This window comes from Tenrec ecaudatus, chromosome 18, assembly GCF_050624435.1.
Source record: "Tenrec ecaudatus isolate mTenEca1 chromosome 18, mTenEca1.hap1, whole genome shotgun sequence".
Lineage (NCBI taxonomy): Eukaryota > Metazoa > Chordata > Mammalia > Afrosoricida > Tenrecidae > Tenrec > Tenrec ecaudatus.
The window spans coordinates 16,905,450-17,045,084 of record NC_134547.1 but is presented as its reverse complement, the minus strand read 5'-3'; the positions used below and the strand labels follow the sequence as shown (position 1 = coordinate 17,045,084).

General features: G+C 55.6%; 4 protein-coding genes across 6 annotated transcripts in view; 1 reads left to right on the top strand and 3 right to left on the bottom strand.

The window, feature by feature from the left end:
• Window positions 1-798, bottom strand: part of RABAC1 (Rab acceptor 1) — a 2,639-nt gene extending 1,841 nt beyond the window's left edge. Inside the window, exons 1-2 of the mRNA XM_075537276.1 lie at window positions 641-798; window positions 187-399 (exon numbers count right to left, since the gene is read on the bottom strand). Of these exons, the coding sequence (XP_075393391.1) occupies window positions 187-399; window positions 641-696 (269 nt within the window). The 5' untranslated portion in view covers window positions 697-798. The remainder of the gene's footprint in view (window positions 1-186; window positions 400-640) is intronic.
• Window positions 799-15,935: 15,137 nt separating this feature from the next.
• ATP1A3 (ATPase Na+/K+ transporting subunit alpha 3) lies at window positions 15,936-39,773 on the bottom strand. Its single transcript, XM_075536540.1, has 23 exons — window positions 39,747-39,773; window positions 36,429-36,515; window positions 36,270-36,329; window positions 35,929-36,132; window positions 32,655-32,768; window positions 32,422-32,556; window positions 31,573-31,690; window positions 31,159-31,427; window positions 29,092-29,290; window positions 28,892-29,001; window positions 28,679-28,813; window positions 25,773-25,965; window positions 25,367-25,542; window positions 25,124-25,260; window positions 24,096-24,246; window positions 23,738-23,906; window positions 20,581-20,735; window positions 20,375-20,498; window positions 18,544-18,689; window positions 17,138-17,268; window positions 16,476-16,577; window positions 16,178-16,269; window positions 15,936-15,964 (listed from the first exon to the last, which is right to left on the bottom strand). Exons 1-23 carry the CDS (start codon window positions 39,750-39,752, stop codon window positions 15,936-15,938), a joined length of 3,042 nt encoding a protein of 1,013 aa, XP_075392655.1. The 5' UTR covers window positions 39,753-39,773.
• Window positions 39,774-43,887: 4,114 nt separating this feature from the next.
• On the bottom strand, window positions 43,888-115,777 carry GRIK5 (glutamate ionotropic receptor kainate type subunit 5). Of its 2 annotated transcripts, none has more exons than XM_075536424.1 (19): window positions 115,699-115,777; window positions 115,017-115,181; window positions 112,919-113,016; window positions 112,649-112,814; window positions 109,637-109,815; window positions 107,216-107,269; window positions 106,955-107,116; window positions 104,964-105,116; window positions 104,502-104,606; window positions 104,268-104,375; window positions 93,470-93,673; window positions 68,427-68,543; window positions 68,168-68,277; window positions 67,456-67,629; window positions 53,187-53,352; window positions 50,986-51,211; window positions 48,659-48,787; window positions 48,454-48,575; window positions 43,888-44,310 (listed from the first exon to the last, which is right to left on the bottom strand). In XM_075536424.1, exons 1-19 carry the CDS (start codon window positions 115,775-115,777, stop codon window positions 43,888-43,890), a joined length of 2,940 nt encoding a protein of 979 aa, XP_075392539.1. The 2 variants fall into 2 exon arrangements, with proteins under 2 accessions (XP_075392539.1, XP_075392540.1); XM_075536425.1 differs by having other exon boundaries at window positions 68,427-68,540.
• A 10,301-nt stretch (window positions 115,778-126,078) lies between these two features.
• Window positions 126,079-131,193, top strand: ZNF574 (zinc finger protein 574). 2 transcript variants are annotated; one of them, XM_075537066.1, is made up of 2 exons: window positions 126,079-126,240; window positions 128,262-131,193. In XM_075537066.1, the coding sequence occupies exon 2, from the start codon at window positions 128,282-128,284 to the stop codon at window positions 130,958-130,960; it is 2,679 nt and encodes an 892-aa protein (XP_075393181.1). In that variant the 5' UTR covers window positions 126,079-126,240; window positions 128,262-128,281; the 3' UTR covers window positions 130,961-131,193. The 2 variants fall into 2 exon arrangements, with proteins under 2 accessions (XP_075393181.1, XP_075393180.1); XM_075537065.1 differs by lacking the exon at window positions 126,079-126,240 and adding an exon at window positions 127,641-128,029.
• The last annotated feature ends 8,442 nt before the right edge of the window (window positions 131,194-139,635 follow it).

Below are 139,635 nucleotides of genomic sequence, written 5' to 3'. Positions count from 1 at the left end.
GGGCCCGGCCGGTGGGGGCGGGGCTCCCTCTGGGGGCGGGGCTCCCTCTGGGGGCGGGGCTCCCTCTGGGGGCGGGGCTCCCTCTGGGGGCGGGGCTCCCTCTGGGGGCGGGGCTCCCTCTGGGGGCGGGGCCGACGCCGACGACCGGAGGCCGCGGGGAGCGCGCGGGGCCGGCGCGGCACTCACACGCAGTACAGGATGAGGCCCAGGAAGACGAAGACGTAGTTGCTCTGGAAGTACTCCACGTTGCGGACGAGGCGCTGGCACAGTTCGCCCAGATTGCGGGGCCTCGAGAAGCGCCGCTGGTCCACGAAGGGGCCCCAGGGCCGGATGGTGGCGCGGCGCCGCTCCAGCCACTCCCGGCCCGCGCCCGACGGGATCAGCTTGGGCAGCAGGGTCCTGGGGGGCGGGGGGCGGAGTTGGCCCGGAGCCTCGGGGATGGACTCCCGGCTCCCCGGGGTGCAGGGGGCCCGAGGTCCCAGAGGGAGGAGCCCTAGAGTCTAGAAAGGAGACGGGGGGGGGGGCGGGCTTGGACTCCCGAGTCAGAGAAGCGGGGCCGAGGGGAGAGGGAACCAGGGACCCGCCCTTGAGTCCGGGGTTGCGGGGCGCCGGGGAGAGGAGGGGAGGCCTGGTCGCTCACGTGGCGCTCAGCCCTTCGGCTTCGACATCCTTGTGCTGGTCCTTCTCGGCCGCCATATCGGCACGGTGAGGAGCCGAACCGCGGTAAGGAGCCCCCGGAGTCCCGCAGACGCCGCCGGGCCTCACGCAGCCCTGCGGACGTGGCGCCGCTCGGGAACCGCTAAGGAGGCGGGGCTTCTGCCGCCAGGCATTGTGGGAGTTGTAGTCCGACAGTGGTGTCCGTCTGCAGTGATGAGGTGGACCTTTGTGCATCCGGGGAGATGCAGTTTCAGTAGCGGGGCCTGTGAGTGTTGCCCATACGGTCGTTATCAGCTGGAATTCACCGACCGCACGTACAAACAGTGATGGTCGAAGCAGGTGCCGGGAACTTCCCAAGACTGTATAGAGAGGTTGTTCCCTGACTCTGCTGTTGTGAGGTTTCCTGTCTGTCCATCTCATGGAAGGCAATCTCTTTTTCCCCTTGCTTTTTCTACCAAGCATGATAGCCCTCCTTTTCCTGGGGGGTGGCCTTTCTGGTAATAAGTTCGAAATGCGTGAGACAAAGTCTTGCCATCCTTGCTTCTAAGGAGTATTCTGGTTGTACTTCTTCTAAGACAAGACTTTTTTTCTTCCCTAGACAGATTTGTTTGCTCTTCTGGCTGGCCGCCCATGCTACTTTCAGGATTCTCCCCCAGCACTGTCATTCAATGGCATCGAATCTTCTGTGGTCTTTGTAGTCGTTGACCAACTTTCACAGGCGTGTGAGGCAAATGCAAGTACTAATGGCTTGATGGATATATTCAAACAAACAGCTGGAGGGTTTTGATAAAACACGGATTGTGCGCCTTCATTCCACATGCGCTGATTCAGAGGTTAGGGTTTGGGGGTCCATTAATCTGCGTTTCTAACAACTCTCTGTTAGGTTTCTGGAATCGCTAATAACTCGGTTCTGGGCTTCACAAGATGGAAGAATTCACGTTGAAGCTGGTTTTGTAATCCCAGTGAGTGCTCATGAAGGACAGGGCCGGTTTCAGATTTTACAGTCTCAAAGGGGTTCACAACTGGGTGCTCAACCATGTGGAAAAGAACACCCATCTGTGCGGATCTTGGAGGGGTGGGGATCCTGGGAGGCCAGAGCTCAAGAACCCTAGAGGCTGAGAACATGTAGGCCAAGAGGCTCTGGGTCCCCAGTAGGCCTGGAGCCGTATATGTGCGCCCGTGAGAGGGAGGGAGAATGTCCCAGGGCGTGCTCCCTGCCTGCATTCTAGCCCACCCCCTGGCTGGGGGAGGGCGTGGTTGATAATATTGGTTGACCCCATTGGCAGAGTTAGGCCCACCTGGGTGATGTCATGCGCCTGGGCCTAGTTTGGCTCGCCCAGGTGTACCTCCCACCTGGCTGGGGGCTTGAGCAGGTTATGCGCGTTAGAGAATTTGTGAGACTCCAAAGGGCAATGAGAGGGTCATGGTTGCTGGAGGGTATGCCTAGCGGTTGGAGCACAGCTGCTCCCTCATCCTGGGGGCTCCCAGGGATGAAAGGGTTATGAACTCCAGGAACTTTGGATAGGAGTAGGGGAAGTGGGGGAAAGGTGTGTTAGTCTAGATAGACTAAAGAAACAAATTCATAAACACGCATATGTATTTAAGGGAGAGGTTTATATATAAGAACAATTGAACATTGAGAAAACAGCCCAGCCAGATCAAGTTCATAAGTCCAATATTAACCCATATTTTTGATATCAATGTAAAAAGTCCTCTTCAGGCTCACAAAACATGCAATGATGCTGAATGCAGAAGATCACAGGCCAGTGGGTAGAAAGTCTTTGGATCCAGTGGCTCTGGAAACATCTCAGTGCTGGCAGGGATCTCTCTGTGGCTTCTCTGGCTTCTGAGGACTGGTTGCGCCCATGTGGCTTGTCTTCTGCCATGTCTCCCTGGGAGTAGCAGAGAGAGAGGTGTCTTCTGCCTCCAAGGAGGAAGTCCCAGATTTCCTAGAATTCTCAGGAGAAGGCCATGCTCACATAGAAGTCTCATTGGCTATCTCCAGATTGACAGTCTAGACTCCACCCCTACATTCTTAATCCTTAAATTGACACCAGATTTGGTGACTACTACAAAAGGAAAGGTTGATGATAAAAAGAGGAAGCTGGAGTAGCTGAAAGAGAGGATTCTGGAGTCACAGTCAAATCTGGACGTCAATCCAGACCACATCCCCGCACCTTAGCTTCATGGGATCAGTGGGGATCCTGCGGATCCTAAGGGCACCATACTCGGGTTAGCAATTCAGTTCAGTGAGTCACATACATGGCCCATATAAAGCGCTTAAAAGAGTCTTTATAAGTGTTGGATAAAGTGTGTTGTTGCGATGTGCTCCTGTGTTCATTTCAGCTCCTTAGTGACCCCGTGTGACAGAGCACAACTGAATTGTACTTGTTTGGGGAGCAGATTGCCAGAGTTTTCTCCCACAGAGACGGTGAAGGTTGAACTGTCAGTCTCTCAGTTAGCGGCTAAGCTCCTAGCCTGTTGAGCCACGTGGCACAATATGTTGTACTTGCTGTTTGATTATGAAGGTTATGATCATTACAATGTATGGAGTTCAACGGCTGAAGGAAGGTAGTGTGGGAAACTGAGAACTGGGAAGGGAGTGTATGCAGCCAAATTCTCTACGCTCATATTTAAGGAGTCTGGGAGACCTTCATGCTAGTGAGCTGGAGACAAATCCCAATCACATGCTCCTAACTAAAAGTTATTTCCCACAATGCTCACCCCCACCCCCTGTAATAATGTCAATCTTGATATGCTTCTTGCAGGCTCAGGGTTACTTACTATCTGCTTGAAGGTTGTCTGCCTGTTTGCCAGCAAGACCCTAATATCCGCCCCACCCTAAGAAGGGCCCACTCCCTTCTGATAAGGATCATGGAGAAGAGCTCAGGGAAACCTAAGGTCAAGCCAGCTCAGGAATGACCAAGGTTAAGCCCCCATTTATTTCTAGAACCTGCCCACCTTATGATGTATGTGCTTTCCTGTCACATGTATCCCTCTAGCCCAGCAGTTCTCAACCTGTGGGTCGCCACCCCTTTGGGGGTCGAATGACCCTTACACAGGGGTCGCCTAAGACCATCGGAAGACATATCTTTCAATGGTCTTAAGAACTGAGACACCGCTCCTCTATCTGTCTCCAGGTGGGTCCACCCACACGTAGACACGCCCACCTACGAGTACCCGGTGTGAAGACTGTTACCCATGTGAAACCATGCTCCAAGACAACATTTCATTGATTTGTCATTAGAAATAAAAATTTCACAATAGATAATGACATATTGTTTTCGTGATTCATCACGATGCTTTATGTTCAATTTGTAACAATGGAAATACACCGTGCCTATCAGATCAGATATTTACATGATGATTCATAACATTAGCAAAATGACAGTTATGAAGTAGCCATGAAAATATTTTTATGGTTGCGAGTCACCACCACGTGAGGAACTGTATTTAAGGGTTGTGGCATGAGGAAGGCTGAGAACCACTGGACTAGCACATTCCCTTCCTGTTACATATATGTATGATATGGCATGCATGTCTGGTGCGTATATAAGCCTGTCGAAGAATACCTTAGCTCCTCCTCTCTGTGGCTCCCGTCCCCCTGGAGAGGGGAGCCCTTGCATGTCTTATCTGATGTCTCTTTACCCCTTAATTACACAACTGCCCTTGAGGATTCATTTGGTTGTGGAGGCTGGTCCCCCACAAGGTAGGGCTTTGAAACTGGCAGATTTCAGGAGACGGGGCAATGTGGAAGATGGGGCAATGTGGCAGCAGGTTAGTGAAAAGGGGGTCTTAATTCAGAGGCATTAAGGGAAGTAGGGCCCAGAGGCAGAGGATTGTGGGAGCTGGGTCTGGAGGCTGGGGCTCTGAACCTGGAATTGGGTCATGGGGGGTGGGGCCTGAATGAGACCCATTGCATCGAGTCAGTCTGCTGCCCATGATCTCTTTAAATGTTGAAAAGCACGGACGTTGCTTTGAGGACTCAGGTGCACCTGACCCAAGACATGGTCTTTTCCTGAATAAGGAAGATGAGAGAATTCGTGTATTTGAATAACGGCACTGACGGAGACTATGGAAAGTACCGTGGACTGCCCAAAGACCACCACCAACAGAAATATGTGTAAGAAGAAGTACAGCCAGAATATGCTCCTGAGAAACCAAGAGAGGAGACTCGATCTCATGTACTTTGTCAGGAGACACCAGTTCCTGGGAAGGGCAGCGAGAAAGAGGCAAACCCTCCATGAGATGGACTGACCCAGTGGCTGCACAGACAGACTTGAACATGACGCAGGTGTGAGGGTGGCAGGGGACTGGGCAGCGTTTCCGCCTGACGTTTGTAGGGCAGCTCTGAGTGGGAGCAGCTAACAGCATGAGGACATGGTTCACTATGTTAGAGACGTGGGTGAGTCGGACGGAGCCCCGAGACAGGAGACTGTGAGAAAGGAATGCCAGGCAGAATATGGGGACAGAGAGGCTCCGGGGCACAGGCATTATGGGAAGTAAGAGGATTCTTGAGACGGGCATGATGGGAGATAGGTGCTCCCTGAGAGAAAGGGTTGATGGGAGAAGAGCCCCTGAATCATGGAGGGAGTGGAGATAGTGCCCTGAATTAGGGGGAGGTGAGAGAAGGTGGTCTCTGGAAAGCTGAGAGATGGGTGCTGGTCTAAGGCTTCCTTTCCTGCCTGTAGGGCCCCTAGAGAGCGTGGAACTTGGAGGACCAAGAGAATTTAACACAAGGCACCAGGAAGCTGGGTGATGTCCTTCTTGTGCCACCTCAGGGAGCCCTGGTGGAGAGTTGGTTGTGGGTCACCGTAGATCGAGCAGCAGTGGGACCCCGCCATGAGTGGGAAACTGACCCCAAGGGAAATAGGATGAGGGCTCTATTCCGTACCTTACAACAGGGAATCTGGGAAGCTAGCATTGCACGGTAGGAAAGCTACCTCTTTGGTAAGTGAGGTAGTTTATTGTGCCAACCTGACCAATAAACATGTGGGGTTAATTGAAGGGTGGAGAGAGAAATGGCTCAGTGAGCCTCGCCTTTTGAGTTCTTGGGTCTCTTGCTTTGTGATGGTCGGACCAGGATGCAGCTGCCTTAGCTAGTTCTCTGCTTCAGCTGGCAAAGCTCACTTCCTGCAAGACATCTCTGAGGAGAAGCCACATGGACCTACCCCAATGCAGTCCTGGGTGCTGGAGCAGCTGTGTGGAGACCCTTGTCAGCAGTGAGATGCTTGCACATTCACTGACTTGGCTTTCCTCCTGCATTCGGCATCATTGCGTCTGTTTTGTGAGATGGAGGAATTTGTGGATTGGTGTCAGACATAATGGTTAATGGATTTGTGGGTTTGGGCAGCACTGGGTTGGGATGTTTTCTTGATGTGCATTTAACCTTTATATAAAACTCTCTCATACGTGAGTTTCTGTGGATTTGTTTCTCTAAAGTACCCAGACTAACACAGTAAGTTAGAGATAAAGTCCAAGTACATGATCCTGCTTTAAATGTCATTCCCAAGGATTTTCCCCAAACAGCTCTGCAGCCTTAAAGTGAGCACGTGGTTGAGTTCCCCTCTAGTTCAGTGGTTCTCAACCTTCCTAAGGCCGCAACCCTTTCATGCAGTTCCTCATGTTGTGGTGACCCCCAACCATAAAATTCTTTTTTTTTTTTAAGGGTTAGGGTAAAGGATTAGGGTTCAGGGTTAGGGTTAAGAGTTATGTTTAGGGTTAAGATCCATAAAATTATTTTCATTACTACTTCATCATTGTAATTTTGCTACTGTTACGAACCGGGTAGCCCCTGTGAAAGCCCAGAGGGGTCACAACCCACAGGTTTAGAATCGCTGCTATAGAAGCAGACATTCTTGTTATCTCCTTCTGCAGTGGCACCCAACCCCCTCATACCTTCTCCCAACACAGGTATTAGGTTTCCTCACCTGTGAGCTCAGGGACTTTACTGCGGTTAACACCCACCTTGTGACATGTAACTACTGAATATGTATGACTTACGGCTATCTATAAATATCCCAAGACCGTCAAGACTCTGCACAGACCTGGCTGCTGAGATCATAGCTATCCCAGGGTTAGCATGCTACCATTAAATGTGTCTGACTCCTTTAGTTTACTCTCTCTCCTATCTTTGCTTTTCTCTGACTACTCTAACCTTTATATATTATCGCCCAACCAGTGCGCTTACAAACCCCTCAGTTGTTAGAGGCTGGTTTCCTCTGACAACCAGTTACTCTGCAGAACATGGGTGAGGCTGTCTGCGCTTGTGAAGGTTGAGGGTCTGGGGAACCCAGAAGGAGCACTTCTACTCTGTCCTATGAGTGGACATGGCCTCCATGGCAGTGAGTTTTCCTGTGTGGTCCCAAGGAAGTATTTCCCATCTCTTGGCCTCGGTTTGTCCATCTGTGTAGGATAGTATTTCTTACCTGACACCTGATGAGGACACTGACTTCTTCAGCTTTCCTAGGAGATATCTAAACCCATATAACTGGGCCCGGCTGTGTCCTGAACACCAAGAGTGTCCAGTGCTTATGAAACCTGCCCTCCACACCCACATGAGTGTCCTGGCCATCCAGACAGGCCTGGCCCCAGCCTGATTTGAGTCTCTTACTTTGTTAGAGGCTCCCTCAAGAGAAGTGGTGTAGCTGACCCACGAGCATGGCTAGCCGTCAAGACCAACCATACTGAGTGTTGACCAGTTGACAACTAGAACTTTTGTACCGTGCTGGTGGGAATGAAATATGGCACAAGCACTTTGAAGCTGGTCTGGCAGTTTCTACTAAAGTGAAACATAGTCTATCCTATGACCAGGAACTCCACTCCTAGTATGTACCCAACAGAGGTACATACTTATTATCACAACTAGAATGTTCTTGTTCCCAGTGGTACCCATTATACTGGCTGAACAACAAACCAGAAACATCCCCATGACCATCAACAGGCAAATCTCCAAGACCGAAATGCTTTTCTTTTTAGTTTTGTTTAGGATTATGCTTATGTTTAGGAACAGGATACATTTTAGGGTTAGGTTTAAATTTGTGGACATGTTTAAAGTTTGGGTTAGGATAACACATGTTTATGGTTGTCTGGGGACAAGCAGATGGATTCCGGGTTCCCATGTAATTCTAGACCGAATCCAAGAACAGTTAGTTCTTATAACACAGTGGTTCTCAACCTTCTAATGCTGCAACCCTTTCATACAGTTCCTCATGTTGTGGTGATCCCCAACCATAAAATTATTTTTGTTGTTACTCCCATCACTGTCATTTTGCTACTGTTATGAATTTGGCAACCCCTGTGAAAGGGTCATTCAACCCCTAAAGGGGCCGGGACCCACAGGTTGAGAACCACTGTTCTAACATGACCCTGTTTGATAGTCACCTTTGTGAAGAGATCACGGAAGGTAAGGGTGCTACAGCAAGTGTGGTGAAGAAAGCAGGTGGTGCCTGGCTATCAACTGGAATGGTGTCCAGATTTGAAAAGGCTTGTAATCAATCAAGCAGCTATCTAAGTGAGAAGTCAACTAAGTCCACACAGAAGCAGCACACCAGCCTGTGTGGTCCAAGGATGACAATAACAAAACCCAAATATGATGAAAAGTATCCAAGCTCACATTGTGCACACCCAATTTGAAGAAGTCTATGGAGGACAGTGGGAGCCCCAAGCCATCTGCAGAGTAGCTAGGAGATGAAGTCTCTGGCAGATCCCCTCTAGTCACAGGCGAGGGACCCGGACAGCTTCATGATCAGACAGAAATTACTGTAAATTTGATTATGGTGAATGAACCATGGTATAATATGATACTAGGTTAGTTGACCTATCTCTTGACCCAACCTGAGTTTACTCTATGCTCCACTATTTCTCAATTGTTCCCAGAAATAAATGTCTTCTCTGGCTTTTTATCTTTATATTGTTATTGTTGTTTTCTTTCATTTTTTAAATTTATTGTTTCTGTTCGGTCTCCCAGTTTGGGAAGCACAGGAGTGGAGGCACAGAGATGATATCTGAGGTGATGGTTTAGCTGGAAGGGGGAGGGGGAAGACTAGGAGAGCAGTAGTGAGGGGGAGGGCGCATTAGAGCGGATTGTGATGATGATGATCTACAACTCTTTGTAGAAGCAATTTAACTGTGGAAGTGCTTGATATGTGGATATTACTAGGAACCAGGACACTGCTTAAGAAAGGAAAGAAAGAAAGAACAACCAAACTTGACCTATGGTGACTGTGGGTGGAGGAGGAAGAGCTTTTGCCTAGAGGTCATTGAGTTCACTTTCATGGCCGTGGGAACAGTTGGAGAGGGCTAACCACAACGGTTGGACAACACGAAGAGTGACATCAGTGATATTGAAGTATGCGTGTGGAAGTTATTGGTGGATGTTTTGTTGTGTATATTTTTGCCAAAATTGAAAAAACAACTGCACGAATAACAATGAGCACAAGGAAGAAGAAAATGTTGTCAAATGGATTGTGGTAAAGATTGTACAACTCTTCTTGACCTGGTTGAACTATTGAATTGTATGAGATGTGGATGAAGTGCCAATAAAAATTTATTCAAAAAACAAACAAACAAACAAACCTGTATTTAAAAATAAGTTTTACACAGGAGCAAACAAAGAGGGAAGAAGAGAGAGTGGATCACTTCCTGGCCCAACAAGCCCCAAAGGATAATATTCTTGCTCATAATATAAAAGGATAATATTCTTGCTATAAGGGACAACACTGGAGGCACAGTGCAGGAATTATGCCCGATCTGACCCCACCACACTGGGGCAAAACACCAAGAGCAGCAAGGGGAACAGCAATGAAGTTCTGGGGAATACCAAAAATAGACTTCGGGACCAGGGCACAGCACCCCATCAGACTTGACTAGAGAATACTCCTAAAGGTCAACAAACAGAACTGGAACTATTTATAGGCTTTTCTTCATTGTTGTGGTTCTTTTGTTTTGCTCTGTCTTGTTTTTGTGATTATTATTGTCTCTGCATGTCTATCTAGATAAGATAGGCGGGATAAACAAATCGGAAGAGAAAACAAAGGGACAAGTGGTTCCAGGGGTTCATAGGTGAGAGAGAGGTGGGAGAAGTGTAGGGAGATGTCAACCAACCCAGGGACAAGGAAACAAGTGATCTAAAATCAATGGGGAAGAGGGCATAGGATGCCTGGTAGGGGGTGATCAAGGGCAATGTAGCCGACAGGAATTACAGAAACCTGAATGAAGGCTGAACATGATAGTGGGGCAAGAGGAAAGTAAAGGGAAATAGAGGAAAGAACTGGGAGGCCAAGGATGTTTATAGAGGCCTAAGTATAGGCATGTGCATATGTAAAAATATTTATATATAATGATAGAGAAATAGATCTGTTAGGTTTGAGCTCCTAGCCAGGAAGGGGTAGTATACCTAGGTGGGCATTACACCTGGATTGGCCCATCTAGGCAAGGTGAATTTGATTCAGGCAATAGGGTCGACCAGTATCCACCCTGCCTCCCAACGGGGAGGGGGATCCCTGAAAAGGCCAGAAGGTTTCTCTTTGGCTCTCTCTCCCACCTGCTGCTACACAATGCAGGATGGGGCTGTGGTCCCGCAACCATGCTGCAGACTCTGTCAGGCTTGTCTTCCATTTACCATAACACCTGAAACGGCTTCTAACTTTCGTCAAACTCACTTGGATCACAACCCGAGCTTCGGTGTGAATCCTTTCTCATGAAGTATATCTCTCTCTGGAGAGAGAGATCTAACAGGTGTATGTACATATATTTGTATGTTAAGTATTAAGGTAGCAGACATTAGACTTCTACTGAAGTACTCCCTCAACACAAGAATGCTTTGTTCTAATAATCTGGCATTCCATGATGCTCACCTTTCCAACATGATCGCTGAAGACAAATAGGTGGAAAAACAAATGTAGTGAAGAAAGCTGAGGGTGCCCGACACTCAAAAGATAATAGCATCTGGGGTCTTAAAGGCTTGAAGATAAACAAGAGGCCATCTAGCTGAGAAGCAACAAAGCCCACGTGGAAGAAGCACACCAGCCTGTGTGATCGCAAGGTGTCAATAGGATTAGGTATCAGGCATCAAAGACCCAGAACAAAAAATATCAAGGTGAATGATGGGGAGCGTGGAGTGGAGACCCAAAACCCATTTTTAGAAAATTGGACATCCCCTTACAGAATGGTCACAAGGAAGAGATGAGCCAGTCTGGGTGCAATACAGCACCAATGAAATATATAACTTTCCTTTAGTTCTTTAATACTTTCTCCCCCCGACTATTGTGACCCTGATTCTACCTTATAAATCCAGCTAGACCAGAGCATGTACACTGGTACAGAGAAGAGCTTGCAACACAGGGAATCCAGCACGGAGAAACCCTTCAGGACCAATAAGAGTAGTGATACCAGGAGGGTAAGGGTAAGGTGGTGGGGAAAGGGAGAACTGATCACAATGATCTACTTATAATCCCCTCCCAGGGGTACAGACAACAGAAAAGTGGGTGAAGGGAGATAGCAGTCGATAAAAGACATGAAAAAAATATATAAATTATTAAGGGTTCATGAGGGAAGGAGCATGGGGGGGGGGCGGCAATGAACTGATACCAAGTAGAAAATGTTTTGAGAATGATGATGGCAACATATATACAAATGTACTTGACACAATGGATGGATGGGTGGATTGTGATTAGAGCTGTAAGAGCCCCCAAAAAATGATTTTAGAGAAAGTTTAGGGTTGTACACCAGAATGTCTCCATGTGGAAACCCCACTAAGTGACCTGGGCTTTACCTCAAACTCACCTGTAGACCTTGAACTTATGGCTGAAACTCCCAAGTGTGAGAGGAAGCAGATGGTGCTATCTCAAGGTCATAGCATTGATGGACATTCCAGTGAATTATGGCCTGGGACTCCTGACTATTTTAATGCTCCTTCGCTTCATTATGACATGTATTGATCTGGGAAGAGTAGATCTGCTGTTGTGAATGAATATTATTGAAAATTTTGTCTTATCACCAACCTCCACTCTTGTGTAAATAATGTCCAGTCACTTAAGAATTTAATCTGTACAAGTCAGTAATTCATGTATCATGATTCATAACTAGCCTACTATTCCTTTTCTCACCAATGTTTTAAATTCTATAACATTGGCTTAATTACTGACTGTAGCAGTTACATAAGCTTCTGTCAACTTGCAAAGGGGTGGAGTCTAGCCTGTCAATCAGGTCACAATTTGATGACCTCGTTTGGAGGCGTGACAGAGATAACTAGCTCACTAGATGCCAGACACACACTCTCTCTGCTTCATCTTCCTGCTGACAAGACACTTGGAGCTACTCTGATAGATCCATATCCTGGAACTGGAGGAGGCACATGGAGACCCATACCAGCTCTGAGATGCTTCCATCACCACTGGATCCACAAGACTTTCAGCCCACTGGCCTCTGATCTTCCTGCATTCTGTGTCATTGCATGTGTTGCATGAGTCCGAAGAAGCATTTACAGCCTGGTGTCGGATATATGGGGTACTATCAGACTTACGGATTTGATATGGACTGGGCTGGTATGTTTTCTTAATATACAATTACTCTTTATTTAAAGGTCATTCTCACACATATGTGAGTATCTCTGGATTTGTTTCTCTAGTCAATCCAGACTAACACACTACCACTATCAATAGAATGACCTTATGCTCCAGGGGAGGACTGTCCTCTGACATAAAATGACAACGATGTCATTTCACCACAGCTATGTGAATGGATTTGGGACTCACACTTAATTCTAGCCCCAATCTAACAAAAATTAGTTATGACATGGCCCTGCTTGATGCCCACTTTCATGAGAGATCACTGAAGATATGGGTGCTATAGCAAAGTGTGGTGAAGAAACTAGTTGGTGCCTGGCTACCAGAAGGAATAGCATCTAGTATCTTAAAGACTTATCTTCAAACAAGCAGCTATTTAAGCGTGTGAGTCTGGGTTGACTAGAGAAACAAATCCAGAGACATTCATATGTGTTTAAGAAAGAGCTTTTTATCAAAGATCAATTGAATATTGAGAAAACATCCCAGCCCAGTCCTGATCAAGTCTGAGTGTCTCAGCATTGGTGTGGGTCTCCACATGCCTTCAGAGAGGGGGTGTGTGGCCCACTCCAAGGTGAAAAAGAGAAAGTTCCCAGAATCCTCACGAGAAGGCCACGCCCTCAAGGAGGCATCATCAGGCTGTGACCCGATTGACAGGCTAGACTCCACCCCTGCACTTTTTTATCATGTTGACATGAAATTATGTAACTACCACACTAAGTGAGGCATCAACTAAATCCACATGGAAGAACCACACCAGCCTGAGTGATCCAAGGATTGTCAACAATAAAATCCAAATCCAAAGGAGGGAACGGTATCAGAGCTGAAATTGTGAGCACCTGGTTTGGAGAAGGCTAAGTGTAGTCGAAGCCAAAAGTCCATTTGCAGGGTCCACTTATAGATTAAGCTTACAGTGAATCCCCTCTGAGTCTAGTTAAGGGACTGGAATAGTCTTGTTATCAAACATGGTAAAGTCCAATATGGCAGACGTGGTTAGGCTTAAATGTTATATCTTATCTTTTGCTCTATCTCCCTTTTGACCTATTTTAAGATTGTTTCAGTTTAAAAATATAAGTGAAGGAGAAACACATGTTTTGTTTTGACATTAGGTTTAAGGTTAGGTGGTTGGGTTGTGGTAGGGTTAGGGTAGAGTTAGGGTTAGAGGTTTTGTTTTGACATTAGGTTTAAGGTTAGGTGGTTGGGTTGTGGTAGGGTTAGGGTAGAGTTAGGGTTAGAGGTTAGGGTAGGTTTAGGGTTAGGGGTTAGGGTTAAGATTAGGGTAGTTAAGGTTAGGGGGTAAGGTTAGGGTAGGGGTTAGGGTGGAGTTAGTGTTAGGGATTAGCGTAGGGTTAGGGTTAATTTAGGGGTTAGGGTTAGGGTAGAGTTAGGGTAGGGGTTAGGGTAGGGTTAAGGTTAGGTGGAGTTATGGTTAGGGGTTAGGGTATATTAGGGTTAGGGTAGAGTGAGGGTTAGGGGGTAGGGTAGAATTAGGGTTAGGGGTTAGGGTGGAGTTAGGGGTTAGGGTGGAATTAGGGGTTAGGGTAGGGTTAGGGTTAGGGGTTAGGGTATATTAGGTTTAGGGGGTAGGGTAGAATTAGGGTTAGGCGTTAGGGTGGAGTTAGGGGTTAGGGTGGAGTTAGGGGTTAGGGTTAGGGGTTAGGGTAGATTTAGGATTAGGGGTTAGGGTTAAAGCTTAGGTTTCCCACTGTGCTGGGTCCTGATAACTCTATGGTACATGGGTTCTGACCTCAGTCTAAGCTCTCATTTCCAATGAACATTTGATGCTTGTTAAGGTATACAGGGCTGAATAAGACGACACTGCAGGCCTGGTTCACCGTGAAGTCTTGAAGTCTGGCGTCCGGTCACAACACAACAGGAGCCGTAATGGCTGTCCTGAGCACACGCAGTTTGATTGTACGCGTGCTGTACTCGGGGAAGACTGTCCACCTCCCTGTCCCACACGCTCCCGACACTGACAGGGACCTCACTGTGGCCGGAGCCTCACGTGGAACAGCTGAACATCGGGTGGGACAAGAGCAGTGATGTACCACTCCTTCTAATCAGACGCCCAAAGAGAAAGGCCACGGGAAGGTCCTCAGCGTGGCCCCTCAAAGACACCGGAAGTCTGCACAGCCTGCGTTCAGATCCTACCCCGGCCTCCTTCCAGCTGTGTGACCTTGAGCAAGCCACTCGCCCTCTCTGAGCCTCACAACTCGAAAGGCCTGAGTTAATGTGCAGGGAAGAGAGCAGGGCCCCCCGCAGGGGCTCCGTCACCATCAGCATCACCATGGACCGCAGCATCTGATTCGAGAGTCCAATTCCTGCATCTGATTTCCTTTACCTCCAGAATCCCAGCAAACCCTACAAATGAACTCACACGCTTCTCCCTCCAGCAACCTTTATGTCTATATCACAGGCTCCTGCATTTCTTAGACTCCCTTTCAGGAAAAAAAAATTACCCAGCAGCCCCTTGGCAACGAAACACTTTTGTGGTGCAGTCCATGTGGTCCCAAACCAAGCTCAGGCCACTAAGACCCTGTGGGTCTCCAAGACTGTAACTGCTTAAGGTGGTAGAAAGCCCCATCCCACGCCCTTGGAGCTGCTGATGGTTTCAAACTGCCCACCACATGGATCTCAGCCCAACATGTAGCCACTATCCCACCAGGGTTCTCTGCCTCTATGGTGGTTAGCGGCTCTGCCAAGTAGACGCTGCTGGCTAGGGGTGGAGTTAAGCCTGCCAATCAAACCACAGAGCGATGTCGTCAGCCTCTTGTACAAGAGCAAGATGAACTGCTAACTCTGCCCTCCTGCTTGCTGGGACTCGCCTGAGAGCTATCGGCAACCCACCGGCTGTGTTTCCACCCACTGTGGATCCACCGGACTCTGCACCCACCGGCCTGTGATCTTCCTGGGTCATGGGGACATGACGTGGAAAGTCAGAAGAAGGACTTGTGGACTTGTGTGAATTTGGGTTGGACCGGGCTGGGCTGGTTTTTTGAGATGTAATTACTTCTGGGTATAAAGTTCTTTCTTGCACCTAGGTGAGTGTGCCTTGTTTGTTTCTCCAGCCAAATCTTAACACAGCACATGATCCAAAGTAAGGTGTAGGCATCTGCTTTTGCAGCCCCCTGGAGCCTCCCAGCAGCCCCCACGGGACGGTATCACCCACTTTGGAAACAATCGTCTAAACCTCTGTAACCCCACCACTAGGAGATTCTGTGCCCAGCTCAGTTGTGGGGTGACCCTCTCAACAGCTCACCAGCACAGGGGCCACCCGCCGCCCATCCATACCCCCAGGGTAGAAGCAAGTAGGATGCGGCACACGGCTTGTTTCTGCCCACGGATGTATTTGATAATTGTCCAGAATCAGAGATGCCATCGGCCGAGGGGCGAGGGGAGTAAAAAAGAGCTCTGGGAGGGGGCAGGGGTACCAGGGATGGAGGGGCAAGGGCAGGGGCAGGAGAACCAGGAGCAGAGAGAAACTGAGACACAGGGAAGAGAGAGAGGGAGAGAGGAGGGAGGCAGGGGTTGGGGAGAGAAGCCAGCCAGAGGGAGGCAGGGGTAGAGGCAGGAGATCACTTGAGGGGTGGGGGCCAAGGTGGGGCCCTGGGAGAGAGGGACCCTCCCCCAGAATACAAAATGGGGGGCACTGGAAGGGGCTGCCCTGGGCAGGGGGGTGGTGCAAGGAGAGACGGCGATGTGGCAGGGATGAGGTCAGTAGTAGGTCTCTTTCTCCACCCAGCCTGGAAAGGAAGAGAGAGAGGGGTGGGGGGACATGGTCAGAGATACAGAGAGGGACAAACCAAGAGAGACAGAGATGGGTCCAGGCCGAGGTGGGACAGAGGCCATGGGAGAGTGAGGTTAGCATCGTCCCCGCCTCCCCACTCCAGGGGCCCCTGCCCCAGACCCCATCCCTCCCCGCCCCCATCCCCACAGGCCCCCCAGGAGCCCCTCACCCCCGGGGTTCCTGCGCAGGATGAGCTTGCGGATCTCATCATAAACAAAGATGAGGAAGCTGTAGGGGAAGGCACAGAACCACCAGCTGGGCCTGCAGAGGGAGAGCAGACAGCGTGGGTCAGTGTGGGGCTCACGGGACACAGAGCAGAGTACCCGGGATGGGCACTGATGAGTGACCCCCTTGGGGAAGGCCCGGTGGCATCTGACGGGTGTGGCAAGGCCTGGAGAGGCACAGGAGCTGGAGGTCCATGGGGTGCTGCAGGGGCCAGCGGGGGGATGGTGGGGGTGGTCACTCACTTGAGAGGGTACATGCGGAGAGCCACATCCATGCCGGGGCAGTAGGACAGGAAGGCCGCGAGGGCCGTCTCCTCAAACAACCCGAAGATCAGGATCTTGTTCCTAGAGACACAGGCGAGGGGGACTGTGGACTCAGGGCTGGGTTTCTGTGTCTCTCTGGGTGCAGGGTGGTGCCCATGCGGGCCCCCTGCAAGCCCAAAGCCACCCAGGAGAGGGATGTAACCAAAGCCACAGAACAGCTGGTGGGAAGGGTGGCCTGGGAAGCTCTACCCCAAACAGTCACCTACCAGCCAAGAAATAGCTCAGCTCTGGAACCCAGCGGGGAAACCCAGCCAGTCACCTGACACGGGCAGGGCAGCCCCAGACTGAGAGGGCCCTCAGGGCAGGTGGGGGCCCAACGAGGAGCAGAGCCTGAGTGGAGGACCCCAGACAGCACATACACACACAGATAGGCACAGATAGACAGGCTCACTTCTGGCCTTGCTGTGGAGCCCCTGACAGGCAGACACACAGACAGGTTCACTTCCTCCTCTGCTTGAGCATAGGGCCCACCCAGACAGACAGGCAGACAAGACACACAGACAGACCAACCAACAGGCAGGCTCACCTCATATCCTGCTGTGGAGCCCCTGACAGACAGACAGACACACAGACAGACTCACTTCATGCCCTGCTGGAAGACGGAGTTCCTGCGGGTCTTGCAGATGATGAGGTCGGCCCACTGCACCACCACGATGCTCACGAAGAAGGCCGTGTGGCACGTGAACTCCACCACTTTCCGCTGCTCGTACGTCTGCGGGGGGCCGGGCGGAACTCAGGGGTCGGTGGTTCAGCAGCCCTGGCTGCCCTCCTCCCGGCCCTCCTCTGGGGGCACCCAAGGGCGTCGGGGCCACCCCTACCCCTGGGTGGCTCAGGGCAAAGGCAGGCCATCTCCCCCTGACGTGTTTGCCTTCTGCGGCCTTCCACCACCCAAACTCAACTGCTTCCAACACCATCCACCGGGAGGGGTGTGGGGACTTCCAAAAGTTGGTGGAAAAACGGAATGAGAAGCTTGTGGGTTCCCCCCCCCACAAACATTTCAAGGCCCCCTCCCCCCGAGGGCCGAGGAGCACTAGCTCAGCTGGCTTCTCAGGGGGGGACTTGAACCTATGGCCTCCCCATTGGCAGTCGAGGGCATGGCCATTGGTCCCACCCAGTGGCTCCATGGAGAGACAGACACAACAAGGGGCCACGGCTTGGACCACTTCGCCCACCGAATGCCACGGAGACAGTCACCTCCCGTCTGTGATCAGCAGGGCCTCGCAGCCCAGGCGGGAATGGACGGGAGACAGCCCAGAGGGCAAGTCTGCACCCACCATCCTGGGTGTGGGTGGGGAGGCAGGCAGGAATGAGAAGCCCCGGCCGCGTGGTGGGTTCTGAGGGCCACACGGGCTGGGCAGTTCATGGGGTGGGCCCACGTAGGAGGGAGCGTGCCAAGGGCTTTGCTGGTGCCCCTGGGGCAGAGGAAGCACAGAGACTGGGACATCCCCAGCCCCATCCTTGCAAGGGGCCGCCCCACCCTGGTGACCACCGCCCACCTACATGTTTTCTGAGTGTCCACTATGGGCCAGGCCATGGGCATTCAGTCACACGCAGGCCAGTCAAGATGCTGACCCAGGTCCTCCGTGTTCTGTGTTGAGTCGTGTGTCCCCCAAATAACCACTGGGATCCTAACTGCTATCCTTGTGGACGCCACCCCATTTGTTGTGTCTGTGAAGCTGTGCTACATTTACTGCCTGCCGAGCAACAATGGTTTGTGTCCATGGCACGGAGACAGCCAGCAAAGACCAGAAGTGCCCCACCATGTGAAACTCACCAGGACACCGGAACACAGCCCAGAGAGACAAGGACCTTCCCCCCAAGCTGGCAGAGAGAAAGCCTCCTGAAGCTGCCGCCCCGAATTCTGACATCTAGCTTCCGGGGCGACTAGAACATGTACTCCTGTTCCCAGCACAGCTGGGTCCTGGGCTCTTTCTCAGGGCCTGGCCCTTGGTTCTGAGGCTCCCTGGCAGCTGGGAACCCCACTCACCCACTGCTGCCCATAGCTGTCCTCCAGGTCGTTGACGGTGCGGTCATCCCAGTTCAGCCGGATGCCCACCAGGTTGCTGGGCAGGAAGCCGTTTTCGGCCAGGATCACAAAGTAGGAGAAGAAGCCGCCGAGAGCCTGGATCATTCCTGAGGGGGCCGGGAGGGGTGGGAAGGGAAGGGAGACAAGCAGAGGCTGTCAGAGGAGGAGGCCAAGGAAGGAGGAGGGGCCTGCCCAGCCACATCGGAGGTCTCTGGAGTCTGCCACAGGGGAGCTGGACAGGTGGGCCACCTTGGTCCTCTTATCTGAGACTTGTCACCCTAAGACGGGCTCCCAGAGGGTTATCTAAGGGTGGTACCTAGTGGTGTGTGCGTGAGACGAGCCACCTGGAACAGGGCCTCCCTCGAGAAGGGTAACTAACCTCCCACCTGACCCAGGTCATCCTGGATGAGAACATCCCCAAATCCGGAGGACCATCTGGGCCGGGCTGACAGCACCCCTCCCTAACCCCCATCCAACACAGGAATGACTTTTCTTGGGACCTTGACAATGACCGTGAGGTCTCTGCTTGCTGGGAGGGGGTGAGCCCCCTCCAAGGCTCTGCACACATCACCTCTGGCGCCCGAGAGAAGAGGAGGTGTGGGGGACAGGGCCCAGCCCTGCCCTTAGAGATCTCCTGCCTAATCTAGCCCCCCTTGTGCTGGAGACTGGCTGGGCAGTGCCCTAGGGAGCTGTCCCACCCCGGCTACCCCGCCCCCACACAGCGAGGGGAAGGCCTCAAGCTGTGTCCTTGCAGGGTCCGTCCGTCCTGGTGACCAGCACCCATCTGCATGCTTTCCGAGTGTCCACCAGGGGCCAGGCCATGGGCATTCAGGCATAAGCCGGCCAGCCAAGGACGCTGACCCAGCTCCTCCGTGAGCTGTATGGGAAACTGAGGGTCCAGGAGAGAGTGTATGCGGACAAGTGCTTTATTCTCATAATTAAGAAGCTCGGAGGCCAGGGCTCTGGGTGGAGGGAGGCCTTTACACTTGTGAGTTGGAGATGAGTCCCAATCACATTCTCATAATTAAAAATCATTCCCCACAATATCCTCCCCATCACAGCGCTGCCTTAAAGTGACCTCTTCCAAGCCCGAGGCTGATTGCTCTCTGGCCGGCAGCTTGATCTCTAGGAGCAGACATGTTGCTCTTGCTCTCCCTGCTCAGGGGACAGTCACTCCCCTTACCTGCCCCACCACTGGGGTTGGATTACTCTTCCAATGAACTCCGGGACCTCCAGGGTTAAGATATGTGCACTTTGTCACATATGTAACCTGTACCTGTGATCAGGGGGACTTGAATGCCCTGAGACTATTGGTGTAAGAATATATTCTCTCTCTCTCCTGCTCAGACCTGGCTTCCTGGAGGAGGTGAGCACCCCCAAACTTTTCTCCGCCTCTTAATTTCTTCCCTTCAATGACACAACTGTCCCTTAGGTCCCATTTGGATGTGGGCTGGATCCCACAGAGTTGTACCCCCCACAAATAAGCACGGGAATCCTAACCCCTATCTCTGTGGATGCCACCCCATGTGCGTGTTGGTGAAGCCGGGCTACACCCACTCCCTGCCGAGCGTGTCAATGGCACGGGGACAGTGAGCACAGAGGAGAAGCACCCTGCCACGTGGAACCAACTGGAGAGGGCACCGAAGGACAAAGGACCTCCCCCACAAAGCCGGTGGAGAGAAAGCCTGCCCCCTAAGAGCTCCTGCCCTGGATTCTGACGTCCAGCTTCCCGAACTATGAGAAAATCTACTCCTGTCCCTGAGAGCTCCCCCTGTGGTACAGAGCCCCTCACCAATCTGCCCGTAGGCCATGCTGATGAGCCTCTCGTTGACCAGCTTGTCCGTCCGCGGGTTCCTGGGCTGCCTCTTCATGATGTCGCTCTCAGCAGCCTCATAGGCCAGCGAGATGGCAGGGACCTGGGCAGGAGGATGGGGGTGAGCTCGGGGTGGGGGGCCGCCCTGCCCTACCCTCGGGGGCCTGGGCGTGGCTGTGGCTCACCATGTCAGTGCCCAGGTCGATGCAGAGGATGGTGATGGTGCCCAGGGGCAGGGGGATGTTGGCCATGATGAACAGCAGGAAGGGCGTGATCTCGGGGATGTTGCTGGTCAGAGTATAGGCGATGGACTTCTTCAGGTTGTCGAAGATCAGGCGGCCTGGCGGGGGTGGAGGGCGGGTGGGAGATGCCAGGTTTAAGCGCCGAAGCTCCATTTCCTCTACTCCTGCCCCCACCCCGCAGCCTGCACTTCCTTTTCCCCTCCCGGTCCACCTGCACTCCCGGCCACCTCTCGACACCTTTCCCATCACGTCACACCCTGTTCACGTGTTCTTGGGATGTAACCACTTTGAAAGACAGCACAAAACAAAACCGCCTAGCAGTTTCCACGAACGCCCCGGGTGGGACAGCGGGTCCATGCCCTTGGCAGTTAACAGAGAGGTCAGAGACTGAAGTTCACCCGGAAGTGACTCAGAAGAAAGGCCTGGCAGTCCACTTCTGAAAAGGGGATAAAAAACCCCAAACACAGCCACTGACAACCCCACGGACCACAGTTCTACACGGCTGCACGTGGGGTCGTCCTGGCGGCCCAAACAAACAAGCAAACAAACCCCCTGCCATCGAGTCAGTTCTGACCTTAAAAGGCAGGGTTTCTGAGACTAGATCTTTCCAGGAGTAGACGCCTCATTTCTCTCCCCTCCCTCCGGGCAGCAGCTGGCCCCAAAGTCATGTCCCAGGACAGCAGTCTCCCAAAGTGGGCACCCCCGCCCCAGGTGGGAGCTGGGATGGTGCGGGCCAGGCGCAGAGCAATGTTAGATGGGCGCAGGATTAGGCTGTTTCCTTCTGTTGTGCGTTAAGGTTGCTACCAGTCTGGGAACCAACCGGGCTGCACTTCAAACTCAAGGCCACTGCCATGTAGTCAATTCTACTCTGTAGGGTAGAACTGCCCCAGGGCTTTCCGAGACTGTGCCGCTTTATGGGAAGAGAAAGCCCCCTCTTTCCTCCCCAGGAGCAGACGGTGGTCTTGAACTGCTCACCTTGTGGCTAGCAGCCCAACCCATGAAGCCACCAGGGCTCCTTGGACCAAGGATGGGCCTGTGGGGAGCTTGGGGAAGCAGACGCTGAAACCTGATCCTGGATGCTGGGCTACAGAACAGGAGGTGCTGAGTAATATTTTTTTTCTGACAAGGCGACGGGGTCGGGGGGTGCCAAGTAAGTTTGGGAGCCCGTGCCCTCGAGGGAAGAACAGACGTGGGTGACACGGGGAGAAGTGGGAGGCACGATGGGGTGTTGAGGGGATGAAGGAGTTGAATCTGAATGCGTGTGGACTGTTGGATCTGCTCTGTAGACCTTGGCCTAATTCACAACAAAAAGTTAGAAAAAAAATATTAGCCACATGGGCTCGGTAATCTCACCCCCTAGGTCTACACTCAAGAGAAACGGGAGCTTAGCGCAACCAACAAGCAGGTAAACATTTGTATGAATTTGAATTCTGAATAGTTCACTGTTCATCCTGAAACACACACACACACACACACACACACACACACACCACCACCACCACCACCACCACCTCAAATTCACAGTTGTGCTTCTGTGCCAACCCACAGCGACCCTATGGGCTAGGGTAGAACTGTCCCTGTGAGTTTCCAAGACTGTCACTCTTTACAGGAGTAGAAATGTCAACTGACCATCTCTGCACAGGGGAATGTTGTCACTGATCAATAAGGACACACTGACATTGTCGCTGGAAACCCCGCCGGGGTCGGCCTGATTCTGACTTAGAGCGGCCCCTGTGGTCTCTGAGTCTGTCCATCTTTACAGGAGCGGGCAGCCTCATGTTCCTCCCTCGGAGCGGCTGGTGGATTTGAACCGCCCACTTGGTGATAGCAGTCCAATGCTTAGCCCACAGCATCCCCCAAGCCCCCTTGAAGAGCCTCACAGATGTGAGAAAAAAGCCAGACACGTAAAAGTCCATGCCATTTTTATGAGGCTCAAAATGAAACTATATTCTAAACACCTCAAACCAAGCCAAACGCACTGCCACCAAGTGGGTTCCAGCTCCTAGTGGCCTTCTAGGCCAGGGTAGAAGCGCCCTGTGGAACTCTGAGCCCGTAACTCTTTACGGGAGTAGAAAGCCCAGTCTTTCTCCCGAGGAGCTGCTGGTGGTTTCAAACTGCCGACCATGCAGATCAGATCACAGTCTGATGCACAACCAGGACACCACAAGGGCGCCACTAGGTTTTAGCAGCATGGCTAAAGTGACAGGTCATGGGGCCCTGCTGACCCCAGAGGCTCAGTGACCCCACAGGACAGGGTAACGGCCCCAGACGGTTTCCAAGGTGGAAATCTCCCCAGAATCAAACTGTCTCGTCTTTCTCCTGCAGAGTGACCGGTGGGTTTGAACTACGGGCCTTCTGGTTAGCAACTCCTTTTGTAACCCACTGTGCCCCCAAACCAGAAAGACCCAAACTCACTGCCATCGAGTGATGCCGGCTTCTAGCGACCCTGTAGCACAGGGCCATACTGCCCCTGTGGGTTTCTGAGACTGTAGCTCTTTATGGGAGTAGAAAGCCTCATCGTTCTCCTGGAGAGCGGCTGGTGGTTTCGAACCGCTGACCTTGCAGCCCAATGCACAACGCACTAAACCACAACTCCTTAGTACGAAGTGTGGGTGAGGTCAATTTTCTTCTGATGAATGTTCTGCATTTCTAGTTTGATCCTGGATGAGTTAGATGAAATGAGCGGTGGCCCAGCCCTTCCCTGGTTGCCTCTGAAGCTGGTCGACTGTAGGTACCTGGGTTTGCGCCCCATCTCAGATGGCAAGCAGGCAGGCCTCCCGCCACGCCTTCAGCCCTTTGACTTTTATGCTCTGTCTGTCAATTCCTACTACCCTTGGGCCTTGGGGGATCAGGTCAGCGGCCCCATAGCCACTCTAGGACTTGTACTTAGGAGGAGGGTGACTTCCTGAGACCAGGCCTAGCTGGAGCTCAGGGAATCAGGTGGGCGAGGCAGACCCTGCGTGGAGCTCTGAGGCAGGGGGAGTGAAGAGGGTAAGGTCATCCGGGGCCAGAATCTTCACCACTGACCTGCCTGCTGCCCTGGCCCTCCCAGGTCCCACGTGGCAACCGTCTCCCGGGCCACGCAGTCCAGCCGACTCACCCTCTTCCACACCAGTGACGATGGAGGCGAAGTTGTCATCCAGCAGGATCATGTCAGCCGCCTGCTTGGATACGTCTGAGCCGGCGATGCCCATGGCCACTCCAATGTCAGCCTTCTTCAGGGCAGGGGAGTCGTTCACGCCGTCACCGGTCACCGCCACGATCGCTCCCTGGTGGGGTGTGTGTGTGTGTGAGCGTGACACACAGGCCTGGGCCTGGCCCCTTCTCCTCCAATCACACAGGTCCCCTCCCCGTCCTCTCTCAGACCCAGGAGTCCAGGCCTTCAGCCCCCTCCTCCTCTGACTAGGAGCACCCTCGCCCGCCCCCTCGCCCCGGTCCTGTGAGCCCGGCCAGCCCACCTGTCTCTGACAGCCCTCGACAATGATGAGCTTCTGCTGGGGGGATGTGCGGGCGAAAACAATCTCCGTGTGGTTCTGCAGGATCTCGTCGATTTGCTCCGAGCTGAAGTCCTTGAGGTCCGTGCCGTGGATCACACAGGCCTTGGCATCCCTGGGGAGAGCAGAGAGTCGGCCAGAAAGGTCAGCGCGTGAGGAGGGCTGTAGCCCAGACTGCGGATAGAGTGCAAGACTGGACAGACGCACAGACAGGAGGACTGATAGAGAATCTGAGTGCTGGAGAGGCCGGGGCGTCAGAGGCAGAGGGGAAGGGAGGCTGCAGCAGGACGGAGAGAGGGTAGACTGAAGGAAGGACCGTGGGGCAGTAGAGAGATGGACAAGTAGAATCAGGTAAGGGGGAAGGGAGCAGAGGGGGAAGCTGAGAAAGTCTGAAAAACAGAGCAGAGGTGAGAGAGACAGACAGACCAAGATAGGCAGGAAAAGAGAGAGATCAAACTCAGAAACCTCAAATGCCGCACCATCTAGTCGATTCTGACTCACAGTCACCCTATAGGACGGACTAGAGCAGTCCCTGTGGATTTCCAAGACATAACTCCTTATGGGAGCAGAAAGTCTCCTCTCGTTCCCACAGAGCAGTTGGTGAGTCTGAACTGCTGACGTTGCAGTTACCAGCCCGATGTGTCAGCCCACTGAGCCACCTGTGCTCCATTAAGGAGAGGTGGACCCAGAGAACACGGGGACTCCCTGAGCTCTCTGTGTTTGAGAGACCTCACAGCCGCATTTCAGAGAGATGGAAACTGAGTCTGCCCAAGGTCACACGACTCTTGTGTGGCAGAGCCGATATGCACACACCTACCCCTCACCAACTCCAAAACTCATATGCCTGCAACATCAGGTTCAGGGGCTGGGTGGACACAGGAGAACTGGAGTCCTGGCCCTGGAGTCTGGGTGGGGGGGCGGGCAGTAGGGGGTGGGAGGATGGAGGGAGGCTGATACCATGGTGACACCTGGAGGGGCTGGGCTGGGCTCACCGGGGGTTGACCTGGCTGACGGGAATGTTGAGCCTGGCGGCAATGTCCTCCACAGTCTCGTTGCCCTCTGAGATGATGCCCACGCCTTTGGCAATGGCCTTGGCTGTGATGGGGTGATCGCCCGTGACCATGATGACCTGTGGGCGTGGTTGAGAGGTTATGAGGTCCCACCGCAGTGCTGGCCCCTGGGTCCCAGCCCTCCCCCACCCCTCCACCCCCCTGCGTGGCGATCCCAGGTCACACCTTGATGCCGGCGCTGCGGCACTTGCCCACCGCATCTGGGACGGCTGCCCGGGGCGGGTCGATCATGGACATGAGGCCCACAAAGCAGAGGTTGTCCGTGGTGAAGTTCACGTCGTCGCAGTCGAAGGCGAAGCCCTTGGGGAACTGCTCCTCCGGCAGGTAGAAATGGCAGAAGCCTGGGGTTAGGGGCAGCGGGGAGGGAGGGGGTGAGGACTCGATGCAGGCCCCCCCACCTGCATCCCCCCAACCAGAAGCTTCATCTACTGAGCCGGCCTCCCCCTTCATCACTCTCGCCCCTGCATGCTGGGGGGCCCTGGGTCCAGCACGCCATCCTGGCTCTCCGAACCCACCAGCCCCCTTCCCCAGTGCCCTGGTCCGACCGGGAGCCCCTGCCCGCGGTGCACACCGAGCACGCGCTCGCCCAGGCCTCCGAGCTCCAAGTAGGCGTTCTGGAAGGCCTCCTTCATCTCCTCGTCCAGAGGCTGCTCCTTGCCCTGCAGCAGGATGGTGGCGCAGCGGTCCAGGATGCGTTCGGGGGCGCCCTTCATCACCAGCAGGTACCGGTTGTCGTTGGCGTCCTCGGTCTCGTGGATGGACAGCTGCGGGCGGAGCGGGGAGGCGGGGCGGGGCTGCCTGAGAGGACCGCCCGCCGGGGGTGCCGGACGGACGGACAGACAGACACGCAGCTGGCCGCGCTGCCTACGCCTCCCCGCCCCGGTAGACCTAGTGTTCGTTGACTTGATTTGACCGTAGTGAGACGGAGCGAGAAGCGGCTTTCCCCAGGGCGCAGAGGGTCCACACGCCCTGGGTGGAACCTGGCGCTGCACTTGCACTTGGGGACCCGATGGGTGCAGTTCCACTCGCGCGCGCGTGGGGGCGCCAGGCCGACTGGACAGCGCCTGGTGCTGAACACCGAAGCGCAGGCAGCATTTGCCACCGTCACCTTTCCCCCCACCTGGTACCTATCAGTGACATCTAACTGTGCTCGCCAGGTTCCGCAGCCGCCACCACCCTCTGTGTGCAAACATTCCACACACCTGGAGCCCAAACGCAGTGCTCTGCGTCTCTAACTCAGAGATCTCTGCTCCTCTCTGCTCACTGGGTCTCTCCCACGGAAATCTCTGCGGCCCTGAGACATCTCTCTCTCCCCTACCCCCCCACCCCCTTCATATCTGATCAGCTCACTCCTGAGACACACTCAAGGTGGGGCTTCTTCCCAGCCTAGCACGGGTCCCTGGGGGTCCAGCATTTTAGTAGAAATCTCAGCTCCTACTCAGCATCCTTCCTCTCCAAGATCACCAGGGGGAGCTTTAAAAAAAATGGGAGTCTGTGTAACACGGTGTAGCTATGTTAGCCAGCAGTGGGGCGCAAAAGATTTAAAAACCCATGAGTGACCCCCCCCCAAAAAATACAACAAACCCACGGCCATAGTAAATTCTGACGCATAATGACCCTACAGGACAGAGTAGACCTGCCCTTGTGGGTTTCTGAGGCTGTCAATCTCAACGGGAGCAGACAGCCTAATCAATATGTAACATCAATACGCCATCAGGGGCTCCTGTGAGTGACCCCAGGACCCAGGGTCTCCACCCCGAGGTGTCTATACCCAAGAGCACACATCTGCTTAGACAAAAGCCTGCCGCCCCTGGATGTTCACAACAGCAACAATGTTAGCAACAACCCAGGTGCCCATCAGTGGGTGAACGGATGCGCCCTGAGCATGGGCTATGATTCAGAGCGTCTGAAAGAGACCTTCAGGCTGTGGCCGGGACGGAGGAACTTGAAGACAGGATGCTGCATGCAGTGAGCTAGACCCAAAAAGTCAACGGAGGCACAACCCAACAGAAAAGGCATGCAGAGAGAGTGGAGGGAAGGTTTATCGAGAGCTGGGGGGGGGGGGAGGGAGGCCCAGTCTTTCTATTGAGGGTTCGGACATTGACTATGGTCCCATAGAGGAAGGGAACCAGGAAACACAGGGAGGAAGTGGGAAAAGTGACATTCCTAAACAAACAATGCTATTGGGTCGATTCCAACTCATAGTGACCCTATAGGACAGGGCAGAACTGCCCCTGTGGGTTTCTGAGACTGTCACTCTTTATGGGAGTAGAAAGTCTCGTCTTTCTCCTACGGAGTGGCTGGTGGATTCGAACCACTGAACTCAGGGCTAGCAGCACCCTCCACCACCAGGTGATGTCACACGTGTGGATTGCACTCAATGACAGGAAACACTAGGCATGTGATTTGTGGCTGGGAAATGCATCTGCTTTGTCAACTCTCACCCAAACGACAATAAAAATTTTAAGAGAACAAGGAAGGTGTCTTTTAAAAATGGGTCAGGTGAAAATAATAATTTATAAATTATCAAGGGTTCATGAGGGAGGGGTTGTGTGTGTGGCAGGGCGGGGTGGGGAAGTAGAAAGGGCTCATGTAGAAAGAAAGTGCTTTGAAAAGGATGATGGCAACATAGGTACCGATGTGCTGGACACAATGGATGGATGGATAGATTGTGATAGAGCTGTAAGAGCCCCCAATAAAATGATTTAAGAAAAAATGGGTCGGGTCCTGTTTCTCATGCAGACCCCGTGTCTCCTTCCGAGTCGCAGCCCGGGTCTGCTCCGCTCCCCACCCCCACCCCGCCCTGATTGGGGCCGGCACCCGGGCCCTCATCTGCTACCACTTGCCCTCTGCTGTGCTTGCTGCTGTCTTGTCAGATGTGTTAGCAGCTTGGCCCTTGGCCTGGGCAGCCCTGGACACTCTCCCCACAGACCCGCCCTTGGCTTCCTCCCAGCACTGCCACCAGCCGACCTCCTGCGTGGTGTCTCCTCATCCTCTTGGGACTGGGCCTCCCCTCACTACTTGATTCGCTGCTGCACCCCAAAACCCTGGCACGGGGTGGCTTGTCAAACAGTCAACGGTGGCTGCCTTGGCCCCCATGATTTCCAGCTGCCTGCTATACCCCTGCCTCTCCTTCCAAAGGATCCCTGGTGGTGCAGCAGATTAAGCCACAGGCTGCTGCTAACCTCAAGGTGGGCAGTTCAAACCCACCAGCATCTCTGAAGGAGAAAGACGAGGCTCTCTGCTCCCCGCAGAGACTGTCAGTGTCGCAGTGTCGGGGAAACCCACAGGGGCAGTTGCGCTCTGTCCTACAGGGGGGCGACTCGTCAGAAAGGTAGTGAGTTTCTTTGTTGCTTTCTTTTTGGTTTTTGTGTTTCCTCTCGCTGACTCTGGCTTCTGCCTGTCCCTCAGCCGGGGGGCCCGTGGGCGTTTTCAGCCCCATGTTACCAGGGCAGGAGGGCAGCGTGGCCCAGGTACCTGGTATTTGTTGGTGGAGTTGAAGGGTATCTCCGCCACCTTCTTGTTCCGTTCCCGCATCAGCTTCACGGAGCCCGAGGAGAGTTCGATGCATTTGAGGAGGGCTGACTCAGATGCGTCCCCGGCCACGTCCCTCTGTGGAGAGAGATGGCCGTCAGAGCAGGTGGTGGCAGCAGAGGGGGCGAGGCGGGCAGGACGTGGCAGCGCCCCCACCTTCAGCACTGGGATGTTGTCCTGGCCGCCCTTGAAGACAGCGCGGTTGCAGAGGCCGGCGATGTGGGACAGGGCCACCCAGGTGTGTGAGCTCTTGTCGAATGAGGTCCCTGCAAGCAGCAGCTGTCAGGGATAGGGGTGGGGGGACCCCAACCTAAGCCCTGGTGCTCCCCCACCTCCCGGCTCGGGCTCTGCCCCACCTGACTGGTCCTCAGTGGTGTCGGCCTCATGGATCTGATTGTCGAACCACATGTGGGCAACTGTCATGCGGTTCTGGGTGAGGGTCCCCGTCTTGTCCGAGCAGATGGTGGACGTGGAGCCCAGGGTCTCGACGGCCTCCAGGTTCTTCACCAGGCAGTTCTTCCGAGCCATGCGCTTGGCGGTCAGCGTCAGACACACCTGGGGGCGGAGGAAGGACCGGTGAGTCACAGGCTGGGCCAACAGGGCAGGCCCGGATGAAGAAGTCTGGGTAGCCGGGGACAGAATGGGGTCAACATCCCATGACCCCTTGAGCCCATTCTGAGCCAGCGTGACCCCCAAGGGCAGAGCTGCCTTGCCGCAGGGGGTTTCTGAGGCGGTAAATGTTCACGGTCTGGTCTCTGTGGAGCTGCTGTTGGTTTTGGACCACTGGCTTTGAGATTAGAAGCCTAACTGGTGAGCTGCCACACCGCGAGGGTTGCGACGGGGCTCCACGCTGACCCCAGGAGGCCAGCACTAGAATGTTCCTCCAACACACTGCGTTGTCCTGTGGGGCTTGTGTGTCACTTTGGTGCTGGAGAAGGGGACCTTGGAGGCACAGTGGTTAAGAACTGGGCCCCTAACAGAAAGGTTGGCAGTTCAAACCCACCCTGACTGCTCCGAGGGAGAAAAGACCAGGAGATCTGCTCCCATAGAGACACCAGCTGAGGAGGCCGGTCAGGCAGTTTCCCTCTCTCCCACAAGCCTCCCTGGTGGCATAGTGGTTACCCATTGGGTTGTTCACTACAAGGTCAGCAGTTTGAAACCACCAGCCTCTCCAAGGGAGAAAAACAAGGCTTTCTACCCCCATGAAGATTTACAGCCTCGGACACCCACAGGAGCAGTTCTCCCCTGTCCTTGTCGTCGGTGATGGGTGGGCACCCACTCGAGAGCAGTGGGGTGGGCTCGCTAGGAGTCAGGGATAACTCGGCAGTATGCCCTCGACAACCACAGGATGCTAGGGCGATGCAGTGGCATTTCAAACACCAGCAGGATCAGCACCGCGGATGGACGGACGGACCTTCAGAAGGATTTACAGATTACGATGACAAAGACGGGCCGGGCCATCTACTTCTGAAATGGAGCCAGTGAAGCCTTGTGGAGCCCGACAGATCGCTGTCTGTCATGCGCTGTGAGGGGGCGCAGGACTGAGCAACGCTTCTTTCTGTGGCACACCAGGCCAAGGGCACCCCCTGACTAACGGACATTAGTGGAGCAGCAACTGGGAACATTGCCCCGGAGGGGAACCGTCAGACCCACTGCCCTGGGGCCCACCCTCGGTCCCAGCAACTGCAGCGTTTCTGAGACTGTCAGGCTTTTTCTGGGTGTCACCTTTCCGGAGACAGCCTCTCTGTTCCCATTCACGGCAGCTGCTGAATTTGAACCGCTGACCTTCCGGTGAGCTGTTCAAACTCTAACCCACAGCAGAATAGGGAACTCAGGGGTCGGACACTCCTAACGCAACATCCGGTGCTGTCCAGTCTATTCCGGCTCCCAGTCACCCGACAGGACCGGGGAGGGCTGCCCCACAGGGTTGCTAGGAGTCAGGATCGACTTGAAATGTTTGCAGAATTGAGACTATTTTTCTCAAAAGCTTTCTAGAAGCAGAACAGTATCCTCAGCAGGGGCCTTTCTGGGCGGAAAGGTCACTTGACCTACAGCTGCTGTGTCAGTGCCCTTCGGGAGACGGAAGGGGCTGGGGTCCAGAAGCTGGTTATTTGGGGTTTGAATTCTTATATAAGTTTTCTTTAGACTTTTTTACTATGAACCTGCGCTCATTGACTGTGTATGTTGACTTAGAAAAGTCAGAGGCTTGTTGGCTGTCTAGGCTACTCTGCGTTTCTCTGAGGTTGTGTGTGTGTGTGTGTGTGTGTGTGTTTTGCCTCTGGGAACCAGGAACCTCCTCAGAGGATCTAAGAGGCTCGGCCCCATCGTGACCCAGGTGCCCTTGTCAAGAGCACCGGAGTCCTGGACCCAAAGCCCCTCCTCCCTCAGACCCAGGAGCCCAGTCCCAGGCGACTGGGTCTTACGGTGACAGTGGCCAGCAGACCCTCTGGGACATTGGCCACGATGATGCCGATGAGGAAGATGACGGCTTCCAGCCAGGTGTAGCCCAGGATGAGGGAGAGGATGAAGAAGGAGACGCCCAGGAAGACGGCCACGCCCGTGATGAGCTGAATGAAGTGTTCGATCTCAATGGCGATGGGCGTCTTGCCCACCTCCAGCCCCGAGGCCAGGGTGGCGATGCGGCCCATGACCGTGCGGTCCCCGGTCGCCACCACCACGCCCCGAGCGGTGCCTGGGGGTCAGAGATTGCCGAAGCTGGGGTGAGGCTGGCTGAGACCCAGCAGGGCTCCTGTGCCCCCTGGAGTGCAGATGGCAGCAGCACGTGCCCAGGGCCACTCCGCCCTCCCTGGTGCCCCCACCCACCCCACCGGCCTCACCTTCCACGCAGTTGGTGGAAAAGAAGGTAATGTTCCGGGTCTCCAAGGGGTTGTCATGTGTGCAGTCGGGGGAGCGGGTCTGGGGCTCTGATTCGCCAGTCAGGGAGGAATTGTCCACCTGGGGAGTGGGTTGGGAGGAAAGGCTCGGTTGGGTCCTAGACACATGTCCTTGGGGAGATGGGCTCAGGCCTGTGACACCCCACTCCACTCCCACCCCCAGTGTCTAGGTGGTGATCACATGTGGAAGGCTGAGGCTGGAAGCTGGGAGGGGGAGGGAAGGGCTTCTTGTCAACCACTGAGAATCTGGTCCCTGAGGGCTGGGGACTGAGGGTCCTGGATACTCCTGGGGGAGGGCTGAGGGAGCCTGGACTCCTGGGTCTGAGGGAGGAGGGGCTGGACTCCTGGGTCTGAGGGTGGAGGGGCTGGGGGCCTGGACTCCTGAGTCTGAGGAAGGAGGGGCTGGGTGCCTGGACTCCTGAGTCTGAGGAAGGAGGGGCTGGGTGCCTGGACTCCTGGGTCTGAGGAAGGAGGGGCTGGGTGCCTGGACTCCTGGGTCTGAGGGAGGAGGGACTGGGGGTCTGGACTCCTGGGTCTGAGGGAGGAGGGGTCTGGACTCTTGGGTCTGAGGTAGGAGGGGCTGGGGGCTTGGACTCCTGGGTCTGAGGGAAGAGGAGCTGGGGGTCTGGACTCCTGGGTGGGAGTGGACAGTGAGCTGGCAGTCTGAAATCTTGGTCTGAGGGAGGAGGGCATTCATTGGAGGCGTGACCACTGGGCTGGGTCTGAGGGTAGAGGGGCTCCAGCGGGGACCCTCAGGCAGCCCCTCCCAGCCCCCCAGGGCCACAGGCCCACCTTGCAGCCATGGGCAGAGATGATGCGCAGGTCAGCAGGCACTCGGTCCCCACCCTTGATCTCCACCAGGTCTCCCACCACCACCTCTTCGGCGTTCACCTGCATCTTCTCACCTTCCCGGATCACCAGGGCTTGCTGGGGAGGGAAAGCCAAGGGTCACTTTCCACAAAGTCCTCTGTCCACGTCCGTAGGCACAGCCACCTGCCCCGCCCAAGCCTCTCCATACTGCTCACCTGGGGCACCATGTTCTTGAAGGACTCCATGATCTTGGAGCTCTTGGCTTCCTGGTAGTAGGAGAAGCAGCCGGTGATGATGACCACGGCCGCCAGCACGATACCCAGGTACAGCTGTGGGGAGGGACAGCTCTCTCTCAGGCCCAGCGGATGAACTCAGGCAAGGGCTCCACCCCAGAGTCCACCCGTGTGTCTACTCGGGGTGGTTCAGCCTCTGGGGCTCTGCGTGTGTCCGGGTGTCTGGGAGAACCTCAGGGGAGGGTGTTGTCTGTTCCTGTGTCTGTCTGTGTTTGGCTTCCGTGTGTCTGGCTGGCTGTACATCTACAGGTCCGATTGTGTGGGTGGTGCGTGGGGCTGCTAACCGCAAGGTCAGCAGTTTGAATCCACCAGCCGCCCCTCGGGAGAAAGACGAGGCTGCTCCAGGACAGAGTTCGGGTCTCAGAAACCCACAGCAGCTCTTCTACCTTGTCCTCCCTACAGAGTCGCTGGGAGTTTGTGTTTGAGCTTCTGGGTGTACATTGGTGGCGACACTAAGCTTGGGGGGGGTCACACACTCATTCCCCCACCCCTACCCCCGCGCGGGCGGAGTGGTCTGGCCCCGCCCACACAGGGTGGAGCGAGGCCCTGAAGCTCCGCCCCTGAGGCTCCTGCCGCCCTCCTATTGGCTAAGGCGGAGACACTCGTGCCCAGTGGCGGGCCCTTGTGCTGACTGGAGGGCGGAGGTGGGGTGGTGGTGACCGGTGACACCAGCCTCAGGGACAACATTGCCCCTCCTCCAGAAGCACTGCCACCGCCGACCTGGAGTCATTTTGGCGTCACCCCCTCCATTAAGTTGGAGTGTGTGCGCGCGCGCCCTCTGGTGGCGGCTCTGGGGTACTCCGCCTCTCTGTTGGTCTGCAGTGTCAGGTCTGTCTGCAATGTCTCCTGAGTCTGAGGGAGGAGGGGCTGGACTCCTGGGTCTGAGGGAAGAGAGGCTTGGGGGGCTGGACTCCTGGGTCTGAGGGAGGAGGGGGCTGGACTCCTGGGTCTGAGGGAAGAGAGGCTTGGGGGACTGGACTCCTGGGTCTGAGGGAGGAGGGGCTGGACTCCTGGGTCTGAGGGAAGAGAGGCTTGGGGGACTGGACTCCTGGGTCTGAGGGAGGAGGGGCTGGACTCCTGGGTCTGAGGAAGGAGAGGGGCTGGACTCCTGGGTCTGAGGGAGGAGGGGCTGGACTCCTGGGTCTGAGGGAAGAGAGGCTTGGGGGGCTGGACTCCTGGGTCTGAGGGAGGAGGGGCTGGACTCCTGGGTCTGAGGGAAGAGAGGCTTGGGGGGCTGGACTCCTGGGTCTGAGGGAGGAGGTGCTGGATCCTGGGTCTGAGGGAGGAGGGGCTGGGGGCCTGGACTCCTGGGTCTGAGGGAGGAGGTTCTGGACTCCTGGGTCTGAGGGAGGAGGAGCTAGGGGGGCCTGGACTCCTGGGTCTGAGGGAGGAGGGGCTGGACTCCTGGGTCTGCAGGAAGAGGGGGCTGGGGGCCTTGACTCCTGGGTCTGAGGGAGGAGGGGGCTGGGGGCCTGGACTCCTGGGTCTGAGGGAGGAGGGGCTGGACTCCTGGGTCTGCAGGAAGAGGGGGCTGGGGGCCTGGACTCCTGGGTCTGAGGGAGGAGGGGGCTGGGGGCCTGGACTCCTGGGTCTGAGGGAGGAGGGGGCTGGGGGTCTGGACTCCTGGGTCTGAGGGAAGAGGTGGCTGGGGACTGGACTCCTGGGTCTGAGGGAGGAGGGGGCTGGGGTCTGGACCCCTCGGTCTGAGGGAAGAGGGGGCTGGGGGTCTGGACTCCTGGGTCTGAGGGAGGAGGGGGCTGGACCCCTGGGTCTGAGGGAGGAGGGGGCTGGGGACTGGACTCCTGGGTCTGAGGGAGGAGGGGGCTGGACTCCTGGGTCTGAGGGAAGAGGGGGCTGGGGGCCTGGGTCTGAGGGAGGAGAGGTTCTGGACTCCTGGGTCTGAGGGAGGAGGGGGCTGGGGGCCTGGACTCCTGGGTCTGAGGGAGGAGGGGGCTGGGGGCCTGGGTCTGAGGGAGGAGAGGTTCTGGACTCCTGGGTCTGAGGGAGGAGGGGCTGGGGGCCTGGACTCCTGGGTCTGAGGGAGGAGGGGGCTGGACTCCTGGGTCTGAGGGAGGAGGGGGCTGGGGGCCTGGACTCCTGGGTCCGAGGGAGGAGGGGCTGGGGTCTGGACTCCTGGGTCTGATGGAGGAGGGGCTGGGGGCCTGGACTCCTGGGTCTGAGGGAGGAGGGGCTGGGGGGGCTGGACTCCTGGGTCTGAGGGAGGAGGGGCTGGACTTCTGGGTCTGAGGGAAGAGGGGCTGGGGTCTGGACTCCTGGGTCTGAGGGAGGAGGGGCTGGGGGGCTGGACTCCTGGGTCTGAGGGAGGAGGGGCTGGGGGGCTGGACTCCTGGGTCTGAGGGAGGAGTGGGCTGGGGGCCTGGACTCCTGAGTCTGAGGGAGGAGGGGCTGGGCTCCTGCGTATGTGGGAGGAGGGGGCTGGGGGCCTGGACTCCTGGGTCTGAGAGAGGAGGGGGTTGTGGGTCTGGACTCTTGGGTCTGAGGGAAGATGGGGCTGGGGGCCTGGACTCCTGGGTCTGAGAGAGGAGGGGGCTGGACTCCTGGGTCTGTGGGAGGAGGGGGCTGGGGCCTGGAATCCTGGGTCTTAGGGAGAAGGGGCTTGGAGTCTGGACCCCTAGGTCTGAGTGACCAGTGACGAGGGGGCTGGGGACCTGGACCAGTGTGTCAACCAGTATGTCTGTGTCTGCAATAGTGGGAGTTCAGGGTGTCTGTGTCTGTCTGTCTGCCGGTATGTGTGGGAGACTGTCGTCTGTCTGCCTAGGTGGGCCTGTTGGAAATCCCGCTGACTTTGAGCCTGTGCTCGTGTACCGTGGTGCCCTGTGTAGCGGGAGGGGTGGTGTGGGACCGCGCTTCCTGGTGGGGACCGGTGGAGGCCGGGTGTCTATTTGTCTCTTGTGCTGGTGGGCCCAGACATAGCACAGATGGTGTCTGTCCCCAAGAGCGCTGAAGCCCCCCAGCTTTGGGGCAGAAGTCCAGCTCACTCATCTTGCTGTGTGACCTTGGGCAGGTCACTTGACCTCTCTGAACTGGTCTCCTGGTTGCTACTCTGAGTCTATGGCTGGGTGGTGGTGAAAGCCGGGATTAGAGAAGGGAGGGGAGCAGGCTTGTGGGCCGTGTAGCCAGTTGGGGAGATATGAGGCTGTGTGTCAGTGTGTGTCCCCGAATGTGCATCCCTCACATTGTCACCAGCTGGGTCGTCTTCCGTGCCAGCCTGGATGCCATATGCCAGGAAGCAGAGGATGGCCCCGATCCACAGCAGGATGGAGAAGCCCCCGAAGAGCTGGCGGCAGAACTTGACCCACTCGGGCGTGGTGGGCGGCGGCGTGAGTGCATTGGGCCCATCTCGGGCCAGGATCTCCTGGGCTTTGCTGTGGGTCAGACCCTGAGGACACAGAACTCACACAGAACCCTCCCCGAGCCTCGGCATTTCACCCTCGCACTAGCACCCCCAAGCCTCTACCCCCTCCTCCCTTAGACCCCGGAGTCCGGCCCCCAGTCCTGGCTAGGCGTTGGCCACACCTGCACGCAGTCGGTGTTGTACTTCCGGCAGACTTCCTCCACAGACATCTTGTGCTCCGTCTAAGGGACAGGAGTTTTGGGGGGTTTAGTGAGTCTGAGGCTCTGGGCGAGGCAGGGCAGGGGGGGGCTGCTCTGGGACCTGGCTTGCGGGGTACTCACCATGGCCACTTCCTTCTTGAGGTCGTCCATATCCCGGCGTTCCTTGCCCTTGCCCTTCTTGGGCGATCCCTTGTCATCTTTCTTGTCCTGAGAGGTGGCGACACGATAGCTGTCAGAGCGACCAGACTGCGGGCGAAAAGGGGTGACGAGGGACACCCACCCTCCACCCACCCTTCACGTCCTGTCCTGGCTACAGATCTGCTGGGGGGGCCTGCTGGGTCTCTGGACAGCGGCTTTCCCTCCCTGTAGGTCTCTGTGTCCCGCCTATGCCCCGTGTCTCTCCCCCGGAGTCTGTCTCTCAATAGATCCCGTTGACGTCTTGCACTTGGTCTCTGGCCTGAGGGTCTCTGTAGGGTTCTGGGTCTCTCTCGCTGGTCTTGCCCAAACTGTGTGCCAGCCTCTTGCTCTCTCTCTCTGCCCTTCTCTCTTGTTCTTTCTTCTGGTTTCTCTCTCTGGCTCCGTTTTTTGGAAATAAATTAGTTTAATTTTTTCCCCCTAAAACCATTTAGTTAAGAGCTAATCCCTGCTTTGCACACTCCACAGTTCAAGCACTTTGTGTATGTTGTTATTGTTATTACTCTGTGTTATCTCTCTGCCTGCCTTTATCTCTCTGCCTGGGCCTCTCCGTGACTATCTCTCCAGCATCAGCTTCTCTTGTCTCTCTGTCCCTTTCTGCATCTCTGGGTGTGTGTCTCTCCAGCTCCATCTCTCTCTCTCTCTCCTTCCTATGCCTGCTTGAGCCCTTGCCCCCCCCCCCCCCCAGGGGTCGTGCCTGTTGAGCTTGCAGACTGTGTATCATTCTGTCTCCTGCCACCTTTATCTCTGGGTCTCTCTCTGCCCTTGTGTCTCTTTCTTCATCTCCTCCGTGCTTCTGCATGTGTCTTGCCCTGCCTCTCTCCTGCTGCTTGTCTGTCTGTCTCACACTGGGCCCTTTCTCTTTGTGTCTGTCCATCCCAGTACCTCATTGCTGCCCAGGTCTCTGTCCTAGCCTTCACAGTCTTCTCTCTTTGGCCCTGCCTTCAAGGTCCAGTGCCATCTTCCTGCCTCCCACCGCCCCGCACCCCCCAATTGCCCCATGGCAATCTCTGTCTCCTCTCAAAGGACCCAGACAACCTTTGCAGGCTCCAGGGCCTTGCTAGGAAGGATGGGGAAGAAAGGCGCTCCAGGGGTGGGTCACAGCTGGGACCCAGGCCTGGGAGGAACCTGCTTGGCCAGAGCACAAGCCAATCCTGAGGACTGTGGCCTCTCTCGTGGGCATCTGGGGGCAGCCGTGGGGGCACAGGTACAGTGGGAGTGATCGGGTGTCTGTGGGACACCATAGGAAGGGGCAGAATGGATGCAGGCCTGGCCTGAATGCAGCGTGGTGAGGGGGAGGCTCAGTGCTGTCCAGGAGTGCTGACTGTCCCTGTGGCCTAGCTGGCGGGATGCACGGCTCAGTGCTAATCCTCTGGTGACCTTGTAGCAGGCCTGGAGGGGCTGAGTTGCTTGCTGCCAGCCCCCAGGTCCAGGGGCAGAGAGGGTGGGTGCAGGGCAGGGTTGCGGCAGGGCTGCAGCTGGGTGGCCCCAAAAGCCAGAGGAGGGGTGCAGGGTGGGCAGGAGGCCTGGCCCAGTGCCAACCCTGCAGCAATACTGCGTCTCAGACCAGACAGGCTGGGCACAGGGAGGCTCTGCAGAGGAGCAGACCTTGGGGGGTGGGCAGGGGATGTGAGGTAGAGTGCTGAGGTCAAGGCTGGGAAGTGGGGTGTACAAGAGGGGGTCTGGCAGGAGTGGGGGCCACTCTGGCCCCTATCAGAGATAAGAGAGGTCTGATTCCTGGGTCTGAGGGTAGAGGGGACTGGACAGCTGGCCTCCTGGGTCTGAGGGAGGAGAGGCAGGGACACCCTTGTCTGGCAGGTCCTGCTTGCCCTTGCCATGATCAGACCCCTTGGGGGCAGGCTTCCATCTGCTCAGTGGGGAGTGCAGGCTTCCCCAGCCAGGCTGGGGCAGGGGGGCAGATGGGTGTCCTGTGGTGCGGGGGACACGTCTGGTCTGTCTTGCTCTCTTGCCTCTGGGCCCTCCCCGCCCCTGCATTCAGGCAGCCTCTGCACCTCACCTCCCCCTCCTGCTCAGGCTGTCTGAGCATGGCTCCCACTGTCCCCCCCACTCCCCGCCCCCACCATCAGGCTGAATTTGGTTGTCTCTGGGTAGAAAATCTGTCCTGTCTCTTCCCCTCAGCCTTGGCGTGTTCTCTCTCTCTCTCTCTCTCTCTGTCTCTCTGTCTCTCCGTGTCTGTGTCTCTGCCTGTCAATGTCTCCTTCAGGACCTCTCCCTTTCCATCTGTCCGTCTGTCTGTCTGTGTGTCTCTGGCTCTCACATCTAGAGCACCCAGCTTTTTCTCTGGGCCTCAATTGTTTCCCTTGCCTCTTTAAGGGACCTGGCTTTCACCTTCTGCCCCAGCTTCCCCTCCTCCACTTCACTTACCTGGGACTCTCACCAACCTGACCCCACATCCTTCCATCCCCCCAATTCTCCTTCCCAGCCCCCTCTCACACCCTGGTGCACAGATCTGCAGCCCCACCCCCTCTATCCCTAGACCCATCTGCCCTTCCTCCGCCATCTTCCTCCCCTCCTTCTTCCCCACCCCCCCTCAACCCCCCTCCCCGCCTCGTCCCTGTGCCCACGTCCCCAGACACAGAAGGAGCAATCCAGGGCTGCGGCAGGGGTCAGGTGGTCCGCGGGGAAGGAGGCAGCATCTGCTGGAGAGACCCACAGACAGACAAGGACACACGGACAGGGAGACAAGGGCACCACCAGGCATGCACGCTCCCCTACCCCCCCAAGCCCTACGTACACCCCTGTGCACACACGTCTGCCACCCTGGACTGGGGGCTGCAGAGCACTGCAGAGCCCCTCACCCAGGCCTGGAGGAGACAGAGAGGTCACCTGTGTGTCCATCCCTGCTCTGGCCACCCCCAGACACACACTCACACACACACACACACACACACACACACTCTGGCATTCACATCCATATCTGACTGGCAGCTGCAGGCAGGGTGTTCCATAGGGCCCGCGCACACACGCATGCACACGCATGCACACACATGCACAAACAACTGAGGACATCAGGGCAGGTGGAGGGGCTCTGGGCTGGGTCATGCTTCCAGGAATCCCCATACACACAAAGACCCCCCGCCAACATACGCATCAGCGCCCACCCGTCACCCGGCCACACAGAGGACCCATAAGCGGGCCGGGAGGCCCTCGCTCGCCCCGACACCCCATGTCCCCGCACACACACTGTCACATACACGCCCTGCCCGGCTGCAGAGCACCTACCCCCATCTTGGCGGCTCCTGGGGAGAGGGGCGGGCGGGCGGGCGGGGACCCGGGGCAGGGGCCTCAGGGCGGGCTCAGGCGCGGGCTCTGGCTGGGGGACCTCTGCAGCACCCGCGCCTCCGTCAGTCCGTCCGTGGGTCCTTCCGCACAGAGGCTGCGGTGGCCCCCGCCTCCGCCTCTTCATATGCCCGGGCCCGCGGGGGGGCCGCGCGCGGCCAATCGGCGGCGCCACCGCGTGACAGATAGCCCGCAGCCCCGCCCCCGGTACTGCAGCTGTCCCCCCCCCAAGTCTCTGCAAAGTGGCGGCGCCTCGGAAAAGGGGGAGCGCTGCGGTGGGGGTGGGGTTGGGAATCCCCGAGACCCCCCGCCCCCCCCACCGCAAAGGGAGACATCCCCTCCCAAGACCCTGCAGTGCAGGGCAAAGTCTCTGAGGTGGAGGAACGCTGAGAGAGGAGGCGCTCCTGAAATCCCCTCGGTGTGTGGTGGTGGTGGGGTACCATCAGGGCAAGAGAAGTTTGGAGGAGGGTTGGGGGGGCCCAGTCATAAGGAAAGGGACCTAGAGAACCCTGGAAGGGAGGCAGGGGGCCCTGAGACTGTGGGGGATGTTGTCCAGGAGGAAAAGAGCACCCCAAAAGCAATGAGGACCCCCGAAATGAGGATGGCACCTACAGAGGGGAGCAGGTCCCCTCTCCATACACTATGGCCGGTTCACCAGATGTCCAGGGAGGGTCCCACCGTGAGGCCCAGGAAATGCAGGATATACCGCCAGTCCACAGTCACATTCCATCACACACACACACACACACACACACACACACACACACACACACTACTCCAACTCACAATCCCAGAGCCTCCAAAGCGTGCAATCGTGAAACACAAGAAACACACCTGGTACGACCCCTCACAAGCTACAGTAGCCCCACACTCAGCCATCAATGGGGACATAGGGTTAGCACACCTCCTCCCCACCCCAAATGACCTCACAGGCTCACACGAAGCCCAGCCCACCACACACCCAGGAAACCCACTCGTCCACACACTCCGCTAGGGACCCTCTTGCACACACGGGCCTTACACTGCCCTTGCACAAGCCAGAAGGTGCAGACTCACACAGCGCCTAGTCATTCACCAACACAAATCGCACGACAGCAGCCTATGGGCGCACACCCCCACACAGGGCACGCTCTGCCACACTGTTGCATACCCCTTCTTGCCCCTGCATCCACACCCATTGGGGTAGGCGTGGGCCCACACACAGTGACAGCTGACCCCGCACCCTAGGCCTATCTACACCCCTTGCAGCCAGCCACCCTGCCAACGCCTGAGGAGTTGGGCACCCCTATCCACACCCCAACATCAGTTTGCTCCACGAAAAACACTCCGGAGAGACACTGGAAGATGGAGACAGGAAAGCTGCCTCTGTAGCGGCCTCACGCCGTGGTGCCTAGCTCATCTGTGGGTCTGAAGAGGTGGGGGACATAGGCAAGGGCAGGGGACCATCTTTGTGTCTGCAGGCAGGGTGGGCGAAGGGAAGAATCAGGCCAGGGAAATGTGTGAAAGGCTGAAGGTCAGAGAGAAAGACTTCAGAGCGAAGAGGTTGACCATGAGCCACAGAGAGGAGCAGGGAGCCTTGGGTAGGTGGGGAACCCACGGAAGCTTCCCCCAGAGCCTCCTCTCCAGCCTGTATTCTGACTGTCCCCATCCCTCCCCGCTGTCCCTTGTTGCCGTGGTAACAAGGAGGCCGAGGATGTGCAGCAAAGGAGGCTGGGCCTGCAGACAGGGCCTGTTGCCATGGAGACTGGGGGAAGGGGAGGAGCCACATCTTCGAACCCAGGTGCATCGCCCCCCCCACCCACCCCAGGGAAGGGAGAGCTTGTCAACAAATCAGCCCGCCCCTCTCCCAACACCTTGGCCTGGAGGGAGGGGCCTGGGCCAGAGGGGCGGGCATTAGGGAAACAGGAAGCCGGGCAGGGGTTCTGGACCCCCTGGAGACACTGTACTTTCTCAGCTGGCCTGGGGGAGGCCTCTGTCCCCTCCTCACGACACCACCACAGACCTAGGCTCAAGTCCCGCCCCCTCCTGCCCACCCCTCTTCCCCAGGCACTCCCTCCTCACACCCTAGGCTGGTGATGACTGAGCACTGGGCTCCCAGCAGGGCCCTGCGGAAGTGGCAGAAAGGGAGGGAACACTTGGGCACTTGGGAAGGTCACAGGGATGGAGGAGAAGGCCTGAGGGGAAGCAGGGACACACACACACACACACACACACACACACACACACGAAGAGGCAGGTACAGACAGACGGAAAAAGGCAGAGGGCCTGGCAAAACAGTAACCACAGAAGTACTTGGTGAAGGTGACTGAGAGACCCAGGGCCCCACGCAGAGCCACGCAGAGAGACCAATTGGGGTGATGAGGGAGAGAGACTGGAGCAGAAATGGGGGTAGGGCACGCAGAAAGGGGGTGAGATTGGCGGGCCACGTGGTGTTAGGATGGACACAGACCCGGGATGTCTGCAGTCACTTTCAAATCACCCTGGCTGAGTCCAGCCCAAGGGCAGGGTCACTGGTTAGCGTGGCAGAGATGCCCAAGGTTCCCTGAGGGGTGCCCACAGCACGTGTCCAAGGTCCAGGTGGACACTCCGGCGCTGGGTGAAGCGGCCTGCCGTGGGCCCGGAGGGGTCTGGGCCCGAGGACTGCGGAGCAAGGCCCTGGAGCGAAGGGGACGCAGCGCCGCGCTGCGGCCCCGCTGGCCGGTGCTGAACGGACAGCTCCCCGCGCAGCCTGTGCGGGGGCGGGGACCTCCAGTCTCCACCTAGTTTTCTACAGCTTGGGGTCTCACCCCCTCACCCTAAGCCCGTCCCTCTGGACCGGCTTTATTTTGATCTCACCCTATAGGGTCGCCGTGAGTCTGGAATGACTCCCTGGCAATGAGTTCGCTTGATTTCCCGCCGTCCTCATCTCGGTCTCTGTCGCACCCCGGGGCCTCTCTTTCTTTTCCTCCAGCCCCCCCACCCTCGCATGCATCTCTGTGCCCCTACCATTGTCCCTCCCTTCCCTGCCCCATCTGTCCCTCCTCCACAGCGCCCCATCCTCCTCTCTGCCTCCTTCTCCCTTCTCCGCCTCGCTCTGGCTCTCCGGTGACCTTCACTCGTCCTCTGCCAGCTGCAGTTTCCACAGAAACCTCCCGCGGGGCGGCAGGGCGGGGCCGGCAGGCAGACATCCCACCTTTCTCCCAACAACCTCCCCCTCAGGTCCCACCTCCACAGGGATTCCTCACTTCCTTCCAGGGGCAGGGGGGGAGGCGACAATGTCAGCAGGGACACAGGGGCACAGTCACAGGCGGCTGAGGGGGGCCTTGCACACCCACTGGCTGGATCACTCCAGCCCAGGCACACGCGCCACCAGCGCCGGCTCTCTAGCCCTCCCCCAGCCCGAGCTGATCTCCATGGCCGTGTCTCTCCGGGTCTTTCCATCTGTTTTGCGGTCTCGGCCGTGGCCTCCTTGCGTCCGGAGGCAAGGTCCCTGGGGAGGGCCAGGTGCAGCCACGGGGCTGACCTCCGGGCAGAGGGCGCAGACTGCGGTGGTGACTGACACCGTTGCGCATGCCCTGGCACCCTCAGGAACTGACACCCGGTACCCCTGGGATTGGGGTTTTGTTCTTTTTTTTTATTCCAACAGGGACTGGGGTGTGCCGGGGGGGGAGGGATGGGGGCCCAACTGACCCCCTCCCTCGGAGGGGCTCTCATAGAAATTCTGAGGTTTCTCCCCCAAAAAAAGAGAGAGAGAAGAGTCAAGGGGTGCTGGAGGACCCCCATCCGCCAGGAGGCCCTTTCCTCCTCCGGAAGTGGGGAGGGCTGCACCGAGTCTTGGGGGCCTGCGTCCCCGGCCGGCCAGGCTCCTGGGGTCCTGGGTCTTGCGCGCCCCTCACCCGCAGTGGCGGGCCGAGTGTGAGCGTCCGCGGCAGGCACCCTCGCGTGAGTTCACCAGGGGGCGCAGGCGGGCTCGGGGCCGAGCCTCGAACCTCGCCGGGAACCAAAGGCAAAGTCTCGGCGTGCGGCGCCCCAGGGCACAAGTTCTGCGGCCCGCCGGCCTGGGCCTGGCCCTCCGCCTGCGGTCAGTGCGGGCGCCCGTCCGCGCTCACTCGTGCTCCGCCAGCTCGCGGGGGCCGGGCGGGCCGGGCCGGGGCCGCGGCGGGCTGGTGGCCTCGGCGGGGGCGCCCAGGGCGCGGGGAGGCGCGCCGGCCCCCGAGCCCCGCAGAGCCTGGATGCGGCGGCACTCCTGGCAGACGCGCACGTGGGTGCAGGGCGTTGGGGCGGCGGGCCGCGCGCCCCCGGGGGGCCCCGGGTCGTCCAAGAGGCGCTGGGGGCCTCCGTGCGCCGGGTCCCCGCCCGCGCCGGCCGAGTAGAGCTTGCCGTTGCTGAGCCGCATCTCGCGGACGGCGCGCAGCGACAGCAGGGCGCGGCTCGCACCGCCCGGGCGCCGTCGCCGGCGGGAACGGGACGTCTTGCGACATGACACCGCGTGGCGCAGCTCCTGTAGCATCTCTTGGCACACCGACACCTGGGGTGGGGAAGAACGGGGCGGGCGTGGCGATCACCTTCCATTCCCTTCCCCACCCTTCGGCCTCACTTGCTTTGCCCCACCTTGGTCTCTGTCCCCATATTGGGCGCCTGATCCAGTTCCCTCTCATTGTTCCTCGGGGTTCCTTCTGGAATCGACCCAGGCCCTTGGCCCTGCCTCACTCTGGGCCTAGGACGTCCTCTCCTTTCCCCTTGCTCCTTTCCTCCGGGCCGGCCATCTCCTCCTGGCAAGTCTTTACTTTGGGGCATTTATTGAGCACCTACTCTGACTCGACCCCCAGGATTCCAGCAGGGAACAAAACAGACCCACACCCCTGCCCTCACGGAGGTTCTGCTTGTGCAGAGGCAGAGAACACAGAGGCAAATGAATATATTCGAGGGCGGCTCAAAACGCTCGTGCAAACTCTCCGTTGTCTTTCGATTCCATTTCCCCACGGACTCTCCGAAGCCCCTGCGTATAGCACCTTAGGTGAGCAGAGTTTACATGTATTTCATCGGCGCCGAGCCAAAGAACGGGGTCCCTGCCCTTGGCTCCTGAGGAGTGGCCTCTAAAACCAACCCTGCCCTTCCCCAAGGACTGGCATCTTTGTTACCCCTGAGGAGTCCAGCATGAATGAGGTGGGGGCTGGCAGGGTGAGGGAGAGGGCACAATGGAAGTCATGGGGCGGGGGCGGGGGTGGGGGGTGACTAGGTTTTCAAACACTGGTTTGACTGCTGACAACGTGGGCGATGATTGGGTCCAGTCAACTGTTCCTACCCCCACAGAGACGTCTGATCCAAAAACACTGGGGGAGGAGAGCGATGATGGATGCCTGGGGAGGACGGTGTGTCCTGGGGAGGGGGCTGGAAGTTTCAGTTGGGTTGAGAACCCTCCCAAGGGCCTCTCTGTATCTGTTTCCCTTCTGCCAGAATGATGACATCACGGTTGAAGTATAGCACTTCCTGGGGTCCTGTGGGTCATGCTGGCAAAATTCCAAACCCGACGGGGAGGTCAGGGGAATGCCCCGCCGTGTGTCCAGCCCAGCCCGTCAGGCTGATGGATGGTGTCTGAGGCCTTGGGCACTCATTGGACGGCTGACTGTGCCCTCTGGCATGGCGCCGGTGGTGAAAGGCTGGTGGCGTCAGAGAAGGCAGGGGTGGAGGCTGCCGCTCCTGCTCTGAGATAGAGAATTCATGGAGAGCAATAGAGCAGAGGAGGTGGTGGGAAGGGGGGCGGGTAGGAGGGCATGCGGAGTTTCCTAACAGGATGGCCAAGAAGGGCTTCTGGTTCGGGTGGAAAGAAATGCTGCTGACCAGCAGGCTGGGTAGAGAATGCAGCCCAAGGTATAAGCAAGGAGGGTGTTATTGATCGGATTGTGTCCCCTCCGCCTACGGGCGTCGGAATCCTAACCCCCATGCCTGTCGAGGTGATTCTGTTTGGAAATGGGATGCTCCGTGCTGTGTTCGTGAGGCCATCAAGGTGCAGGTGTGTCTTACGCCAATCACTTTTGAGTTAGAAAAAGAGGTGGGGAACAGCTGGGAAAGGTGCTTGGCGGGAGGCGAGAGAGCCGTACTGGTGGAGATGGCCAAGAACGCAGGAATGGGGAGAAGGGAGAATGGGAGAGAAATTGAGCCAGCAGACAAGCCCCCCTGCTGGGCTCTGAACTTGGACTTCTAGCCTCTTCAATTGTGGGAAACGGAATTCCAATTCATCACATCCTCCGCTGTGGTCCTTCTCAGGAGCCCTGGCATTGTGGATGCTAACCACAAGGTCAGCAGTATGAACCCACCTCTGCCCCGTGGCAGAAAGAGGAGGCTTTCTGCTCTTGTAAAGACTTAGTCTCAGAAACTCACAGAGGCAGATCTACCCTGTCCTCTAGGGTCGTAGCTTTGAGTCGGCATGGACCGGGTGGCAGGGAGCATGGAGTTCTGGTGGTATTTCTGTACCAGCATCAAAGGACGGCAGGGGCTGAGGTGGGAGCGGCTTAGCATGTCTGAGGCTGGCAAGCAGAGCTCAGGGTGGCTGGAATGTGGTGAAATGAAGGGAGTGAGGAGAGAGGAGAAAGGGGGGCAGAGGCTGGTTGGGTGGACATGTAGGCCACGGTCAAGATTCTGACTTTTATTTTGAGTCAGGGAGGCCCTTTGGGAGGGAAAGCTTGTCCTGCCTCTAGAGGCTCACGTGGGAACTTTGCTGAGAAGAGATTTGTGGGAGGCCCAGAGAGGAGACGGTCGGTGCTGGACCCAGAGAAGAAGTTGGTTTGGACCCAGAGAGGAGGTGGTGGGAGCTGGACCAGATTGATAGTGGTGAAGGAAGTTTTGTTTTTAAAGAGAGTCAACAGGACTTGTCCAGAGACACCAGCCTAGGTGTGAAATAGGGAGGTGTTGGCAAGAGTAACTTCACATACTGTGGCCCGAATCTGGTGACACTGCCTTGTGAGGGGGCCAAGTTCAACACTGGACACGGGATGTGACCGTGAGACCTCCCCCACCAGGCCGCTGTGTGGAGATAGCAAATATGGAGAAGAATTACAATCCTTAAGTTGAGGGGAGAGGGCCCCTCGCTCGGGAGACACACATTTGGGAGTTAGGGTAGCTAGCCGCGGAGACGCTGCCCCAGAGATCCTAGCCTTGGTGTACACCCCTCCCCCTCCCTCCCCCCCAACACTGTCTCATGGCCAGTCTGTGTGACCAACAGAATACAGCTAGGTCAGCGTGACCTTTTGGCTTCTCCCTGGCTTTCTCGTTGGCCGCCTGCTCTGGGAGAAGTCAGCGGCCATCTGAGGACATGTAGGCAGGCCTCCTGCCTACAGCCCTGTGAGTCAGCCATTGTGGAACGGGGGCCCTCCACTTCTAGTCAAGCCTCAGACAAGAGCGGCCCAGTCATCCGAGGCCCTGGGCAGCCAGAACCACGAGGCCAAGCTGCGCCTGGACTTCTGACCCACGGACAGCGAAGGGCTTGCCTGTTTTCCACCTCTGGGCTTGGAGGGTGATTTGTGACACAGCAGCAGACAACTCGTGTAGGAGCCAAAGGCCTCTGGGTGGCTTTAGAAGCCATCAGCCTGGCTGTGTGACCAGAGGGGAGAAGAAAGACGGGGCAGAGGCGAAGGAATGAGCCCAAGAGCTCCCTCCCCACCAACCAATAGGATGCTGGGAGATGGCAGGACCTGGTGAAGAAGCCGGCAAGGTCGGAGGACAAGGAGGAGAGAGAGGTGTCCCAGCACCCAGGGCTCTGAGCAGAGGCTGCCACCAGCTGTGCTACTGATTTTGGGGACTGAGCTTTGGCCTTGGGTTTCCGGACAGGAAGGTCGCCAGGGAGGGGCAGAACTGGGATGAAGTTAACCCCAAACTGGCTGGGAAGCAGCAGGAAGGGCCTGAGGGGCGGGGCGCTGTCTGTGGGCTGATGGACCTGAGCTGATAAGGAGGTGGGGGTAGGGGAGGTAGCAGGTGTCCCGGGAGGAGAGGTGGGAGGTGATCAGGGTGCAGGTTGATGGGGTTCCCTCCCTCATCCAGGATGGGGAGCAGCTCCTTCAGAGCAACTAATGGGGGCATGTGGAATAGCAGGGAGTAGGTATAGAAGGGGACACAGGGCCCTGCGCTGACTCCTTGACATCTCTCAGGGGGGGCAGAAGGGAGGAGGGGCTGGCGGCTGGCTGAGACAGAGAGGGGATGAAGGAGTTGTCTGGGACCACGGAGGTGCGAGGTGGATGTTGGGCACGTTCAGGGTCCTGGAGGAGGTGGTAGCCTGAGAGGGTAGATCCCTGTTCTCCTCAGTGGCACCCGCATGGTTCCCCCTCCCCCTCCACCATTTCCCCTCCTGGTTCTTGATTTTGCCACTGACCCTACACCCTTCTCCCCTCCCCTCCTCCAGCACCTTCTTCCCCTCCAGCACCCTCAACTCCCCTCCCCTCCTGCTGTCACCTGCCCCTCCTCTTTCTCCATCATTCCCTTGGGCTCTCTCAGCCTCTCTGGCCTGCTTGCCTCACCCACCTTCTGGAACCATCTATATCTGCCATGTCTGCTTTCACCTCTCTCCCCGCGCCCCCGCCCCCCCCAGCTCCCCCTGCTGACCTCGAGTGGTCCTTTCTCCCCATCCTCAGGTCACCCGCTCCCAGGCCACCACCTCCCCCCACCGCTGGGTCCTGACCTCCTCGGACTCCGCCGACCGCCGCGTGGACCACACGAACTCCATGACGGCCACGAACACGGCGATGATGAGCCCGCAGATGAGCACGACGAAGATGCCCCCGATGTTCTCCATGCCCAGACCTGGGGGGGGCACGGCTACGTGGGTGGGACTGTGTGGGCACAGGGCAGGACTTGAGAAAGGGCCCCGGGCGGTGGGGGCTGACCTTTAGCTCGATGGTCCTCCTCCTTGGGGCACCGGCCGCCCTCCCACCACTTGCGCTTCAGGATCTCCAGCCGGTTGTTCTCCTGCAGCTGCAGGATGGCCAGTGTGATCTCGTCCCGGAATGGGGAGCCTGGCCCAGCGGGGAGACAGACAGACGGACGGTGCTCACCACCGGAGAGCCCCAAGCCCGGACCAACCTCAGCCATTTCCCTCAGGGCCTTCCTGGCCCCCCCTTCAAGTCTGACCGCTGCCTCCCACCGGCCCTATAGCCCTTTGTCCTCTCACCCCTCCACCTCCACTCTGTCCCCCTCCAGGCCTCCCCAGCCCCACCTCTCTCAGCATGGCAGCCGGCGGGCCAGACACAGTCACCTCCCGCCGTATGCCCCCTGGCTTACACCACCCTCAAAACTCCCCAGTGGCCTCCACTGTCACACACAAGGCCCTGCAGCCAGTGCCCCCACGACTCAATGTGCTCTCATGGGAACCAAGGACAGCCTGACCCTGGGACCTCTGAGCTCTCGAAGTGGAGATCTTGCCCTCAGTTCACTCAGAGCTCTGCTCGGGTGGTGCCCCATCAGGGGGTCTTCTCTGACAGCTTTGTGGATGATAGCCAGCCCCCCACGCCCCACCAGTCTCTGCCTTTTCATGTACTTGGGAGCCGTTGGCACACCGAACGGAATGCAGTCTCTAAATGCTCTGCGCCTGTTGGCCATCTGTCTGCGACAAGGTGGAGGCAAGTCTGCGGTGAGACTCTCAGCATCTCGCACGCAATCCGGGAGGAAGACAAAGTGTTCTACTCCCTTACAGGGTTCTAGCCTGGGAAACCCACAGGGGCCCTTCTGCCCTGTCCTGTAGGGGCGCTATCAATCAGGATGGACTCCACAGCACAGTACTGGGTCCCCAGGAGGGCCTGAGACCTATCTGTTGAGTGACTGGACCCCCACCACCCACACCTCTCTTCTGCACGGCTCCAAGTTAGACTACCTGTCTTCCTGTCCACCCTGCAGATAGGGCCCTTAAACCATCCGTGGGCCCCTGTCTGCCTCCCCTCCCTTTTCTATCCTAACTCCTTTGCTCACTAAGACACTTGCTGGGTGTCTAGCACAGCCCAGAGACGAGGGATACAGTCCAGTCAGAGTCATCAGTATTCATCAGGCAGGTCTTTGAGTTACTGGGAGGCAGTCAGGCCTCACAGTGGTCCTGTGAGGCAGGGCTTAACACACCCAGCATCCTGGATGAGAAAGGTGACACCCTAGCTTGAGGTCATACAGCGAGTCAGGGAGGACCGGGGATTTGAACCCAGGCCATTGGGACTCTAGAGCCCAATCCCTGCAGGACCAGGCTCTCCTGTTGCCCGGGTGCAGCTCAGACTCTGGGGCACGGTAGCTACATTTGAGGGTGTCTGGATATGCCAGAACAGGGGCCCTGGTGGTGTAGTGGTTATGCATTGGGCTGCTAACTACAAGGTCGGCAGTTTGAAACCACTCGGAGGGAGAAAGGGCTCTCTCCTTCCACAAAGGGTTATGGTCTCAGAGCCTCACAGGGGCAGTTCTGCCCTGTCCTGCAGCTGGGTGGCACTGAGTCAGCACCTACTCGATGGCAGGGAGACCGTTATTGTGCAAGAATCAATGACCAGTATGGGGAGACATTCACACGCAGGTGATTTTCATGCCATGCCCACGCCGTTTGGTGATGGATTTCTGGGTAGCATGTCCTGAAATGTAATTTGGTATATCCAAGGAACATCCATCCATCCATCCACCGATCCACCCATTTAAAAATTCTCCAGTCTATGATGTCTATCCATCTACTCACTTACCCACCACTCCAAAACCTGGAGAGTCCTGGCAACGTCCATCCACCAAACAACTATTCACCAAGTCCCTCTTACGCCCATCCATCCATCCATCCATCCATCCATCCATCCATCCATCCATCCATCCATCCATCCATCACATACTGTCTCCGCACCTGCCCTGCAGCAGGCTGTGGGTTTGGTGCAGAGAATGGGAAGGAAATCCCACCACCGGCTCACCCTCCACGGGTCCCAGGTCGGTGGGGGAAAGCCTGCAAGCAAGCATCATGTCCACAGGTGCTGCATTGTACCTGCGCGGTCTCACTGGGGTTTCCCGACAGCCATGAGGCTGGGACGGATGGCTCCCAGGTCCATTTGCACAGGTGAGGGGGCAGAGGGTCCGGATGGCAAACCCATCTGCCTGAGGCTACGCAACCAGAACACACACACACACACACACACACACACACACGGAGCCTGGTCTCGGCCTGCTCACACATCTGGGTTTCCTTCGCCCTTGCCGGCTGCCGTACCCAGGGGCATGCCGATGCCATAGCCCTTGGTGTCCAGGAGGCCCCCGATCTGGGTGAGGTTGCAGTTGAGGCGCCGGTGGTACTCGTTCATGGTGGACTCCAGCAGGAAGGCGTAGCGGGAGTTGAGGACCCGGGCAATGCCCTCTTCCGTGCTCTTGACGAACACACTGGGCTGCTTCGACTGCATGTAGTTCCACATGCGCTGGTACGTCTGGTACCGCGAGTTCTGGGCAGAGGGGACCACAGCGGGGAGGAGGGTGAGGATCTCGGTGCCCCCCACCCACTTCCCTTCCTTTCTCTGAGGCCCGCCCTGTCCTCTGCCCTTCAAGGAGCCCCCCTCAAATTAACAGTGATGAAGACAGAGTCAAAGAGAGAGTCAAGCTGATGACCATCCAGGGCCAGGTGCAAGCCCACCCATTAGTGTGGGCCCTGAGCACCCAAGGCTGGGGGAGAAGGGCTTACACCTCTTTCTCAAGCTTGCTTCTCTCCCGTCTTCAGGCCAGGCAAGGCTCCGCCTGACACCAGCCCTGTCTTCCCAGGGCTCCCAGCCTTTTGTCTCAAACGCTGGCGGAAGATTGTCAACTCTCAAAGTTACTCGGGTCCCAGTTGCGATTCGGGGAGACCCACATCCGTCCCAAGTAGGACAACTTGCTTGCCACGGACCCAGTGGAAACCTTTTGGGTAACCGCAACCCCAGCTACAGTCCTAGAGCTTGGGGAGCCCCGAGGAGGGTGGAGGCCAGGTTGGAGAGGAGCACCCCATGTCTTCCTACTCCTGCCGCTCCTGCTTGACCTGAGGTCCCGACGTGACGCGTTCTGGATGTCTCAGAGGCCCTCTCACTGCTCAGCCACTTCCCCAAACCACCTGGGGACACTCTCCTGGGAGCTCCCCTCCTCCACTCCCTTAATCCCTGCCCACCTGGTTTACACAACCTGGCAAACATCAGGTCACCACTCTGCTCACTTGTCGGGTGTGATCGAGTTGATTCCAACTTAGAGAGTGGTGTTCTAGGACCGAGCCGAGCAGCCCCATGGGGTTTCCTAGGCTGCGATCTTTACAGGAGCGGGTCTTTTCTCGGAGGGACCCCTGGTGGTGGCTTGAATTGCCAGCTTTGCAGTGGGCAGTTGGGTGCTTTGCCAATGTCCCACCAAAGTTCTTTACCCCAGACGTACAGGAGCTAATCTAGGTACTTTGGTGGTGGTGGTGAGGGGGGGGCGGTTTGCCGTCTGTAACTCAAGCTTCCAGGTCAACCGTGCTTGCTCCCCAATACGCCAAAAATACATCCCAACAAACCCCGTTAGGTAGCAAGATAGAGGTTGCTGCTCTCCATGCCTAGGGGTCCCTCTACAGGAGGCTGGAAGCTGATAAAGGCTAAAGGGCATGTGTACCAATTCAGGTCCTGAACCAGGGACGGTATACCTAGGGGGGCAGTACACCTGGATTGGCCCAATCTATGCCAGGTGGGCTTAATTCAGCCAATGGCATCAACCAGTGTTATAGACCAAGCCACCCAGGAGAGAGCCCCAAAAGGCTGGAACTCGGAGACCACAGGCCTCTTTTCCAGCTGCTCTTCGGAGCGTCTACTCAGCCATGCCGCTCTCTCTCTCTCTCTCTGGCCTCAGGCCGCCATGTGTGGATGTACAGCACCATGATGTGTCTGTTTAGTGACTGTGACGCCCGGAACTTCTTCCGACCTTTATAAAAACCCACTTGGATCACAAAACAGGCTCTGGTGTGAATTTCTTTCTTTCTTCTGTTTTTTTTTTTTTTAAACAATTTATTGGCACTCCATCCACATATCATACAACAGTTCAACTAAATCAAGAAGAACTGTACAATCTTTACCGTAACCAATTTTAGAGCATTTTCTTTTTCCAACCCGAGAAATCTAACAGTCCCTTCACCCTGAAGGTCTTCCCCTCCTCTCTGCTGGCCTATTCTTCCAGACTTGACCTTCCAGAGCCTGCCTGAGTCTCACATACAATGTCCTGATTCCACACTGGACACACGTTTCCCCTTCTCTGAGTGAAAAGGCTCAGTTTCCGAGCCAGATATCAGTTCTGCATGAGTGAGAGTGTGTCTTTTGCTCATAGCTTGTCGGATCCAGACAACCAGTCTGTCTGGTTCAGGAGCTGTGCCCAGGTGGAGCCGGAGCCTCCCTGGGACCCCAACACCGCCCACAAGGAGTCCTGGTGGCCCACCTGGAAGAAGGTCATGGTGGAGCCGGCGTGGATGGTGCCGTACTCAATGTTGGTCTGATCAGCCAGGTCATCGGCGGACTCCACGGGTACCTCCATGCGCTGCACCGTGAGGAAGGCGGCTAGGTTGGCCGTGTAGGAGGAGATGATGATCAAGGTGAAGGCCCACCTGTGGGAGTGGGGGGGTGGGGGAAGGGATGAGCTGCAGGCTGGGCCCACCATGGCTCCCTACCCCAATGGGCATGCACCCTGGTGGAGGTACCACCTTTCAGTGAACTTGGTATCCATAATGCTCATGGGACTGCTGATGAGTGGAGAGCATGGGTTCTGGAATGGGACTTCCTGCGTCTCAATCTTGCTCCCAGAGACGTCTACATCCGGCTACCATCACTCTACCCTCCCACCGGAAACCACCAGAAACCTGGGCAGGATGTGGGAAGCAACTAGTTCAAGATACAGGACAGCAGGCATGGTGGGGCTTGAGTGATTTGAGAGGGGCAAATGAAGCGAGCCCTGTCCTGATCCAGGCTGTGCATCTAGACGTGACGCACAGACGGCAGTGGGGGGAGAAAGTCCAACGGTCCAGCCGTCTCGCCCAGTCATAGAGGCGGCGATCAGCGGTCAGGAAAGCAAGACGGCAGACGTTGGGCGGGGACAATGTACTCAAGAGAAAGGCCCACACAGAGGGAGTTTCAGAAACCCACAGCGGCTTCTGATTGAATATCACTCTGTCACTGTGTGAGGGTGGACAAGGACCGCTCTCAAGAAAGGAATAACTGTGGGGGTTCCATAGGACGAGGGATCTTTGAGCTTCTTTCAGCCAGAGAGGAGGCACTTCACTGAAAACACGGGGCATTTGGCCGTGGTCCAAAAGAGCAAGACCTTCACCATGAGCCTAATCCGTGCTCAAATGAAAGCGACACTAGACTTGCCCTGAAATAATTTTTAAAACCCGCCGGGCAAAGATCAAAATAATCCACAAGGACCTGCACTGTCTACCAGAAAAATCCAAGAGTCTCAAGTAAGTTACTCAAAAAATGTAAGCAATGCTAAATTCACAAAGTTTGTCATCTAATAAAAAAAAATTCACCAGACACACAAAGAAGCAGGGACATGTGACCAATGACCAAGAAGAAGATCACCCAGTTGAAACAGATCCAGAATGGGCAGAGATGACAGAATTAGCTAACGAGGACATTCCAAGCATGTCTATGATTGGAGTCCCCGAAGGACAGAACGGAGTAGCAGAAAAAGAAAGACGTCTCTGAAGAAGCAATGGCTGGAAAATGTTCCAGTCCGATGAAAAGAATAAACCTAATGGTCCGAGAAACTCAACAAACCTCAAGTGGGTCAAACGCACATACACACCACGGCACATCAGAATCGGTGGCTGAAAACCATAGATATAGAGAAGATTTTCCATGCAGCCAGTTGAGAGCGACAGCCAGCTTCATGCTGGGAAGACAATGCAACACACGTTGGAAGAAGGACAAAACCTTTGGCATGCACAGACCAATTAACTTCTGCCAGACCGATACTCAAATAAGTGGGAAAAGAAATCCTTCGGGCCAGAGGGAAATTCTGAATACTGCTCGATGGGATCTCAAGTGTGAAGAATGGAGAGCCCCAGAAATGGGAATATGAGTGGGTAAGTGTAAAAGACATTAGCTTTCGTTTAAAAAATGGCTTTAAAAGATGCTGACGGCTTAAAGTACACACAAACACACATGCAAGTCCACAAGAAGAACATAATATATTGTGGAATTCATAAGAAATGTGGAGTTAAAACACAGGATGCCAACAGCGTGAACGATGGAAGAGAAACATACAAGTAGGCGGACAACAGAAAAGTGGGTGAAGGGAGACGTTGGACAGTGTAAGATAAGACAAAATAATAATTTATAAATGATCAAGGGTTCATGAGGGAGGGGGAGTAGGAAAAAATGAGCTGATCCCAAGGGCTCAAGCAGAAAGCAAATGTTTTGAGAATGATGATGGCAATAAATGTACAAATGTGCTTTACACAATGGATAGATGGATGGATTGTGATAAGAGTTGTCCGAGCCCCCAATAAAATGATTAAAAAAACCCCAAAACACAGAAGTAGGCATTGTAAGGGTCTTCTGTTTTACATGAAAATGTACAACAGTACCGGGAAGTATTTTGAATGAATTCAAGATGCGTAGTGTAAACCCTAGAACAATCACTAAGAAAAATACAAGGGACTGTAGCTAATAAGCCCAAAGCGGAAAAAATAAATAGAATCTGAAAATCTTCAGTAAATCCAATGGAGCTAGGAAGAGGAAAATTGGAACAAAGAACAGATGGGACAATCAGAAAACAAACAGTAAGGTGGAAGATTTAAACCCAACCACATCAGTAATTATACTCAAAGGCGAATGACCTGGAGCAGTGGTTGGTAACTACAGCCCCAAGACCAAATCTGACCTAGTGTCTCTCTCTCTCTCTTTTTTTTTAAATAGCCCACAGCTGAGATTGACTTTTACATTTTCTTAGTGGTTTTATCAGCACTTTATCCAATTGCTGAATTATATCAAGAAGAGTACAATTGTCATCATACTCACTTCCAGAACACTTTCTTTTTCCTGGCAGTCATTGCTATCCATGTAACTATTTTTCTAATTGTGGCAAAAATGTGCACAACAGAACACTGTCCAAATTCCACAACTTCTACTTGTAAAATTCAGAGTCATGATTATATCCTTCCTGGTGTACAGCCACTATTGAGATCCTTTTTCAAGTTATTCTACCACTGTTGACATCAACTGTTGACATATACCACTCTTTCCCCTTCACCTATGGCAACCATTGGTCAAGTTTGGTTTCTTTTTGTGTGGTTTTCTCGATATGGTATTCACCTATCATATGCTTCCATGGTTAAATCGCTTTTAAAGGCATTTGCATTTTTAAATGGTTGAAGAACTTGTAAGAGGAAGACTATCCCTCAGGACACGAGAATTACATGAAATGCACACAATGTAGTGCCCACAAACAAGGCGTACGTGGAACACAGCCACATTCATCTGTGTGTGTGTTGCCCACAGCTGCCTTTGGGAGCCCTGGGGATGCAGTGGGTTAAGTGGTGGGCCGCTAAATGTTGTTGCTATGCGCTGGAGTCTACTTGAGGTTACCTAGCAGTGTACCAACAACGCAGCCCCAAAGCAGAAGGGTGCTGGAGTGCCCGTGTTCCTACTGGACATGTCAACTTCAGAACAAGGAAGGGCATTTACATAACCATAAAGGGTTCACATTTCATCGGCTAAAACCAAACTCGGTACCATGGAGTCAACTCATGGAGATCCTATAGGGCAGGGTAGAACTGCCCCTGTGGGCTTCCGAGACTGAAAGTTAGTTAGAAAGCCTTGTCTTTCTTCCACACGTTTCATCAAAGGCGCCCAGTATAGTCCTGAATGCTTTGGTGTCTAATTCCAGTGCTTCACACGTCACAAAGTAAGAACTGACACAACGGGAAGGAAGAGATTTCCACACTCCTCTCGCAGCACCTGATCAAACGAGTAGAAACTCAGGAAGGAAGCAGAGGCCCTAACTAGCACCACCCGCCTCCAGGACCTGACTAACAGTCGTACAGCACCACACCCATCATCAGCCAACCGACCGCGATCTTCATAATTGCGCATGGAACAGTCTCCTGGGAGGCCTCTCTGCTGAGCCTTAAAACAAGGCTCAATGAATTTAAAAGGATTAAAATCTGACAGGATTAAAGTAGAAATCTGTAGTAGAAAGCTCTCTGGGAACATCATCAGATTCCTCACTGCTTCCCTGTAATCCTGGACTTCCTGTTTGTCTCTTCATCTGGAATGCGACCATCGTCTCCCTTAGAGGCTGCTGCGAAGTGAAGCATAAGTGATCCGTGCAAGGGGCTCAGAAGGTCACAGCACAGAGTACACACTAAGCAAGCACTTGCTCTCAGGGTCTTGGAAATGCGGCACCCATTCAGCCTGGCTTGTGGTTCCTGGTGAGGAGGCAGGGCAGGCAGGCAATTGTCACACCCTGGCCCTTTCCGTATCCTTGGCAATGAAGAGAGCTTGGATTCCTCCGAGGAGCTCTGGTGTCCACGTGGGCTGCCGACTGCAAGGTCAGCAGTTTGAAACCACCAGCGGCTCCCTGGGAGAAATATAAAGATTTCTTCTTGGGTAACGATGGACAGTGTCAGACAGCCACAGGGGCCGTTCCACTCTGTCCTACAGGTCACTGCAGTGAGTTATAATCCACCTGATGGTGGTGATTTTTTTTTAAGTCGTGTCTCCCTGCAGACCATATAGACCTGTGGGGTCTGAAGAGCTGCTGAAAGGACCTCCCAGGACCCCCACCCCATGCAGATGCTGCTGAACCCGGCAGTCATCCTTTGCTATGTGCCTGCATTGGGCTGGGACACGGGGAGGGAAGAGGACAGAGGGGGAATCAAGGGGAAGAATGATACAGCCTCCCGCCAAGTGAAACCCAAACTCCAACACCTGAAGACCCTGACACAAGCCCTCCAGAGACCTACTCTCTCCAAACCCACCTCACCAATCCATACTGTCATCTACTCTTGACAAAAGCATTCCTGGGTGACCCCCACCTTATGCCCTGAGGATACAGCAAAGCGTAAGACTCAGTCCTTAGTCCCAGGGCACTACCTGTGGCTGAGTTGGGACAGGTGGGATGAACATGCAAGTGATCGAGTGTCTGAGAGCAGAGGGTCCTTGGAACACCTGAAGCCAGGTGGTTGGGACCAGGTCTGGAGCAACACAGGAAAATTGCTGCAGGAAATCAGGTCCCTGTAAACCCAAGACTGGGAGGAAGGTTGGTGGGGCAGGGAAGAGGAAAGGCATATGGGAGAACCAGGAAGCAGAAGGACGCGTGCACCTGTGGGTAACTGTGAAGCCCCAACAAAATGAAAGGATGGACCCAAGCAAAGGCTGGAGAGGCCAGCTGTGGCCAGACTAGGAGGGCAGTGGAGAGCCAGGACTGGGGACCAGGTGTGAGTTTAGAAGCCCCCTCCTGGTTGTCTGTGGAGAAGACACTGACCAGGATGAGAGAGAGACCTGGGGAAGCCTGTGAGAAGGCTGTGGGTCCAGGCACGTGGGGGGCAGTGGGAACAGGGAGAGGTGGAAGACTGCCCTTTGGAGGCAGAATCCATCAAATGGGGTGAACCAGTGGGATGTGGGCAGAGGATGCCCCCAGTTCACTTTGGGCGTGACACAGGCCCTCCCCAAACCAGCTCTCCTAAGCCCTCCCCATTGTGGTGCTGTCATTAGTGTAGGCAAAAGTATGCTTAGTGACTCACTCACCCTCTCACCCTCTCTCACTCACCCACCTTCTCACTCACTGACTCACTCACTGATTCTCACTCTCTCACTGACTCATTCACTCACTCTTACCCTCTCTCACTCACACTCACTCACTCACAAAGAAAAAAAAAAAAGTATGCTTAGAGCTGGCCCTGAGCACACAGAGAGGCCGACTGGGGCCCCGCTCTGAATACAGAGGGAGCATCAGATGTGGGAGTGAAGATGCTGGGATCTCATGAGGGTGAGTGGCGGGGATGATGATTGGGACACTGGTCAATCATCCAAGAGGACAGCCCAAGCTGGCTGGGCATTCCGCTGCCTGGATCCAAGAGCTTGGGAAGGCTCAGTGTTTGAACAGCAAGGAACTGCCGGACAAGGATGAGCAGGCCCCAGAGGACAAGGAGCATTGGTCTCCGGGTGGGAGAGGCCCGAGGAGGTACAGGAGGAGGATGTTGGAGAAGGTGTGGGGACCCCAAGGGACTGATGGGGTCCTACAGATTCTAGCAGGTGAGGCAGGGCCCCAACAATGAGGAGCCTGGTGCATGAGAACCCAAGCAAAGTCCTGCTTTGTGGATTCCCGAGTGGTTTGGGCATGGCGTCTTTGAGTGGCACAAACAGCTAACACAGGCGGCCGCTGGCTGAAAGGTAGGAGGTTTGAATCCACCTTAGAGGTGCCTAAGAAGAAAGACCTGGAGATCTACTGTGAAAACCCTACGGAGCTCAACTCACTGCCATCGAGGAGAATCTGGCCCCTGACGGCCCTGTCGAGCGGGGTAGAACTGTCCGTGTGCATGTCCACGACTGTAACTCTTTACGGGAGGAGAACGCCTTTCTCCCTCGATGCGGCTGGTGGCTTTGAACTGCTAACCTGCAGGCTCGAAGCCCAACGCATAAACCACTACGCCACCCGGAAAGGGGCTCCTGGAAAGAGGCAAGAAGACCAGACAGCCAGGATGGAAACCAGGAGAATACGCTGCATGGTGAAGAAAGCAACCGACATCCATGGGCGATTGGGGTAGAAATTGTTGAATGGGAACTGAAATGGCTACCTACACCTTCACCAAAACAGTCTTTATTTTATTATTTTTTAAAAGCAGTCCTTTCATAGCATGGTTCTCCTCTGACATACATGGGCCATCCTCCGCCGCCAGTGTCCATCGGAAGGTGACTGGCTGTGTGTGTTTCATGGTTATAACCCAAGTCGAACTTTCCAGAAGCACACCAGTCATTTCACCGATGATCAACCGGAGTCTGGGTGGTTTGGACCTTGGCCGAGGGTTGTACCATTTGGGGAATCAAGTCTCTTGACAGGCGCTCTGATGGAGGCGTTTGAGGGCCCCTACACACATGCCTCCACACTCATCACTCCTGGTGATTTGTGCTTACACAAGCACACTTGTTTACCGACTACTCCAAGACGCCAAAGATCAAGTGTCAACCAGGTTCTATTAAACAGTCTTCCTTCTCAACCTGCCACAGGTGTTCATTAAGAACAGAGGCAGCCCCTGAACGCTGTCTTGCACCTTCTGGCACAGGCCTGCCTAGGCATTTACGTATTGATAACGAATTGTTTTATCATAAGCCACGGGGCCTCTGTTCCCCACTTTGTACAACAATTGGAGCATGCTATTGATCTGTTTTAAATTAATTTCTGGGTAGGCAGGCTACAGTACTCTTGGATTTCATCTCAGCGTGGAAGAGGGGAGGGCTTCAAAATAACACCTGTTAGTAGACGAGTCATTGGTGCCCTGAGACTGGGACACGGCTCGGGTAGAGATGTCTCCTCTCAGCCCAGGCCTGTACGGTCCCCTATGTCCTCAGGCATCTGCTTTTGTCTAGGGGCAGAAGTGGCAGGGCTGGTTCAGGCAGACAACGCCCAGCCTTGAGGTCCACCCTCCACTGCCCCACCACGTAGTCTTTCTCCCCCGAAATCCAGGTGTGAAATGCACGTTGTGCCCGAGGAGAGTGGAGAGGGCTGCCCCTGTAGCGTGACCGCCGAGCCTGGTGCTCCCAGTTTGCCTGCTTTGGGCTGAGTCAGAGTGTTCTTCCACCGTTCAAAGTGGCCGGTGTAGATGGAGGTGTGACCACCCACCCAGAGGCCACAGTGTTGTTCTAGCCGTCAGCTGTCCTCCGTTGGACAGAGGAGACCTGCCCCACAAGAAGAAAACTATCTGTTACTCAAAGAAGGTGTTAGGGGTTGGGGGTTGTGCAAAAGATAATGTTGGACTCTCATAAACTCTAGATTTCCTGGGGCCATGGAGGTTGGAGGAACCCCTGAAAGGATTGCTCTGGGCGGCCTAAAATATCCCCGTTAGTCTTAAAACCAAACCGCAGTGTAGCTCAACGAACGACGAAATATGTCTGCCTGCAGCATTACGATCTCCTAAGAGCTCTCTCTTTGGGACCCAAGTGGCAAAAGCAACTCGAAAGGTTCGACAGGAGCCTCAAGGGGAAGTGAGTGCATGTGAATGAGGCAGGAGCCACTCAGAAGGCTGCAGAGCTCAAAGCATGTAATCAGAGTCACTCAACGGGCACGTGGAAACGATGAATGTGTGTGTGCCTTGCTGTGAAGAGTCTCAACAACAACAATAAAATAAATGATAAAACAATAAAAAGCAAATAAACACCCGAAGGTGCTGGTCTGTGGGTGCCGAGGACTGTGGGCCACCATTTGGGGAATGACAAAGCCAAAGAAAAATGACACAGATGAGTCAAAGAGGCAGGAGGAGACCAGAAAGACACAGTAGGCTAGACGCCAAGGGAATGTGTTGTAGAAGGAGGTGGTGAGCCCACAGGGCATGTACGACAGGACGGAATTTATTAACCAGGAGGTCAAATTGTGACCTTGATGGACCTGGGGTTGAGGGTCTGGGGAAGAGCGGAGGACACTGGGAGACAGACGGCCTGCGGAGCCCGTGGAGTTGCTCAGACGTGAAGGCATGCTGGGTCAGAGAATGGCAGCGAGGGGGGCAGGCTTTGGCACAGCGCACACTGCAACCGAGAGTCCAGGAGGCAGGGTCGAGCTTGGCTGTCTCCACCACGGGACCCTGAGTTCCAGGGGGAGGCGGGGAGGGGAGTGTTTGCCTGCTGAAACGCAGTCCTGAGTCCCACTGGGGAGTCAGCAACCATGTGCTGAGCTATGCCCTGAATACGGGGATGTGGAGAGGGCCAGAGAGGGGAGGAGAGCAACCGGGCTCAAGGGGAAGGGGAGGCATGACCAGGGTCGCCTAGATGGCAGCGAGGAGAAGGCGCTGGGGCCACCAGCTGGACAGTAAGATCCCAGATGCCGGAGGAAGAGGGGTGCTGAGTGAGGGAGAGAAGAGAGGACCTTCAGAGAGGAAATCACAGGTCCACACCTGCCCCCCCCTTACCTGCCACAGGAACTTGACCGATATCTGAAGACACCTTTCCTCAGAGTTCTCTCGGCCACACCCACGCACCCAAACCCCGCCCTGCCTTCTAGAATGCCTCTTCCTCTCCTTAGCCTGTGGGACTCCGCCTAGATGTCACCTCCTCGGGGTGGGTGGGGTGGAGAGGGGCCTCCCTGTGGGATACAGAAAGATTTCTCCCAAGTTAGCTCCCCCAAATACATGCCAAACCCAAGACGCTGCTTGCTACAGGTTGGGCTACTTTGTTGAGTCTAGGGTCCGCCCATCTTGCCACATATGTACCCCTATCCTCTGCCTTTACTATTGCGTGTGCACCCCTAGATCATCCCCCTCCTATTGCTTGTATTGCCTGTGTTACCACCCCTTCCTGTGACGCAGGTCATTATCTGTCATCAGGGGGCTTGCATGACCCCAAAGATACATAAGCTTTGGTTAGAAATAAAACCTCACGAGAGCTCTCTCCTGCCCTCTCCTCCCCCACCTCCACGTGGACCAAGAGGAGCTGAGGTGAGCCTGCTACATGAGATGTGTCTGACTCCCTTATGTTACTCTTTCCTATTCTCGATGACTTTACTGTAATCTTTAAATGTCTTCACCGCACGAATGTGCCTACCGAGCCCGTGATAGTTGTGAGGGGCTGGTTACCCCACCCCTCCCCTGCCCACCCCTCTCTCTGGTGTCTTCTGCCATTGCACCCGACAAGGGTCCTCCAGTTCCCAGTTACGTGCATCGCATACACCGCTGCTTGGGTTGCATATATCAATAAAGTTTCGCTTGGTAGACAGAAAAATGGCCACTCCCCCATATGTCCAGGCCCCTGAAGTGTGGGAGTGTGTTACTTGACATGGCAAGGGGGTGTGGCCGATGTGGCTAGGGAGCTTGAGACCAGCCTGGGCCATCGGGTGGGGCCCTTACAAGAGGAAACAGGAGACTATGCCAGAGAGAGAAGATCTGACCAGGAGCCAAGAAGTGGGGCATGATCCAAAGGATGCGGGCAGCCTCTACACGCTGGAAAAGGCAAGGGAACCAACTCCCCACCCCACCAAGGAAATGGGGGTCTCCTTTACAGTCTCCAGATTAAAGCCCGTCCCCCAGCACCTTGAAGGCGGCCCACTGGCATACACGTGGGCTTTCTGACCTCCTGGATGGCAGGACGATACGGAAATCTAAGGTTGGTTCCAGCCACTGGGTCTGCGGCCATTCGTTAAGGGTGGTGCAGGGGAACACAGTTGAAATGATGGAAATTTCCCACTAAAAGTAGAAACTAGCCCATATGCAGAGACTTAAAATAAAACCAACCCACAAGACTGGGGAGAGGGAGCCAGAGACATCCACGGGCCACGGCGCGAAGCACAGTGCTAAGCGCGAGAAGGCACTGAGCGGCAGGGCTCCCGAATGGGAAGGAAGTCGAGAGAGATCCGACTCCCAGCTCGCTGAGATCTCAGTCTCTACCGGCTGTTTTAAAGGTGGGGGGAGCATGATAAATTACAGGGGAACCATAGTAAATTGCAAAGAAAAGCAATCAACTTTTTCACTACAATAGAAACGGAGAGAATCATAAACGTTCAGTCAGCAGAAAGGCGACAGTCATGAAGGGGATGATTTTTTAAAACGTGTCAACAGAATGCACTCAGCACAGACACACAAAAGAAACCACACACACACACACACACACACACACAGCCATAGCCAAAGGGCAGCAGCACACACTGGGCTGAAACCACAGGGGTAAGCCGAGGCTCCCTACTCCTGTAGAGAGTCTCAGAAGCCCACTGGGAAGGCCCACCCTGCCCCACAGGGTCGCCACGAGCCGGAATCAACTCGATGGCAGCGAGTGAGTGAGTCAACCCCTGGGAGGGTTAAAGGAGCCCCTGGTGGGACGGCGGGTACCTGTCGGGCTGTGATCCCAAAGGTCAGCTGTTCAAGACCATCCGCCCCACTGAGGGAGAGAGTTCACGCTTCCTACTCTCTTAAACAATCTCAGAACTGCACGGGGCCGTTCGCCCCTGTCCTGTGGGGTCTCTATGAATCGGCATCGACCCGATGGCAGTGGGTTTGGTTTTCGTTTCCCCTCCTTAGATGCATGTGCTACATGGACAACACTAAACTGACAGGCTGGGGCGAGGGCCGGTACGCCACGCCCACACGGAAGCAAACCAAGGAGAAAGAGAGAGTGAGGGACTAGGCCCCTTATCGGCACACCAAGCCCTGAGGACGACGTCCCTGCGCAGAGCTGCCAGGACACACAGAGGACCGCAGGCCTGACAACAGCTCAAGACAAGTTGTCCCCTCACTGGAGCGCATCTCGACAGAGGACAATACTGGGGACACACAGCGGGGTGTGAGTCCAGTCTGAACCCCCCACAGCAGGGCGAACCAAGAAGGGAACATCACAGATCAGCAACGGGAGCAAAGCAAAGCCACAAAGCCCCTGAGGAGCCCCCATAAAGAGATTTCAGGCTAGGAGGGGCAGTTCCCAGAATCCCCTAGGACCAGTGGGGAGATAGACATAAAGGACAGCGGACAGACCTGGAATGATATATGCTTTTTTGTGTTGTTTTTTTTGGCTAGTTATTATTAATTGTTTTCTCTTAAAAAGAGAGAGAGAGAGAGTAAGAGTGGTAATATTAATTCCTGATAAAATATATTTTCAGGCAAAAATACACCTTAAAGGCACATCTTAAACACAAAGACAAAACTTTTTTTTTTAAATCTAAGGTTGAAAAACATATCTCAAACAAATGGCAATAAAAGAGCCCAGGAATGACGGTATTAATCTCTAATAAAATAAACTTTAAGGCAAAACCAGCAAAAGAAACAAGGAGAAAAGTCATACAGTGATTAAAGGGTCCACCCAGGGAGGGGGCATAGGCACAATCGATATTTATGCAGCCAGTGAACACCGCCCCCCTCGCCGTAATGCCATTACGCCAATTCTAACTCACAGCGACCCTATAAGGTGTCTGGGACTTTGTAAATCTTTATGGGAATGGATAGCCTCCTCTTTCTCCTGTGGAGAACCTGGTGGGTTTGAACCACTGACCTTGCAGTTAGCAGTCCAATGTTCACACCCAATTAAAAAGCACAATAAAAGCAAAACCCAAATTCACTGCCATCAAGTTAATTCCAACGCACGGCAACTCCTACCATGCCTCTGTGGTTCTCGGAGATGATAACTCTTTGCGGGAGTAAAAAGCCTCGTCTTCTCCCTGTGGAGCAACTGGCAGTTTCGAACTGCTGACCTGTGGTCAGCACCCCAATGCGGAGCCCACTACACAACCAGGGCTCTCCTGCACCTAGTAAAGGACACCCCAAATACATAAACCTCACTCTAACAGAATTGCAAAGAGAAACAGACAACTCCAAGTAATAGAAGACTTTAACACACTGCTTTTGATGAAGGACACAAGTAGAAGCTCAAAAAATATCTAAACAACACAACCAACCGACATGACCTGATAAACATATGCAAATCACTCCACCCAACACAGCCGCTTGCTTCCTCTTCCTTCCAGCGCACATGGAATATCCTCCAGGACAGTTCATGTCTCAGGACACAGAGGCAGCCTCCAAACTCCAGACGCACTGGCATGCTCCGGACCAGAGCACAATGTTATGAAATTAGAAATCAGTAACAGAAAGATGAAGGGGAAATAAGGGGGTAGACAAAGAATGGAAATCCGAACACCGCTGTTTAAAAAGCTACTGCGTAACAGAAGAATAAAAAATTGAAATGAAAACAACAACAACATTGAATCGAATAAGACTAGAAATACAACTTAGCCAAACCTTTGGGACACAGCCAAGACAGGTGACAATTTAGGATGATAAACACACACAGAGGGAGAAAGCACAAAGCGACACACCCCCCCCCCCCCCCGGGATCTTCAGCGACTGAAGGGGGAACAGCGAACGTTTCAGAAGCCTACAGTCAGCAGGAGGGAGGAGACGACAGACATTCGGGCAGAGATGACTGGGACAGAAAACAGGAAAAACACAGAGCGCATCACCAGGAGGATTAGCCGGTCCGCTGAGAGGACAAGAACAAGAGCGGAAGAGCGAGGATCGTGTGGCTTTGAGAATGGAGGTGCACCTGACCCACGCCAGGGCATCTCCAAGCCTCACGTGCATGTGAACGCTGGACCTCGGATAAGGACGCGCAGGGAATGGACGGGCACTCCTGGGAACTCCCGGAGCGGCTTCACTGCAGCAGTCCTTGTGCCGGCGGTATCCATGCACAGCAGAGCACGGGGAGATGGGGGAAGTGATGCAAATGTCTTAGCTGTAATCACACGCCCCGTACAGGAGTGTGTCACTGGACTGCACTGCAGGCCCTGCGGTTCTTTGAAAGGCAGGGGTACTGACACGGGGTTGGATGGTGTCTCCCAGAAAGATGCATTCAAGCCCTAACTCCCGGTACCTGTGGATAGGACCTTGTTTGGAGGGAGCATCGGACCGGAGGTCGTTAAAACCCACGCTGTCCATCCTAAGCTCTTGCCTGTGGTGAAATCCCATTTGGGAATGGGCTGTCCTTTTATGTCAAGGAGCCAGGATAAGTATCAGGCATTTCTTGAGTCAGCATGTCCGGAGACATAAAAAAAGGAGCGGAGGAAGTGAGCAGAGAGGAGGAGAGGGGAAGACAGAAGGCCAAGCCACCTGGGGATCTCCAAGGAACCAGGAAATAAGCTGAAGAGACAAGGTGCTTCCCCGCCAGAGCTGACAGGAAAGAAAACCACTTGGACTTCCATCCTCGTCAACGGCAAGAAAATCAAGGTCTATTTGCGACAGCCACCCCCTTGTGGTACCTCCGGAAGCCCTGGAGAATGCCGGGGGCCACACTGTGACCTTGGAGGCCTGGCCTGCAGCGCTGTGAGAGAACATGCCTTGGCCATGCTGAGTCACCCGGCTTATACTTGGTGACAGCAGCTCAGGGCCACCCAGGCCGGGAAGTGGCTGACATACGTCGGAGGAGCCAGGTGGGAAGGGCTGAAGCCAAAGGGACCAGGTGGGCCGCTCAGCTCCGTCACGCTAATGGGTGCCAGGTGGAAACGAAGGCCAAGTGCCAGCAGCTCGTCCAGATCTTCAAGGCGGGCAGGAAATGTGCCTGCTTTGTAAGTGTGGGCAACTGAGCCGACATTTTCAAATCCTGTGGGTGGGCCGGATGCCCCCACAGGTGGGTGCCTGTCCTCTGACTTCTAGGGGGATGGTCTGGGGATAGGTGTGCACAGAATGAAACGATAGGGTTCTGATGTCCGTGAGCCTCCAAGGAGCTGGGGCTCTTGCCAGGATGTCAGGCTCAGCCTCCGAACATGGAAAGCCCTCCCAGTGTGGGGCCTCTCACTGTGGCCACCAGGGCCACGTCCCTGCAGAGCCAGGAGCCAGCAGGGCTGTCCTGACCCAGCACACTGTCCTCTCTGATTCACAAGCCTCTCCAGAGCTGAGACAGTCCTACCCGCAGCTTCCTGGTGAGTTAGTTACCCCAGTCTCAGGGCGCTCACACAGGTGGGCATGGGGAGCCTCCCAGATCTGCCCCCTGCCTGCCCCGTCCCGGACAAGCGGGCCCCTCACCAGACTCCGCTGACGCAGCGTGTGGACAGCGCCCGGGGCATGATCTCCGAGCCCTGCTGCATGAAGCCCCCCACGGGGAACCACAGGCTGTTGCCCAGCGTGTACTGGTTCTCCAGGATGTGGGGTCGGGCCCGCAGGCACGGGTGTGGGTTGTACCACTCGTAGGGGCTCAGCCTGTGGGGAGACACAGGGGTGGTGGGTGAGAGAGGGAGAACAAGGAGAGGGTGCGAGGGCAGCAGAGATGGAGAGAGAGAGGAGGAGAGATGGGGGAGAGAGTAGAGAAAGGAGAGAGAGAGAGAGAGAGAGAGAGAGAGAGAGAGAGAGAGAGAGAGAGAGAGAGAGAGAGAGAGAGAGAGAGAGAGAGAAGGGGGAGAGGGAGGTAGACACAGAAACAGAAGAGGCAGGAAGAGACAGAAACAGGCAGACAGACACAGACGAGGCTGCAAGTGGCACAAGGGAGACAGCACGCGCGAGAGTTGAGAGAGCGAGAACAGGCCGGGGACAGGCCCACAGATGCAAGTCAGCATCCCAGAGGGGAGGGATGGGAGACCAGAGCCCAAGCCAGAAAAGGCAGGGAGGAGGATGCAGGAATCCGAGGCCCCAGAGAGGAGGCTGAGGGGACTGGGCCAGGAGACAGAACTTGCAGGTGACCCCACCGGGGTCCTGGCTCCTGGGCCACCCCCTTTCCCAGGGTCCCAGCTGTTGGACTCACCTGGCGGCCAGGAACAGGATGCAGCTGACAGCCAGGTAGGCGAGAAGCATGAAGAGCCACACGGCGGGCGAGAAGGGGTCCAGGAAGGAGAAGTATCCAGGTTTGCGGCCCTATTGGGACACGGAGTGAGACCCGCATCCCTAGCCACCTTCCGGGACCCAGGAGCCAGACCGAACCTATCCTATCCCTCCCAGGTCTCTGCTGTCCAGCCCTCGGGCGCTCCAGAGGCCGCCCCCTACCATCTGGAGGGGAGACTGACCATGTGCACGCGGTAGAGGATGCTGATCCCCAGGGTCATGAAGGGCTTGGAGAAGTCGATGACCTTCTCCCGCTCGGCCGTGATGGTGAAGGCGGCCACGGCCAGGTCTGCCTTCTGCTGGAGGGGAAGCGGGCGTGGGCAGGGGGCAGGCGGGGAGACAGAGACCAGTCGTTAGAAAGACGTGCCCAGAGACCAGCAGGGGGACCAGGAGCCCACTCAGGGCTGAAACCAGTCCTCTCACCTCTGTGCCACAAGGCTGCCCCGCCCCTCCGTCCCACCTTCCAAGTTCAACATGAGTGAGCGCCCAGTTCTGATGGGGACAAGACCCTACTCTGACTCCCTGAGATCCCCAGCTGGAGGCGGCCCCAGGAGGCAGGGGGAGCAGCAGTTCAGCACTCAGTGTGGTTGCTAATGGGAAGATCAGGTTGATGGTTCGAACCCCCGCCCTCCTCTCTGAGTTGGAGACGTGGACCACCAGGGAGGGCCTTGCAGGGGCAGACCTCTGTGGCCCAGGCTGGAAACAAAACCCAAGGTCCAGGAGAGCTCACGAGGTTAGCCAGGGAGGGAAGACAGAGAGAGGACGCAGGGAGGCCCGAGGCCCCGTCCCAGAGCAGGCCGGGCCAGCCCAGAATCCTGGGTCCCAAGAGCAAGGCCACTTTTGGGACTACCCTGGGAGCTGCCTCAGGAGGAAGCCCTGTGGAGCCTGGAGCCTTTACGGACTCGCAGAACCCTGTCTCCGCCAGGGCCTCATTTCAGAGAGGAGGGACAGTGGCCTTTTAGGGGGGCTTGGGTGGACCGGGAGCCCTGGTGGCACATTGGGTACACGTGGGGCTGCTGGCTGCTTGGTCGGCAGTTCAAGACCACCAGCAGCTCCTCGGAGAAAGACTGGGCTTTCTACTTCCATCAAGAGATACGGTCTCAGACACTGTAAGAGTCAGCATTGATTCGCTGGCAGTGAGTTTGCTTTTTGTTTTGGGGGTGGGGGTGGGGAGACCCAGGAGCCATAGGTCTGTGGGCCAGAAGCATCAGACCCTGCCTCCTACCCCAAAGTCTGGTGGGCTGCTTGGATACCAGCCCCCTTCCGGGCTCCCAGGTGAACCTGCTGCCCAATGTCCTGCTTCTTATCACCCCGGAGGGACAGGGGCCAGCCACTGGAACCCCAGCCCTGACAACAGTGCCGCTAGTCTCCCCAGCGCCATTCTCCCCCACGCTGCACAAGTCCCAACCCACGCCCACATATAAGCTAAAGGGATAGTCCCCCCCGTTCCTCAAACCCCATTTAAACCCAACATAGGGCCAAAAGGGGGTTGTCTTCCCGAATGCCCTGGCTAGCGGCTATCAGCTGTCCACGCCACGGCATGGGACAAAGAAATCAAGCCCGCTAATTAGGCAGCGATGGGAAAATCCAGAACTGAGCATGCTCAGACCCACGTCACCTACACTAGACCACGTCACCCGTACACTAGGCACCAATCACATGTCACACAGGTGCACCTAAACTCGGCCAATACGCTCAGCCACGCCCCACCAGCCAGTGGGGACGGGAGGGGATGACTAACGGGCTAAGGCGGCCCTCTCCTGGGCAGGTGTGCTCCGCAAGCGGAGGGTGGGACTCTCTCCCCCGGTTAAGGCGCCTCTCGGGCCCACATTCCCTGGGCCGATGGGGATCTCCTGCTCTTGGCTCCACATGCAAGCTCCTGTTCTGGCTTTCCTTCCGCGTGTTTTTCCACACTCCCTGAAAGGGCCGTCTTCAGTCCTGAGCGCCTGGGTTGTGCCTGCACGGCCTCCTACGCTTTCTGGAAGTAGCGAGTACTTTCTGAGACTGTCATACCTGAAACTGCCCTTTCCCTCATAAAAGTCACTTGCACTTACACACGTGCTTCTGCCGCGTGAATACTTTCAGCGTTGTGAAGCAAGAACCGCGGTTAACCACCCCAGAAACCTAACATAGCCACGGCTTCCTACTGCCCAACAAACCCATCATTTTATTGGGGGCTTGTACAATTCTTATCAATCCATCCATCCATCCATGTATCAAGAACATATGTACATTTGTTGCCATCATCATTCTCAAAACATTTGCCTTCTACTTGAGCCCTTAATATCTGCTGCCCCACCCCATTTCTCATGACCATGTTGTGAGCTGCTTGAGGGTCAGCCTGACCCCTGATGACCCGTGCTTCACAGGTGAAAAGCTGTCTGAACACTGAGGTTGGCACTGGCTTCCAGAAGCCCATTGTCAGGCCTTTCTTCCTGGTCTACGGTCGCCTGGAAATTCCACGGATACCTGTGCAGCATCCTGGCCACACACAAGCCCCCACAGACTGTGTGTGTGTTGTATGTTTGTGGTGTGTGTGTGTGATATATGATGTTGTGATATGTGATGTGCTTTGTGTGTGATGTGTGGCATGTGTGTGGTATGCATGTGATGTGTGAATGGTATGTTGTGTTTGTGTGGTGTGGTCATGTGGTGTGTGTGTGTGTGTGTGTGTGTGTGTGAAGTGGCTGCTGATGCACTGTACTGGCTGGGAATCAAACCCAAGTTGTCTCGTTGAAATGATCACCTCCGCTCTCACATCCCCCAGTACGGAGAGCCTCAGCCCTGGTGGCATAGTGGGTTCTGTGTTGAGCTATCCAGGGTCGGCAGTTCAAATCCACCAGCTGCTGCGAGAGCGAAAGAGAAGGCTTCCCGCTCCGTAAAGAAGTGCAGCCTGGCAAACCCACAGGGGCTGCTCGCCTCTGGGCTACAGTCGCTGGGAGTTGGGACAGACTCAATGGCAGTGAGCTTGGTTTTTGAGTTTTGTCGCTATTGGGGTGGCTCTGATGGTTACCGGGTATGGCTGCTGACTGAGGTGCCTCAGAAGAAAGGCCTGGCGATCCAGTTCCCTGGAAGACTTTGGAGCACAGTCGGAGTTGTGGCCCAAATGCCTGGTCAGTCTCCCGTCTGCTTCCGGTCCATTTTCCCTATTAAATGCACCCCACCCTTGTCCATCTGGATTGGGGTGCATCCCAGAGACCATACAGAGAATAAAGGTCCCACTGCACCATCTACCACCTTCCATGGCTCGGCGACACTGAGGGTCGCTCATATCAAGTCTAGGGCTTCCTGACAGCCTTGCAGGCCCTCAGTCCAGCTTCTCTGCAGCCAATCCCTGCTTCCATAGCCAAGCTCATCGCCACCCCCTGGGGAACCCCTCCCAATGTCCCCTGTGGCTGCTACTGCAAGGGCAGGCTCAGGTCAGGGGTGGCCACCCTCCCTGGGAAAGTCCCAGGCCATGCCCCTGCCTCCAGCAGGTGTGCACTGGTGTGCTCTCCCAATCTAAGCCTAGTGCCTCCCAAGGGGGGTGAAGGCTTGAGGTAATTAATTAGTGCCAAGACCTGGTTGAGGGGGGGGGTGTCCTCCAAACCCCCTTCAGGATGCGCTCTCCAGTCCTCTGCCCACTTTCTCCCACTGCTCCCTCTCCCGGCCCTGGGTTTTGTCTCAGGCTGTGCTCTCTCCACGGCATCCAGGCCGGGGGACATGAGGGTCATCCTTGGCATCCTCCCCTCCTCTCGGCACCCATCCCCAAGCTCTGCCGAGTCTGGAATAGACCCACTGCCCTCTTGGCCGCCGCCTCTCAGGCCTGGGAGCTTGTTTCCACCTTTGGGGGCCATAACCCCAGCAGTTGAGCCAACCTTTGCAAACCTGCTCACCCCGGCGCCCCAGGGCTGGAGCCTACAGGGACTTCTCATTGGCCTTAAGCATCATCCCCAACTTCTCACGGGTCTCTAGGTAAGGTGACCAGATTTTAACATTGGTAAAGCGGGACACCATTGATAAAACTCATATCCTGGCTAAATAGTCACATGGCAGCCGAAAACCGCATACCCTAGCTTGTCGTGCATTCTTTCCAAAAACTGGGACTTTTTTTAAACGCCGCGGGATGCGGGAAAAATTGATAAAAATCGGGACTGTCCCGCCAAAAGCGGGACGTCTGGTCACCTTACCTAGGGGGCCCTGCTCGTCAGAGCCTACTGTCCCGCCGCCTTGTCCCCTGCCATTTTGCTCCACCTACGTGCTTCATTCATTTGCCCCTCCACCGAGAGCAGGTGTTGTAGTTAATTTTATGTCAACTTGGAGACGCATCAAAGTGTAGGGGTGAAATCCAATCTGGCTTTCAGGCCACAGCCTGATGCTGTCTCCTTGGTGGGGTGGGGGTGGTCCTCTATAAAGGAAAACCCTGAGAACCTACCCCCTGTCTGCACTTGGCCTTGCTGCCTGCAGGGCTCTGCCACTGGCCCTGAAAGCTGCCTTGTTTCCCCCACCTTGGATCCACGCAGCTCTGTATCCACTAGCCCGTGATCTTCCTGCGTGCTGGACCGTGGCGTGGGGCTACCTGAGTCTGAAGAGGGTCTGGTGGACTAGTGTTGGACTTAGGGGCTTGAGTTGCACGGATCTGGAATGCTTTCTTGATATAATCACGTCTTCAGATAAAGTTCTGTCATCTCCTAGGGTCAATGGATTTCTCTCTCTAGTCCACTAGGCCTAGCATATTAGGTAAAACCCCACCACCACTGGGTCAATTCTGGCTCACGGTAACTTTGTGACCTCATCTTTCTCCTGTGGAGGGGTTGGTGGGTTTGAACTTATGACCTTGGAGTTAGCAGCCCCAATGCCTAACCCACAACGCTACCCAGTCTCCTAGAACCACCTAAAGAAAACCAACCCAACTCGCTGCTATCGAGTCGCTCCCAACTCATAGGGACCCTACAATGTAGAGTTTCTGAGGTTACTGGAATCTTTACAAGAGCAGAGAGCCTCGCTTTTCTTGCCTGGAGGAATGGCTGGGTTTGAACCACAGAACTTGTGTTGCCATTCTGGTGCTTCCCCCCGATAAGCCCACCAGGGCACTGGGTGGTTGTTGGGCCATATCGAGTCAGTTAGCATCCATAGCGACTGTACCGAGGACGAACCAGCTGCACATTTGGTGTATTGGCGCCCAGCTTGCCGAGGGCCTCTCTCATTTTTGCTGCCCTTCTACTTGACCGAGCAGATGTCCTTCTCCAGACTGGCCTCCCTGTTAACATGTTCCAAGTATGTAAGCCCAGGTCTCGCCATCCTCACTTCGAAGGAACATTCTGGCTGTATGTCCTGTCCTACGAGACAGAGGTGTTTGTTTTTCTTAACTAGGATCAATTCTAGCTCTGGAAAATGTGGCCGTGGAAAACATAAGTTGGGGGGTAATGGGGGGTCCTGGTGGTTCAGTGGCAGGATCCTCGCCTTCCATGCAAGAGAACTTGATTCATTCCATTCCTGGGCAATACACCTCATGCCACCACTACCTATCTGTCGATGGAGGTGTGTGTGCTGCTGTGATGTGCAATGGAGTGTCCAGACAGAGAAAAACGAGGAAGAAAGGCCTGGTGACCACCCAAAATCAGTCAAATGAAAACTGTATGGAGCACAAAGCTCGGATCACCCAACTGCGGGGATGACGCAGGCCCAGGCAGGGTTTCCTCTCGGGTAGCAGCTGATAGACACAACAGTGACAAGTGAAGTGAGGAGGGGCACAGAGAGGTTGATGATGGGGCTTTGGAGACAGCTGCTGAGAAGAGGCTTCTTGGAGCTCTGGGGGGTGCAGTCCCTGAAGGGAAGCAGCTGGGCAGAGTGGGCAGGACCAGAGCCCAGTGGGCGGGTCTTTCATGGAGGTGGGTTCTGTTGCAAGGACAGAGAAGTCGCTGGGGGATGGGGGAGTGAGGGGGTGATCAGGGCAGGAGCGCTGACCTGGGGAACCAGAGTTTAGACAACTGGGGCTGCTTGGGGAACTAGGGACACAGGTGGTGTGCAGAGTAGTCCCTGAACCTTGCAGATGGGGCCCTTCTAAGCTCCGCTAGGAGACCTGCATCCTCTTCACGTCTCCTTAGATGGACTGCCCCAGTCTGCCACACCACCCTGCCTCTCACAGGCACCGGGCCGTGGTTTCACCCATGGAATGAAATCAGTGGGATTCCTGTGATGAGCTGCCTCGAAATGGTGGCAGGAGGTTGTCTCCACTCCTTAAAGCCAACCTAAACATCAGTGGGGGTCTCTCAGCTCTAAACCCACCCTTCTGCACCTGCATCGCTGGGGATCCCCGGCTGCAGACCGCATTTCCGCTGCACCAGCGGCTCCCTGCCAGGATCCCCAATAGGGGGCGCCAGAGGGCGGCCACGCCGGAAGTCCGCTCTGGGTGCCCCGCCCCGCTCGGCAGCCACTTCCGCCCGTCGCCAGCAGGGGGCAGCAGCGGCCTCTCCCACCAACGCCGCTTGCTCTGGCAACGCCAGCATGGGGCCTCTTCAGGGCCCCAGTATCCGCTCCCCGGGGCCTTCTCTACGTTTCCAGGGGGTTCACGTCTTCCCCTAAATCCAAGCTCACTGCCATCGAGGCGACGCCGATTCACAGGATCCGGTAGGCCGGCCCCTGTGAGTTTCCAAGAGCCGCTCTGAATGGGAGTAGAAAGCCCTGTCGTTCTCCCGTGGGGCGCTGGTGGGTTCCAACTGCTGACCTTGAGGTGAGGAGCCCAGCACATAACCATGACGACGGCAGGTCTGGGGGGCGTGTGTTCATCTGCCTAGGAGGACCTCTTTGAAGCGTTCAAAAGCAAGGTTACTTTGAGGAAGGCGGTGCGCCTGACTGGGCCATGGTGTTACACCCGCGCCCTCTCATCTCAGATACGCATGCGTGTGAGAGCCGGCCACCCAAGAAGAATCGATGCATTTCCAGGATGGTTGTTGGCAAAGAGAATTCAAAGTGCCACGGACCGCCAAAAGGACGGACCGATCCGTCTCGAAGAAGTACGAGCAGAGTGCTCCTTAGAGGCAAGGATGGCGGGACTTCATCTTACAGACTTTGGTTAGGTTGTCAGGAGACAGACACTAGTCCCCGGAGAAGGGCAGCGTGCTTGGTCAAGTGGAGGGGCCTTGAAAAGAGGGAGACCCCCCCGAGGAGATGAATTGGCACAGGAAGAGTGGGGAGGATGGCACAGGACCGGGTAGTGTTTCATACGGTCGCTGTGAGTTGGAACCAACTCGGGGGCACCTAGTGAAAACAAGGGATGGAGTCACTTCTTGCCCTGCCTCCCTGAATGAGCAGGGTAGTCAGGCTAGGCAGGCAGGCTGGAGCCTTTGTGCCTAATCAATACCATCTGCCTGACTTTGTGAATAAAGTTTTATTGGAACACAGCCACATTCACTACGGCTGCTCTCCCACACAGCAGCAGAGTTGACCTGGGATTGTTTGGTATAAAGCCCTAAAACAGGGGTTCTCAACCTGGGAGTTTAATGACCCTTCACAGGGGTCGCTCGATTCATAACAGTAGCAAAAGTACAGTGATGAAGCAGCAACAAAAATAATTTTATGGTTGGGGGGTCGCCACAACGTGAGTAACTGTATGGGAACCACTGCCCTAAAATATGTACGACCTGGCTCTTTTCGGAGCGTGTTTGCTGACTGGCCCCTACCTTTGAGTTCTCCTTTTACCTGGCCTGTTATCTGGTGGACAATCTTCTACCTAGTAAACTAATCTCCGTCCAAAGGGCAGTTACTAGCCATCACCCGGTAAACAACCTTACGCCTAGTAAACAACTCTCTCCGTTCGAATGGCCTGGCTTGGCTTCCAGAAAGCTGTGGACATGCACCATCCGGGATGAAGAGCCTGGCCCACAGGGTCACCTGTGCCCCAAGCAGGTGTGCGGTCCCGGCCGGGTCCTGGTAAGGAGCCAGGAGCTGCCTCACAAAAGGAGAAGAGCCACTGATGTGCCCCCAAAGCCCTCGAGGTCTGTGTTGGAGTCTACTGGCCACCAGCATTTCTCTCGTCAGTGATGGGGATTTTGTCCCCAGACTGGATCTCCTTTTTCAGGTCAGGGCACCTAGAAGGTGGGGGAGTCCAGCTTGCACATAACCTGGACTTCCTACAGGGTCTTTTCATACTCTGGATCACACACTAAATGCAAAGCCCTATGGGTTTTCCACATGAGTTGACGTTGAACACTACCATGTGGTCTACGTTGCCTTCAAAGACCAAATAGCCCACCAGTGTTAGCTCTGTGGGCCCCACCTCCGGGTTTCTAGGTTCTGATCATCCCAGCCTCTTCCCCTGTCCCCTCAGCCTTACGGGTGCTTCCTGCAGTTGCTTCATCCTTGAGCCCTTAACTTCCTTCTTATTCTTTCAGTCAGCTGCTTGCCAATACCCATCTAGTTGACTATTCTTCCTATTAAGTGCTTGTGGCAGATATGTAATCTGTCAATTTGCAAAGGGGTGGAGTCAATCCGGTTGCAGCTGATGCACTCATTTGGACGCGCGGAGGAGATAAACAACTTACTGGAGGGAAGACACTTTGCTTGGTATATTCTTGATGACAAGACACATGGTGCTACGCTAGAGCCCTGGGAACTGAAGAAGCCATGTGGAGACCCCTGCCAGCACTGAGGTGCTTCCACTGCCACTGGATCCATAAGACTTCCCGCCCACTGGCCTGCGATCTTCCTGCACTCTGTGTCATTGCATGTGTTGCCTGAGTCTGAAGAGGACTTTATAGATTAGTATTGGACATATGGGCTAATATCGGACTTATGGACTTGGTCTGGACTGGGCTGTTTTCTCAATATTCAATTGCTCTTGTCTGTAAAGTTCTTTCATATACACATGAGTGTCTATGAATTTGTTTCTCTAGTCCACCCAGATTAACATAGTGCGCTACGTTCAAATAATGGATACAATTCCCTGCAGGCAATTGGTGTTTTTTTGACTCTAGACTGCACTCCCATTGGCAGATCTCAGCTATTGGGGGTGAGGTGGGGGGTGTTAGCTCCAACCCTCCCACCCCCTTTCCCAAATGTCCTTCTTTCTTACTGTGGTAGCTAGAGTACATGCTACTTTCTGCCAACCTGCCACCAGAAACCTCTCCAATTGGTTTTAAAAACCAGAGATGCCACTCTGGTGACTCAGGTGGGCCTGCCCCAAGACATGGTCTCCTCCATCACCTCCTATGAAAGTGACCAACTGATGCATCTGGACTGTGGTGTTGATGAAGGGAGGAGCCCTGGTGGTGCAGTGGTTATGAGTTGGGCTGTGATCTGCAAGGTCAGCAGTTTGAAACCACCAGCAGCTCCTCGGGGGGAAAGGCGGGCTTTCTACTCCCCTGAAGAATGACAGCCTCGGGGACTCTTGGGGTGGTTCCACCCTGTCCTGCTGGGTTGGCATCGACTCAATGGTAGTGAGTTTGGTTTTTTTGGTTGAGGAAGGGTGCTGAATATACCATCGAGCAGATTCTGATTCACAGTGACCCTATAGAACGGGGCAGAATTACCCCCCTGTAGGTTTCCAAGACTGTAACTCTTTTGTTTGACTGTAACTCTTTCTGGGACTACAGAGCTTCATCTTTCTCCCAAGGAGCGACCCATGGTTCTGAACTGCGAATCTTGTGGTTCACATCCCAAAGTGTAACTCACACCCCCCCCACCCCCAGGGCTCCTTGACTATACCATGGACTCCCAAAGAATGAACACATCATGCATACCATGAATACATCCACAATTATCATAGAACAAGAAGCCCTGGTGATGCCGTGGGTTGAGTATTGGGTCACTAAGGGCAAGGTCAGCAGTTCAAACTCATAAGCTGCTCCTTGAGAGAAAGATGAGGCTCTCTGTTCATCCTTTGATGATGGCAGAGATGTGGGGCACCCTGTGGGGCAGCTCTCCTTGGTCCTATAGGGTCACCAGGAGCCCAAATCAGCTTAACAGCAGAGTGTGGAGTTTCAGTTCATAGAACAATACGCAGGAAAACTGATGAATTTCTTAGCCATAACCAAACACCCTGAGTTAATAAGTTACTGGGTTCAGGGGATTAGGGTCAGAGGGTCAGTTTCAGGGGATGGCTAGCTCAATTGGAAAGACATAGTTTAGAAAGACAACCTGGTACATCCTACCGCAGTGAGGAGGAAGGAGAGATCCTTGGTGGCACAGTGGTTACATGTCGGGCTGCGATCTGCAAGGTCAGTTGTTCGAAACCACCATCTGCCTCTCGAGAGAAAGATGAGGCTCTCTACTCCAGTAAACAGTTATATTCCTGGGAAACTCACCCGGCAAATTCTACCTCGCCCTAGGGCCTCACTAGGAGTCAGCACCAACTTGCTGTCAGGGAATTGTTTTTTGGTGGTGAGTAGTGAGCTGTGTCTTAAGAGATACAACTACTGGTCTACCTCCCTTCAAAGCAAAGAGAGGAGAAATTAGACGCATGGAAACAAAGAGTGCAGTGGAACACGTGAACCTCAGCCTCCTGGACCCCGAGACTGGAAGAACTAGATGGTGCCCGGCACCCACTACTGCCTGCTCTATAAGGGATCACGAGAGTAAGGTCCTGGATAGGGTGGGAGGAGAACGTGAAACAAAACTCAACATCATAAACAAAGATCAGGCTAATCTGTCTGATAAGAGATTGGCGCAACCCCCTGAGACTATGACCCTTCGTCACCCTTCAAGGAGCTCGCCCGCACCTCCACCCAAGGCTCTGCCTTTGGTGAACAAGAAGGCTAGAGAGGCATGCACCGTTTAAGAAATTCAAAGAGCAACCATATGAGATCAAAAGGGTAGCATCTCACCAGGGATGAAGCTCAGAAGGTGGAACAGGGCAGGGAAGCGGGAATGACGGAAACAGGAAACACAGGGAGCAAGTGCACAAGTGGAGACCGCAATCAACGACCCGAAACACAATGTGCATGCATGGTGGAGTGGAAAACTCATTTACTCTGTACGTTTTCACTCTGACCATCATAAAGAGGGCTTTTTTGTTTTAGTAGAGACTCGGGAGGAGAGGTTATCAAAGAAATAATATAGCCCGCTCCTTAGAAACAAAGAGGATGGTAGGACTTCATCCCGCTTACTTTGGGCACGTCGACAAGACAGACCAGTCACTGGAGGACATTGTGGTAGCTACATAATCTGGTGTCAATCTGGGAATTGAGAGGATTCAGAGTAAAGGGGTGGAGTCTAGTCTGTCAATCAGGTTATAGCCAATGAGCCTTCTGTGTGGGCATGGCCTTCTCCTGAGAATTCTGGGAACTCCTGTATTTCCTCCTTGGAGGCAGGAGCCATTTTTCTCTTGGCTCACTCCCTGAGAGATGCTCTACTGACAAGACAAATGGCGCTATGCTAGAACCCTGGTAACTGAAGGAGCCACAGGGAGACCCCTGCCAGTGCTGAGATGCTCCCACCGCCACTGGGTCCACAAGACTTCCCACCCCCTGGCCTGTGATCTTCCTGCACTCTGTGTCATTGCATGTGTTTCATAAGTCTGAAGAGGGCTTTATAGATTGGTATCGGACATATGGGTTAATATTGGACTTATGGACTTGTTCTGGACTGGGCTGGGATGTTTCCTCAATATTCGACTGCTCTTGTATATGAAGCACTCTCTTATATGCTTATCAGTGTTCCATGAATTTGTTTCTCTAGTCTACCCGGACTAACACAGACAGCATGCTTGGCAAAGCAGAGGGTCAGCCAAAAAAAAGGAAAGTCTCCAGGAGATAGATTGATACAACCCCCTGACAACAGGCTCTAAGGGACCCGTTACTGACCAGGCAACACTTCATTCTGTGATAAAGTCGCATGACCTGGGATTTCAACGCAGTGGCAACTAGCAACAACTCTTCCATCAAGCCAGCATCACCCTGTCAGGGCAGTGGACCGGAGCAATGCTGTGGGGGTTGTAAGCAGCATCAGGTACAATGGGCGCTCCATCGGGCAGAGAGCGGGGGAGTTGAGTCAGCCCTGAGGTGAGACTTGAAAGTTGTGTGTGCGTGCGTGTGTGCGTGTGTGCATGTGTGTGGCTTCTGGTGGTCCTTGAAAATTTAGATGGAGACAAAAGCACCTGCCAGGCCGGTGCCAGGGGTGGGGCTGATTTGCCCCAGTAAAGATACTTCATGTGGTACGGCGGCAGCGGCGGCGATTGGAGTCACCACCCAGCTGTGTGTACGATTACCCACAGTCATTCTCGAAGATCCATCTGCTGTTCTGCTCGGGTCAAACAGGCAAGCTGAATGGGGATGGGATCACCAGCCCTGCTTCTTTCAAGCAGTTAATGGTGGCACTAATCTCTGCAATTCCCCCAAAGGATGCAGAATTGCTTTTGAATTACTATCCTGGGAAAGACCGGGAGGGAGTTCCGTGGGCTTCCACTTGGCTCTCTCTACCATAATGGCCCTTGCTCCACGGGTCAGTGAGCCAATGTGGGATTCCGCCAGCTGCCACATATGTCTCTTCCAATTCTATAACCGGGAAGCGAGGAAGCACAAGGTCGGTCGGCCGCCCTACCAGGCCCATTGTGAGCTGAACTTGGGCTAAGACGCCATCCCTCACCTGACTGTATAAGCCCTCACGGTGGCCCTCTAGTCAAAGGAGGAGGAATCAGAGCAATTGAGTCGGTGAGAATGATAGAAGTTTGTTTTCGACATACCTAAAGGCTAATCTGAACTAGTGTAGGCTCTCTGGAAAGCAATTTTCCAATGCAGGTGGAAGTTGTTAAGTGGGAGGGGAGTGTCTTTCTCTTTCACACGGTCGTCCTATGTACAGAATAACCCTAAGAAAATACAGAGCAATGCACTGCCCCCCCCCCCCCCAATACTCTCTACCTGTGGCTGTAGGTCGCAGCACTAGCAATCATGTTTAAGCCTCAACATGGGGACTGATACGCAGCCATGTAACGTTCTGCTAGGGTTAAAACAATCAGAGATTATTTTTGGCCTTTTATACTGGCAAAGATCTTTTTAAAAGACTGATAATATCCATTGTTGGCAAGCGTGTGGAGAGTTTGACATCCTCCTGCACTTTCGGGGGGAATACAAATGAACAGCCGTTTGGCAGCATGCACTTAAAAAAAATGTGTGTCCTTTGACCCAGCACTACCACTTCTTGGAACCTGTCCCTTGGGAACACACTCCGGCAAATCGTAGGCCAGGTCGGTGGGGGCTCTGGCCACATTAACCAAATGCTGGCCATCATCCAAATGTCTCCTGGTGGGGGGTGAACGAAACAGCGGAGGCTTCGCCACACTATGATATGCGCACGTCTCCACTGGGATTTCCACGTCCTCCCCATGGTGGAAACCAGCCTCACCGTTCCCCCAGCTGCTCAGACCAAACCTGCAGTCCCCTCTGCCTCCTCTCTCCGCTCACCCACACCTGATCCTGAGACACACCTGATGGGGTTGCCGCTTGAGCCCAAGCCTCCATCACCGCCCACCCACATCCTCCCACAGGCTCCTAAGTGGACTGTCCTGTTGGGAATCTTGCAGTATTTCTACAGTGTGTCTTAAGGGACTCACAAGGCCACCCAACGGAATATTATTCGGCCATGAAAAGGAGTGAAGGACTCTCACAGTGTGGGTCAAGATTACTTTTCTGTCTGTGGCTGATGGGAGAGGCGGCACCTGTGGTGATGACGTCTACACTGCCTGGTTAAGGTGACTGGTGCTGTGGAAAGGTCCACAAGGAGAAGGATGAGCTGGGACACGCCACGTTCCACAGAAGGAGCCCTGGGGGTGAAGCGTTGGGCTGCCAACCCCAAGGGCATCAGTTCGAGACCACCAGCCGCTTCTCAGGAGAGAGACGAGGCTCTCTGCTCCCGTGAAGAGCGGCAGTCTCGGAAACTCACAGGGGTGGTTCTACCCTGTCCTCTAGGGTCACTGTGAGCTGGCATCGACTCGATGGCAGTGAGTCTGTAATTCTGCAACACCACCCTCCCCCCCACACACACACATACAATGCAGGTCTGGGTACAGATGAGTTCTGGGGGGTGCAGTGGTTAAGCACTAGGATGCTCACCAAAAGGCCAGGGGGTGAGCGGGTTTCCCATCAGGCCTCTGTGAACTGAGGGGCCTCATGCATTTTGCCTGCCTTGTCACCAGGTTTTGTGGTTGTATTGGAGGTTGTGGTGAGTGAGCTTCCTTTTTTGTTGGCCTTCTTTTAGAAGTTGTAGATTAAGGTAACTTGTCTTGAGTTGGCTTCAGGGACATGGAATCACTTCAGAGTAACATAGGTGAACAGGGGGCTCATCAAGAGTGTGGTTTTTATGATTTGGGGTATAACTTGTGGTAGTTTCTCTAACAGCGGGCATGGAAACAACGGTGCACCAGAGGAACAGGAACGACAGTAACAGAGGAGCAAGATGGAAATATATTTGTTTTGAGTTCCAGGGATAAAAAGCAAGGTGATCCCTGCCATTGTGTCCCTAGCCCCACAGTATGAGGACCCCTGACCCCCAGAGTGGGAAGAAGTATGAGGGTGGAGGACGAGAGGGTTACTGACCGATGCCCCAGAGCTTAATGACAAGATCCTCGATGATCCTTCCCCGGATGCTCTCCTTTCCACAAAATCCCTCATGTGGGAAGCTAACACTGGGAAATAGGATGAGGACTCTATTCCCTAACTTATAACAGAGGGAATCTGGAAAGCTGGTATTCCACGATAGGAAAGCCTCCACTTTGGTAAGCTAGAGGTAAAGTCCAAGTCCATGATCCTGCTTCAAATGTCATTCCCACAGATTCTCCCCTGACAGCTCTGCTGCCGTAAAGTGAGCACCTGGTTGATTCTGTCTCCCTACAGAAGCAGACAGTCTTGTTATCTCCTCCCAAGGCTGCACCCATCCCCCCTCGTGCCTTCTCCCAATGCAGGTAATAGGTTTCCTCACCTGGGAGCTCAGGGACTTTACTGTGGTTACCACCCACCTTGTGATGTATTTAACTACTGAATATGCCTGTCTTGTGGCTACCTATGAATATCCCAAGACAGCAAAGATCCTCTCTGTCTGCACGGACCTGGCTGCTGAGACCATGGCCGCCCCGCAGGTGAGCATGCTACTATGAAATGTGTCCAACTCCCTTATTATAGCCTCTCTCCTATCTTCTGCAACTTTAATATCTTTGTGTATTATCGCCATACACTGCGCCTACAGACTCCTTGGGTGTCAGAGGCGGGTTTCCTCTGACACCTCATTTCTCCATTGGGGAAGACAGTTCCTGGTTGGACTGGGTCCACTCTTTGTCTTCTTAAACATCGATATTCAACACAAACTCTCGCATCCCCACTGCTCTCCTGGCACCTGCCTGTAAACTGTCCTATTGGTGGCCTGTTGCCAAGTCACCTGCACGGTGAGGATAAAGGCTGCCTGTAGGAGCTACTACAGAAGACAGACCTGGTGGCTCACCTCCATCAAGCCCACAGCCCAGGAACCTTGCCTGTTTGTTCTCCCCTGCATGTGGGGTCACTGTGAGTTGCAATTCACATGATAGCACAGGACAACAATTACAGATTCCTCTCTCCACGTGTGGTTACATATATCACTGATATGGATGTGATCCTGGATAGGGTCCTGCTTACCACAAGGTTAGCAGTTTGGGCCCATCCATCTGTCGTCACTCTGGTAGAGAGATGTGACAGCTGGCTTCAGTAAAGAAGCCTTGGATTGAACTCCTGGATCTCATGGTTTCTGAGTTATATGCTGATCAAACTGTTAGAGAATACTAAAGAAGCCTTGGGAATATGATAGGGCAGTTCTACCTTGTCTGTCTGTTTGTCGTGCTGTGGTGGCTCATGTGTTGTTGTGATGCTCAGGTGTGCTTGACCCGAGTTCATGGCGCCTCAATGGCCTCGTATATGTGTGAAAGTCAGCCGGTGAATAAGGAAGACTGAAGAAGAGTCGATGCATGTGAACGACGGTGCTGGTGGAGAACAGTGAACGTACTGTGAACTGCTAAACAAACAAATCTGTCTTGGAAGAAGTCCAGTTAGAGTGCTCCTCAGAGGCAAGGATGGCGGCACTTTATCCTACGTACTTTGGAAAGGTTGTCAGGAGAGACCAGTCCCTGGAGAAGGATATCATGCCTGGAGAAAGCAGAGGGGCAGCGAGGAAGAGGAAGGCTCTCAACAAGATGGATGAACACTGTGGCTGCAGCCAGGGGCTCACACGTAAGAGTGGCCATGGAGATAGGGCAGGACCAGCGGCGTTTCCTTCCATTGTACACAGGGTCGCTCTGAGTTGGAACCGATTCAACAGCACCTAACAACAACAACAATCCTGTTCTATGGGGTTGCTGTGAGTTCAAATTGACCTGATGGTGGAGGGTTGGTCTAGATCTGTCTCTATAAAAAAACAAATAGGAGCTACAGACAGATCCTGCTTGGCTATCACCAGTCACCTCGTGGGATTCATTTTCTTGGTTTGAAGTCTTAAGGCGTTTGAAGTATCACGGGTCAAGTTCAGTCAGTTCATCAAGTTAAAGTATAGACGGTAGACCCTGGTAGGGTGAATAGCATCTGGAGGTCTTAAAAGCGTGTGAGAGGTTATTAAGTAACCACTAGAGGTCTCTATTCATCTGGAGCAAAAGAAAGTGAAACAAACAAATCTAAGAATCAGAGCAGGAACCAGAACACAGGATTTAACAATCCCCATGAGTCCAGTAGAACTAGACAGTGCCCAACATCACTACAATAGATGGAACCTGACCCCCCCAAAAAAGGGCTACAGCCCTGGTAGTGTAGGGGGTTACACGCTGGGCTGCTGACCTCAAGGGCAGCAGTTTGAAACCACCAGCCACTCTGTGGGTGACTTTTCTACTCCCGGAAAGAATCAGTCTTGGAAACTCACAGTGACAACTCTGTCCTCTAAGTTTTGCTATGAGTTGGAATAGACTTAATGGCAGCGAGCGTCACAGACAGGGGGAAATGTGGAACAGACGACAAACTGTCAAAGAATCTAGTCTATTGGATCCTTAGAGACTGGGGAGATCCCTCAGACAACTGTCCTGAGGAAACTCTTTAAACCTGGATCAGAAACCATGCCCTAAAACCACCTTTAACTCAACAGCTGGTGATCTTAGACATGTAAAGACTTTCACTCGGGAGAATCGTGCCTAGAAACATGACATTCATATGAGACCTGATTGTGGGAGACAGAAAGGTTTTTCCCCAGGTGATCCCCCATATTCAATGTCTATACACTGGGAGGTCAACTGCTTAGAGGTGATCTCCCTGAGGGTATCAGCCATCTAGAGCAATCAGCCTCTACAGTCTGCCCCACCCTAAGTGGGGCCCACTCCCTGCTGATAAGGACAGTGGAAGGAGAGCCCAGAGCCAAAGTCAAGCAACTCAAGGACAGAGGTTAGGCTGCCATCTTGAGTCTAGGGTCCGCCCATCTGGTCACATGTGTTGCCCTAGTCCTTCCCCTTCCTATTGCTTGTACACCCCTAGCTCATCCCCTTCCTGTTGACATATGCCTATTATACAACCCCTTCCCGATATGATGTCATCAGGGGGGCTTGCATGTCCCCCCAAATGTATATAAGCCGTGACTGGAAATATATTCTATCTGCGCAGACCTGGCTGCTGAGATCACGGCCGTCCTGGAGGTGAGCATCTGCATACCTCATCTTGTCTCATATCTCTTTAGTTTTACCCCTCAATGACACAGCCGCCCTGGCCCTTGAACCCATTCCATGGTGGGGGCTGGTACCCCACACCTGATGAACAACGAGTACAGCACAGAGGAGATGCCTGAGAGGCAGGGAGAATCGATGGGAGTAGAGACACTCCAATGGAAACAAGAACTTTGACGCCAACAGAAGAAACACTTGTTGTGCATACCTTCAGCTCTCCATAACAAGTCCAAAAAGCCAGGCACAAAAGCTCACCTATGAGTAGTCTATGATCGCGGTGACAGGGAAGCTCTAGGCGGAGGGCGGACTGGTGGTTGTCAGAGGCTGGGGGAAAGTAGGAGTGAGGCCTGACTACTGGGCAGGGTGTTCCTCTGGCGGATGGAAACGTGGTGAAACTAGACGGAGGCCGTGATTGGGCAGCGCGGTGAAAGACAGTCATTGCTACTGGGGACCTATTCGCTTTAAAATGTGTGAAATTAATTTGATGTTAGGAGGTGATTTTCACCTCCATTTTTTTGTTTAAAAAAGGGGGTGCAGTGGTTATGCATTGGACTGCGAACCCTAAGGTCAGCAGTTCGAAACCACCAGCCGCTCCGTTGGAAACCCACAGGGGCAGTACCACCCTGTCCTCTTTGGTTGCTATGGGTCGGCATGAACTCGATGGCAGTGCGTTGTCAGGGTCTATGCAGTCCCCCAGAGTTGGGGTCCTGCCCTAAGGCCTCTGCCCGACGGGAGCTCTCCAGGCAGCCACTCTCCCTGTGGACCTGCCGTGTGGCAGCCGCTGCCCCGGGGACAGCAGTGAACCAAACACCCTTGGCCTGCCTGGCAAGGCTCCACTCCAGGGCCCCCCCATCTTTCTGGCCTCTCTGCTAACAGCCCAGACAAGCTGAAGGGGGTGGGTGGCACCCTCCCTATTTCTTACAAGCCTTGGGTGGTGGCTCGAGCCTCAGCAATTCCCTAAGGCAGTGGTTCTCCACCTTCCTCATGCTGAGACCCTTTCATACAGTTCCTCATGTGGTGGTCACCCCCACCCATAAGATTATTTTCGTTGCTACTTCATCACTGTCATTTTGCTTTTATTATGAATCGTCATGTAAATTACCTGAGAGAGGATATATTTTCATGGTTACAAATTGAAAACAATTAAACATAATTAAAGTACAGTGATTAATCACAAAACAGTATGTAATTATATATTGCAAAATATTTATGTGTTTTCATATGGTCTTAGGCGAGCTCTGTGAAAGGGTTGTTCAACCCCCAAAGGGGTCGAGACCCACAGATTGAGAACCACTGCCTTAAGGGTTTTGAATCACTTCTGAATGACTAGCCTGGGGCGGGTAGGGAGTTTGGCGCTTTCCCAACTCTCCTGGTGCTGGCGCCATGGGTCTAGCTGGCCAAGGTGGGATTCAGTCAGCTGGCCCTCTGTGGAGAGGCCTCCCTGACCATGAAGCTGGGCCCTGCTGTGCCTTCTGTCCACACTGCTAAGTGCTGCTGGCCTGGAAATGAATGTATTTGCAGGCAGTCTCCCCAACTAGCCTGTTGGCTCCCTGTGACGAGTGGAGTTGTGTCTGCCCTGTCCACTGGGGCAGAACCATGCACCCAGTAGGTGCTCTGTGACAATTTAGAGACTGATGAACTCCCAGATGTTTAAAAACCACGAGGGTGCTCTGTGTGCGCTAGCAACCAAGATGCGCATGGAGAGAAAGGAGATTGCATAACAGTATTTCAAGGAGGAGCTCTGGTGACAAGTGGGGCTGCTAACCACAAGGTCAGCAGTTTGAGACCACCAGCCGCTCCACTGGAGAAAGGTGAGGCTTTCTACTCCCATAAAGAGTGACAGTCTCAGAAACCCATAGGGACGGTTCTCCCCTGTCCTATAGGGTCGCTATGGGTTGGCTATGGGATGGCAGTGAGTATTAAAGTAAACCATCTATGTAAGTATATATGCTGTGTTCTCATATATGCATGAGCATATATAAATGCACACGGAACATCTATGTAATATATGTGGTAGGTGCTCATATATGCATGAGTATATATAAATGCACATGGAATGAGCTGCAGGAAACCGCCTCCCTCATTACTGCGTCATCTGAGACGTAAGGCTCTCCGGGACTTCTGTTCCAGTCTGTTGTCATTCTGCCTGACCTCGTGCCACTTTGTATCCCACATGTAATCAGAGAAAATAAAGGGCATGTCTTGAAACCGCTGTGGAAAATTCAATGGCTTTTCAAAAATGCTTATGATTTCTCTTTGAACACATGTAGCCAAGGGGCTTCAAAAAGTACATGGGAAAATTCCATTTATCTTTCCATTTATTTTTCCATGCACTTTTGAAGAACACCTCCCCACCCCCACCCCAATACACAGGCACAGCATTATTTTTGTGCAAAGCGGGATAACGCTTGAGTCACATACCGGATACAAGTTCGATAGATGGGAAAAAAAATAAGTCAATACAGTCAAGCTTCAAAATCCTATGTGGAACGTGAAATTAATCTCCTCAAGCATAAACTGAGAAGATGCCCTTTCTTCTCCGTTGCTGTTGGGTTGATCACTGTGATTAAAAAGGAGCACATTTAGAAGCAGGAAAGCAAGCCTTCAGGCCAGTCTCGGGAGCGGGGCGCAAGCCCAGGCAGAGAGCCGGGGGTGGGGTAGGGGTGGGGATGGGGGATGGGGTGGCAAAGAAATAGTAGGACTTGAGTCAGCGCGGAGTCCCTGGAGGGGAGAGGCACTGGGGTGTCTGTGCACCTGTGTGAGCCTATGTCTGGTTGAGTGTGCATCTGTGTGCATGTGTATGTCTGGGTGAGTGTGTCTATGTGTGTATTTGTGATTATCTGTATGAGTGTGTCTATGTGTCTGTGTATTTTTGCGTGTCTGTGTGAGTGTGCATATAGTTGTGTATCAGCGGGTTTGTGTGAGTACGAGTGTGTACCTGTGCAAGTGTGTTTATATAAGTGGGTCTGTGTGTATGCTTGTTCACCGATATGTGTGCAAGTGTCTGAGAGGATGTACCTGTGAGCGTGTCTTAAGTGTGTGTCTATGTGAGTGTGCCTGTGTGAGTGTATGCACGTGTGTCTCTCTGAAAGGACCTGCCAGGGGTCGTGTAGGGACATGAGGCCCCAAGGACAAGGACCTCAAGGCCCTGGCCATCTCCATAGACAGTCCCCCATGATGGATCAGTGGGGACATATAGAGGCCTGGCCCTGTCTTGGGTGGCCACCCTGGCTCCACGCCCCCTCTGCACAAACCTGCTTCCTTCATGCTCCCCAGGGGTGGCTCTGAGGGAACCCCAACACACCTCCTGCCTGCACATCGTCACCTCAGGGTCTGCTTCTTGAGTATCTCTGAGACACCTGGTCTGCCCATGGGTGCAGGGGGCCATGGCTACAGTGTGAGGGTGACAGGCTTGGTGGCTCTAGAGGATCCTCGTGGGACAGACCAGCATCTAGGAACCCAGGGAACGGGGCGGGCCCCAGCTCCCACCGATCCCAGCAGCGGCCCCTGTGGTGAACAGATGGACCACCATTAGAGTGCCAGCCAGCTCCTCTGCTCAGGTGGGGTCGGGGTGCAGGTGCCCCAGGCCGCCTCCCATCTGGAAGGCTCTCCAGCTCCAGAGGCAGCCTGCGGGGTGCCAGCCCTGGCCCTGCCCCACACTGGCCAGGTGGCCAGGCCACACAGTCTCTCTCAGTGCCTCCTGCTTCCTTCACGGGGTGGGGGTGAGGCCTTGGAAACCAGTGATGCCGTGTGCTCTACAACCCACTGTCACGCCTGGCGACTGACCCGGGTCTCCTGGGCTGTGATCCAGACTGGATCCATCACCCCGTGCAGTTGTTGGGTTGGATTTAAACTGCAGACAACTCGATTTGCAGCTGAGCGCTTTAACCACTGTGCCACCAGGGCCTCTCAGGAGGTACTACAAACTCCAAGGCTCCCCCCAGCCCCTGGCTTGGAGCCAGTGGTTGTCATGGTAACGTTGGGCTTTCAAGTGACTGGCTGGGGTCTGGACAGGGTGGGGCCCAGGAATGGACACTCTGAGTGGCCTTGGGGGCTGGGGTAGGTGCCTCTGACGCCCGGCTGGGCAGTCAGTTGGGGAGCCTTAAATTGAAAGACACTTGGGGCGCTTAGCGGCTCATAACCCTGGGAAGATCGGCACGCAGGGGGCTGCTCGGATCAGCTGGGCCCAGCCCCACCCTCCGCCTGCGCTCCTGCTCCCATCTCACTCCTCCCCCACTGTTCCCTTCCTAAATGTCACCGCCATCACCCAGCTGCCAGTGCCAGAAATGGGAGGATCATGTCCTCTCTTGCGGGCCCCCACCCCAAGCAGCTGCCAAACCCAGACGCTCTCCGGCCCGGTCTCTGCTGTACTCAGTAAGCGCAAGGCCAGGTCGGGCTTGCTCACCCCTGCATCCCTCTGCCATCGAGTCCATGCTGACTCACAGGGACCCTAAAGGACAGGTAGAAATGCCCCCTGTGGGTTTCTAAGACTGTAATTCTTTACGAGATTTACAACAGTGGTTGGTGGTTTCAAACTGCTGACCTTCCGGTCCGCAGCCCAATGCACAACCACTATGCCACCAGGCTCCTGGGGTAGACAGCAGGCACTGGGCTAGCACCGAGTGGATCAAGGATGGCTGACCTCGGATGGCACTCGGGCAGGGCACGTGGGTAAGGATTGCAACAGCCTGCTCTGGGTTCTACGCGCCTCATCCCAGGCCCACAACCGCCGGGTGCGGATTCCCGCATGCCAGGCTCATTCACACTTCGTGCCCTAAGCCAGTCCACAGCTGCGGTGGAGTTGACTTCAGCACGTGGCAGCCCCACATGGGTCAGAGCAGAACCAAAGGCTGATATTTTGGGAAGAGATTGCCAGGCCTTTCCTCTGAGGTATCTCTGGGTGAGCTTGAACCTCCAACCTTTAACACTGCAAAAACCAAAACCCACTACCATTGAGTCAATGCTGACTCATAGCGACCCTGCAGGACAGGATGGAACTGCTCCTGTGGGTTGCTGGGACTGTACCTCTTTATGAGAGCAGACAGCCTCGCCTTTCTCCCACCAAGTAGCTTGTGGGTTTGTACTGCTGCCATGAGGTTAGCAGCCCAACGCTTGACTCAGGAGCATCGCTGGGGCTCTTTGTCAAAAGACGACAGCTTTGGAAACCCTACAGAGTGGCTGAGTTGGAAGTCACTTGAGGACAATGGGGTTTGCTTTGTTCTGAGTCTCTGTGACTGAGAAACAGAAGCTGTACCTGGCCAGTCAGTAGGGGGCAGGGTAGGGGGAGGGCATACCAGGCCACCAGCTCTGTTTGCCTCTTCCTCCTGCCTCAGCAGGCACTTGTAACCCACCCGGGTGCCTTCTGGGGCAGAGCCTCAGGGCCTGCCCACGGGGTGGGTGGGGTAGACGGGGTTGCCAGGGCTCCAGGGACCCCGTGCCCTGCCGTTCTGCCTCTGACCAGGGTTCTAAGGCAGATTTCAATTGGGGGGAAAAACAAAGAAAGAAAGTTACGCTGTTCAAAATCGTCTTTGAAAAGCAGCACCCCAAAGCGGCCTTCCTGTGTCTGCCCTGGTGACCTTCAGGGGCCAGGAAGCGGAGAACACGGGGACGGGAGAGACAGAGCTGAGGATTCCGGTCACCCAAACCAAAAACAAACTCACCACCGTGGAGGCCACTCTGACTCCAAGTGCCCTGTAGGACAGGGTAGGGCCTGCCCCGATGGGTTTCCAAACACCACACATCTTTACCAGAATGGAAAGTCTCCTCTCTCCCCCTCGGGGCGGCTGGGGGTGTCCAACTATTCTCCTTGTGGTTAGCAGCCCAAGGTATAGCTCACTGTGCCACCAGGGCACACCCCTGCTCTCCCCTCCCCCAAAACCTCACTGCCATCGAGTCAATTCCAATCCATGGCGACCCTACTGGACAAGGCAGAGCTGCCTCTGTGAGTTCCCAGCCTGTAACCCTTCACAGGAGTAGAAAGCCTCATCTGTCCCCTGCAGGGGGCTCGTGGTTTCAAACTTGGGGTCAGCAGTCCAACTCAAAACCACTATGCCGCCAGGGCTCCTAGTGCAAGTCCAATGTCAAGGCTGCCCAAGGCGCTGGGCGATGGTTCCCAGCTCCACACCCGGCTGTGGGTGGGGCCTGGCCTGGATCTGCCAGTCTCCCTGGGCACAGTCCTGCCCCTGGCCATCTGCTCACCTTATTCCTCCAAAGAAGAGCTGCCGTGGGACCCTCACCCTCCCGACCAGCCATGTGCCCGCTACCTGCCCCTGTGCAGGTACGCCCCTATGCGTTGGCACACACACGTGGGAGCTACAGGATGGTATTATCTTAGGAGCAGATGATCCCACAGCAGTCTGAGCTCCCTCTGCCCCAAAAGCGCCTGGCTGAGGCACCTCTCACACTGACTGTGTGCACCACCCAGTCAGTGAGAGCCCACCTTGGGGGGTGAGGGGTACTGAGGCTCAGAGAGGAGAAATGGCTCACCCAAGGATTCAAACCCAACTCAGAGTGATTCCCAAACCTCCACCATCCTCCTCTCCACCGCAATCACGCTCGCCTCCAATCTGACCCTGCTGATACCCGGGCGCAGCTGGCTCTTTGAGAATCTCGGCATCTCTGTAAACACTGCCCTCCTCCCAGGCCCTCCCACCTCACTGACTCCTTTGAGAATTCATGCCACCTCGCCCAGGAAGCCCTCCTGGGATGCCCCAGCTGGGCTGAGCACCTTCTCTGGGCCCCCTGCCCTGGGTCCCCTGTCACAGCTCAGCCTGCTCTGAGTCGCCTTGAGGGCAGGGCCCAGAGCTGCTGTGTTCACCGCTGGGGCCACGGCTGGCAGGGTGCTCCAATGAGCACCTCCTGTCGGAGGGAACAGAGGAGCCTCGTAGCCCACACTCGCCTGAGAGTCGAAAGGTGGGCAGTTCAAACCCACCAGCCACTCGCGGCCCAGGAGAAAGACCTGGTAACCCCTTTAACCTCCTGCCCTCGAGTCAAGTCTGATTCCTTTGGTGCCCACCGGACAGAATCGAACTGCCCACCAGGTTCCCAAGGCAGCGGGGACAGGAGGCTCGGAGCACAGATACAGCAAACCCCGCCCAGCCTGTCTCGCTACAGAAGCATACTGTCCCCAGAACCGGCCACCTTCCCGTTGGCAGTGAGTGCTTCAGCACTGTGCACCAGGGCCCTTGGGAACCCCAGGAGAGTTCCCCTCCAGGGTCCGTACAAGTCGGAATGGGCTGGCAGAGGGCATGAGTGAGCATGTGCGTTCACTGGGCACTGGGCACAGATGAGGTGCTGCCCCAGCCCTGGGCTCCCCTACTCTGGCTCTGCTTCCAGCAGGAAGCCCCTCATCCGCCTCAGGCCATGCCTGATTTCCCTACGTGCCCTCAGTGGATCTGTGCCCACGAAGTGCCAGTCACTGGACCGGGTGGCATGTGGGGACATTCGGGAATGCTGAGCCCGGGAGCTGGTGCGGCACCCACTGTCCCTCTGGTGGCCCTGGCCAGGCGCAGGCTCATGCGCACCGTCAGCACCCACTCCCCCATGACCTGTGCCAGCCCCCCTCCCTGGGGCCCGAGCCCCAGCTGGCCATACCCGGTTGATGAGCTCGCCGACCATGCCCGTCCAGGAGCCGTTGGCCTCGGGCGCCCCGTACAGCCCGTCCTCCACCAGCCGCAGTCGGTAGCGGAAGCGCAGGAGCTCGGCCAGCTCGCGCAGCATGTCCACGCAGAAGCCCTCGAAGCGCTCATTCCCTGACAGCGCCTGGAAGTTGGGCCGGCGCATGACATAGGGGTTCTCCTGGGGACAGAGGGGGGGGGTGGACAGAAAGGACGAGGTCAGAGACGGGACCTGTGGAGCAGTAGCCGGGGAGGAGGCCCCTGGGCCGTGGGTCACGAGCGGACCTCGGGCTCCTGGGTCTTTTGCTCGTGGGTCTCAGGGCTCCATGCCTCTGAGGGAGGCAGTCACTGAGGAGCGAGTCCAGCATGAGGGGGGCCGGGGCCCCTTCTGTTCACTCTGCAGCCCAAGCCACGTGCACTTCCACACACGCCCACTCCGACACCTGCGATCGTGGGCCACTTCCGTCTTGACACGGCCAGTAGCAACCCACTAGCCGGACTCCCTGGGTCACTGGGGTGGGGGTGGTGGGGGTCAGGGCCTGCCACTAAGGCACCCGGATGGTGTGGTCCCTGGAGTGGTCACACGTTGGAAAGACGAGGCTTTCAACTCCAGTGAAGAGTGACCATCTGGGAAACCCACAGGGGCGGGTCCGCCCTGTCCTGTGGAGCCACGGTGAGTCCGCATCGATTCCATGGTGCTGAGTGTGGTTTGGGTGGTGGGGTGGGTGGAGCGCCGGGCAGTTCAGGCCCACCAGCCACTCGGAGGGAGAAATAGGGGGCAGTCTGCTTCTCAAAGGTCTACAGCCTCAGACACCCCGTGGTGACAGTTCTGCTCTGTCCTCACGAGGCCGTCCGAGTCGAACCAGCTCGAGGGCAGGGAGTTGATCCTGCTGCAGCTCCAGCTGAAAAATCCCTCCAGGGAAGTGAGCACGGGGTGCCAGATGTCACTGTAAGAGAACCTGGACACCTGGATCATTTGGGCAAAAGTGCCTGATGACAAGCGTTTGCTACAAATCCAGTATCATTTCTTCCTCTCTCTCTCTCTCTTAAAATGCTTTGCAGGACAAATCTGTGCACCGCTGGGGGGTTTGGCTTACGGTTCTCGGGGGTGAGGGCTGCTCTGAGAGGTCTGAGCAAACAAACCCAAGTGACTTCAGTGTGCACCGGAAGTGCACATGCAGACAGGGCAGGCCTGTGCAGACGGCGGCGGCAGAGGGGAGCTAGGTTACACATCGTTGTCATTGACTGTGTGGCTGGCGTCACTCTGGACTTCTGAAGGACAGGACAGCGTCTCCAAAGCCTCAGGGGAATGTGGGATCACAACCGGGATGTGTCCTGGGCACCGGCCTCGAAGGGAGACGGACACTGAGCAGGGAGGCCACAATGGCTCTGCAGGTCGTCTCACTGAACCCTGCACCGTGGCCTGACCCGGGAGAACTGGACGCCTTCTACAGGAATGGAAACAGGCTCCCAGAGACACCCCACGCACGTGCTCAGCACACAGCTATTGAGCCTCCAGGGATAGAAAGAAGGCCCCAGGGGTGAGGAGAAGGGAATAGGTGGTTTGCTCTTGATTGGCGACTAACCTCAAGGTTGGCACCCACCCCAACCATGCCACGGAAGGAAGGTCTGACAAGCTACTTCCAGAAACATGACCGCTAAGAAAAACCGAGGGAACAATTCTATTCTGAAGCAGGAGGGATTCCTGTGAGTCAGAATCAATGATTGCGTGTGTGTGTGCGTGCTCGTGTGCACGACAATGTGTGTGAGAGAGTGCACGTGTGTGAGGCAGACAGACCTGGCCTCAATATCTTCCAGCTGTTCCCATCGAGAGTCAGCGTCGGCTTCCCTACCCCGTGGCTTGGAGGCAGCCCGTTGGAGAAGCCAGCGGAGGCCCCCCAGCCGACACCCAGCACCACCATTCCTGACCTTCCAGCCCACACCAGCCACCAGCTGAAGTGGACGCAGGGATGAGCCCAGGGGAGGCCCGGGGAAGAACCCTTCAGTTCAACCCACAGCGTCCGTGTGAGAAACCACACTCCCAGGTGTGCAGGTGGTTGGTTACACAGCAAGAGGGACCTCCTTCTCTGAAGCCGAGCTCTAGGCCCCTGGACTCTGCAGAGCAACCTCTCCCACAAAGGCTGTGCTTTTTCTCGCCACCGAGCCGAATCTGAAACGGCGGCTCGGGAGTGGGAATGTGAGATAGTAACTAATAATAGCAGCATCTGCTAGCGTTTCTTGTGGGCTTGCTGTGTGACAGCTATTCTGTCAGCGTGGGAGGCCGGTCTTATTCTTACCTCTGTGTTCAAGAGGAGGACATCGAGGTCCCCGGGAAGTTAAGTGCTAAGTGGTGGAGGGGCTTGTCCATCTGACTCCAAGGCCAGGCGTTCGCAGACTGCACTGCCGGAGCTCCGGCGGACAGAAGCAGAGAGCAGACGTGGGTGGAGCCAGGCACAGTGATGGGGGAGCAGAAAGCCAGAGACAGGACCCTCCCACCCGCCCAGGTGTGAGAGCTGGAGGCTCCTGTCCAGCCCTCCTAAGGACAGAGGAGGGGCCTGAGGTTCCGGGAGGCCAAGAGTCTTGACAAGGCTGCACGGGCACAGCCGGCGATGGGAAGGGGGTGCTGTGGCTGAGGTCACCGTGCACACCTCAGCTCCTGGTCGCCCCAAGTCCAACACGTTCAAAGCTGAGGGACTCTGACAGAGGGTCTGGGCTCAAAGGGCCAGAATTCAGGCTGAGCTTCTGGAACTGGAAGCCGAGGTGGCGCGACCCGTGAACTGAACCCAAGAGCAGACGGCAAGGATCTCAGGCTCAGCTTGGAGTCCTGAAGGGTGCTCGGAGAGCGAGCCTCCCGGGCACGGGTTTCAGACCTCTCGAAGGGAATCTCCTCCATGAAACAGTAAACATCATTAATAAATTATCAAGGGCTCATGAGGGAGGGAGGGGAAAAATGAGGAGCTGATACCAAGGGCTCAAGTAGAAAGAAAATGTTTTGAAAAGGATGACGGCAACATATGTACCAATGTGCTTGATAAAATGGATGGATGGATGGTGATAAGAGCTGTATGAGCCCCAATAAAATGATTTTTTAAAGTGCAGAGGAATCGACTGTTGTTTCAAGATATTTAAATATAAAATAAAATAAAATTTGAAAATAAGAAGAAGCCCATGCAGCGCCTAACACGACCCGGTCTTGAGGCACGGGAGGGAGAAGAGGAGCGCTCCGGAACCACGTGTACAAGACGCTTGTCTTCCTGCAGGAAAAGGTGGGGATGTGCTCGCCTGTGCACGGGTATTTCTGGCAACAGAGAGTGGGGGGCCAGCTAGCGACAAAAAAGACTGTCTTTTTTTTCTTTCCCTCTTCCCACTTCTTACCCTATTTCTCACAGATGTACTGCCAGAGCGCTCCTTAGAAATCAGGCTGGCGAGACTCAGGCTCACTAACAGGACGCGTCTCCGGGAAAGACCCAGCGTTAGGGGAGGACAGGAGCCCGTTCCATGAAGCCAAGGGCCCTCAAAAATGAGGGAAATCCTCAAGGAGACAGATGGACAGGCAGCCTGGGGAGTGGGCTCAGACACACCCAGGACCACACAGATGGCACAGGATGGAGCAATGCTGTCCCTCTGTCCTCTGTCAGGACACAGCAGGAGCCAGTGCTGCCAGGATTAGGCGCGGCCAATGACGGCGACTGCTCTTTTTCTACTTCAGGATTCGATTTTCCAGTAGAACAATATTAACTTCTGTCCCTCTTTCAAGTGAACATATAAAAAGAAAACATACTGAAGAAAAATACTGAAATAATAATTTATAATTTACCAAGGGGTCACGAGAGAGGAGAGGGGGAAAGAGGGGAAAAGAGGAGCCGATACCAAGAGCTCAATAGAAAGTAAATGTCTAGAAAGGAATGATGGTAACATCTGTACAAATAGTCTTGATACAATGGATGTATGGGTGCTTCGAAGAGTTGCAAGAGCCCCCAAGAAAGTGATCTTTTAATTAAAATAAAATTCCTAAGTTAAAAATTCAGAACTAAAAAAAAAAAATTCAGAACTAAAAACAAAACAAAAATCACATACTGACATGGAAACAGTCAAGAAGAGGCAAGGCCATCCAGAAGAACAACAACAAAAGAAAACAACACAACGCTGGGGGATTCCGTTTACCAAATATTACACATATGGTTTTTGAGACAAGGATAAGCAAATAACCACTGGGAAGGAGTTCAGAAACGCACACACAACGTGTTTTCTGTCAAAGGTAAGACTGCGCTGAAGGGGGATAGAACACTGTCATTAGTAATTCCAAGCTGGTTATAGATCTAAAGGGACCAGTCAAAGTAATCACGTGTTTAGAAAACCAGTAGTAGACTATCTTCATGACCTCAGGGTAGGCAAGGAATTCTTAAAACTGTCCCGGAACCAAACCACCCACCCAGGTAAACTGGACTTGAATAAAACTTAAAACCCAATCTTCAGGGACCAGACTTCAACCTGGGGCTCCAAGCCGTGAATGCAACACACTGGCATGAAGCAAGGAACCAGTAGAGAGGTCTGAGGGGCTGGCCCCAACCCCAACTACGTGGACAGTACCCCACTCCCAGCAGAAGAATTCACTTCAGAGGACAGCGCTGATGCTACAGCTCAGGGAGAGGGACATGCCTGATCAGCACACAGGAGGAAATAAATGAAGGGAGAGGAAGAGAGAGTGGAACATATCCTGGCCCACCAAGCCTTGAGGATGATATTTCTGCTCAGAGCAGCCATATGGCAGACCCCACTATGAGACATGACATCCCTCATGGACCCATAGCCCTACAGGGGACAACACTGGAGACAATGCGGGAAATGCGCCTGATCTGACCCCACCACACTGAGGCGAAACACTAAGGGCGTACAACAGAACAGCAAGGGGAGCAGAGCAACAGAGTCCCCAGGGAATACCAAAAATAGACTTTGGGGCCAGGGCATGTCACCCTATCAGACTTGAATGGAAAACACTCCTAAAGTTCAACAAACAGACCTTGAACTATTTATAGGCTTTTTGTTGGTGTTGTTGTTCTGTGGTTGTTACTTTGTTTTCTTTTGTTGCTTTGTTTGGCTCTGTCTTGTTTTTTGTGCATATTATTGTCTCTGTAGGTCTATCTACATGATAGGCAGGATAAATAATCTGGAGGAGCATACACTGGAACCAACGGTTCTGGGGGACATGGGAGAGGAGAAGTGGGGGGAAAGGAAGTGGTGTTAACAAACCCAGGGACAAGGGAATGGCGAGTGATCCAAATTGGTGGTGAGGAGGGTATAGGAGGCCCGATAGGGCTTGATCAAGGGTAATGTAACCGAGAGGAATTACTGAAACCCAAATGAAGGCTGAACATGATAGTGGGACAAGAGGAAAAGTAAAAGGAAATAGAGGAAAGAACTAGGAGGCAAAGAGCATTTATAGGGGTCTAAATATAGGCATGTGCATATGTAAATATATGCATGACGATGAGGAAATAGATATATGTACATATATTTATAGGTTTAGTATTAAGGTAGCAGCTAGACATTGGGCCTCTGCTCAATTATTCCCTCAATGCAAGAACACTTTGTTCTATTAATCGGCATTCCATGATGCTCACTTTCCTGACACGATCACTGAAGACAAAGCAGGTGTAAAAGCAAATGTGGTGAATAAAGCTGATGGTGCCTGGCTATCAAAAGATATAGTGTCTGGGGTCTTAAAGGCTTGAAGATAAACAAGCGGCCATCTAGCTCAGAAGCAACAAAGCCCACATGGAACAAGCAGCGATCACGAGGTGTTGATAGGATTAGGTATAATTCATCAAAGAACAAAAATCTTATCATTGTGAATGAGGGGAGTGTAGAGTGGAAACCCAAAACCCATCTGTAGGCAATTGGACATCCCCTTATGGAAGGGTCTCGGGAAGGAGATGAGCAAGTTTGGGGGCAGTGTAGCAATGATGAAACATGTAACTTTCCTCTAGTTCTTTAATGCTTCCTCTCCCCCCCCCCTCCACTATCATGATCCCAATTCTGTCTTATAAATCCGGCTAGGCCAGAGCATGTACACCGGTACAGATAAGAGCTGGAAACACAGGGAATCCAGGACAGATAAACCACTCAGGATCAATAATGAGAGTAGCAATACCAAGAGGGTAAGGGAAAGGTGGGGGAGAAAGGGGGAACCTATAACCCCCTCCCTGGGGCACAGACAACAGAAAAGTGGGTGAAGGGAGACATCGGTCAGTATGAGACATGAAAAAATAATAATTTATAAATTATCAAGGGTTTGTGATGGAGGGAGGGGGGGAATGAGGAGCTGATACCAAGGGCTCAAGTAGAAAGCAAATGTTTTGAGAATGATGATGGCAACAAATGTACAAATGTGCTTGACACAATAGATGGATGGATTGTATGAACCCCCAATAAAATGATTTAAAACACATAAACAAGCCAATCTTCTCATCACCAGGTACGCTGGGAGTGAAAAAGCAAAGCACACAATGGAGGATGTTTGCAATAGGTACCTCTGACTAAAGGCATGCTTGTTTGTTTGTTTGTTTCAAACAGCAAAAGACTTCAGCCGGGACTTCTCAAAAGAGCACTTCCAGAAAGCCAATACCCCCGAACGAGCCATCGCCTCCCTTGATCACCAGAGGGACACAGAGACACGACAATAGGGCTGGTCCCCTTGTACACTCTGGGTGCGGATGCCCCTGTGGAGCAGCTGGGCTGCCCCACGCAGGCACTAAATTAGGACAATGGCTTTCTGAAAACACTTTGGCCGGCTCCACTAATGCGAAATCGACACACACAACCTAGGGTCTGGCCATTCCCCTCCTCGGGAGCTACCCGGTGAAAATGCCGACATGGGTTCACCAAAAGGTGTGACACCAGACTATTCGTATCAGCACTCGTCTGAACGGCAAAGCCCAGAAGCCGAAGTGCCCACCTCCGTCTGGATGGATGAGAACACCGTGGTCCACTCACTTCACGGATTGTGGATCCATGAACCCCAGGACTGACAAGCCTATAGAGTCAGCAAGTAGAGGACGGGTTTCTGGGGGGCACAGGGGCGGGGGGGGGGGCGGTATGAGGAAGACGAAGTCAAGGAGTCCGGGCAGGGAAAGAATGTTTGGAAACTGATGGTGGTAGCAGTCGTACACTACTGCTGGACGTGACTGAACTACAGGATGATACGATCTAGGCGTTAACGCCCAACGCATAACAAGTCAAAATAAACGAGGGAAAATTCGTTAATAAATCATAACGATCAAACAGAATACAGAGCAGTCCGACAAACCTACCGCAACCACACAGGCGGCTCTCATACGTGCAATGTTAAGGAAAGGTGCCAGGCCCAAGAGCGGCCACTGACAGAAAGTTCAAAGGCAGGCGGAGTTCATCGCCGATGACCGGAGGGACACGGGGCGGTTCTGGGGGGGGGGGAAGCTGGTTGTACAGGTATGTGCGGTTTTTGAAAACCGAACAAGAAGCACGCGTGTGGTTTGCATGTGATAGCAGTACCTTGCAACCAAAACCCAAAAGAGTTCAGGTGCAGTGCCTTCTAGAACATTCTCCAGTGAGTTTGCCCGGGCCCTTTCATGAACTCAAGACCCAAATCCACTTCCAGGACTTCCTGTAGTACAATGTAGACAACCCCCAGATGGGTCCAACCACCTGCTCGCTCATGAATGATTCAATCATATGAACGTGTACATACGTACAAACAGGGAGTTGGGGGCAGAGGGAAGAGACTTGCCTAACGTCCCTTAGAATGTGGGTGCGGAACTAGGAGCAAGGGCGCTGAACATCGAACACACTCTGGCACCTCCAGCCGGGCAACCTTGGGCGTGCCACTTACCCCTCCTGTGCCCTTATTTCTTCACGTGACAAACAGGGTCACCGCGGGCCCAACCTCAGGCCTGCTGTGAGGACCAAGTGAGGCAGCGCACGTGAAGAGCTTGGCCCAGCCGTTCGCCGGGGTTATTGCTATGTTATCAACAACCAAGGAGGAGAGGGAAAAGGGCAGGCGAATGCACTTATGGAGTCAGTTTTCCAGACTAGGCTCTGCAAGGGCGGTTTTCTGGTCCCATGCAAGCCTTCCTACGGCCCTGAAAGCGGGCTCGGCGGACCTGCTTCACAGGTGAGGGCACCGGAGAAACGCGGGTAAAGAACTTGGCCTGGTCAGAACAGGGTGAGGTCTGTCTGGCTCCGGAATTAATGCTCTTGCTGCTGCACCAGTCCACCAGGAGAAGGATCGGAAATCACAGCTCAATGAAGGGACGCAAATTCCTAATGGGATGTGTCCAGGCAGGGGGTGGGGTGTAGCACTGTGGAAGAAAGGCCCCTGTGTAGCCTCATCTCCTTGAGCCTGCTCTGTCGGCCCTCGCTCAGTGCTGGAGACAGCCTCATGCTCCCTGAGTTCCAGGCATGTGAGCCCCCATTCCAGGAACAGCCCACCAACCTCTCCATCCCCTGCCGCCTCCAGCTCCCGGTTCACAAGCCTGCGCAGCTTCTGAACAGCAGCACATCTGAGTCCTTCTCTCCTTGCCAGTGGCCCCTGTCCAAGCTCGGATCTCGTCCTCTCCCTCCAGGGGCCCCTCTTCTCTTGCAGCTTCCCTCTGACTCCAGGCACGACTCTATCCCTTCCAGTCCAACACCCCCTCCAGTTCCCCACAGCCCCAGCTCAAGTTCAAGGGCAGCTGAGTTTGTCAGAGGCTCTGCCTCACCTGCTGCCTAAAGTCCACCGGGGCCTCCCCTCAAAGCACTCACCCCTTCCTGGGTTTCTCTGTGCCGTTCTAGGTCTGAGGGACAAGGCACAATGACGGCAGTTTCTAGCCCTCACCTGGGGCTGCGTACCAAGTGCCCGTCAAGGGCTGGCCCAGAAATACCTGGCAAAGAACATTTTCATATGCTTGGGGCACACCCAGCAGGACACAATGACTTCCCCCTACCTCCTCGTCCAATTTGACAAGCGCCTCCTGAGGCCTCTGCCCTGCTGCTCCGTTACCCACACCACCTCGCCCTCCTTTACTGTGACCCAGCTCCTATACAACCCTCTAAGATCCCGCCTGATATCACCCCTTCTGGGGGCCCTTCCTCAAAGCTGAGTCTGTGCCTCCCTTCTTTGGGGCTCCGCCAGCTCTCGTTACCTTCCTTGTGTCATGGGTTGAATTGTGTCCCGCACCCAAAAAAAACAAACATCTGTCCACTTGGTTGGGCCATGATTCCCAATGGTTTGGCAGTTCCATAATGAACCCTCATAATAAGCTCTGAATGGAGAAGCCCATCAGTGGCAAGAGGAGGAAGAGTGGGATGGAGCACCCATACCTTAAAGATCAAGGGAGAAAGACGTGGGCAAAGCGAGAGGGACCTGCTGTTGCTAAGGAAGAAGAGCTGCATGCGTTGCTTGGACCCTCCAAGACCCAGGGAATGAGTGAGGCTGAGGCGTCTCCAAGGGCCTGCCAGGCCCATGTGCTGAGACAAGGACCTTCCTTCACAGAAAGAGCTCGCACCCTCAATTCAAACTTGCGGCCTCCTGAACGAGCGAGTTCTTTTGTTGTTGCTGTTGTTGCTAGCGCCCTCCCCTTAGAGAATGAAGACACCCTGCAGCACACTGGCACACCCTCGCCCAACACGGCTTAGGGACATGAGGAGATGTGGGCAAGACAGAGTTGGAAGTCCCCTGGGATCGTGGCTCGGCTCTGCTCAGGTGCCCACCCAGGACCCCATCTCTCTGGCCATGCAGGTATGGGCAGAGTGAGCCCGCCCCCAGCCCGTCAGGCCCAGCCTGCAAGGCTCCGGAGGGAGGTTGTTGTAGCCTGTGTGATGTCCTAGCTGTCGGCCATCTGTCCCCCGCCGAGAAATCACTGATCCTTCTCCAGAGGAACCCGCGTGGGCAGGGCGCCCTGTGGGGACCGTCTCTGTACCGCACGTGCACAGCTGTGACCAGCCCCACTCGGTCACCACCAGATCCCAGAGGGCCGCAGAAGGGAGGGCTCATGAGGGGTGGGGCTCCTACTAGATGCCTCTCCTGCTCACCAGGGACCCCAGGTGGCACTCCCCCTACTCCTACTAGCTCGCTGGGCCTGGGTGTGTGAAAAGGGTTTGGGCTCTGGGGCCTGACACTCAGCCTCAGCAGCTGACAATGAGGCTGCTTCCTAGGTTTGGCCCCGGGCAGTGGGGACATTTAGAAGGCCATGGTGTCACGTGCAGGGCAGGTGTTCGGAGCACAGACGCCGACTCAAGAGGGCCCTTCGGTCTCTAACGATCCTATCCCCACTCCCATCAAGCACGAGAGGGGGGCCCACCCAGGGCTACAGGACAGCATCCTCAGCTGGGGTTCGGGCCCCAGGCTGGGACGTCAGAGCACAAGACTTCCAGTCTGAGCTAAGGCCGCCGTCTTGCTGTGGGACCCCAGGAGAGTTGCTTGCCCACCCTGAGCCTCAGTGGCCACATCTTCCAAATGGGTGTTGGGTGAGCTGGCACGTGCTGACACGCCCATGCCAGCGGCTGCAGTCAGTGCCAACCCTCGAGAGCTGGTGGGCGCCCTCCCCAAGTGGAGCTGAGTGCTCAGGTGGCTAGCAGAGTGACAGTGCCCTGGTTACCTGACATACCTGCCCGCCCCACCACCCCCACTGGCCCATCTGCTGGTTATCGGCCATGGCAGTCCTCCCACTCCCAGGGGAAGAGGCTGGGCTTTGGGCGTGGCTCAGGATGAGACCTACACACAGGCTGTCTATGCTCCGCTCCCATCTAGGGCCACTCACCAGGATAGTCGTGACCACCAGCGTCTTGTTGGCCAACGTCTGTGACAGGTTGATGTCCAGCGTGGTGGCGTTCATGGCTAGGGTCCGGTTAGAGTACCACACCCCGATCTGGAGGCAGAGAGGACGCTTTCGTCTCGGGCCTGGCGTGGGGCCACACAGCTGCCCCCGGGGTGACTCCCCACCCCCACCCCTATCCCCCAGCACCAGCTCGGTGGCTCTGGGCCATCTTCTCACCTCGCGGTGGCCCTGCCGGGACTTCTCCAGGATACGCAAGGTGTAGTTGGTCCTCTGCCCTTTGCTGTTGAACTCCACGCGCCCAGTCAGCCCATCATACTCTACCTGGCAGGGTGGGGAGACGGGACAGAGGGAGGGATGGCAGGGGCCCGGAGGAAGGGAGACCCCCACGGAGGAAAGCACAGAGACAGGGAGAGGGGACACAGGCATGGGGCCAGGAAGGACCACCATCAAAAAGAGCAAGGTCACACACAGGGGGGCAAGGGGAGATGGGAAAGAGAGAGTGAGCAGAGAGGGGCAGTGGGAGGACAGACGGGGCAGAGGCCCAGGGACCCGGGGCCGCCAGGAGGGAGGTTGGGGGAGAAGGCAGGGAAGGGCCAGAGTGGGGGACACAGTAAGTGCCCCGTCCTAGGGCGGCACCTGCCCCGCATCCTCCTTCTCCGCCCCCACCTCCCAGCTCACCATGCGCAGGTAGTTCATGAGACTGGTCCCGTGGGGCCAGATGTTGGCCGAGGTGCAGGCCAGCGGCTTGACGCCGATCTCCTGACTCCGGTTCAGCTCCCGCACGGCACTCACGACCACATGCACAGCATCGAACATGAGGGCGGCCGACAGCTGTGAGGTGTCAGGACACATGGGGCTTAGAGCAGAGAATGCCCGCCCCAAGTAGGGCCTTGCAACCATTCTCCTGGTATGGGTAAGCAGGTGGCTGACTCAGGAAGCAGATGGGGGTCTTTCAGGGGTGTGCAGATGACAGGATGGGGTACCAGTTTGCTGTGACCACAGGGAAGGGCAGACCTTCAGTGGTTCGCTTGCACGACTGGCTGTGTCTCCCACGTGGGTGAAGGTGCGGGTGAGCCTCAGGGTGCCGGAGACCTGAGTCGGCCTGGGCGGTGCAGGCAGGGAGAGAATGAGTTTCTAGGGTGCCTCTGCGTCTTGCTGCAGGGTGGGTGAGACCCCAGGGGAAGTAAGATGGCCAAGTCTGGCCGGGGAGCCAGGCAGCTCAGTGCAGAGACACCACTCTGCTTGTCCCCGACTCTGATCTCGACCATGTCCCCTCCTCTCTGTGAGCCTCGGCATCCTCTCCTGCAAAATGGGAGAGCCACCACCTGTGTGTGTCGTGGGCGCATCAGAGACGTGTGTGCAGGGGGGCTGGGGGGAAGTGGCCGCACAGACCACTGGGAGAGCGTCTTGTAGGCGTGTCTGTGCGGGTGGGGAACATCGTGTGAAAGCAGGGGGGTGTGGGACGTGTCTGTTGGCACGCGCGCTGGGCCCTTCCTCGAGTGTGTGTGTTTGTATGTCGGGGTTCATTCAACCCCCGAGGATCAGACACCTGCGATGGGCCAGGCTTGGTGGCCGGTGCTGGGGACACTGGGGAGGGGAACTGACAGGGACCCTTTCTCTCAGGGAATTTGCAATCTACATGTCTAGAGCTGAGGTTCCTAAACTGACCTCACTTACCACCCCCCTTTTGGAACAAAAGTGGCTCAAGTGCCACTCCCTGGTGTAGTGGTTACAAGTTGGGCTGTTAACTGCAAGGTCAGCAGTTCAAAACCACCTGCCACTCCCAGGGAGAAGGACGAGGCTTTCTGCTCCCAGAAGGCGTGAAACTCACTGGGAGAGGCCCTGTGTGTCAGCATGGACTCGACGGCAGTGACCGAGCCCACAGCCCAGAGGAGGAATGGGCATCTGCTTTTGCAGCCCCTTGGATGATCCCTGGTGGCATTTGTGGGTTAAGTGGTGGGTGCCCAACGGCAAGGCCAGCAGTTGGAAACCACTGGCTGCTCTTTAGGAGAAAGACGAGGCTTTCTGCTTCCATCTCGGGTGATCGTTTCAGGAACCTGCAGGGGCCGCTCGACCCTGTTGTCTCGGGCCACGCACTATGAGTGGAGTCAGAATCGACTCCAGGTCAGTGAGTTTCTTTGAGTTTTCTGGATTGTTTCGGAAATAATGGTTTGGAAACCCTGGTCTAGAGACGGGCAGAGATAGAGGGTCTCTAAAAAAAACCACGGGCAGGGAACTGTCGAAGGAGTGGGGAGTGGGCAGCTTTTCCAATTAGGGAAGTCACCCGAGGGGACAGAGGAGCAAATCCTGGAGGGGAAGTAGGAGCAAGCCCCTGGCTCCCTGGAGACTGTGTGGTAAGGGGAAGGCGAGGGCATAGGCCCTGAGGGGCACACGTGCTTGGGGATCAGGGCCGACTGGCAGAGGGTGCCCTCGAGTCGGGTTTGTCTTAGGGCCCCAGGGAGGCCAGCTGCCATGTACATGGAGCTCCGCTGGAAACCCGAGGCCGGCCTGAGCAGTCTACAGCAGCGGTTCTCCACCTTCCTCATGCTGAGACCCTTTCATATAGTTCCTCATGGGGTGGTGACCCCCCCCAACATAAAATCATTTCCGTGGCTACTTCATCACTGTGGTCTTGCTACTGTGGACGAGGTGTGGCGGGGTGGGCTCACCGCGGGGCCCGGGTAGGTGCTTGTCTCGCAGTTCTCCCTCCAGGACATGTTGAGGCTGCGCACAAACTCGGGGTAGAAGGGGTGGGAGGTGTTGAACATGGAGAAGCCCAGGATGTTGGAGGAGTCTTCCACGATGCCGTCCAGGTGCAGGATGGGGAAGTCCTGGGCCAAGGAGAGGCGGTGAGGCCTGGGGCCCCGGCTGGACCCCAGGGGGCTGTGGGAGGGGAAGCCGGGCTATGGGAGGCAGGAGGGGGTACCCACCATGGTGGTGAGGATGTACTTGTAAAACGCTGAGGTCATTCCCAGCTCCGAGGCCTGGTGGGCATGGAAGATGCAGAGGCCGTGCAGTGGGGGGGGTACCCACGGGCCAAGAGATGGCGAGGGGACACCGGGGAGAGACAAGGTTCAGAGACAGGGAGAGACGAGAAGGAGCTTCGTGAGGACAGAGGAAGCCCAGTCCCTCAAACCCCACCCTGATAACTGGTCCCACCCACCCCTAGAAAAGATATATACTTTCTTCTTTTTTTAAACACCTTAAGGGTCTAACCCTCATCCTGCTTTCTTCTCTTGTGTGTGATTCTCGATTTTACCCCTAACTTATAAGGAGCAGGCTCACAGGGCTGACCCCTCTCCCCTTCAACAATCCACGTCCCTGATGGTCCTCCTCCTCCTGCCGGGTGGCATCATGCCTCCCGATTCCCCCCTGGGCTTCCTGTTGCCATTTGTCCCTTCTGATCTCAAAAGCCAACCCGAGCCCTCTGCACCCAAGTCTCTTCTGACTCCATCAGGCTTCCAGCTCGAGAAATCCTCACAGGAGTCGACGCCGCCTGGCTGCCCTCTCTCAGCGCAGCTGATGGCCATGACTGCTTGTGACTCTGAGCAGGACCTCCCTAGGGCGCCGATCCCCTCGCAGACAGGCGCTCTTCCCCCCGAAGGCCCGTCTATCTTTTTGAGGCTGGAGATTAAGCCACCAGCCAGGGTGAGTTTAGTTCCAGATCTGAAGGGGGACTAAAGGCCAGACTTTCTCTCTCTCTCCCTCTCCCTCTCTCTCTAATCCGAGTCATGGCCACCCTCTAGGGCAGAGCAGAACTGCCCCCGTGAGTTTCTGCAACTGTAACTCTGGACGGGAGTAGAAGGCCCCGCCCTTCTCCCGTGGAGCGGCTGGTGGCTTTGAACTGCTGGCCTTGGGGATCGCAGGCCAATGTGTACCCAGGGCTATGACCCCAGCAGGACTCCTGAGCAACCACTAAAAGGCGCAGCCCGCCGCTTTGAGTTGGGATTGTGTCCAGAGCCTCGCTCCCTCAGAGCGCAGCGGCCCCCACGGGGCTTTCCATGCCGACGCCTCAGAAGTAGGGTTCGGGGGCTTCTTCTAAACCTCCTCCCCTGGGAGACGAGAACTGCCCACCTCTCTGTCAGCAGCGGGGTGTATTGACGTGGGGCTGCCAGGTGTCGGAGTCAATGGAAGGGTGGCCTTCTGACTAACCTCCGCCAGAAAGAGCCACGCTGGAGACCCGTGCAGCTGGAAGGGCCCTGTCCTGGCCTCGATGACACTCACTGTGTCCTGGCTGAGGCTCCCAGCAAGACCTGGGCTCAGCATCGTCCTCCTTGTTCTCACCCCACTCCACAGAGGGGAGCGTTCACAGGCGTGGAGAGCAGGGTGACCGCTGGTCCCACAGCTCCCGGGGGAGGCGGCAGGGTGCCAGGCCAGGCCCGCCTGGCTCCCGAAGTCCTTTCCAGGAGCCCTCCCACTTGAGAGCCCCATGGTTTCCACTCACTCCTTCCTGCAAGCCAGGATCGGCAGTGACATATGGTTTTAATTTAAAAAGAAAGAAAAAACACTGGAGAAAAATATATAATACAAATTTGATTAAGAAGAAAGATTAAGGGCAGAGAAGGCTATTAATGATTAATGAGCGTGGGTCACTGGCAGACGGAACGTGTCCGGCCCTGAGGGACGATCCTGACACCGGCCCCTGCTCTGTGGCCTGAACCCAGCTGATTCATCCACAAAGCATCATGGGACTTGCCCTGCAGGCGGGACTGGGAGGCAAATATGAGGTGCTGAGTGCCTCGGCACAGACCCCCTACAAAAACAAGAAACTGGTACCCTGAGCCCAGGTGGTGCTATCAGGCATGTGTTAGCCTGCTGGCTGCCAGGGCCGGCGGTTCAAACCCACCAGCCGCTCTGCAGGAGAAAGCCGGGGCAGTCTGCTCCCGCCAAGATGGACAGCTTCAGAAACCATGTAGAGGGGCTAGGAGTCGGAATCGACTAGATGGCGGTGGGGGTTGTGTTACCTGCGCTGAAAGGCTGGAGGTCCGATTTTACCCAGAATCCCCGAAGGCAGGCTGGAGATACTTCTGAGACTTTGACTATCAAAAACCCAACAGAGGACAGTCCCACACTGCCCCCCACGGGGTCTCCATGGCCCCTGGCACTGGTACCACGGAGCCAGCCTTTCCCTGGCGCCAGGCCCCACCCCAGCTCCGTGCTCACCATGTGTTCAGCCCTCAAGGACCCGCTGAGGTGGGAACTATAACTGCCTTCACGCCCCAGAGGGGCAAGCCACCTGCCCAGGACGCAGCTGAGCCAAGGGCCTCAAGGCCCACAGGTGACCCCGAGGCCCGGGGGTGCTGGGAGAGTTGCTCAGACCCGTCGGGTGTGGCGAGCGACGCGGGGCGCACCTTGCGGAGGATGAGGTGGGAGATGGAGGCGTTGGCGTCGATGATGATGGTGGAGACCTTGTCATCTCGGATCTCCTTGAGCAATGGCGTGGGGTCCCGGCTGTCATCCAGCATCCTCACCGACAGCGTCTCCTTGGAGATGAGGAAGCCACGCACCAGCTCCTCCAACCTCAGCAGGCCTGAGGAGAGGTCCTCCATGAACCCCTTCCTGGTCCCCAACGCGGGGAGTGGAAGACAGCCTGGAGATGGGGGGGGAGGGCAACTGGCAGCTGGGTCCCTTGGGGCCTTGGACTCTAAAACTTGACACCTAGAGGGCCCCCCAAATTAGAACCTCCAGCCTGACCTCGCCCCTTAACTCTAGACTCTCGCCATCGTCTGGACCTCAAACTTCCAGGATCTCAAAACTCGACGCATCTCACAGCAGATGGGTGCTCCTCTCCCCCGAACCACCCACCACGCCTAAGTCTTCCTCACGTCAGTCAACCACACGCCATCCTTCCACAGCCCTCGATGTCAGCCCGCTTCTGCTGTCCTCCACGTCCAGGCCCACCCCGTTGGCTCCCACACAACAAGGGTGCTTCCCAAGACACAGCAAGGGGTGTCCATGCATCTGGAGCAGCAGAGGGAGGAGCCAGGAACAGGAGGATACGGAATGTGTGACTGGCAACAACTGCCTCCTCGGCCATGAGATCAGAGGGAGTGGACGGACGGCGCCCGGCTATCAGACTGAATATGCAGACAAGTCTCTAAGAAGAATCTTGCTCAAAGCGGGGAGGCAGGTGAATGGACCTTCGAGTTCTCGTGGGACCTAGATCCAGACTTTCTGGGGCCGTGGAGGCTGGGTGAACCCCTGAAACTGTTGCCCTGAGAACATCTTTCAACTGCAGCCGAAAACATCCCCCGAAGGCTTCCTGAAAGCTAAACTACAGTTGAATTGAACCACCAAGGGGTGTCTGTCTTGAACAGGATGAGTTTTGTAAGATCTACGGGCAACCGTATCAAACTGACAGTGGCCACGGGAAAGACTAGATAGGAGCTTCAGGGGGCAGTGGGTTTATGTGAAAGGGGGTGGGGAGGGGGCGTGAGAATGGTTGTACCTCTTAGAAAAAGTAACCATGTCATTGCACATGGAGAAATCGTCAGGCTGGTGGGTAGGCTAGCACGTACATTCTCAACAACAAAAATTAATTTTAAAAAATGCATCAAGCACCGTCACATAGCACTGCTGTTACTAACTTAGCCCAAGCCACTGCCACCTCTCGATAGCCACGCTTAACCCCTAGAGACTCCCGGGCACAGCAGCCAGACCATGGAGATCAGATACGCTCTCCTCGGCTCTGAGCCGCCCCCCACCCCCGTAGCTTCCAGTTTCACTCGGAGTACAGGCTGAAGCCCCATCAAGGCCCTGAACAATCACACATACACACACTCTCTCTCTCTCTCTCTTCTGGCCAATAGCCTTTCCACACTCCTCATTCACTCCACCCACATGGGCAGGACTCCTCCCTGCTCTGCACACACGACAGCCAGGCTCCAGCCCTGCGGCCCCTCTTCCCCCAGACATCTGCTCCGGCCCCCTCCCTCACTTCTCGTAAGCCTGTGCCCAAATGGCACTGCCCCATGAGGCCCAAGGCCACCATTTAGAGTCACCCCTACTCCCAACACGCTGGATCCTCCCGCAGCTGCTACCTGTCGCTCCTCTCATTAGGACCACTGGGGGTACAAGAGCCAAGCCCTGACTACCAGCCTAAAGGTTGGGGGTTCACACTGCCACGAGCTCCATGGGAGAAGGGCCTAGCAATTCTGCTTCTGCCAAGATTTTGGCCGAGAAATCTCCCTGGGGCAGTTCTACTCTGCCGCAAGGGGTCACAGGGAGTCAGAATCTACTCATGGACACCCAACAATCACCGAACTCCTCTCCCTCGGATCCAGGTTGGAAGAGGGCAGGGACTTTTGGCTGTGGCATTCACTCCTGGGTCCCTCGCACCAAAAGGTGTCTGGCACCTGCCACTGTCTTCAAGTCGATTCTGGCTTGTGGCATCCCTCCGTAGGGGGCCGAGCAGAACTGCCCAGGACTGAGTCCTAAGAGGTGCAGACAGCCTCATCTCCCCCAACTCCCTCAGGCAGTCAGCAGCTCAGGGCTTAAACCCCTGTGCCACCAGGGCCCAGACTGGCACATCTCACTCTCTGCCACAGTCTATTCCAACTCACAGCGGCCCTATGGGGCAGGAGAACTGCCCCCTGGGCGGACACCTGTGTGGGAGTTGAAAGCCTTATCTTTGCCCCATGGAGTGGCCGGTGGTTTTGAACTGCTGACCCCCTGTGCCACCAGGGCTCCCATCTGGCATGGAGCCCATGCTGAACAAACACTCTGAAAGGAAGGTTCCTCCCGGGAGCCAGCAAGAGAGCTTGGCCCTCTCTCCCCACACCCTCAGCCCTGCCAGCCTTCTGGGCCCTTCCACTTGAGCACCTCAAACCCGACCTGCCCCACGGAGCCATTTTCTTCCTCTTCTAGCCAAACCTGACCCTGACCCAAGACCTTCCTCCTTGAAGCCGTGTGGGGCTCTCCATCTGGATATTCACCCCCAAGCCTGGCCACTCTGTCTGTCTCCCTGCCACCTCGTCAGTCCTTGTGGCCCGAGTCAGTCCCTTCTCTGCCGAGCCACTGAAGAGATCATCCCCCATTCACCCTCACCCCCCCACCCCCGGCCTCTGTCCCCACCCTAGGTCAAGCTGAGAGGCCCCTTTCCCGGAGCACATACAGCTCAGCTGCCTGTCGGGTCCTTCGCTGACCAGAAGCCCAGTGCTGTTCACTGCGGGATAGAGCTGCTGGGCCGAGCAGAGGGCCCTGCAGACCACAGCTGAGTACCAAGTCCATGATTACCCATGGGCTAGGAGGTGCTGGGTGTGGAGCTGGAGGGGAAGGGCTGGCAGGGAGGTCAGACCCAGGCCCTCCCTTGGGACAAGGGAGCTTTCGGGACACATGCAAAATGCGTCGTTCTGGGCCCTCACACTCAGCCTTGGCACAGATGAGGCTGGCCGAGGGGTAGTTGAAAGACTTGAGGATTCGGGAGACGGCCAGGCTGACGTCCTCGTTGCTGGGGTACAGGCTGACAGACGCAAAACGCAGATACTGCAGGCGGGGCGTCTCCTCTGGGCCCACCTTGATGTGGGGGATCTGACAAGAGACGGAGCCTTGACTTCTGTCCTGCTTCTCTCACCCTCTGCTCTCACCCCGGCCTTCCCCTCTCAGGGAGCTGCCCACCCGCCCGTCCACCTCACCTCCTTCTCCCCACAGATGTGGCTCACGGTGGAGGCTGATGCGGGGCTGGATGAGGGCCCCAGGACAGAGACGACACCCTTGGGCAGGATCTGACACACTGAGGATGGGATAAAGGCCTGTGAGTCAGTGACCCCCCCCCATCCAGGTGCTCAGAGCGAGCGGTCTCACACTGCCATCTCAGTGGACAGAAGGAGGGGACCAAGGAGCAGGTAGAGGCGGTGGGGGTGAGGGGGAAAGGCGCATGGCAACAGAGGGACAGTCAGACCACCAGAAAATGAAGGGATAAGGGACAAGGGCCCGGTGGTGGCTCCCTGAGACCCAAGGGTGGCGGTGGCATCTCCCATCCTCGAGCTGGCCTGCCAGTTGGCCCAGTGGTCCCTCCCACTGCCCTTCATACAACAGCCCAGATATCTCTCGTGCCCGCCCTGCAAACATGCCCTCGTCCAGGTGGCCACGGAGGGGCCCAGCATCCCCACCACCTAGTCACATACACACACTCACGTTCATACACACCCACACATACACTTACACACGTTCATACACACCCACACATACACCCACTCTCACATACATTCATACACACCCACACACACATAGACCCACACATATACTTACACATACTCACACACATGTTCATACACACCCACATATACAATCACACACATGTTCATACATACCCACACATACATACACACTCACATTCATACACACACACACCCACTCACAAATACACACACACGCATGCATTCATACAGATCTAAACATACATACACCCACATATATTCACACACCCACTCACACACCCACACATATACACACATACATACACACCCACACATATATTCACACACCCACACATACTTACACATATACCCAGACACAAACACTCATACACACTCACACGCTTATTCATACATAGCCACATACTCACACCCACATACACACGTTCATACGCACATACACTCACATTCATGCACACACAAACACACACACTTAAACACACTCACACATATACTCACATACTTACATACACCCATACCCATACTTACATATACACACTCACATACACTCACACACACTCATGCGCACACACATTGACACACTCACTCACACTCATATGGCTCTCGGAGCACTGGCCCCTGTCTGGTGCCTCCTGCTTCCTCACTCTCCGTGCTGGGGGCACCCGGGAGAAGCAGTCTGGGAAATGCTGTCCCTGGCTCTCCCGCCCGTAGCCCTGCTGATATCCTGGTTCTGTGTTGGGTCACTCACTGCAAGGTCGAAGTTCAGAACCAGCAGCAGAGAAAGACCGGGCATTGTACTCCCATCTCAAACTCACAGGGGCAGTTCTGCCCTGTCCCATTGGGTCGCTAGAAGCCGGCAGTGACTCTGTGGCAGTGAGTTTGGGGGATGAGCCCTGCCAGAGAGAAGTCACTTAAAGCTCTCGGAGGCAGCATTTCCTGAAGGCCGACAGTCCCAGGACGGCTGCTCCAAGGGTCCCCGCTAACGTTCACGCCATCGGCTAGTACCCAGCAGGAAAAGCTGGGCAGTGCCACTTTTTCTACGTGTGAACCCCTGCCAGGGCTCGGCCTCAGCCTGGCTTCTCCAGAAAGCCTGTGCTGCCACTGGCCCCCAGCCTCGAAGCCTGCCCTCATTACCCAGCCCGACCGACAGCTGTCCCCGAGTGAGGCTCCAAGCTCCTCCAGGGCAGGGCTGGGCTCAGACTCGCCAGCCCCGCAGGCCAACGGCCACCATCTAGGGCAGTGGTTCTCCACCTTCCGCTGCCCTTTCATACAGTTCCTCATGTTGTGGTGACCCCAACCATAACATTATTTCCACTGCTGCTTCATCACTGTCAGTTTGCAACTGTTATAAATCAGGCGACCCCTGTGAAAGGGTCATTCGACCCCCCTATGGGGTCAAGACCCACAGGTTGAGAGCCACTGGCCTAGGGGAAGGAGAGTGGATGGAGGGAAAAAGGGAGCTGAGCAAGAAGAGAGCAGGATGGAGCTGAGGGGTCAGCCAAGGTAGAGGGACCAGGACAAGGAGGGGCGCAGGAGGCCCACCCACTCCACTCCCCTGCCCGACGGCCCTGCTCACTGGTGTCCGTGGTCTCGTACTGGCTGTCCCGCTGCAGCTCAAAGATGTCCACTTCCACTCGGGCCTTGGCTGGGACCTCGATGATCCCGTTGATCTGCTCCCGGGCCAGGGCCAGGGCCAGACGCTCACCACGGCCACAAACAGTCTGGTCATCCAGGACGGCAGCTGAGGGGACACAGGGGCTGGGGACCAGACTCCTGGCTCCCCAAGGACCAAGGGGGTGGGGGTTCTATACTTTACGGTCCTGAGGAGGAAAAAGCTGGGGGACTCAGACTCTGATGAAGGAGGGGACTGGGCACTGGACAACAAGGTCTGAGGTGGAGGAGGTGGGGGCCTGGACCCCTGGTTCTGAGGGAGGAGAGGGCTAGGGACCTGGATTCCTGGGTCTGAGGGAGGAGGGGCTGGACTCCTGGGTCTGTGGGAGGAGGGGGTTGGGGGCCTGGACTCTTGGGTCTGAGAGAGAAGGGGACCAGGGGCCTCTACTCCAGGTTCTCAGGGAGGAAAGGGAGGGAGACTGGACTCTTGGTTTCTGAGGAAATAGGAACCAGAGGTCCAGATTGCTGGGTTGAAGGGAGCTGGCACGCCTGGGTCCCCGACTGCCTGCGGACGGAGGCGGAGCCTCGGGCCAGGGGCGGGTCTGTGAGGGGCGGGGCCGAGGGCGGGGCCGAGGGCGGGGCCTCACCCATGCGCAGTGAGGAGAGCACCTGGCGGCTGGGGCTGGCGAAGGCAACAATCAGCAGCAGCAGCAGCTCAGCCGGCATCTTCCTCCCCTCCTCATGGGGACGCAGCTGCCGCGGCCCCCACTCGCCACCTGCAGGGAGCCCCCCGGCCCAGGGGGAGACTGAGTCCTCGTGGAGGGCTGACTGTTGGGGCGGGGTAACTCGGGGAGGGGCAGGCCCCGGACAAGGTGGATGGGGAGTGCACAGTTCTGAAGGGCACTGCCTGGTCGCATGTTCACAACACCGAAGGCAGCTGGAGAAGGGCTGCTGCCCGAGGGCAGCTCACAGTGCTCAGGGCACAGAGGTTTCTAGCTACCCAAGCAGCCGGGGGTGGCACCTAGGGACCTCAGGTGGAGCCAGAAACCCAGGGACCAGCCCCAACTTAACAGAGAACCCGAAAGTGCTGCTGCCACCACCACCACCACCCCCAACCCAGTCCCGCCCCTGTCTCTGGGCAGGCAGCCGTTACTAGGCAACAGACACCAGCTGGAGAGGATGCGGTGGTTACTAGGCAACCCCATCTCAGGCCTCACTTGCCACCTTCCTGAAGTCCCTGGTTCCCACAATCCCATGTCCCTGGCTCCCACAATCCCATGGGGACAGAGGCCTGGACATCCGGGGTCTGGAGGGGAGAATGCTTGGGAGTAAGGAAACTTGGGGAGAAAGAGGAAAGAGAAAGAGCAAAGTTTATGGAGATGCGGATGGGGCCAGATTCCTGAAGTCAGGACAGTGAAGTGGGGGAGAGACAAGGGGAAGCCAGAGAGACAGAAAGGGTGGGAGAGAAAGAGATGAGAGATTCTGAGACAGAGAGAAAGAATAAAAGGATAGAAACATGTAGGGATGGGAGATGGTAAGACCGGAAGAGGGGAGACAGGAGACAGCGTAGTCACAGGGTGAGGGGGTACTCGGGAAGAGAAGAGGGATGGATGAGCAAAGATAATGGATAAGCAGGGTGCAGAGGGACACAAGGGGAGACACACCGAGATGCTGAGAGAGGGCATGGAGTGGGCACAGCCTCAGGGTGCGTGTGCCCAGAGTGAGCCTGAGGGAGACTGCAGAAGGCAGGAAGCAAACTTCCCACCAGAGTGGGTGCCACCACCAGCCACCCCCCTTCTGGGAAGCTGAGGACATGGGGTTGAAGTTGTACCTTTACTCCTCCCAATTGCTCACCTCCCTCTAGGATTGAAGGATCACTCTGGGTGTCCCTGTTTGGGGCTCGGACCCTGGGGGGAGGGGGGGCACCTCACTGGCCAGGGATGAGTTAGGCCGGTGTCAGATTCCCCCAGGACAAGAGCCCCACTCCAAGGTAAGGGTCCCTGGGTTTGCACAGGAAAGGATTGCCCACGTGCTGTGACCGGAGCCTGCACCCCGGCCCTCAGCCCTCAGCCCCCAGCCACCTGGTCATGGCAGGCAGGTTTCAGACAGTGAGGGCCAGGGCAGCAGAGCCCCCGTCAGCCCCAGCGATGCCCCAGCTCACGCATGACCTTGAGCACCCTCTCCAGGGTGGGGGCAAGGGGGCTGGCAGTGTGTTGTAGCTCCCCTCTGAAGGGAGGGAGGCTGGTGAGAAAGAGTGCCCAGAAGGTGTGGAGGGTGAGGCCAGCAGAGAGGTGGGTCATCCGGGGGCAAGTGGGTGAAGGGGGAGGGAGTGGGGATGACAGGAGAACCCACAGGTGGCAGGCACAGGTGGGAGTCAGAAACCCAGGGATAGGGAGCAGGGGTGGGGGTGGGACGGTGAGGGCCAGTAAAGGTCCCAGAGGCACAGGGAAGTACAGACAGAAAGACAGATGGATAGGAAGTCCCTGGGGTTAGACATGAGGGGAAGACACAGAGTCTAGAAAGGAGGCACCAAAGAGGACAGACACAAGAAGGAGAGTGTGAGAGAGGAGGGGAAGGGCATGAGCTGGGGGGGGAGGTCAGGCTGACCCAGGTCAAGGTGCACCCCCCAAAGTGAGTGGGAGGGGACCCCATCAAGGGAGAGAGACACAAGTTGGTGGCAGAGTTGAGAAGGCAAATGGGGTAAACTAAGGGGGGCGGGGAAGGAAGGGAATGGAGACAAGGAGAGAGGGGGGGGGAACTCTGGAAAGACAGGGTGCCAGGTGGCTGGCTGGAAAGAAACAGGGTGTCAAAGCTGCCTGCCCACCTGGCAAGACTACAGAGTGGAAGGGGTGGAGGCCACAGAAGTCCGGGAGTATGAGGCTCCCAGAAACACCCAGGGAGAGGACAAGGGAGGGAGGGAGAGTCAGGGGAGAAACAGGCCTAGGGGATGAGTGGGTGACCAAAAGTGGGGCAAGCCCCCTCCCACAGAGGGGAGGTGTCCTCCTAAGGCTCCCAGGACTATTGCCCAGAAGCACAGGACGACCAACCAGAAGGTAAGACACAAGTGGAAGGTGGGAGATGAGGAGGGTGGGAAGGGAGAGACCAGCAAGTGCAGACCAAGGGATCCAGGGAAGGGTGGAGCAGTCAGGGGACCCCAGAGCGGGCCAGGCAGGGAGGGGGCTTGCAGAAGGGGTAAGCAGGAATTGGAGAGAAAGGACGCTGCTGGCCCACAAGCCCAGAGTTGAAGCAAAAAGGTGGTCCAGGGGCCAGCAGAAACCAAGAGGGACGAGGAAGTGGCAGGTGGGGATTGGTGGGGCTCAGGAAACAGGCAGAGGGGTTGGGACAGAAAGAGGGAGCAGCAGATAACCTGCTGAAGGGTGAGAGGACTTGGGCAGAGTCAGAGAGAGACCCAGGAGATGCATCCAATGGAGAGTGGAAGCTGGAAGGACAGATCTGGAGAGAAACTGGATGATGGGACAGGGCAGCGGGAGGGGAAAGATGCTCAGGGGGGAAAAACAGATATTGAGAGGGAGAGGGAGAGACCAGGCAGAGGGGCTTGAAGCCCAATGGAGATGAGTCCGGAGCCGAGAGGCTGGGGTGAGCCAGGCAGCTCCTCAAGATCCCAGGAAGCAGGAGGATCTGGCATGGATGGATAGATGGATGGATGGATAGATGGATGGACAGCAGGCTGGTTGTGGTCCCTGTTAGAAAGGGGTGAGGAAGGGCAGAGGCAGGCGGAGTCTGGAGAGATGGAGGGCGAGGGGCAGGCTCCCAGTGAGGGAGCGCATTTACCAGCCTGGAGCATGCCCACCCACCCCCACCCCCACCCCAGCCCTGGCCAGGCGACAGGGGTCCTTCCAGCCAGGCCCGGACCAATCCCAGCCCTGCAGACACTCACGGATCCTGGAGGGACGGCGGGCTGGGCCCCCTCGAGGCCCGCAGACGACAATGGGAGGTGCTCGGTGGCGCTGGGTGGTGGTGTGGCTGGGGCGGGGGGAGAGGGCAGTCCGCCGGGCCCCCTCCCCCGCCGCCGGCGGAGGTCCCCAACTAATCCAAAACGGTGGCTCCCAGGGCAAGGGGAGGCAAGACAGGTGGAAGAGAGGGCGGGCCAGGGAAGGGAGGAAGGGGATCGGTGGAAATGGAGGCGAGAAGGGGCGAGAGAAGAGGGGAAGGAGCGAGGAAGGGAGGAGAGGAAGGTGAAAACGGAAGGGAGGGGGGTGCAGGAAGAGCCGGGGGAGGGGGAAGCCGGCCCGGGAAGGGCCCCTGCCCCCTCCCCTAGCCTGGCCGGCCTGGGGGGGCCACCGGGGGCGAGGGCTGGGTGGGGAAAATAAAGCCGGCCATCAGGAGAGGTGGGGGAGGGGAGGGCCTGCTGGGGGGGAGGGGGTCACCCCCTTCCCCCCCTCCCCCCGGGAGCCCTGGCCTGCCCTGGATGAACCCAGGGCCTGGAGTGCTCAAATCCTCAGCCCCCGCGGGAGAAGCATGCTGGGGGCGGGTGGGGCTCGTGGAGGGCCTGGGAGGATGGGGTGCTGAGACCCACCCGGGGAGAGGCCAGGGAGGGGGCCAGCCGGCGGGGTGGAGAGATGGAAAAGATGGAGAAGAGGGGCGAGAGGAGGCAGAGGGGGAGGAGGGAGAGGAGCAGGTGGAAGAGGAGGGTGGGGTGTCCCGAGGCGCCGGCGCAGGGCTCCTGTGGGAGGGCCTGGCCACGGACGTTTGGTCCCCTGCAAGGAGCAGCCGCTGGCTCCGAGTCCCCAACTGGGCCTGCCTCCCCACCGCCGCCACCACCACCACCACCACCGCCGCCGCTGCCGCTCCTGCTCCACTCCGAGGCCGCCGCCTGCCCGCCCGCCCGCCTGCCTGCCTGCCCGCCGCCGCCGCCCGCGCTGGGTCCTGGAGCGCGCAGGGAGGTGGGGGGTGGGGGTGAGAGGAGGGGGCAGGGAGGGAAAGAGGCAGGGAGAAGGGAGGGAGGCTAGCAGGGAGCGAAGAGGGAGGGGAGTCGGGGCAGGGGGAGCCCTATTGGTCGGGGCTGTGGGGGGGGGGCGGCAAGAGGAGAATGCTGATGAGGGAAAGGAGCTGCATTGGATGGGGGGCCCACCCTCGGGCCACCCTGTCGTCGTCGTCCCCTACAGCATGCCAGCTCCCTGCCCTGGCGGCTCCAGGAGCCAGGAGTTGAGAGGCCAGAAGGCCTGGGGAGAAGGCCACCAGGTGGAGACATGCAGAGACATCCACAGACAGACAGACAGAGGAAGACCAGGAGGGGAGGGCCAGTCCCTAGACCTCACAAGGACAGGGACAGGGAAAGGCCCAGAGATTGGAGAGAAAGGCATGTCTGTCCTTGGGAGGAAACACAAAAGGACCCTGAGGGGAAGGGGGAGCCCCCAGGGAGAGGAGGGAGGCCAAGGAGAGGTATGCCCAGACCCCAGAGGGCAATGCAATCTCAACATCTCCCTGGGCTTGGGGAGCAGGTAGCTCATGGTGCCAGAAGAAGACCAAGAACCTGAGGGGAGGGCTAGAGGGGTGGGGGCGAGGTGGGGGATCCATGTTGGTAAGGATATGGCTCATGCGCACATGAGACTCACTGAGCCGGGAGCAGCCAAGCCATGGACACCAGGAGAAACCTCCTGAAAGCGACTTGAGCAGTGAGAGGATGGGTGGTAAGTACCCAAACTCTCTACAAGGCACAGAGGCTCCCTGGGACCCTATTTCCAGATAAGTGAGTGGGGAAATGAGGCCCAGGACACAGAGGTGGGGATGGGGCAGGGGGCGGGGGGTGATCATCAGGGCAAAGCCTGAAGGAGGGGAGACTCTGGACTGAAATCTGGGAGTGGGGGTGGGTAGTGGTACATGGCCGGGTGAGGGTGAGATTTGGGGGGAAGGAACATGACAGTTGGTGCTGAAGGCTGAGCCCGTGACTCACCACCACCACCCCCGCGCTCGTGATGGGGAGGAGGAGACATAGGAGCTCTCACGTGTGGCCCCCAGCACATGTGACCAAATGCCTCGTGGGCACACACATCTGGCACATGGCAGCTCTCAAGCTAGGCGCCGGACTGGCCTGGGAAGCCCTCTGCAGCTGGCACAAGGGACATCCCTAACACATATGCCTGATCCCAGAGGACCACCAACTTCACACACACACACACACACACACACATCCTTATTCTATGTGGGCAACACAATTTATCAACCATCACCACCACCAATCCCCACCACCACCACTACCAATCCACTAATCACCATCAATCATCATCACCTCCACCAATCACCACCACTGATCACCACCAACACTACCAATTCACCAATCACCACTACCACCACTAAGCCCCACCACCACCAATCCACCAATCAGCATCACCACCACCACCATCACTACTTCAGCTCCAGCCAGGCCTGAAAGGCCAGACTCATACATGCTACCAGCCCACCTAACCTCTCTAAACTCAGTCTGTCTCTGGTCCTAGTCCTTGTCACTACCTCTGAAACAACTGACACATCTGTGTCCTCAGTCCACTTCTGTATCATCTGAAGAGGCCTAGCCAATCCAGGTGGGACTGACAAGTCTACATTCGAAGGTTTGAACAGAAAGACCTGTGACCACCAAGCCTCGAGGATATTCCTGATCAGAGCAGCCAATGTATAGAGAGGACCATAGGGCTGCCCCCACCACAAAACATGACGTGCCTCACTGACCCACACCAGGGGGGAAACACTAAGAGTGTGCAACAGAGCAGCAAGGGGAGCAAAGCAATGAAGTCCCCAGGCAACACCAAAAATAGATTGTGGGGACAGGGCATGGCACCCCATCAGACTCGATGGGAAAACTCTCCTAAAGGTCAACAAACTATTTATAGGCTTTTCTTTTTTTGTCTTTGGTTTTGTTGTTGTTGTTGTTGTTTTTCTCAGTCTTGTTTTTGTGCTTATTATTGTCTCAGAATATTTATCTAGATAAGCTAGGCTGGATAAACAATCCAGAGGAGAAAAGAACCAACAACGGTTCCAGGGCGACAATGGGAGAGAGGGAGGCGGGAGAATGGAAAGGGGTGGTCAACAAACCCAGGGACAAGAAAATAACAAGTGATTTAAAATCGATGGCAAAGCAAGCTTAGGATGCCTGGTAGGGCTTGATCATGGACACTGTAGCCGAGAGGAATTACTGCAACCGAAATGAAGGCCAAACATGATAGTGGGACAAGAGGAAAGTGAAAGGAAAGAGAGGAAAGAGCTAGAAGGCAAAGGGCATTTATAGAGGTCGAAATACAGGCATGTACATATGTAAATATATTTATATATAATGATAGGGATATAGATCTCTCTAGATATATTTATATGTATTCCCTCAACGCAAGAACACTTTGTTCTAATAACTTGGCATTCTGTGATGCTCACCTTCCCAACATGATCCCCAAAGACAAAATGGGTACATAAGCAAATGTGAAGAAAGCTGATGGTGCGCGGCTATCAAGGGATAGAGCGTCTTGGGTCTTAAAGTCTTGAGGATAAACAAGTGGCCATGAGAAGGAACAAAGCCCACAGAGAAGAAGCATACCAACCTGTGTGATCGTGAGGTGTCAATGGGGTGAGGTATCAGGCACCAAAGACCCAGAACAAAAAATATCAATGGGAATTAGGGGGAGCACGGAGTGGAGACCCCCAAGTCCATCTGTAGACAACTGGACATCCCCTTACAGAGGGGTCACAAGGAAGAGATGAGCCAGTCAGGGTGCAGTAAAGCACCCACGAAACATACAACTTTCCTCTAGTTCTTTAATGCTTCTTCCCCCCCGCCACTCTCATGATCCTAATTCTACCTTATAAATCAGGCTAGACCAGAGGATGTACACTGGTACAGATAAGAGCTGGAAACACAGGGAATCCAGGACAGAAAAACCCCTCAGGTCCAATAATGAAAGTAGCGATATCAGGAGGGTAAGGGGAAGGTGGGGGGACAAAGGAGGAACTTATCAGAATGATCTACATATAACCCCCTCCCAGGGGGACAGACAACAGAAAAGTGGATGAAGGGAGACATTGGTCGGTAGAAGACATGAAAGAAAAATGTATAAATTATCAAGGGTTCATGAGGGAGGGGGCAAATGAACTGATACCAAGCACTTAAGTAGGAAAAAAAATTTTGAAAATGATGGCAACAATGTACAAATGTGCTTGACAGAATGGATGGATGGTGATAAGTGCTATAAGAGCCCTCAATAAAATGATTTTTAAAAGAAAGGGGCCTGAGAAACCAGGCTGGAATCTCCCACTTTACCTGTGTGTACCTTGGCAGGAAGGAGGGCCTGCCCAAGAGCCCCCAAGTTGTCAAAGGTGAAGCCTCCTTCTAGGATCTTCTAGGCCTCGTACTTCTGCCTGAGGACAAACCTAGCTTAGGGTGGGCCTGTCCTTGCTTTAAGCTCCCTGATGCTGCCAGGCTTGTTCCTCTTTCTCCAGCACCCATTTATTCAACGGGAAACCCCAGAACCTTCTGCCTGCCAGGTAGCGGGGTCTGGGGGTCCAGAGTGTAAACCTTGAGTCAACTTTTGGGTTGGCATCTCTGCCAAAAGGAAAAAAAAACTTACAAAGCTCTTACTCTGCACCTCAGAGCCTATGAGAGAGAGGCCTCCCTTATGCGAATTTCCCAAATGAGGATGCTGAGTCCCAGGGGGGTTGACTTGTCCGAGGCCACAGCTGGGAAGTGGCAGGGTCTGGATTTCAAGCCTGTTTTACCCAAGGTGGCTCTGGTGTTTTGAGAGTTTACTCATGTATCCATAACTAACTTGCTGCCCATCAAGTTGGTTCTACCGCATCCGAAACGCACTGCCGTTGAGTCGATGCTGATTCTTCGTGTAGAAAGCCCCATCTTTCTCCTGAGACGTGGCTGAAGGTTTTGAATAGCTGATCTTGCAGATAGTAGCCCAACACATGACCACTCTGCCCCCAGGATTCTGCATCATCATAAGCCTATAAACCCCCCAACCAAACCCACGGCCATTGACACTCAGCATGAGCCTACAGGGCAGAGTAGAACTGCTCCTTAGGGTTTCTGGCACAATAAATCTTTATGGGAGCAGATGGCCTCATCTTTCTTCTGAGGGGTGGCTTGTGGATTTGAACCACCAACTCTGAGGTTAGCAGTTGAGTTGAATCAGCTACTATAGGGTCACTTCCTTTAGGTGCCTCTATATGAGTGTCTTTCATGTTCTATCTCTCCTCTCCCCTTACTCCAGTTTTTTTTTAATAATGAAATTGCTTGTTTTTCCTCCTCCACTTTCCATAGGAGCCCTGGTTGGCACCATGTGTTAAGTAAGCATTGGGATGCAGGCAATTTGAACTCGCCAACTGGAAAAGGATGAGACAGCTTGTTCCTATAAAGTTGTGTTGTTAGGTGCCATGGAACCACTATCATGACCCCAATTCTACCTTGCATATCTGGTGAAACCAGAGCATGTACACTGGTACAGATAGTAACCGGAAACACAGGGACTTCTAGACAGATAAACCCCTCAGGACCAATGAGAGTAACAATACCAGGAAGGTAAGGGAAAATGGGGAGAGTACAGGGAACCGATCACAATGATTGACATATAACTCCCTCTTGGGGGACAACAGAGAAGTGGGCGAAGGGAGACAGCGGTCTGTGTAAGACATGAAAAAGAAAAAAGACAAATTATCAAGGGTTCATGAGGGAGGGGAAAAAAATAAGCTGATACCAAGAGCTCAAGTAGAAAGAAAATGTTTTGAAAAAGATGGCAACATATGTACAAATGTGCTCGATGGACACAATGGATATATGTATGGATTGTGATAAGATCTGTAAGAGCCCCAATGAAACGATTTTTTAAAGTTACCAGTCGGAATTTCGCAGGGGCAGTTCCACCCTGTCCTGGGGGTATTAGCTATGAGTCAGAATAGACTTTGGTGGCAGTTTTTTTTTTTTTGGGGGGGGGGAGGGGTATGAGACAGCATAGTAGTTGCATGAGTTAGACTGCTAACTGCAAGGTCAGCAGATCCAAACCACCAGGTGCTCCACAGGCGAACCAGGAGCCGGGCTCCCGCTTTATGTATCTTGGCCACGGGAAGATTTACAGTCCTGGAAACCCACAGGGGCAGTTCTACTCTGTCCTATAGGGTCACTGCGAGTCCCAACCAACCTGATGGCAGTGAGTTTGGGGTTTTGTGAGACGGAATGAACTCGATGGCCAAGATGCTACAGCATGAGTTTGAGTTTAAATGGTCTTGATGTGAGTGGGCTTGGGGACACTATCCACCTCCTCCCTTATTCTTCCCTCAGATCCCCTCCAAGCTTCCCATTCCCTTGTGCCATAAAGGGCGTCTGGAGCCTCGATTTCCCCCTTTCCTCCCTCCACACATATGGTAGGGCGCCCGAGGGTGTTTAATTGTTGGGCTGTGAAACACAAGGTCGTCGGCAGTTCGATACGACCAACCTTCTCGGGAGGAAAAAACGAGACTCAATTCCCAGCAAGCGTCACAGGTCTAGGGGTCACGACGAGAGCGGACTCTGGCAGTGAGGGTTTGGGGGGGGTCTTGTTTTTTTCAGTGTGTAAGGTGCATGGGTTTTCCTGGTCCCCTAGGCGCCGGCTGCTGCTTCACTTTCTCCCCCCTCCCCCACCCCACCCCGGAGCGCGGGGTGTTCCCGGGCCTCAATTCCCACTACTACTCGTCCAGCCCAGCAGGTGTCGGGAGCCTCATTTTCCCGGCTCCAGCTCCCCGGCGCCCACGAAGCCCCGCCCCGGCGCCCCCAAGATGGCGCGGTCACCTCGCTCCGCCGTCTGACATCATCGCGCCGCCCTCCCCTCGGGGCCTCTCTCCCGAGCCCTCTGAGGCGGAGTCACTGAGACGGAAAAAAAAAAAGCATCCTCCTCGGCACTGGAAGGGGCGGGCACTAGCAACCGGGGCCCAGCGCTCCTCCCTATTGGCCCAGAGCACAGGAGCCCGACAGGCGATTGGCTGAACGGCAGGAGCCAGGCGGGTGCTGATTGGGCGCGTGGCGGCCGTCGGCGAGGCGACCTCGCAGGAAGGTGGAAGGGGCGTTGCTAGGCCCGGCTCCGGGCGAGAGCGAGGCTGCCGAGCAGGCGAGAGGCGACGCGCGAGCTAGAGAGGGCGCAGCGTGAGGGTGGCCGCGCGAGGGGACCGGCCGCCCGGGCCCGGGCCCGGGGCGCGCGAGACGGCGGAGGCGGGTGAGTGCGGACGGGCGCGCCCTGGGCCAGCCTGGCTCCCCCACGCCCCGCGGCCTGCCCTCGCCACCCCGCCTGCGCACTGAGGGCCGGGAGGTGGGCGCGCGCCGGGCGGCGAGGGCGGGGCGGCCCCCAACGGCCGGCGGGGCGCCCCGGCGGGAGGGCCGGGCCGGCGGGTGGGCGGCGGGCTGGAGAAGGGTGTAGGGCTGAGTGCGAAGAGGCGGAGCCGGGCGAGGGGCGGGGGGCCTGGGAGGGACCTGGGTGCGCTGGGAAGGCGGTAGGCCTGCCCCCGGGAGGGCTCCCAAGCCCCTTGGGGTCGCGGGGAGCTTGGAGGCCGGGAGACTGAACAAGTCCCGGGTCGGAGGGGGGACGTTATAGAGGCACTAGTGACCCCGGGTGGGGGCGGGGGTTAGGTCGTGGGAGCAGAGGGAATTAAGTGACTTTACAGGAGAGATCTCGTTGAATCTGGAAAGGAGGACCAGGGTGCTGAGGGTTTGGGGTGCAGTGGGGGGAAAGGGTTCTTAGGAAACGGGATGGAGAGCCAGCTGGGGAGGGAGACAGATCCAGGGGTCGGGCTCCGTGGTCGACTGATGGGAAGCAGACAGACCAATTAGAAGCCGTGGGGTGGTGGGGAATGAAATGGGGTGACTAGAAAGATTGGGTGGGCTCTCAGTAAAGAAGGGGTTATGTAATGTGGAAACGGAGGGTGGGGGAGACGACTTTTTCTTTCAAATAGGAGCATTTAGGTTCCAGGTGCAGAGTGGGGTCTGGGGAGCCCCAGAATGAGGGAGATGTGAGGGGTTGACAAGTTAGAGTTTTGGGTACACCCTGGGGAAGAGGCTAAGTTGGGGGGTCTGGCTGACTTGGGGATGCAGGGAGGTGGCATATCAGAAGACTAGAGGGTCTGGGTGTCCCTAAGGGCAGTTTGGGCAGTAGGGGTGTGTAGGAAAGGGACAAAGGTCAGGGTTACCCACCTCTCATCCGCCCCCAGGATGAGTGTGCAGAGAAGTCTTTTACAAAGACGAGGGTATGAAAAGGGGGTCTGGGATTGGGTGTTTTGGGGGAAAGCTTAGCTGCAAAGCGGGTGGGGGGTATAGGACAGGTGAAGGTGATTGGGTTTTGTTTTGCAAGGAAGATAAAATGGGATTAACATTTGAAAGAGAGTCTGGACTGTCCTGGAACGGATTGGGGAGGGGTGTGTCAGTCTATTGGAGAGGGGGTAGGGGTATCTTGGAGCGGATTAGAATTGTAGGTCAGGTTGGGGTGATTCAATGATTGTGAAGAGGGTCTGGGTACCCTGGGGAGGAGGGAGAAGAAGGGTGGGGGGAGGGAGTGGGTTTTAAGCTTTTGGAGAGGGGGCTAGGGTGGCAGGGAGGGGGATTTAAGTCCTTGTGTAGAGGGAGATGGGGTCTCACAGGGAAGGGTTATGGTGGGAAAACCCAGGTGGGTAGACAGCTAGGTCAGCATGGGAGCAAACGCAAACTGAAGGGAGAAGGAATTTGATGTGAGCAATTCAGGTAGCAGAGGGAGACAGAAGAGCAAATTTTCTGTGGGAGGGGCCTGAAAGTGGAGTGGTCCAGTGTAAACAGATCCCAGAGGAAGTAAAGCCTATGAGAGAACTCCCCTGGGCCCCTTGAAAAGGGGAGCCCTTGGAAAGAGATCTGAGTAGAGAGGAGACAAGTTCTGGGTGAGGTGGGCCTTGGGGACCACCATGAGGTACGGTAGGGGCCTACGAGGGGACTGGACAGGTGGCAAGGATCTGGTGGGTGGAATTGGAGGTGAATGGATTCAGGTGAGACTTGGGCTTGGGGTAGGTCTGTGGGGAAGGTTTGGTTTGGTGGTGGTGGGTGTGCTCAGGAGAGGCAGGATTGTTAGGGAGGGAGATGGGGATAGAAAAATAGGAGCAAAATGTTGTGGGTGTTGGGGTGCCCGAGAAGAGAGTGGGGGGGACACCCGTTGCTGGGAATGGGGCCTGAGAAAGCGGTGGCTGGGGTTCTGACCTAACCCATCCTCCCACCTCCCAGCCCAGGGCCTGGCTGCCGCCATGACAGAGGAGTCGGAGGAGACGGTCCTGTTCATTGAGCACCGCTACGTGTGCTCTGAGTGCAACCAGCTCTACAGCTCCCTGGAGGAGGTGCTCCTGCACCAGAACTCCCATGTGCCCCAGCAGCACTTTGAACTGGTGGGCGTGGCCGACCCTGGCGTCGCGGTGGCCACAGAAGCTGCTTCGGGCACTGGCCTCTACCAGACCCTCGTCCAGGAGAGCCAGTACCAGTGCCTGGAGTGCGGGCAGCTCCTGCTCTCACCCAGCCAGCTCCTGGAGCACCAGGAGCTGCACCTGAAGATGATGGCGCCCCAGGAGGCTGTGGCGGCCGAGCCGCCGCCCAAGGCGCCCGTGTTGAGCTCGAGCACCATCCACTATGAGTGCGTGGACTGCAAGGCGCTCTTTGCCAGCCAGGAGCTCTGGCTGAGCCACCGGCAGACCCACCTCCGAGCCACCCCCCCCAAGCCTCCCGCCCCAGTTGTCCTGGGCTCACCAGTTGTCTTGGTGCCCCCTGTGGGCCAGGCTCGCGTGGCTGTGGAGCACTCCTACCGGAAGGCAGAAGAGGGCGGTGAAGGCGCGGCCATCCCCTCAGCTGCTGCCTCCAGCTCCGAGGTGGTGGCTGAGGTGGAGCTGCTGCTCTACAAATGCTCCCAGTGCTCCCAGCTCTTCCAGCTGCCGGCTGACTTCCTGGAGCACCAGGCCACCCACTTCCCCGCCCCCGAGTCCGAGGAGCCCGTCCTGCAGCCCGAGCCCCTGGCCCCGTCGCCCACAGAGGGGCCTGAGCCTCCACCAGAGCCCCTGCTGGCTTCTGACCACAGTTATGAGCTGCGCAACGGTGAAGCCATCGGGCGCGACCGCCGGGGGCGCCGGGCTCGGAGGAGCAACAGTGGCGAGCCAAGTGGGGCGGCCACCCCCGAGCTCTTCTGCTCTGCCTGTGACCAGCTCTTCCTCTCACCCCACCAGCTGCAGCAGCACCTGCGCAGTCACCAGGAGGGGGTCTTCAAGTGCCCCCTGTGCAGCCGCGTCTTCCCCAGCCCTGCCAGCCTGGACCAGCATCTGGGAGACCACAGCAGCGAGTCCCACTTCCTGTGTGTGGACTGCGGCCTGGCTTTCAGCACGGAGGCCCTCCTCCTCGCCCACCGGCGAGCCCACACCCCAAACCCACTGCACTCGTGTCCCTGTGGAAAGACCTTTGTCAATCTCACCAAGTTCCTTTATCACCGGCGCACCCACATGGCTGGGGGCGTCCCTCTGCCTGTGACGCCTGTCCCCCCTGAGGAGCCCGTGATTGGGTTCCCTGAGGTGACCCCCGCCGAGACTGGAGAGCCAGAGGCCCCAGAAGCCCCCGTGTCTGAGGAGAGCTCCGCGGGGCCTGCCACCCCAGGCACCTACCGTTGTCTCCTTTGTAGCCGGGAGTTTGGGAAGGCCTTGCAGCTGACGCGGCACCAGCGGTTCGTGCACCGCCTGGAGCGGCGCCATAAGTGCGGGATCTGCGGCAAGATGTTCAAGAAGAAGTCGCATGTGCGCAACCACCTCCGCACGCACACGGGGGAGCGCCCCTTCTCGTGCCCTGACTGCTCCAAGCCCTTCAACTCGCCTGCCAACCTGGCCCGCCACCGGCTCACACACACGGGGGAGCGGCCTTACCGCTGCGGGGACTGCGGCAAGGCCTTCACGCAGAGCTCAACGCTCAGGCAGCACCGGCTGGTGCATGCCCAGCACTTCCCCTACCGCTGCCAGGAGTGCGGGGTGCGGTTCCACCGCCCCTACCGCCTGCTCATGCATCGCTACCACCACACAGGCGAGTACCCCTACAAGTGTCGCGAGTGCCCCCGCTCCTTCCTGCTGCGCCGGCTGCTGGAGGTGCACCAGCTGGTGGTCCATGCTGGGCGCCAGCCCTACCGCTGCACCTCCTGCGGGGCTGCCTTCCCCTCCTCTCTGCGACTCCGGGAGCACCACTGTGCAGCCGCTGCCTCCCAGGCCCCCCGGCGCTTTGAGTGTGGCACTTGTGGTAAGAAGGTGGGCTCGGCGGCCCGGCTGCAGGCCCACGAGGCGGCCCACGCAGCCGCCGGGCCTGGGGAGGTACTGGCCAAAGAGCCCCCTGCCCCCCGGACCCCCCGGGCTGCTCGCACACCCGTCGCCTCCCCAACAGCTCTGGGAGGCGCTGTGGAGGCAGCCCCCCCGGCCCCCACCCAGCGCCGGGGTCTGGAGTGCAGCGAGTGTAAGAAGCTGTTCAGCACAGAGACGTCGCTGCAGGTGCACCGACGCATCCACACGGGTGAGCGGCCCTACCCGTGTCCGGACTGTGGCAAGGCCTTCCGCCAGAGCACCCACCTGAAGGACCATCGGCGCCTGCATACGGGCGAGCGGCCCTTCGCCTGCGAAGTGTGTGGCAAGGCCTTTGCCATCTCGATGCGCCTGGCGGAGCATCGCCGCATCCACACGGGCGAGCGGCCCTACTCCTGTCCAGACTGTGGCAAGAGCTACCGCTCTTTCTCCAACCTCTGGAAGCACCGCAAGACCCACCAGCAGCAGCACCAGGCCGCTGTGCGGCAGCAGCTGGCAGAGGCTGAGGCGGCTGTGGGCCTGGCCGTCATGGAGACTGCAGAGGAGCCGCTACCCCTGGTGGAGGCCATCGAGATTTACGCTGAGGCCGAGGGCGTCCAGATCAGTGGCTAACTCTCACCCTTGCCGGCCATGAGGCTCCCTTGCCCTGTTGCTGAGGCTCGTCCTTGGCACCCCCTCCACCCTCTGTACATAATATGCCCCTCCCTCTGCTCTCAGTAACTGAGTTTAGTCTCTCCCCTCAGGGGTCCTTGATCTGTATAAAGGTGCCTCTGCTTCCCCCCCCCCCCCCTTCCACCTGTCAGCATGGGTGGCCCCAGGGCGAAGCAGCCAGTAAATAAAGATGAAATTGGATGTTTCTGTGCTTTTATCAGTTCCCACTGGGCCGGTGGGCCCTCCCATGACAGCAGGCATGGGAGGGGTCTTCTCACTGAGCCCCCGGGCCTACAACCAATTGGCCAAGCTCACTGCCTTCGAATTGATGCAACAGGGTAGAACTGCCCCTGTGGGATTCATTTATGGGAATAGAAAGTCTAGTCTTGTGGTGGTTCCAAACTGCTGACCTTGGGGGTAGCAGCCTGACTGACACATGACCACCACCACACACCATCAGGCCTCCAGTCTAGAACCAGGCCTGGCAAGTAAGAGTTGAGTAAGCCTTTAGCCAACTTGAGGGTCGCAGCCAGCTCTGAGGCTTCTGCCTGGTGGGAAGTGGAGGCAGCCTGGCACCTTTGCCACTAGAGGTCACCACAGCCTGGCAGAGAAGAAAGCTGTTTCTCTTTGCATCCTGAGCATTTGGTGAACTTGAAAATTCTTGAAGTCCTTGTTCTTCCACTTCCTGGGCTGATGTGTCCTCTGATCCCCCTGCCTCAGGACAACTGGATTCTTTAAGAGCAAATGTAGGGAATATCAGTCTCAGACCTCCGAGGTGGTGGTTCCTTGGATCACATCCAGCCGTGGAGTAGAAGAGGGTTCCGATAGTGTGTGGCTAGAGGAGGTCACATTACCAGGATAGGTGCCTTGTTGCCCCTCGGTAGTTGGGCTTTGGCTCAGCTAACGCTTTGGTTGTGTAGGGCAGAGTGTTGGGGTAGCTGGCTGTAGTTTGGCTCACCTCCAATAGTCTCGCTGTGGTTTTTGTTCCCTGGACCGACCCTGGAAGGAAGGAAAGGATGTGGAAGTAAAGGGTGGTGAGGCGTCGACCTGAGGCCATGCGCCCATCTAGGTAGAACTGGGGTTGAAGCTCTTCCCTTTGCTGCCTCCTGAACCTTGGAGATAAGGGACTGGCAGGGAAAGAAAGGTGGCAGTGTGTGTGGCTGGTAAGAATGCTTGCTGTGCCAGCCTTACCACCGAAGACCCAGCACCGAAACACTGCCATCAAGTTACCTCCATTTCTCATGACCACCCTGTGTGTCAGTAGCCCAGGTAGCAGTGGTACAGGGTCACTTCTTGGGTTGCTGACCTGAAGGTCAGCTCAAACCACCAACTCCAAAGGAGAACGACTTGGCTTGCTACTCAAAGAGTTAAACCATCTCTGAACCCCACAGAAGCTGTTCTCTGTCGTGTAGAGTTGAATTGAGAGGGGTGAGAGTGAGTGACCCTGTAGGTATCAGCAATAGAATAGTCCCACTCTACTCCACCTCCCTCACCCCCATGACTCCAGATCCTTAGATGGGGAAGAATTCTTCCTTGGAAACCAAGTAGGTGAGCACTAGAAGGGAAGCTGTGTGGATTGTAATCAGGGACAAGGGAGGTCTGAGGAGGGGCCTGCATGCGCTACTCCACCCGCCACGGCCAACTCGGCAATCCTTTGGCACCAATAAGGGTTCAAAGAAATTTGAAGAACCGCTGATTTAAAAACTACTGCTCAGATGAGAACATTAGCGCCGAGGGAAGATAAAAGACCTACCCAAGTCATAAGGTGCTGGACCCAGGACTTAGCAGGTGACCTAGTCCCGTTCATAGAGCATTTGAGCATTCTTGTTAGGTGCCATCTAGTCCATTCTGACCCGTAGTGACTGCATGAAGTGCTACACGGTCTTCACCATCATCCCCACACCCAAGCCCGTTGTCGCAGCCACTGTCAATCCATCTCAATTGGGACCTTCCTTTTCCTCGCTGTCCTTCCACTTTACCAAGCATGATGTCCTCTTCCAGGGACTGGTCTCTTCTGACAACACGTCCCAAGTGTGTACGACGAAGTCTTGCTGTCCATGCCTCTAAGGCACACTCTGGCCATAGTTCTCCCGAGACAGATTGGTTTGTCCTTGTGGCAGGCCACAGCACCACGATTCAAATGCATCCACTCCTCTGCAGTCTTCCTTATTCAAGGACCAATCTTCATGTGCATGTGAGGCCGTGGAAAATACCATGGCTTGGGTCAAGCCTTCATCCTCAACATCCTTGCCTTTCAGTCCTCTCCAGAGGTTGGGGGCAGCAGATTTAATGTATTCAATGCAAACAGAGCTGGACTGCCGCTTCCATGAGCTTGGATTGTGGATCCAAGCAAGAGAGAATCCTTCTTTACGTTGAATCACACTCCATACTGAAGGCTGCCAATCCTTGGTCTTCAACAGCAAGCTTGTATCATCTGCACGTGACACGTTGCTAACAGGCTGCCTGAGCGCTCCTAAGATGCTTACTGGAAGGAGCCCTCCACTTCGAACCACAAAGTCATCCACCCCCTCAGGAGCAAGTTGAGGCTATGTGCTTGCATGCAGATCCGCAGCAGCCTGGGAAGCCTTTGGGGCAGCTGTATTCTGCCCTAGAGGGTCCCCATAGGTTGGAATCAGACAGCCATGGGTTAGGGATGATGACTTTAGTCATGTCTTAAAAGAGAAAGCACTCTGATATAATATCTTAAACACCTACTGAAGAGAAATCCTCTGAGGACTTTTTATGTCAGTGGGTTGAACTGTCTTTCAGAATGGACTTGAACTTGAAGTCTGTCATAGCCAAAATAAGTAACCGATGACCATCAGTTCTGGCTCCTGGCAGTCCTCATGTACAGAGCAGAAGTACTTCACAGGGTTTTCTTGAAGCAAATCACCCACCGGGTAGCCAATCACCAGGCTCAGAACAATTGGAGGATCAAAAAACTCACTGCCCTCATCTTTCCCCAGTGGTCTAATAACCTACCTGATAACCTCAAGGTCCATGGTTCGAAACCACCAGCTGCTCTGTGGGAGAAAGATGAGGTTTGCTACACCTGTAAAGACCTGGAAAGTCATAGGGGCAGTTCGACCCTGTCTTACAGAGTCCTTTGAGTCAGATTCAACTCAATGGCATGAGTTTAATTGGAGGATGCAGCCTTGCAAATCCAGATAGAAATCAGACTGAAGAAAGCAGGCAGGAGTAGACAGTGGAGGTGACGAACCGCAAGACAGAGAGGCTCTAAGCAGAGAAGGGGTGTCTTATGGCAGCAAGGTGCCTACCCTTCCTCAATGGTAGTGCACCTGGGGGGAGTATCTAATGAAAACTTGGGACTTCCACTAGTTGATACCTGATACATTTCCAAACAAGTTCTGGGCAATTTACTGTTCACTGTCAATGCTGCTGAAGTTCCCACCATGCCCCGTTAAAGAAGCATTGTCCTTCAAAATGAGACGGCACCGGCACACCCTTGTTGGCAGATGCTGGAGTGTGTGTTGGGCACTCAACGGTTCTTGAGCCTTAACCCATGTGATAGGATCACTGTTGAATGACACCTCTCCTGGAGATTGGGATTCGCTAACTAGCTCTGGGGCGAGACCTGAGCGTCTGCATTCAGAACACGCGCCAAATCATGCAGGTCAAGGTGGCTTACAAACTTTTCTACGAGGCTTTGCATTTGACTGTTTTGAGCTGGGTCTGGAAATTGTACCAGCAACACTGACAAGGGGAGAGAACAATGGTTCTCTAATGCCGTGTGTGTGTGTGTGTGTGTGTGTTTTCACCCCAAAAGAGGTCCAAGTACGACTGTGTGGCAGAGAATGGGGAGCAGAGAGCTGGTGTGTTCTTGGAGGTGAGCCATATGAGAAGCAACCTTGGGGGTGGAGGGGGGCAGTCTGTGGTTTTCACTGCATCAGACTAAGGACGGGTGCTGAACCAAGTAACTCCTGAGTTACTTGTTCTGAATCCTCATGCTAGCATCTCACTCCCCATCCCTGCTGACTTGTCATGAAAGTTCAAGAAATCCTGCCGCCCTTCTCCTCCTCCCTTTCAATCCTGCCAAAATGATGTTGGGCCAATGTTTGCTTTGGGGCTTACTCAGTGATTCAGTCCCTCCCACTTTCTTCCTTCCCCAGGTTCCCCGACACCCAACTGGCCATCACCATTGGATTTTCAGCACCTGTGTGCTAGGCATACCTCTGAGGACAAGAATCAACTGGCTAATTTCTCAGTGCATCTAAGTCACAGAGCACAGTACCTCTCCATTTCTTTCAATGGTGAGGTCTTGGGAGTCATCCCCTGCTTCCTCAGGATGGTGAACAGCTGTCATCCCACCAAGTGACCTAGCCCAGCTGGGCACACATTTCTGTGAATGAGAGTGTCATTGGGGGGGGGGGGGAAGAGTATGTGGATACACATAGCATCAGCAGACAACTTCAAAATCAATGCTGATTTGTAAGAGTCCTCAGAGCTCCTCTGGCAGAGTGGGTTACACATATGGCTACTAAACCCAAGGTCAGCAGTTCAAAACCACCAGCTGCTCCGTGGAAGAAAGAAGAGGCTCTCTACTCCTGTGAAGAGTTAATGTCTGAGAAACCACAGGGGTAGTTTTGTCCTGTCGAACAGGGATTGCTGTCAGTGTTGACTTGATGTCAGGGAAGCACCTGGGAATGGCGTGGGCACAGAATGGCCAGGTTCCAGGCTTTCTCAGAGTCCTCTACGGACGAAGAACTGCAATCTGCCCTGAGCGTGACATGAATTATTACCCACCTGCCTTCTTACCAGGGTCCCTGTTTTACCCCTGCAGAAACAACTCAGGAATTCCCCCAAGGTCACCCAATGGTAGAGCTGAGGTTTGAAGTCCAGCCAAGGAAGTAACCAGGCTTCCTAGCACCCAGGAGCCCCAGTGGCAGAGTGGGCTCAGTGTTGGGCTAACCACGAGGTTAGTAGTTCAAGCCCACCTTGGGAGGGAGATGAGGCTGTCTGCTCTTGTAAAGATTTCCAGCCTCGGAAGCAGCTTAACTCTGCCCTTTCGAGTTGCTGTGAGTCGGACTGGACTCCACCCCAGTAGGTTTGAGATTTATTTGCTCATATAGAACCTACTCCAGGACTGGCTAGATGCTCTATCCCCACCTTTACCCCCAGGCCACCCCCTGGCCTGAGACCTGGCTTTCTGCTGGATTAAAAAAACCAAAGCAATTATGCAGGCCTTCTAAATAGTCACCATAAGCGAACTTCAAAAAAGCTCATGGAAGGAACGGAGAATGGAATTTTTACACGTATTTTCACAGCTCCCTCTTAATGGGACAGAAGGAAACCCCTAGTCCCCAGCCCATGCACCGACATCCCGTGCATCAAGCCCCCTCCCTCCCTGCCCCTCCAAGGCAGAGTCAGTAGACTGAGGAAGAGCCAGCATCATTTCTCTGTACAGTTTTTAATTTTTTTATTTTTTGATGTCTGTTGTTCAGATGAATGACACACGCAAGTTACAAAAATGAGACCTTAAAAGAAGCACATTGTACAATGAACAAGCAGATTGGAGTTTAGAACACAGAAACGCTAACCCGCTACCACGAGAAGAGACTGGGGTGGGGATGAGGGTGAGGATGGGAAGGGAGGGGCTACCAACACAGGGGTCAGACAAAATCGAAAGAGGGTGGGGCGTGGTGGGGCTGACCTGGTAAGAACCAAAGAAAGGCAGGTCCACTCCAGGGCCGCCTCTCTCTGGTTGCCACTTCGAGGTCTTCTCAGTCGCTACTTGCCACTCCGTCCAGCCCACCCTCACCTTTTCCTACACCCACTCGAGAAAGGGCTGAGCCAATCAGCTCTCTCCCAGTGGGTTGGAAGGTGAAGGCGGCAGCCAAGGGGATCAAAGGCCAGAAAGACGCTAGCTAGAGGCGATCTGCCCAAAGACTCCCTGCCCCTTCCCTACCCGACCCTGGCCCCAAGGACCCTCTGCATGTTGTGGCAAGGGGTCCTCAGTCATCCTGCAATTATATAAATAAATACTGAGCCCCTGGGTGTGGGGGAAGGGGGTTCAGGTTTGGGGAGGGGACAGCAGGGAAAGAGGGAAGAGGAAGGAGGCGGAAGGAAGGGGTCACAGACAGTAAGTAAATAGTTGTCTCCGGTCCAGCAACTTCTCTCTGGATTCACCTCTCCTTTTGTTTGTTTAGCAAGGAGCTTACATCTCAAGGACAAATACTTAAAAATATATGTTTTGGGTTTTTTCCTTTTTTTGGTTTGGTTTCTTTTTTTTTTTTTTTGCCTTTGTCATCGTCGACTAGCTTTGGAGACTGCTGAGGTCAAAATTCAAACCGCACTGGGGAGGGACTGCGGCTTGGAGTTTTTTGTGTATTTTTCGTTGTTTTTTTTTTTCCTTTTAAATTTTTTTCCTTTTTTTTTTCTCCCAACATATAAAAAGGTAGCGGAGTTGTCTGTGGGTTTGGGGGGGGTTTTTTTGTGATTTTTTTTTGGTTTTTATTTTTTTTAGTTTTTTTTTAATGGTTAAATCTTTGGTTTGTTTCTTTTCTTTCCTTTTTTCTCTCTTGGAGGCTGTATCTCTTGCACTTATCTTGCCCACTCAGAGACCAGTGGGACCCGAGTGTCTTCCATCCTGCTCAGTCCACCTCATTCTCTCCCCGGTTCCCCACCCTGGGCTAGAAGAGTGAGGCATCCTGGGATAGGGCTGGGGCTGGAGCCAGGAGGCTAGTCAGATCCAGCGATCCCTCACCTGGCTAGTCCTTGTCTCATCTTCCCGGGACCAGAGGCCTGGAGATCCTGTCTTGGTCTTTCTCAGGAAGGCCTTGGATGGAAAACATCTCCTTCCCCTTAGCCCCTTGACCTTAGCTCCAACTCCTACAGGGGCTTTGGTTCCCCGCCTCTACCCACCCCCACCCCAACCCCTTCCTCCCACTTCCAACACCCACTCCCCAGAAGAGAACAGAGAGGTGGTTCCGTTACTGGCATCTTATTATTTTTTTTTTTGGCACGATTAAAAGGTCCACCATTAGGGTAGACCCAGTAAGAGGTTCCTCCTTAAAAGTATGAGGTCAGGGTTGGGGAGAAGAGAAATTCCAGCAGCTCCTCCTTTCTCCAATCCACTCATCTCTCCTTCTCTTTCCACCCCAGACCCCTGGCCCCCACCTCAGACATCTAACCTATCGCAGAGCCTGGCCTGGGATCTCCCTCCCCACCCCGACAAACAGATTCCCCAGCCCCCACCCCCCCACCCCCCAACTCTCTCGCTCACACACACAGACACACGGACACAGGCTCTGTACAGGTCACAAAATAAAAACAATGAGATAGTTTTGTTTCCCGGAGTCGAGACGGGGGTGGGGTGGGGACCGGAGTGGAAGGGGCAGGGGCGGGGGTGGGGGGCCTGAATTCCCCCATCACCTTCCCAAAACCCTGGCTCCCTCCAGCCCCCCCAGCCCCTTGCCCTGGCTGGCCCCCAGCCAATGATATTTGGTTTTTTTAACATTAAAGTTCTATGAGGTATTTGGTGCCTTATCTCGAGTCCTGGGGGGGGGAGGGAAAGGGGGCCCAGGCGGGAGACCTGGGGCTCACCTGCCCCTCCCTCCCTCCCACCCCCTTCCCAATATTTGGTTTCACAGCTGTAGTTAAAGCTTGGGATTTGGTTATTTTTCCCCCTCCCAGGAATTTTTTCTTTCTTTTCCCAGTGTGGGGGTTGAATGGGGAGGGCCCCCACCACCCCTGGCTGCACAGGGGTCCCTCCACCAAAATCAGGGCATGTGCCCCATCCTTGTCCCCCTATTTCCTCCTCTGCCCTCTGCCCCACTGCCAGGGTTGGGTGGGGAGTCCCAGGTGGTGGGACTCGACAGGGAGGATGCAGGATGAAGTGGGTGGTGGTGAGTCCTGGATTTGCTTAACGTTTTTCTTCTTCTTTTTGGTTTAGAATCAGTTTTGTTGGAGTCACCTCCACCATGCCGTCCACGCTGCCTGTCTTCTCAAGAGGGTTTTTTGGTTGTACATCCGATCCTTTTGCTCTGCTCCTACGTCCTTCCTTCCTATCTGGTCAGGAACCCTGGGGCTGGGGCCCGGGCTCTGTCGCCAGTCCCTTCTCTCTTCAGGAAAATTCTCACAATGGACAAACTTAGAGGTAGGGTAAGGGCAGGGTTCAGCGGAGATGCCTACATTCCAGCGAGTTGCCGACACCGGTGCCAGGAGTGGGGAGGGCCAGCTACTCCACTGTGGCCCAGCCCAACAGTTCCATTCCGCAGGTGGGAGAAGGGAGACAAGGAATCAAGAGAGAACGCTGAGTTCACAGGGCCCGGGGTGGCACCAGAGGCTCTTCTGCCAGTCCTCAAATGTCCAGCAGAAGGCGTGGGAACCGCCAGGGGACAACAGCACTGTCGGCTCCAGGCTCCCCATCCCTCTGGCCCCTGCCCATGGAGGGCAGGCCACTGGGCCCCGCTCTGATTCCAATGGCTCGCGTCCTTCACAGCAACACTTTGGTTTGAGGAGAGACACAGAAAGAAAGTGATTGAGAGAGGTGAGAGAAGAGGAGCCAGGGAGGAGAGAAGAAAGGAGAGAGAGAGAGAGAGAGAGAGAGAGAGAGAGAGAGAGAGAGAGAGAACAGGGAGAGACAGGAAAGGGGACAGACAGACAAGAACAGAAAA

What these genes read in the sequence shown, in the direction of transcription:
- ATP1A3 (XM_075536540.1), bottom strand. An exon ending in CACCACTGAGGACCAGTCAG is followed by an intron (nt 29,002 to 29,091) that starts GTGGGGCAGAGC and finishes TGCTGCTTGCAG; the next exon opens with GGACCTCATTCGACAAGAGC. An exon ending in GTCAGCCAGGTCAACCCCCG is followed by an intron (nt 24,247 to 25,123) that starts GTGAGCCCAGCC and finishes TGCTCTCCCCAG; the next exon opens with GGATGCCAAGGCCTGTGTGA.
- GRIK5 (XM_075536424.1), bottom strand. Translation starts at nt 115,777, where the DNA reads ATGCCGGCTGAGCTGCTGCTGCTGCTGATTGTTGCCTTCGCCAGCCCC. An exon ending in GCACCTACCCGGGCCCCGCG is followed by an intron (nt 105,117 to 106,954) that starts GTGAGCCCACCC and finishes GACACCTCACAG; the next exon opens with CTGTCGGCCGCCCTCATGTT. An exon ending in CGCTGCGTCAGCGGAGTCTG is followed by an intron (nt 53,353 to 67,455) that starts GTGAGGGGCCCG and finishes CCACTCCCACAG; the next exon opens with GTGGGCCTTCACCTTGATCA.